The sequence below is a fragment of the Patella vulgata genome, chromosome 4, assembly GCF_932274485.2.
Source record: "Patella vulgata chromosome 4, xgPatVulg1.2, whole genome shotgun sequence".
NCBI classification, from domain to species: domain Eukaryota; kingdom Metazoa; phylum Mollusca; class Gastropoda; family Patellidae; genus Patella; species Patella vulgata.
Window position 1 is genome coordinate 11,370,869 of NC_065882.2, and position 144,179 is coordinate 11,515,047.

Sequence of the window (144,179 nt, forward strand, 5' to 3'; positions counted from 1 at the left end):
GAGGACTGGTTCTATTTCAGTCTAGATCTAGAGAGGACTGGTGCTATTTCAGTCTGGTTCTAGAGAGGACAAGTTCTATTTCAGTCTAGATCTAGGGAGGATTGGCTCTATTTCAGTCTAGATCTAGAGAGAACTGGTTCTATTTCAGTGACTGGCAGTAAAACTGAAAGACACAACGTCTGACTGACCGAGCCGATATTTTACACCTCCACAAGGCTAAGCATATCATTCCATTGGCCACTGCTTGAAAAAAAAAAAAATTACCCCATCCACCCCCGGCAGTCATCTTGGAAATACCAATGTCTCATAAATAGTTGGTTAAAAGCCTCTATCTGGGCCAAATCCCCTTGCATTACACAATTATTTATCAGGATGACTGGTCAACATATTGCCCAGATTCTGAAGTCTCTTTAATAAAACCATATAACCTACAGGTTTTTCAAGTGTTTATTTATATGGAATGACAGTTTGTTATATATATCTGATACAATATTTCTACAGTCTGTTTTATGTTACATAGAGTTATTTATAGTAATATATCCATATCTGATACAATGTTTCTACACAATCAAATAGAATTATTTATATATCCATATCTGTGCAGAGTAAAAATAACTCGGTCATTATCCAATTAAATGTTTTTGATTTCTTTCATTACTTTTCTTTTCATTCATACATAAATAACCGGAGCTAAAAGTTTTACCAATAATTAAATTAAAAGTTTTACAATAAATATATTAATAGAGAATCAAGATGCTGATTTTACTGATGATTTTCTGAGAACACAACCAACTAATGTTTACAACTCATCATGATTATAGTTCTAGCTAGACTGTAGACAAACATGTAGTTAATCATCCTACAATATGATATTACATGATGATAAAAACAATCAACTTACAATACATATATACCACTTATACATAAATATTAGTTATAATAGACATGTTTCTTACTTGGTTGGGGATAACTCTAATACAGGCCTAGGGAGTGGGTTATAACTAGGGGTGATAACTCTGATACAGGCCTAGAGAGTGGGCTATAAATAGGGGTGATAACTCTGATACAGGCCTAGAGAGTAGGTTATAACTATGTATTGGTGAAGAATGAGTGGCTAATTGATTCTATATGCCAATATTGTTTCAAACTGAAAACAAGACTTGTTCCACCAATCTAAAACAACAAACATATAAAATTATCTACATGTATGTGATAATTGATCTCCATGACGATTAACGAACTAGTGGCGTCTGTTTTAACTGTAATAAAATTGATCTCATTCTTGTAACATCTTTAGTAGATTTGGAGTGTTTCGGGTTGAATTCACACAGCCGACAAATCTTCTCCCACTCGTGACCTGGTACAGATTCATCTCGTTCTTTTATAAACGCCTTCTCTGCAGCTCTGTAAACAATTAAAATATTATAACTAACCTCTGTAAATATAACCTCTATCCCATTAACTACAATGTCAAGTGCTACCATTCAGACAGATGTGTGCTGTAATCCAGTCAGATTGTGTGTTATCATCCAGTCAGAATGTGTGTTATAATCCAGTCAGAATGTGTGTTATCATCCAGTCAGAATGTGTGCTACATGTATAATGCAGTCAGAATGTGTGTTATAATCCATTCAGAATGTGTGTTATAATCCAGTCTGAAAGTGTAAGATTGTTCAGTCAGCACAACATGTGTAAGCTCATCAAGTCAGCATGGAGAAGATAATCACCTCAGACTAGGTAAGATCATCAAGTCTGAATGTCTAACAAAATAAAGTGAAATGGGTTTTAACAGTTTATGTAATGTGCTCTAAGGTACATTTTGCCTGTACGACACTATTTCCACACAATCTTGCTCTGACTACTCTTCTTCGAATTCCAACTGCCATGGCTTCTTTTATGTACATGGCAACATGTCCTTGGCACAGCAGTTTGCCATCCCAACTGAACAATTAAACAGTGATCCTTGCCAGCCCCTCTATTCTGCACCAATGACAATAGGAAAACAAATCTGATAAATTCTTAAGAACTTTTTGACCAACACCGGTATCAAACCCCAATCTGATAAAAATACAGATCTATATTTCGTTTCGTTTTTTTATACTTTCGATGGCCTACACTAAATGAAGATCTGACAAGTTATAGCGATAGGTCACGTCAGGAGTCAAAAGACAGACTTTTGATCTATGACGTCAGACATTTGATTAACCAATCAGCATTGATGTTACTAGTGGATTACTCACAGTTCCGGGCAAAAAAGGTCAAACACTCGATTCGACAGACCATTTGATTGGCTGACCCCTCATTTCAAGCAGAACACGAGTTAAATAACAAGTCTTCTAGATCCAAGTGTAGTAAAGACAAGTAAAACGAAATTTTGAACTATAAAAACGAAACGAAATAGGATCTGTGTTTTAACCAGATTGTATCAAACCCCAGACCCAATGGTTAACTAGCCACGAATACTTACATGTTATTTTCCTTTGTTTTAGAAAGTTGTTCGGCATGATGTTTATACCAATCTTCTAATTCTTTCTTAGCAATAGACTGCCATTCTTCTTTCTTCTTAATTTCATTAATATCTAAAAATATACACACCATACATAGTCATATTCTCAAACTACACAACCTGGGTCTTTAACAGGAATTCCCACTAACAAATACAGAACCTAGAGGAGATTTATATAAACACCATCTCAACTGCCACTATCCCCAACTTTTTTTTACATACGCCATTATTGAATGCAAGATTTCATAACAAAGGGAGGGAACTCTGTGTCAACTACAACCTTGAAAATACAGACTTCTCTCTCTCTAGAGATAGAGGGGGAGAGAGAGAGAGAGAGAGAGAGGGGAGGGTTTAAGGTCCACTGACACAAACTAGGTCATTTGGGAATAACAAATTCTTCAATTTTATTTCAATAATTCGCTTGCATGTATGGGTCTTTAGCAGTGGGAGGAAACTGGAGAACCCCAACGAGGTTGGAGAGGCAACCCTACTCCTTGTCACGCACAACCAGGGAATCAAAACCACGACAGTTGACTCAATGACAAACCTAATGATACAGCGTGCACAAGCTAACCATTCGGCCATCCAACCCCTCTTCTCTATTAAGAACAGAGCTCGACTTTAACTGTCTTAATACTTGTTTTCATAATATTACCTTTCTTCTCTAGTCTATCTTTCTGTTCTTCTCGCCATAATCGTATTTTTTCTGGTTCGACCCGAACTGTATCTTGTTGTGATATCGCCGAATACGAATCCGATGGTCCGTTAGATTGCTGAAATAATTTATAAATTTTTATCTTGATGCTACATATTTATAAATCCTTATCTCTTTGCTATTTATATTAAAAATACATTATGTAAGATTTTGATAAAGAACTGTCCGTTCTTGTCATATTGTTCGAAAACAGATAATGAAAAATGAATATATGGCTTGTGCTGGCAAAATCAGCCACAATAATGGTTTATTTGAATCAGATAAAAAATGATCGATCTATGTATATTTAGACTGATTAAATCGGGAGAGTATCTGTTGAGAAAAAGCTCATCAAAGATGTCCAAATGTTTCATAACCAAATCTAATAGCAACATCTCTGCATAATCGCCTTGTGTAATTTTGCGTTCTAAAGGTTTTATGAGGTGCGATAAACAACAATAGCAGTACTATCCATTTTATCAGTAAATTATTAAATGGCGATGATGTTCTAATTCATTCAATATCTAAGTCATTCGACGACTTAGAGGGATTACCTAGAGAAATGACCTAGAGTGATGATCTAGCGAGATGACCTAGAGAGATGATTATAGGCTTGTCATGTGAATATTTTACACGACTTTTGAAGCTAGAAAAAAAAGACCTGAAATAGGCCAATTTATCTCTTACATAATGCTTCTTCAAGTTAAAATCTGTAATTATTGATGTTACATTATAACAAATATCGTTAGTTCTACAAAACACTGAATTATCAAATATGACAATCTATCAAAATAAAATAAGACAAACATTATCAGAAGCATTTTGATGCAGCCATTTTGATTACAATAAGCATATTGAAGCAGTGATAGTATATATAGAATGATATACATGACAGGAATATTGGTACTTTGTTTAATTGATGCTACTTGTCATAATCATATACATGTACTTCATTCCCATCAACACAATAAACATTCTATTTCAGTGAGATGGGGGGCTGGGACCAACTGCAATTTGAGAAGGGGGTGGGCTACTGCAAGGATGGGAACAAGGGAGGGCCTGACTTAGGTTTCATTGGTCATGGCAATGGAAGGGGTGTGGCAAACTGAGCGGTTGTGGCAATGTGGGGAGTGGGGAAGTGGGATGCTAACTGAGGTTTTATTGGGGAGTGGGGAAGTGGGATGCGAACTGAGTTTTTTTTATTGGGTAGTGGGGAAGTGGGATGCGAACTGAGGTTTTATTGGGGATTGAGAAAGTGGGATGCTAAATGAGTTTTTTTTTATTGGGGAGTGGGGAAGTGGGATGCTAACTAAAACATCTCTCACTACTGGTGCTGCTACTGGTTCATCTAGAACCCCATCACTCAAACCAGTCCCACCATCCATATCTAACAAACCATTTGATTGGTTTGAAACATCACCCATATCTAACAAACCATTTGATTGGTTAGAAACATCACCCATATCTAATAAGCCACCTGATTGGTCTAATGATGAACTTACTTCAAACTGTCCATCAGTGGAGCCCCCTTCAAACTCATCTAGACTGCCTCCAAAATCATCCTGAAAGTTTATATTGATATAAAAATACACATGCAACATGCAGTTTGTAAGCAACTAATCTATATCAACTCAGGTAACTGGCTGTTGCAGCACATCTTCATAACATCAAAATATTATATCTATAACAGAATGGTTAATCTTATAACAAGATAAATTCACATCAGACTGGGTAATTCAGTCAAAATATTACATGTAGATTTATAAGATGTGTACCTTGACATAATGAAAATGATAAAGATTCGTTGCCAGGCAACTAGCAGAGTGGTGTGAGCAATTTATAAAGAGCATCACATTTCTATTCTATTTTAGATAATTGAAGAATTTATAAGGCACTAAAAACTAAGTCAAAAGTCATCAAGTAATTATCAGAAAAAAATTAATTTAATTGACAACTTTGTAGCGCTCACAAAGATGTACCAGTAATTGGATAATGATAACTTTATCTGCCAATCAAAATCATTGCCAATCAAGAGATTTCGTCTTGCAAAAATATACAATGTGTCTAAATATCAAGTCAATCAGATGAAACTTTAAGCTGAAGTCAATCAGATGATAACTTTAGGCTCAAGTCAATCAGATTATAACTTTAGGCTCAAGTCAATCAGATGATAACTTTAGCCTCAAGTCAATCAGATGATAACTTTAGCCTCAAGTCAATCAGATGATAACTTCAGTCTCAAGGGCCCAAAACTCTGAAAGCAATAAGAAATCTTTAAAATCAAATCAATTAAGTTATGGACGACTGGTAGATAACAGTGATGACAATAAACAACCACATTTCAGTGTGGGTGTATAAACAAATGTCTAACTTCATTCAGATAAATATTTCAATCTTCAAAGTTTAATTACATGAAATGATGATAGATCAGCTGATACCATTAAATCATATCAATCAATGTAAATAAATTCATGCATAAATAATACCGGTAAATGATTTAAACCAAAAATATAAACTTGCTTAAAGCGATAATTTCATATTTTATAAGAAAGTCAAAACATAATTATTTCTATGTCTTTTGCTCAATAGGTTGTCAACTCACTATTATACAATTATAGGTATTATTCTCCCTCTTAAAAATCCTTTGACCCCAGAAATAATAACACAATTACCTCCCTTGTTTTTCTATTCCCCCCATGGAATAGCTATCTTCAAACGTTTGAATTTAAAGTTGAAAATGATATTTTTGCCAATTTCTCAACTGGCAATAGTGAATTATAGGATTAATAGGATTATTCTTTAACAAGGTAGGACTGTTTATAGATACCATCTATTTTAAGGCTTTATTTTAATAAATTTTAAAAATATAACTTAAAAATATGAAATTGCAGCTTTAATATAAACAAATTCAGCAACAAAAGCATTCCATACATGTAATAACTGTATTTATAATAACATTCAATCTATATAGAATATGTGTGATATGATTCCAGTATAATGTTCTAAAAATAAGGCGACCAGCTGAGTTTTGTAATTTTTGCAGTTTTTCAAATTGTTTGAAGATTACAACGTACATGATAGAATAAAAAGAATCTATGCCAGACGTAACTACATCGATATTCTGGTTGACTGAGAAGTGACAATGCAACTATCTCCTGCTTATACCATAGATCAAAGTTCAACTTTATTCAGTTTAAAGAAGGGGGGTTTAATATAGGCTATGCCTGTTCCCCAATCCCTATTCAGATACAAATCTGAATAAAATATTGCTTATAAAAAAAAAAGAAAAAAGAAGACACTATAACCAAATATTCTGCCACATCTGCATTAAGTTTCAAAAACTATTGTTTATCCAAATTTTAATGTCTGCAATACAAGTTTCAATAGTCAGCTTGGAAATGTCAAAATCACTTTTAATACTAGGTTTGAACAAAATGTACAATTGTGTATCATCTGCATATATAGATGAAATAATAATCGATGATGTCTAACTTTGAGGCCAAGTGGTTTAGTGTATAAGCTATACAAGATTGGTCCGAGGACTTTGATAACACCACCAAAATTTTTTTTTATTTCATTTACTTTCTTTTTTTTTCTCATCAATTCCAATATAAATTGAGGGCAGCTCCTTAACTTTTCAAAATAAGGACCACCCAAACTCGGCCTTGTATAAATTCAATAATTTTAAGAGCATTCCATAAAATACTACATCTATTTATTATAAAGTGACAAACCTGACTAGCTACTGGTACTTCATCACCAAATGCACCAAAACCATCATCTGTAAAACAGCAACAACAGAATATGAGAGAGAGAGTGAGAAATTGGGGTTTAACGTTCACTTGACACATACTAACTATGTCATTTCAGGACTAATACAACATTTTATTTCAATAATTCGCGTGTGGTTAGGGATCTTTAGCCGTAGGAGGACCTGAGGAAACCCACACATTTGGACGGACGGGGAATAAAAGCCATGCCACTTGTGATCTAACGGGCACTGTTAAACCATTCTTGAGGTATATTGTCTGCGATATCACCTCGGTGGAAGCGGACGTAAAATACAACTAACTCATCATCATATAAAAGTTTTGAGTGGGATTTAAAGCAGTTTTTTTTTTAGATTAATTAGTTTGAATATGTTTTTAGTCAAAGGCTGTACTGTAGCAGTTCTTATCTAACCACTATAAATTAAAATAAATTGGGTTTTCTTGTCCTAGAGGGTAATCTAGCCAGCTCAATCTGCAAGGACAACAAAATTAGAAATGGTTCCACTACTAATGTCTTTGGTCTTACTCCAGCCACAGTAGTGGATCGTGAGCAAGTTTTTTTAGTCAAATGACTCCAAAAATGTTACTGGCCTACAGCTCCCTTAATTTCCACATAAACTTACCCCAAACTGTACTGTACATAGTTTAATATATAATAAACAAATTCCCATTGAAATAAAGGTGAAGCCTTACCGCATACATGTTATTATATGATTTGATGGAACCCAACTGATACGCCAAATTTCTCTCCTATTCCAACTTAAAATGTCCGCCCAGCCAGAACTAGCATTTTATTTTTATTCTTAGTTTATTCCTATTCTGTTTTTAATACTCTATGATAAAGTTTTGTTTAAACATACATTATGCAAGAGCAAAATTTGATTATTGCATGTCTTAATTTAGGCTTCAGATGTTATAAATTAAATCTTTATTTAAACAACAAGCCCAAAATCAACTCTGTAGACCCACGGATGGCTCGGCTACAGCTCGGATTTAAATAGGATTTCACTTATTAATTAATTCAAATATGGCGCATCCTGAGGAGAATGCGTCAGTTAGATCGAGGCTAAATGATAGAGTGTACTTAGCGAGGCCGCTTTAGAGCATTTCCGCACGCCATTGAAAACTTTACTTGATAATCGAGGTATGTAGGTGGAGTTAACACCTGTCAATCAAACGATCGGCCAAGGTGAAAGCACATTTCACTACCATTTCTAGTCAAATATTACAACAATAACTTTGTTCAGAATAAAGTAATTTGACTGAAATTTTCAATATATTCTTCTTTTATCATCTATTTTTGAACTGTTATAGCAAGAATGGCCAACTCTCTATTAAAATCTCCCATAATGTATCTTTAAATATGTTATTGTATTATTGTATCACTATTGATTATGATTATGTATAGATCAAGTCCAACTTCAAGTAATTATTTTATTTTCTGTACCGCTATTTCAAACATCAGAAAGAGAGAGAAATGGGTTTAACGTCCACTCGACACAAACTAGGTCATTTCGGGACTAACATATGGTTTAATTTTATTTCAAAAATTCGCTTGCGCATAGGGGTCTTTAGCAGTGGGAGGGGACCGGAGGACCCGGAGAACACCCACGAGGTTGGACAAGCGACTCTACTCCTTGTCACGTACAACCAGGGATTTGAAACCACGCCAGTTGACGCAATGACAGGCTTTATGATACAGCACGCACGTGCTAACCATTCGGCCATCCAACCCCCCTCAAACATCAGAAAATAACCTATTCAAGTTATGTGTCATGTGTTTGTATGGTTGTGTTGTTGCATAAATGAGCTTCGTTTTGGTGAAATAATTATGTCTCTAGCACTTTTCGTTTCTGAGATATGGAGTAGGAATGAAAATTGAAGCAAAATTGAAGCAAAATGGCCAATTTCGCAAAAAGGGGTCCGCCAGTTGGCGTTAATAAACGGACAGTAACTCCGTCAATTCTGCACCGATTTTGATAAACTTGATGTTGTTACAATGCTGAGATGGGCAGCTTTCGGAAAATTACAGGGTATTCGACAAAAAAAAATAATATTTAAAAATAGCTGCTGGTCGCTATAATTAGAGAGGCGGGGCATGATAATTTGATATTTTGACTTTTTTCACCGGGTGGAAATAAAAACCATTATTACGACGTTCCGATTAAAATACTGAAATACCTTGGGGGACAGATGAATCTGTGGGATTATCGTCTTCCAAACCGGCGAGTTCCGATTGTTCTCTGGCCAAAAAATCCGCGGCTGGGTCGTCTTCCATGTTTCCGGATAAATTATTACTTTCAAGATCAGCCATTAATTTGTTCAGATATAATCGATCATCCAGTCGCCCGATAAATTCAACGGAGTCAACGAAAGCAAAAGGACTGGAAAGTAGAGAAAAGTTGACGTTCAAAGCGGAAATCAATAACGCCAGCTCTCCGCAGTCAATAAATAATGTCACTTCTTTGGTGAATAAATAGAAGCGTGATGTTCCAACAAGAATATAAAATACCGCAGTTTTATTTGTTTCATCCATAAAAAAATGAATCAATAAAAAAGTACACTTATTAAACGTGGAATCATGATGACTCGAATCCTAATTCTTTTTGTTTTGTTAAATCAAATAAATTCATCATATTTTTCTGACTCAGTGAATCATGTGGACCATAACGTCGGATGTAAACAAGAAAAGCTCCACGATTGCCTGATGAGTAAAATATCTTAAAATAACTTCTATTCACCTTGGCATTTCACCACATTCCAATCACGAGAAATGGCGGCACGTGAAATAGATGTCACTGAAATTAAATCGGCGAAAATTGCAACTGACATGGATGCAACGCAATCGAAAAACGAGAAAGAGCAGACGACAAGAAGTTTAGAGGAAGAAGAATTAAATGCCAAATCGTTTACGTCGGCTTTACGAGAGAAATATTGTTTTGATAATTACACACCAAGTGGTTCTTGTATCATACAGTTTCATTCAAAGGCTTCTAAAGATGGATCCAAAGCTGAGCTGTCACATTTGAGAAATGTGGTAAGTTATTAATCAAGTTTGGCTGTTGACAGCAGGTCGATTGCATGCAAAGTTTAAGACTTGTGACACAATGTCTTGTGTGCTGTATATGATATCTGGGAATGCCTAGAATGATATGCCCTGGCCCTGTAGGCTGTGGTCTCGCAAGTTTAAAAATACTTACTGACTTGGTCGTGCAGATTTCCCTTTGGCTCACATTAAAATGTTGCAAATAGTCTACGAAGAAAAAAGGTCATGCCTGACCGGGCAGGGTGGTTTACCCAAGGTAATCGAATACCAAAAATTGACAGAATCTTGATATCCAAATATCTCAAACCACTGTATAATTATATAGATCAAGAGCTGTAGTGATGAAAGAACTAATAAGTTAATTGGCATTTAGAGCAAATTCACAACACCCGGTCTTACAAGGTTGGAGTGGGACATTTGACAAAGGTTTGGAGGGGGGGGGGGGGGGCAGCAGGTAGCTCACAAACCCCTGTCTTACAAGGTTTAAGTGGGGTAGCTCACAACACCCACCCCTACAAGGTTTGAGCGTAGGCAATTGGCCGGGATTGGCATTTGACCTAGACAGACAGATCAAAAGGTATAAAAAGGGTCAATATTTGTCTCATCTCATAATAAATAAAATGATCAGTATTATTTCCAAAATATTGTCATATTAAGTCTGAATATAAAACTGATAAATTTCACCTAGAAAGGGGGACCTTGCCATTTTCAGACTGCCCTAAAAAAGTGATATGTAGCTAGCCTACCATTCCGCACAAATTTCAGTCATATTACTTGTGATATGAGGCAATTTATTATGGGCAACATGCAAAATGGGACTTTAACGCCATTTCATTTTACTGCTGATGGGAGGGAGGGAGAGAGGGAGAGAAAGAGAGAGAGAGTTTAATTTTATTTCAATAATTCGCTTGCATGTATATAGGTGTCTTTAGCAGTGGGAGGAAATCGAAGCCCCCCCCCCCCCCCCCCCCCCGGAGAAAACCCATGAGGTTAGGTTAGGAGAAGAGAGAGCTGATTAGTCTCCTACATGCTGAATCGGCAATCCAAACAACACATTTGACTTAGTAACAGACCTTATAACATACAAGCTGACTGGGCAATCAAAACAAAACCATTTCATGACTCAATAACGGAGACAGAAGTAATGATCTAACACATTTGACCATTCAACCACCCCACCTACCACTAACATATTTGACCATTCAACCACCCCATCAACCACTAACAAATTTGACCATACAACCACCCCACCTACCACTAACATATTCAACCATTCAACCACCCCACCAACCACTAACATATTTGACCATTCAACCACCCCACCTACCGCTAACAGGGGCCCGGTTGCGAAAGAGAGAGAGATTCAGCTATCCCCCTCTACCCATGCTGCATATCCTTATTATTATGCAAGTGAATATTTAAACATTTTAGAAGACGTGTCTTGTACACAATGACTGGCGTGGTTTCGAATCCCCGCTTGTACGTGACAAGGAGTAGGGTCGCCTGTCCAACCTCGTGGGTTTTCTCTGGGTCCTCCTGTTTCCTCACACTGCTAAAGACCCCTACGCGCAAGCGAATTATGTAAATAAAATTAAACCATATGTTAGTCCCGAAATGACCTAGTTTGTGTCGAGTGGACGTTAAACCCCATTTCTCTCTCTCTCTCTTTTGTACATAATGACATTTCTCTGCTAAAAATAATTTGTGTTTTGCGCTTAATTGCCCAAGACATGAGGAATATGTACAGTGTGGTACGGTACCATTAATATGTGGTACCATGACAGATTCATTGCCCAGGATGTGGGAAATATGTAAAATGTGGAACCATAACAGATTTACTTAGTCTATCAATATAATATTTTGTAATTTTTTTATATAGGATTTGAGCAGAAGTTGTTTTATATGATATTACAGGATTTGAGTGCAACTGGTCTGGTATGTGCTGGTTTACCAAATGATGGCCTGGCATCTTTATGTCCTAATATAGTAGATTTAAATATATCCTGGAACAATCTTGATGCTTGGAATAAAATATTACCTATTTTATATCAACTACCGTATCTACAATATGTCAATTTGTCTGGAAACCAGATTATTTCACATCAGGTGAGGAGATACAGTCAGTATTTTGTTTTAGGCGTTTGATCGGGCTAAAGTGCTATCAGTACTCTATATAGACTGTAAATCATGTACTGGTACTCTACATAGACTATAAATCATGTACTGATACTCTATATAGAATGTAAATCATGTACCAGTACTCTATATAGACTGTAAATCATGTACTGGTACTCTATATAGACTGTAAATCATGTACTGGAACCCTAGATAGAATTTAAATCATGTACTGGTACCCTATATAGAATGTAAATCATGTACCAGTACTCTATATAGACTGTAAATCATGTACCGGTGCTCTATATAGACTGTAAATCATGTACCTGTACTCTATATAGACTGTAAATCATGTACTGGTACTCTACATAGACTGTAAATCATGTACTGGTACTATAAATAGATTGTAAATCATGTACCAGTACTCTATATAGACTGTAAATCATGTACCAGTACTCTATATAGAATGTAAATCATGTACCAGTACTCTATATAGACTGTAAATCATGTACTGGTTCTCTATATTGACTACCGTATAAATCATGTACCTGTACTCTATATAGACTGTAAATCATGTACCGGTGCTCTATATAGACTGTAAATCATGTACCTGTGCTCTATATAGACTGTAAATCATGTACCAGTACTCTATATAGACTATAAATCATGTACCAGTACCCTATATAGAATGTAAATCATGTACTGGTACTCTATATAGACTGTAAATCATGTACCGGTGCTCTATATAGACTGTAAATCATGTACCAGTACTCTATTGAATGAAAGGACTCACTCTACTTATTAGGATATAAGAGGATGGTTTATTGAATTATTCCAGTCGAATACAATGGTTTATTAAATTACTAGTAGGATACCTGACTTAGTCCTGGGCCCAAATTTGCCTGGTGCCCAAATTCGCCAGGTGCCCAAATTGGATGGCCTAAAACATTCCCAGGGTTGTGCTGGTTAATTTGATACCACATATGTGGTGTGGAGCGTGGCAACGAAGCGTGAGTTGCCCATGGCCAAGCACTAATTTGCTCGGGGCCCAAATTTGATCGCCTAAAAATTCACAGGGTCATGCTGGTTAGTTTAACCCGTTAAGTGTGTAGGTCGTTATATTATGTCCTGGACAACTGCCACTCACTGTGTGTAGGGCGTAATATAACACCTTGGAGGTATTTTCCCCAACCTATTCTTCGAACATACGATCGCAGCATGTGTAGGACGTTATATTACGCCTGGTCGAGGAAATCTAATTGAAGGGAGACAATTCTATTTACCGTTAGTTTTAATATGGTTTCAGACTACTATATAGGGGATAGTTAACGTTTTAAAAACTACACACTTAACAGGTTAATACTGGTCACATGTGGGGGTGGAGCGCGGGGATGAAGCATTATTTATATAGATATTCCATGGTATATTGAAAATATAAGATTTTATTCCCCTGAATATCAGAGAAAAAAATTTTGGATTTATATATTTAAGCAATATTTGGATGAATTAGAAAAACCGTTAGAGAGTATCCAGAATTTGGTGTTAAATCATACCAACATTTCTCTAGAAGAGGTTTTAAAATTAACCAGAATTTTACCATCACTTAAAGAATTACATATCTGTAATAATGGTTAGTATATCTGTGATAATGGTTCGTATATCTGTAATATTGGTTGGTATATCTCTAATAATGGTTCGTATATCTCTTATAATGGTTAGTATATCTTTAATAATGGTTAGTATATCTGTAGTAACGGTTGGTATATCTGTAGTATATCTGTAATAATGGTTAGTATATCTGTAATAATGGTTCGTATATCTGTAATAATGGTTCGTATATCTGTAGTATATCTGTGATAATGGTTAGTATATCTGTAGTAACGGTTGGTATATCTGTAGTATATCTGTAATAATGGTTAGTATATCTGTAATAACGGTTGGTATATCTGTAATAACGGTTAGTATGTTGACATCAAATCATGTTATAACCTATTTTCACTAGAAAAGGAAACCATCAAATTTCTTTAATTTCTGAGAAACGTTGTCTCATGATAAACTTCTGATCTGCGTATGAATTTCTGGTTCCTTGATGACACTCTGGCTAACAAACAAACTGCTTTATTGGGGCAATTTGAAACTGATGTAATAGACTAAAAAATGAATTTGTATAATCTGGCTGAGCTGGTTTAACATGCCAATATATAATTTACCCACCGGCATAATATTTATTCTACTAATATGTGAAATAGCAGCCTTTTTTGCTTGGGATAATATCGTTATTTTAAGACATTTAACTTTATCATCATTTGATTTTAATTTGTCGAGATCAAAACCTGAATTTCTGATGACACTTATCAATTTTAAAGATACATTATGGGGGATTAGATAAAGAGCTGGCAGTTCACTCTATAATAGTTACAAACTAGATAATGTAATGGGAATTTGCTGAAAATTTCAGTCAAATTGATCCAATCTGAACTGAGAATTTAGCGATTGAATTTCAGGCCTAGCCTCGATCATCTTTACTAAAGTCGGTACGATAAAAAAAATAGTCACGATTATCCATCAATGAGCATTGAGCAGCAGATCAGATTCTAATCCAGTAAATATTGTAGGCTAGTGATGACATTGAGAGTTGATTATGGTCTGGATAAGTTAATTAATGTCTAATTCATAATTTAGATAACATTTCAGTCCTAAAAAAAGACCTACAATAGGCAGATTTAGGTCTTGCATAATGTAGGTTTAAGTGTTTCGGAAAAATTATTTTGGTCAGAAATCAAGAAGGAATTGTATACGTTACACTGGCTTGTCATTAACTGTAAACATTTCATCCATTTTGGTTTTCTTTTCTGTAGACTGGATCTGAGGAGCAGATGAAAGCAGGTGATATAACGATTGTTATTTCTGTAATGATCTAAGTTTTGTTAAATGGATTCTATTTGTGTATTTGAAGGGTACAGAGAATTATGTTGTATAGAAGACAATACACTGAAAAATATAGAATGTTTGAGAGCAAATAATAACCAGTTAAAAAGGTAATTATATATAATGTCTGAGAGCTAAAAAACGTAAAGTATTTCTATCCAATAAAAAGGTAGGTATTAGAGGCAGTTTATGGTAGAAGGGTATCTGGCAGAAGATCAGACACCACATGCATGTGAATACCAAATAAAGAATTTAATGCCAAGAAGTTCTAGGTTTTCATCTGTTACATTAAAACACACGAAAGAGTGTGAGAGTAGAGAGGAGAGGAGAGAGTCATTACGGGACTAACACATGGTTCAATTTTATTTCTATAATTCACTTGCGCGTAGGTGTCTTTAGCAGTAGGAGGAAACTGGAGGACCTGGAGAAAACCTACGAGGTTGGACAGGTGACCCTACTCCTTGTCACGTACAACCAGGGAATCAAAACCCCACCAGTTGACTCAATGACAGACCTTATGATACGGCGTGCACATGCTAACCATTCAGCCATCCAACCCCTGCAGCCGATTAAGGACACTGGGCCCAATATAGTATAAAGTGTTAGAGGACCGACATGGTATAAAACAAATATGGAAAATAAACAACATTGAGATCAGTATGCGTAACAAAAGCAGACTAACCCAAACACAGAGAATTTGTTGTTAATCATGGTTAAAGATTTGTCTACTTTTGTTTTACAGTTGGTCTGAAGTATGGAAATTACGTCACCTGATGAATTTACAGTCTCTGATTCTCTCTGGGAATCCCCTTCAAGATGTTTTTTATGATCATCAATGCTGCGAAAATGAAACAGCTTGTAATGATAATGACAGCACGGCATCTCGAGACAGTGGTAATAATACGTTGCAAGACCGTGATACTTCTAATAATGACAGCACGACATCACAAGACAATGGTAATAATACCTTGCAAGACCGTGATACTTCTAATAATGACAGCACGGCATCACAAGACAATGGTAATAATACCTTGCAAGACCGTGATACTTCTAATAACCAGGGCTGTGATCAAAATGACATTTTTGCTCAACCTGGCTGTAGCTCAGCACTACAAACAAGTGAAAATAAAACAACAATTCCAGAAACTGATATTTTAACTAGTGAGGCAGCTGTTCGTGTAAGCTCTTCTCAACCTCAGCCAATCGCTGCCTCCCAACACAAGTCATGTGACACAATACATAGGTCCGAAGTCCAATCAGAAATTTTAGAAGCTTGTCAAAATGTTGTCAGTGATTTGTTTAATACCGCCTGTGAGAATTCTTTAATCGATAGCGAAAATATGGAACAGAATTATTTTGAATCGGTAGAAAGAGAAGACGAAGAAGGTCAAAATTCACAGAGTCAAAAATCTCAATCAACAAGTGATGATTCCGATTTCAATTCCTCTGAAAATACGTCCTCCTCTTTATCGGATGTAAAATCTGTGAAAACAAAACGTGGCTGCGATGATGATTCTGAACGGAATCGACAACGTTACGACTCTCTACAGAGTGAAGATGGCGGAGAAGTCACTACTCGGTTGAATCAACCATCAACAATAGAAGAAGAAGGTCAAAAGACGGAAGGAGAAGGGATAAATAAATTGTGTAAACCATTTAGAAAACTTCACACTTTATGTTTAACAGAAACTAAAGTTGATCACTGGAAACATTTACAAGCTTTAACTCAATTCCCTGTCTTAAAATCTGTTCGATTAAAGGTAAGGTTTCTCTCAGGTCCCGGTTTCTCACTCTCCCTGGTCCCGGTTTCTCACTCTCCCAGGTCCCGGTTTCTCACTCTCCCAGGTCCCGGTTTCTCACTCTCCCAGGTCCCGGTTTCTCACTCTCCCAGGTCCTGGTTTCTCACTCTCCCAGGTCCCAGTTCGATTAAAGGTAGGTAAAGTTTCTCTCTCTGTCAGTTCCCGGTTTGATTAAAGGTAAGGTTTCTCACTGTCTTAGGTCCCAGTTCGATTAAAGGTAAGGTTTCTCACTCTCCCAGGTCCCAGTTCGATTAAAGGTAAGGTTTCTTACTCTCTCAGGTCCCAGTTCGTTAAAGGTAAGGTTTCTTACTCTCTCAGGTCCCAGTTCGTTACAGGTAAGGTTTCTCACTCTCTCATGTCCCAGTTTGATTAAAGGTAAGGTTTCTTACTCTCTCAGGTCCCAGTTCGTTACAGGTAAGGTTTCTCACTCTCTCATGTCCCAGTTTGATTAAAGGTAAGGTTTCTTACTGTCTTAGGTCCAGGTTCGATTAAAGGTAAGCTTTTTGAATTGGCTTATTTTGAATCCTTAACTTTTGACAGTGTATGTATACAATATCCATCTTATTTGAATAAAATATTGTTTAAATCAAGGTAAGCTTTCTCATAATCATGCCGGCATTAGTCTTAAAAACAAACTGCTCAACTTCAAGATTTTACAATGTATTAGTGTTCGCACAAATATTTCTGTATTCAAATTCAAGTTTTTTTATCTCAATATTACCAAAGAGAGAGAGAGAGAGAGAGAGAAATGGGGTTTAACGTCCACTCGACACAAACTAGGTCATTTCGGGACTAACATATGGTTTTTAATTTTATTTCAATAATTCGCTTGGCCGTAGGGGTCTTTAGCAGTGGGAGGAAACCGGAGGACCCGGAGAAAACCCACGAGGTTGGACAGGCGACCCTACTTCTTGTCACGTACAACCGGGGATTCGAAACCACGCCAGTCAACTCAATGACAGACTTTATGATACAGCGCGCGCACGCTAACCATTCAGCCATCCAACCCCCCCAATATTACCAAACACTGGTCCATTCTGTAATAGAAACTACTGTAATAATGGAGCATAATGTTATTACCGGATACAGGTCTATATTTTTATAGGGGGGGTGGATGGCCGAATGGTAAGTGCGTGCGTGCTGTATCACAAGATCTGTCATTGAGTCAACTGGCGTGATTTTGATTCCCCGGTTGTACTTGACAAGGTGTAGGGTTGCCTGTCGAACTTCATGGGTTTTCTCCGGGTCCTCCGGTTTCCTCTCCCAATGCTAAAAACCTATATGCGCAAGCAAATTATTGAAATAAAAATGAACCATATGTTAGTCCCAAAATGACCTAGTTTGTGTCGAGTGGATGTTAAACCCCATATATCTCTCTCTTTCTCATATTTTTATATTATTACAGGATACAGGTCTATATTGTGATGCTAAAGAAAAGGACAGAAGATTGTTATTATTAGCCAGGTAATATGAGTTATAATTGTTATTATTAGCCAGGTAATATGAGTTATAATTGGCCAGGTAATATGAGTTATTATTGGCCAGGTAATATGAGTTGTAATTGACCAGGGCCCTGTTTCACCAAAACTATAATCTACTTAAAATCATATTAAACTAAAATTTTATCCTAACTTAACATAGGTGAGTTATTATTACAGTTTACCCAATATACAGGTATTTACAGGTAATGTTATTATTACAGTTTACATACAGGTATTTAATGTTTTTATTACAGTTTACCAAATATACAAATATTTAATGGAAGTGAAGTGACGTCGACAGAGAGGGAAACATCCGAGAGATTTTTTATCCGACATTATCTCGATCACGACGAGTCTGAGAAACCTGGTCGAGTTGAACAACTGGAAAACAAACATGGTAAAATATTGTTACATTTCATATATGGTATAAATCAGGAAGTGGTTCTAATATTACCCAGTCCATCGGAAGTGATTTCTAATATTACCCAGTCTATCTGGAATGAGTTGTAATATTACCCAGTCTGTTTAGAAGTGAGTTGTAATATTACCCAGTCTGTCTAGAAGTGAGTTGTAATATTACCCAGTCTGGAAAGTAAGTTGCAATATTACCCAGTCTGTCTACAAGTGAGTTCTAATATTACCCAGTTTAAAAAATGAGTTGCAATATTACCCAGTCCGTCTGGAAAGTGAGCTCTAATATTACCCAGCATAACCTCAGTCTTGTGTTTTATCCTAAACAGAAAGTTTGACAGACAAAAGGAATTAGTAAAACAATGAAAATCTGAGACGTACAAGAAACACAGACCCTTGAGTCTGTGGTAAATCAACGATTTATGCAGAATCATAGTTGTTACATTTAGAATTGCAAGATTCAATCAATCTGATTAAAACACAGATCTTATTTCATTTTGTTTTTATAGTTCAAAATTTTGTTTTACTGGTCTTTACTCGCTAGAATCTGGAAGAGTTGTTATATTATCGGCGTTCTGGTTGAAGTAAGGGATTAGCAAATGAAGCAGTCTGTTCCGGCGATTTCTAGGCGTGCGATGCACGGAACGGTGGGTAAACCACAAGAAACATCAAAGCTGATAGATTAATCAGTGTCAAAAGATGCTGGTACGACCCCTGACATGACCTTCCAATACAGCCGGTCAGATCTTCATGTAGTGTAGGCCACTGAAAGTATAAAAAAATGAAACGAAATTTAGATCTGTATTTTAATCAAAATGAGATTTGCAATCATCCATTATATAGTGGGTATAATATGTTGTGTGTTATATCATGGACCGTATATAGATGGACGGGCAATTAGCCCTGTTGGTTAGTTTCTCTGCCACTCGCACGAGATATGACGAGATCTCAATGTCAACGGCAAATCAAGCAATGTGATATTGACATTGCAGGATTTTATACAGATTAATTTCTCGAACTCATCCTTAGAATTTATGGTATTCTTATAGTTACGTAGTAATTTTTCAACCCGATAAGTATTCCTATCCGGTAGTGACGAATATCTCCAGTTTAGAACTTTGAAATTTCCAAATGCAGCAGTTGAAAATTGTGAAATGATTGATTTCAATATTTTCATAGAATTTGTGAGCATTTTGGTTTTGCTTAATACTCAAAATTCCCGCATGTATGAAGGATTTTAAAATTATGAAAATAAAGTTCAGGTATAATTCTGGTCAGAATGATGATTAATTGTGCAGAAGTAAAAATTAAAAGAGTGTTTTAGTAGGTTTGTTTTTAACGAAAACTTGACATGTTTTTTTCGGATTCACATGGCCGCGTCCGAAGTAAACAAAGACGATGTGTTGATACATTTACACCCCAATCATCAGTTAGTAGTCTATCTATGTATGGGTTGCAATTGCAAAAAGAGTAGCAAGATTAATAAAAATATTATGAAGTGATTTCTGTTTCTTTGCTTTTAAACTTAATACTAGTAATTGCGCGAGGGGAGGTAATTTTATTTTAGTCACGATTGTCCGGTCTATACTGATGTCCAAAAGAAAGTATACACACTAAAAGTATGACTAAGTTTTGTTTAGATTAAAAACATTTGATAAAGCATTACTGAGTTTGTCTCTTGCGTCCAAACTCAACATTTCTAAGCAAAATAAATATGTGAAACAAATTGACATTCTACCCAAATACCGTATACCATGGAAAAACAACTTTGGTTGATGCAGCACAAAATGCACAGTGTATACTTTCTTTTGGACATTAGTATATTTTTTGACGCAGCACATTATTCTAAAGGCTTCGTGGACATTGCCTGTCCATCTATTCACGGTCCATGGTTATATATATATTTGTAGGAAAACTGAGTAAGGTTGTGGATGTGTTTATTGGAGGTAAATTTAATGCAAATCCTACAGCTACAGTCGTATTTTATCACAACGATCGTAAACTACTTACACAGAAGTTGAACCTTAAAGACACAGTTCATAAATTGTTCAGATTCGTAAAAAGAAAAGTGAATATGCATGTATGGTATGTACCATTTCAGATTTTAAAAGCTACATTTTAAGAAAAGGTTGCTAGGCAACAAGATACATGCCCACAGCAGCTAAGTTATATGAGCAGTCAACAAGGGTTGTCACATATTTATTATTTTGGTCGGTAATGGGAATATTTACAAGGTTTTACAAAGTGAAACAAGGGCCATAACTCTAGAAGATATTAACGGAAATTGTTAGTTTGATAGACTTCTTTGTTCGAGCTTTCAGATGGTTCTACAAAGTGAAACAAGGGCCATAACTATTGAAGTAATTAATGGAAATGAGCTATGATGGACATAATGTCTTAAACGATATCTGAAATCGTCGAGAGTTTTATATTTATCTAGTTTTACTCACTCCAGTCACCTCAAACAATTTCACCCTTTACCGAAACGGATAAAGTACTGGAGTATAATCTGCCAATCATAAAGATTAACCATTATACTGAAATACAAAATATTCTGTAAATTTATACAGCAAATTTATACTGAAGTCAAACTGAAGTCAAACTGAAGTCAAAATACTTCGTAATTTGAACAGCAAATTTAGCTGATTTGGTTTTCATATAGATTACCATCATCATTTAGATCGTGAGTAGAAATCTTAAACAATAAGATGTAGTCCCGAAGGGTCATCACTTTCTTGGTTTACTTTTACCTATTTTCAGGTGAAACTACAAACACGACACTGCAATCTTGCATATTTAGCCCCTAATTTCTTTCACATTCATTCAATATCAAATCTTGGTTTGAAGATTCATCAAAATAGTTTAAAGTCACCCCAAATCATCTAATTTGTACTTGTGTCCAGTTTAAAGCTGACCGTTCAGTTCTGATAATGTGCTTCCAATTTACAAGCATTTAATATCTTGACCACTGTTAATTATTAATTAACAATTAATTATCATACATCCTGTAATTAGACAATTCATGTAATCTTGTACAGTCTGATTAAAACACAGATCCTATTTCATTTTATTTTATAGTTCAAAATTTCGTTTTACTTCAATTTACTACACTAGGATCTGGCAGAATTGTTTATTAACGGCGTTCTGGTTGAAGTGAGGGATTACCCAATGAAATGGTCTGTTATGGCGAGCTCTTGGTGTTTGATGCACGAAACTGTGGATAAACCACTAGAAAAGTCAATGCTGATTGATTAATCAGTGTCTGACGTCATAGGGTCAAAAGCCACTTGTATGACCCCTGACACAACCTTCCAGTACAACTGATCAGATGTTCATGTAGTGTAGGCCATCGAAAGTATAAAAAAACGAAACAAAATATAGATCTGTATTTTAATCAGATTGACAACCTTTAATTAGACAAATCATGTTGTTTATTTTTTAACAGTGATCAGGAAACTAAACGATACCTGGGTTAAACTATTTGTTAAAGATACATTATGGGAGATTCGATAACGAGTTGGCAGTTCTCACTATAATAGTTAAAAATTAGATAATCTAAAGGCAATTTGCTGAAAATTTCATTCAAATTGATCCACTATGAACCGAGAACTAAGCGATTGAAATTCCACCTAGCCTCGATCATCATTACTAAAGTCGGTATGATAAACAGCATAGTCTCGATTATCCATTTAATCGTTAAATCGTGAAGGAAAGTTATGCAGTAAATCGGCTCATAATCCACTTAAAATCGCAGGCTAGCGATGCCATCTAGAGTTGATCATGGTGTGGATAGGTTAATTAATGTCTAATTAATAATTTAGATAACATTTCAGGCCTAAAGAAAGACCTGCAATAGACAGATTTAGCTCTTGCATAATGTATGTTTAAACAGTTACAAACAAATTTCATTATAGTTAAATAAGAACAATATTTGTTGTATTTCAGTGCATTCAACTTATATCATTTTCCATGTGGTTCGGGACATGACTTTAAAACAGATCTTGGAGAATTTCCTGAGAAGGAGGAATTATTTATATCATACTTACCATTGAGTAGATTTAATATTTACGACGGAGATGAGATTCACATTGAATCACCCAAATCATGGGATACGGCCTCACATTGAGTCAACTGGCGTGGTTTCGAATCCCGGGTTGTATGTGACAAGGAGTAGGGTTGCCTGTCCAACATTGTGGGTTTTCTCTGGGTCCTCTGGTTTCCTCCCACTGCTAAAGACCCCTACGAGCAAGCGAATTATTGAAATAAAAATATGTTAGTCCCAAAATGACCTAGTCTGTGTCGAGGAGTGGGGGTTTAACCCCATTTCTCTCTCTCTCTCCAAAATCATTGTATTGATATAAACAATTCAATCTTTAAATACAGTAATGTCCCAGATGTCAAGTCTTCATTACAGTATGCCACCTTGTCTCAGATGTCATGTTTTTAATACAGCATGCCACCATGTCTCATATGTCAAGTTTACAATACAGCATGCCACCATGTCTCAGATGTCATGTTTTCAATACAGCATGCCACCATGCCTCAGATGTCATGTCCTTAATACAGCATGCCACCATGTCTTGCATGTCATGTCTGTAATACAGCTATATTATTTATCTTATTAAACATTGTGCTTGTCCTATGACAAACCACAGAACAGATGGTGATTTTTGTGTCAGTAGTGAATGCAGGGTACAGTTACTAACAATAGAGCATTGTCTACACATTGTTTAACATTACAAAAAAATAACATTGTGATAGAATTTCTATATTTATTATCATTTTAACATAGTTGACGATTTGTGATATTTCTATATTGAAATATTCAAAAAGTACTGAATGAAGGGTACCATTAGTAACAATAGAGCATTGTCTACACATTGTTTACACATTGTTTAACATTACAAAAAAAATAACATTGTGATTGAATTTCTATGTTTATTATCATTTTAACATAGTTGATGATTTGTGATATTTCTATAATTGTAATATTCAACAATACAAATTACATTTTACATGGTTGATGATTTGTGATATTTTTTACAACAAAATGATTTCTATAATTGTAATAATATTTAAAAATAAAAAAGATGCATTTCACAAATAAGCTGGTTGTGTTTATGTAAATATTTTTAACAGAACTTTTTAAGGGAAATAAAATGAAATATGTTCTGCTCCAACTCGGCAAAGATGATGGGCATACTATGTGGTATGAAGGAAATTTTTCCTGGACAGTGGCACTACATGTACAACCTACTCTTATATCGAATTCCAACTGCTAAGGGATCTTTTTATGTGCATGCCCTAGACAGCGGAACTACGTTCTAATCTTATATAGAATACAAACTGATAAGGGATCTTTTACGTGCACGCCAATGTGTACACTGGACTTTGGTTTTTCATACCATTCAAACAACTGTATGCTGTCCCTTGCCAGGCTCTCTGTCTTACACCACTGACAACTTTCTCAGCCAATGCAGGGATCAAACACAGGACCTCCAGTTTAACCATGCAACGTCCTACTCACTGAACCACTGTGGATCCCCAAACTTTGTTGTTAAACAGACGTTTTAGCGCCTCCTATAATATTACATACAGCGTTACACCCCCTGTAAATAGGTGATAAAATCAGCGATGGTTTTTTGTTCATGTGCTTTTTTGATAAAATAAAATTAATTCATCGATTTTCTTCACAAAAATGGATAAATATTATCGAATGCATCACAATGGTAGACAGTAGTATCGAAGGTTGGTACAAAAAGAAAAGTTTACAGAAGTTATGTCCTAGATTTGAGTAAAGAATTTTCGTTCGGCGCAAGATTCAGCGATGGTCAAATTTACCGATGCAAGTATTGATGTTCGCTTCCAATGCATCCAAGCGTAAAAGCACCGAGATTTTATTAAGAGGCCATTCCCGTTAAGCGGTCAGTTGTGAAAATTCCCTTGGGTGGCTGCTTACATACAATTCTACCTTGTTAAAGAATAATCTTATTAATCCTATAATTCACTAGTGTCCTAACTCATTAAAGAATAATCCTATTAATCCTTTAAATCACTAGTGTCCGTTGAGAAATTGGCAAATATATTATTTTCTTGATGAAAAACAATGACCCCATGAAAATGTCATAGTGGCCATCACATCAAGGGAGGAGGAACCACACTGGAAAATTCAGATGAACTTTCACGGAAAACACTGGGATCGAGAAAAGAGTCATCCAAGTTAGAGAGTAAAGGTCTTACTAAGTCACAGCGGCTCCCCCCACCCCACAAGGAAGTCAAAGTTTCACAGTCTCATATCTTACACATTCATGTACAACAACACTAATTTATCTGTTACCAAAGTGTTTCAATTTCTACTGTGGAATCACAAAATGAAATGGGGTGTGTGAGTTAAATGATAGTCTAAAGTACGCCAGGCAATCCGCCCTGCATCACTGACAGAGGAAATTGGGCTTCAAAATCGTGGGTAAATTTCTCGGCCAACACCATGATACCAATCACCATAGTTCTTTATTATGTTCACTCTTTGACAGAAAGTTTAACTGGAACACTGATGTTGTTAGTCAAACACAGGTCACAATCGTCTATTTTCACTTTTCTTTTAATCTTTTTATAAATGTGACTTCTGCTTTATTTCTGATACCATATCTTTAAATATAAACAATTTATTAACAATCAATAAAACCCTGGAATAAAAACCTTTTTCAGAAACCCACCTTACTCTAAGTAAGTTGGCCAGATTAGATTTTCAGTATTTAAGGGAGTCATTGATTATGTTGAATTTTTTGGTAATTAAATTACATAATATCAATTCTCAGTCATTAGGTGACTCTAGTTATGTTGAATATTTAGTATATAAAATATATTACATCTATTTTTAGCCATTATGTGACTCTTGAGGCTGTGTTGAATATTTTGGTATATAAACTATATTATATCTATTTTCATGGTAGAAGTGAAATGAAATGAAATGAAATGGAGTTTAACGTCCTACTGTTCTGCTCCTAACCTGGGCTAATGAAGACGGGCATACGCCATACAGTGTGCTATGAGAGAAATTTTGCCCGGACAGCGGCACTACGGCCTACTCTTATATTGAATTCTAACTGCCAAGGGATCTTTTACGTGCACGCCAATGTGTACACGGGGCCTCGGTTTTTCGTCCCATCCGAATGACTAGACAGCTTTCCTTGTCAGCCCCTCCGTCCTGCATCACTCATGGTAGAAGTGATAAGATAACGTCTATTCAAATTTAGCGACCTAGTAATAACACCTTTATTGGTTGTTTGAAATGTAACAGACAGCCCCAACAACACATGTCATTCTTGACATCTAACATCAATAAGATCCACAACTAAATACTAAAATAATTCTCTTACTCTTTTAAAGTTTTCTTGTCATCTGATAATTTCTGGTTGTCATAATATAACCAATGTCTTCTCCAGACATACGTCCTGTAAAACGAACAAACAACAATATATTCACTATCCAGATTAATCTTGTGGGGGGCCTGGGACATATGTCCATAGCACACTGTTTGGTGTATGCCTGTCTCAGTACTCACAAAGTAATGGTGACTCACACTCAGTGGCTCAGTGAGTAAGACACTCAAGTAGGTGGTCCAGAATTTGATCCTGGTTTGGATGTGAAAGTACATGTAGCTCTGAATTTCCAGCATGGATTCCCCTTGTCAGTTGTGCAAGATTTTTTTTTGGGGGGGGGGGGGGGGAATGAGGGGGAGTTGGCAAAGAAAAGTGTCTACTGCTAACTATTTGGAGGGGATGAAAAACCAAGGTTCCGTGTACATAGTGTAGTGCACATAGAAAGGGCCCCTGACAAAATTTCCATCACAGCTCTCTGCATGCAAGTCTTCATTAGACCAGTTGGTGCAGAAAAGTAGGACATTTATATTTGAAATCTTGCTTTTCTAACTGACCAACTACCAGATCTCACTACTCACCAGCTAATATGTTGTGTACTACCAGATCTTGCTTGTTTTAACATGACATATCTCTTGATGGCTTGTTTTAAATCTAATACTGTGGCATCTTGTATCACTACTATAGCTGTAATAATAGAGTTATTTCCCCCTTATAACACATACAAACTAATTATAACATGTACGTCGAGTTGTATTTTCTCAACCTGACAACATCAGAGTAATTGTCTGTCACTGTTTATAAATAAAACCAGGTGCGTGCCCTATAACATTATGTGTCCGACTTGTGTTATAAGAGTAATTCATCAGACCATTAAATCATGGCTTTGGGCGATTACGCCAACCCTAGTCACTGTATGAAAGACAAGAACATAATGTGTCCTGACTTTTGTTTCTTGACCATGAAGATGACATACCCTCCAAGCCAGCTTGATACACTCACAGCTAGCTTGATACCCTCAAAGCCAGCTTGATACTCTCCCAGCCAGCTTGATACCCTCCCAGCCAGCTTGATAAACTCCCAGCCAGCTTGATTGGCACTTCAGTTACCCTCACAGCCAGATCTAGGAGGATTGAATGTAATTTAATACTAGATAACAAATGAAATAGAATTTAGTGGCGACGTTATGTGACAATATCAATTTCAAAGCACTTGATGACTTCATGGAAGATTCAAAATGAGTGAATCATAAAATAAATTGAGCACAACTGATGATTTGCTTGGGCTAACTAGGGGTGGGACTTTGTTGGTGGATCACAATATGATATGCATTGCAATACCGATACATATTGATGTATCGTCCCACCATTACTTAAGTGTTAATCTGCAACCCAATGGAACTGACTAATTATATAATGTAACTTACGCATACTAATATTATCATCTCTTCGAACAAATACCACCATAGCCTGACCATGTTCTAAAGCTATCATAGAATTCACTTCCTCTAGAGTTACCTGCCCTGGTAAATCTTGTAATAATGGATCCGACTAAAACAAAAAAAGAGACATGGATGTGATCATACATGTATGTATTACTGGATATAATGGACTAATATACCCTGGTTTATCCAGTCATCAATTTCAATAGGAGTGTCTCACATGTAGAGATATACTATTCAAAAAAAGTAGGGGATATTTGATTTTTAAGTGTTATTAAAGTCACCTAATGAAACTGACGAAGAAACAAATGACAAAATGAAATGAAGTTCACATTCATCGATTTATTCCAAATGATCGTTAGACTAAGTAAGGCACAGACTGATCATTATAAGGGTAAAATGATACCCGGGGTCAAACAGCAAAGTTACCACAGCATCACAACCAAGTCAGTAACGGGTAAATCCTCCTCTGTTTGCCAAACAAGCATTGATCCGACGTGGCATACTCCTAATGAGACGTCTAAGGTCATTTTGGTCCAGATTGTCCCATTCCTGTTGCAACGCAGCAGCAAGTTCTTGGACATTGGCAGGACGTTGTTGACGTTGACGTAACCTCTGTCCAAGCATGTCCCAGACATGCTCGATGGGGGAGAGGTCGGGACTCAGTGCTGGCCAAGGTAATGTGGTGATGTTCTGTTGTTGGAGGTAACCTGTAACGATCCTGGCCCTGTGACATCTTGCGTTGTCATCCTGGAAGATGAAACGGCGGCCATGACGTCGTGCGAACGGCACAACATGGACTGCCAAGATGTTGTCCCGGTAGTACTGGCCTGTAACACGCCCTGCAACAACATGTAAAGCCGTTCTTCCAGCAACAGTGATGCCTCCCCACACCATAACAGAACCACCCCCAAATCGATCATGTCTGATGACGTTAACGTCTTGGAAGCGCTCGTTTCGACGACGCCACACCCTCCTACGTCTGTCCAAAAAATCAACAATGAACCTTGACTCATCTGAAAACATCACATTGCTCCAGCGTCGATTATCCCAGTGTTGACGATCCCTACACCAACGACGTCTTGCCTGAATGTGATGATCTCTCAAACAAGGGATCACGCGAGGACGTTGGGCGCGAAGGTGACCCCTATGCAGTCGATTCCGAATCGTCTGGCCACTCACTCTCACACCAGTGTCTGTTTGAAGACGAGCGCTGATCTGATTTGCTGTGATGACACGATTTCTCAAGGCCAAGGTACGGATAAATCGATCCTGGGCTTGAGTTGTCGCCCTTGGTCGACCTGAGCGTGGTCTGTCCTGTACAGATTGTGTATCACGGTATCTGGACCATAGCCTGCTTATGACAGACTGAGAAACATTCATCGTCCGCGCCACAACCGCCTGTGTTGTGCCGATCTGTAGCATGCCAAGGGCACGTAACCTTTCATTTTGGGTAAGCCGACGCATATCAAAATTTGTTTTCTGGTCACTAAAACAATTAAACTGATGTTTCCACCCTGGAATTCAATGCCACAATGACTGTAACATTCAAAGTCAGAGTCGTGCAAATCTTGGGTTGGACCCCCATGATGATCCCAAGCATCACCTGCATTCCATGCGGTAGCTATTGGTGCGTTTGGGCGTCACATGTAACTGGAAATGTTTCTTCTGTTAGGTTCTATAGTGACTTTTTTCGTAGTCATTTGCATATTTTAGTATTATGCCCCCAAAATCAAATATCCCCTACTTTTTTTGAATAGTATAGTTACTGAGTGGCAGTGTCTCACATGCAGAGAAATAGTTACTGGATTATCCAGTCATCAGTGTCAGTCTCTCCCATATCGAGAGAGATAGTTTCTTGATTATCCAGTCATCAGTGTTTTACATGTAGAGATAGTTACCGGATATGCCTTAATATCGACAGGAACAGAGATGTTTTAAATATAAACATACATTTTCAGTTTTGTCAAAATTTGATAAAAATTGTGACCTCTAGAGTGTTCACAAACTAATGTGAATGGACGGATGGCTAAGGGTGACAACATATGTCCATATGAAAATTTGGGGGCATGAAAACATAGAAATGCCAGTCGGTTTATTGTAAAATGTTTTTCAGACTTGCTGACAAATCGATAGATCTGTTAGCAAATATCAAACTGTTTTATTTAACAGTGCAACCGCAGCATCATGATATTCCCTTCACCCATCCAACATAATGATATTCCCTTCACCCATCCAACATATAAATATTATTTTCTAATCATTAATACGTCTTTAATATTTTCAACTGTATACCGGAATTAATTCTGCCAGGATGTCTTGTACTTGTTGCATGGCATCTTTATGAGATAGTGGTGTATCTGTTGTTTGTTTCTTGTCTGATTGCTGCACATCAGCTTTTCCTTTTAATTGATTAAAAGGTTCCTGTTTGATCTTGACTATAGCCTTCGTATCCAGACTCTCATCTATTGTTTGGTTATTCATTTCTGAAAAGCTTGAATTAGAAATTATATTATATTAGATGCATTTGCTCCTGCAACATTTCGGATTTCTGACATTTGAACCACAGTAAAAATATGTATCGACATTTCGAAATCGGGTAGATCGGGTAGATGACTCAATATTAACATGAGACAAATGGTTACTTAAAGGTTCTTCAAAACATAGCTGCACTTACAGTTCTTTGATAATCAATTTCCTGTAAAAGTAATATATTAAAAAAAAGAATAGTATATGAATTTATTTGAAAATGACATACTCAAAACACAAAAGAAAATATTTACACAACATGTACAGTAGTTTTAAGTCCATACCAATTCTTAACATTACAGTCAGCTGCACCTTTGCATGCATTGCTCGACAAGCTTGCAATAGAAGGCAGTACAAAGCGATAAATAGTGCGACTGCATACAAAGAAAAATTAAAGCTGTTTAACCAATAATCCTGATGACAACTGATGTTGTAGTAGAAGTTCTGACGTTTTATATTTGACAACAATCAGCTTTGCTCTACTCAGGCAATACCTGTACACTGTTACACCATCATCTTCCTCATGACCTTGGGGGATCACGGTGGCTAAGTGGGTAAGACACTGACCTGCTAGCCTGGAGGTCGGGTGTTTGATCCCTGCATTGGCCGAGAAAGTTCATCCAGATTTTCCGGCGTGGTCCCCCATTGTCAGTGATGCAGGACAGAGGGCCTGACAAGGACAGTTGCCTAGTTGTTCGGATGGGACAAAAAACCAAGGTGCCGTGTACACATTGATGTGCACATAAAAGATCCCTTGACAGTTGGAATTCAATATAAGAGTAGGCCGTAGTGCCGCTGTCCGGGCAAAATTTCCCTCGTAGCACACTGTATGGCTTCGGAACAGAACAGTAGGACGTTAAACCCCATTTCATTTCCTTGTGACCTTGAGAAAAATATGCGTTTGGCCTGGTCGTTACAACCAAAGTGGGGCCGTTTTGACCAAAATGAATTTTGGCAGTTATGTATGTATGGCATGACCACATCCCAAATATAGATCTACATGGCTACAGTTAGCCAACAATCAAATTGCTGATGTAATGATTACCTCTTAATTAGTTAATTAGGAGAGTCTTTCAATCAGTGTTATTCTGCTGTTCCCGGATACCTCCTAAAAAACTTTTTCTGAACATGATAATGTGATTTTTAATTTTCTGCATGGGCGCAGACATCTTGAAGTCACGCAGTAAATAATATTGAAAAATGAACAAAATCCCCTTTTTAAATACATTTCCCAAAAATAATTATGTAGTACCTAGTCATGAATTTTTGTTCCACAATTTGATGTACTTAAATTATTGAAAATAATTTTATTTTTCAAAATCCGTTATTATTTTGGTACTCCGCAGTCAATCAACCGGAAGCACGTTTTGTGGTTTTGACGTCTGAAGTGACGAAAAACATTGAAATATGGCTAAATTCAAACTAAAATAAAACATTATTTCATTTAATAATTTAGTAACCAGTGGTATCCAGTAGATTGTGTAGAACTAGAATTTAAGGCTAAAGTTATAGGCAGTGCCGTGGACATTCAGTGAAATAAGAAAGATGTTGATGTTTTGTCCAACTTGTGCGAATGTTTTAGTGGTAGAGGAAGGGACGAATTGTTATAGATTCGCCTGTAACACGTGTCCTTATATACAGAATGTTACTAGAAAGGTACGTATTCACGTTTATACAGGTCTTTTTACTTACTCTGTAAAATGTTTCAATTCAAGGGGTGGTAGTTCGGCCTAGTTCAGCTCTGACCGTAGGTCTCATCACAGGAGTCTGACCTTCTATATGCATACACCATGTCCAACCAGACAATATATAATATTTTACCTGCTCTTGCTTCGGCTAGTTTTTTTTCAACAATTCGTAATGTCAGGCAATCAAACCTCTGTCGATTCACTCAGATATGTTTTTTCTTCAATCTAGTCGTTTTGATTTGTATAAATACTCCCACAAAACGATATCATAGCCACTTGTTTCCAATATTTACATTACTTTCGTCCCGTTTCCATTTTGTCACGGCTGCCATGCGCTGACATCACACAAAATCAATCCGCGGTGAGTAGACCATTGAAACAAGTGCTAAAGATATTTTTAGTTTTTCTCTCCCTTTCCATTTTCCCCTTTTTGCATGGCGATTTTTGTTGACTTTTGGGTGTAGAATCGAAGAAGAGGGTTTGCATATACATTTTCTGCCAGGTATTGGTGAATATTCATCATTTTGAGGCGGAAGTATACAAGACTTCAGAGGTTGGTTAGCTTTTTGTGTGACGACAGCGCATGGCGACCGTGACAAAATGGAAACGGACGAAAGTTAAGTAAATATTGGAAACAAGTGGCTATGATATCGTTTTGTGGGAGTATTTATGCAAATGAAAACGACTAGATTGAAGAAAAAACATATCTGAGTGAATCGGCAGAGGTTTGATTGCCTGACATTACGAATTGTTGAAAAAAAACGAGCTGAAGTGAGAGCAGGTAAAATCGAGTCTTCAACAGGCATTGCATTCCTGTTCTTTTTTTATTGTATATTGTCTGGTTGGACATGGTGTATGCATATATATATATACGGATAGAAGGTCAGACTCCTGTGGTCTCATAGTCATTACACTCGACCTGTACGTTCAGGAACTGTCCTATTGAATCCATGTCGAAAATCTAATGGCTACCCAGTCAATTTACTGGGCAACTTTGGCGCAGTACGTTGATCCGGCTATTTAGGGTTAGGGGTAGCCGGGTCAACGTACTAGGCCGCAACTTCTTACTGCTGAACGGTCGTGTGACAGTCCGTGTGAATGCCTGAACAATGTAAATGAACGGTAGCACGTCATTTCGGTCCTGCATCATTTCGGACTCAACACAGACGACCTTTCCGACTCAGTTTGAAGATGGTTCAGACTTACTTGACGACTTTTCGGACTCGGTCTGGCGACGTTTCATACTCGGATGAATAATTAAAAGACTGTTGAAAATTTGTGTGATATATTTGTAATAGCTGTTTTTGTTTTCGTTTTCGTTTTATGTGAGTCCGATAGTTGTTTTGTTTTATTTAATTGATCAGCGATTCTTGAGATTGCTAATAAAAAGATAACACTGATTTTACACTCACTGCTTGTTCTATTTTGTTTTGTTTAATCGGCGAGTATTGAACTTGACAATAAAATATTATTGAATATTTGTGTATATTTTGTAATACTGCTAATGTTTTTATAATCATGAAAGCCTAAATGTCTTTTACGTGAGTCGGAATAATCGAATCTATACACGGCCACCATTATCGCTGATTGACAACTCACGTTTCTGCTTGTCCACTAAAGAACTGTAAGGTTTCTTTGGGCGTACTACAATAACATAGGGATTATCGGTTAATCAGCTTTAATTATCCCACTTTGATCGTTGCCATTTCTAATATTTTCCAAAAAGAGTTTTCTTTGTACGCACTAGTTTATCGATTGGAGCGGCTATCTATGACTAGCTAGTCAAGATATGCATGTCAAAGTGTAGCTTACAGATTATCGTTAAAAAAATCTAGAGGTTTGTAAAAACAATGCATGTTGAGTAAATATTTACATTTGTTTTTTGTGTAGGTCATTTTGAAATAAATTCTACAGCATATTATTCTTTTTTTAAAAAAATAAATTACTTTTACGGGAAACGATGATAAATTTTACCTGCATGTTATTTTTTTAGAAAATCAATTTTGGTTTATTATAGATTGATTTGACAGTTGTGTTCAACCTCTCTGTTCAACTTATTCCCGAGTCTGAAATGTCACCTTCCCAAGTCTAAAATGTCACATACTCGAGTCCGAAACGTCGAGGCCATATTTTTTTGAGTCCGAAATGTCATAAGTCCAAAATGACATGTAATCAAATTAACATCTTAGTGAAAAAATATAAGACCTTGCTTACCTCGCTAGAACCAGTATGAGCGACATCACTCGCTGTTAAAAAATACATCTCCGTCTTCTAACAGGCTTGGCAGACTTCATTGAAAGGGTAATGCACAAATTTACGAACTCGGCCATATAAGATGAAACGAAATTTAGGTAAGTCTGGGGGAAAAAATTGGGATTTTTGAAAAAATTTGATTGTAAATTATTGTAATTTGGCTAGGCAAAGCAATAAATGACTGAAGATTCTTAACTTTTCAAAGATTTCAATTTTTTTCTCCCACTCTTATGGGATAACTAGACCCTTTGCCTGGTACCACTGACAAGGAGTAACGAGACCCTTTGTCCTGCATCACTGACAAGGGGTAACCACAACTGAAGACTCCTAAGGAACTTTCACGGCCAACACTAGAAGAGAACCAGAGACCTCCCGGCTAGTGAACTAGCATATCACTCACTGAGCCACATCTGATTACAGAATGAAATGAAAGTTAACCAGTACATATGTGTACAATGTACATGTATATAAAGTAAATGACGAGTCTAAGTATCAACTTTGCACCCTGCCTGTCCAACTACATGTATTGATTCCGCCCCCGTGTATCACTTGATTCGTGCTTGTTTACACCGGCTATTGTGTCTTTAAAACAGAATTGAAGTGTTAAGATATGGTATACCATGGCTCAGAAATATACATCAAATCAACTCTAGTCCCCCCTCTCCCCCCCCCCCCCCCCACACACACACAAATAAGTTTGGCGTGTCTGTCTCGTACCCATGTGATAAGACGGTCTGGCGGTCTGGTCCTCTCTACGTGTATAAACAATGCGAAACAACCTGTCAGATAAATGTGAATATGTATATAGATTATTTACTTCTGTTTTTAATATTGTAGATTAGTCATAAGAAATATCCAAAACTAAAAGAAGTTGATGATGTTTTAGGTGGAGCAGCAGCATGGGAGAATGTTGATTCTACAGAAGGTAATATAGCTTTAATAACACGATTGTCAGGGATTGATTTTAGAGGAGCACTCATCCCCCTTCACGCTTCTTAATCCAAATTTAGGTGTGCTATAATAGCGTGCGCTAAAATTGGAAATAATCAGTAATTGTTTTCAGTCATTCACCACAAAATATTTAACCAACACATGAAAATCAAGTAGTTATCGATTCCGTCCACTGGATGTGGGCAGTGTAAACATTCATAGCATAAGTACCATACTGGTTCTGCAGATTCATGCACGACTGAGCAAGATAGCCATTTCGATAACCCATCTTATTGTTCGGATTACGAGTGTCATCTTGTTTAGCCTACCTGCTGCAAAGCATGTTGACCTTCCTTAGATTAATGATGCCTCAAAAACAAAGTATGTCTAATAAAATATATGCCTGTAGTAAGCAATGAATTACAGTGTTAATTGTTGAAAAGACAATTTCATTGATCATTGTGTGGACAAGCATACTTGTGTGTGAGGCAACTTGTTATTCATTGATTTTACAGCAATGACCACAGTGTGTTGAATATATTTGTTAATTTTTACAAGTTTTTCGATTTCTTCAATTAGATCGTACAATCGGTGTTTTTTTTTCAATATTGAATCCCCCAGAACATTTAGAGAGGAGCGTTCTAAACAGTCGCCCACAATTTGACCAGATCGATTTTTAGAGCACATGCATTCTTTAAACTTCAATGCCTGGATTGTGGTGTCATCAATTTGTCAATACATGTAATTATTATTGGTGTAATATATTTTAGGACTGTTATTATCGGTGTAAGATATTATCAGTGTAAAGTATTTTAGGACTGTTATTATCGGTGTAAGGTATTATAAGACCTGTTATTATCAGTGTAAAGTATTTTAGGACTGTTATTATCGGTGTAAGTTATTTTAGGACTGTTATTATCAGTGTATGGTATTTTAGGACTGTTATTATCATTGTAAGATATTTAAGAATGTTATATATATCTACATGTAATAAATTACACAGTAACCCAGTTTTAAAGTTGGTACTCTTGAATATATCTTACAATACATTCATATAAATATATTCAAGTCCCCAAGTCTTTAAATGAAATGAAATGAAATGGGGTTTAACGTCCTACTGTTTTGCTCCGAACTGGGCTAATGAAGACGGGCATACGCCATACAGTGTGCCATGAGGGAAATTTTGCCCGGACAGCGGCACTACGGCCTACTCTTATATCGAATTCCAACTGTCAAGGGATCTTTTACGTGCACTCCAATGTGTACACGGGACCTCGGTTTTTCGTCTCATCCGAATGACTAGACAGCTGTCCTTGTCAGGCCCTCCGTCCTGCATCACTGACAAGGGGAAACCACGCCGGAAAATCGGGATGAACTTTCTCGGCCAATGCAGGGATCGAACACCCGACCTCCAGGCTAGCGAGCCAGCGCCTTACCCACTTAGCCACCGTGATCCCCCCCCAAGTCTTTAAACATGTTCACATAATGTTCAGAGGTCCTGCACTTTGTCCTTGGAATGGTCTAACATGCATTGCAAATTAGCAATACATTACCAAACATACATGTAGTATTATCATAGAAAATTACATTGATGATTTTCAAAAGACCTTTAAATTTGTCAAATACAAGAGAGAGCGAGAAATGGGGTTTAACGTCCACTCAACACAAACTAGGTCATTTCGGGACTAACATATGATTTAATTTTATTTCAATAAGTCGCTTGCGCGTAGGGATCTTTAGGAGTGGGAGGAAACCGGGGACTCAGTGACGGGCTTTATGATACAGCGCGCACATGCTAACCATTCGGCCATCCAACCCCACGTCAAATACAATTTTTGAGGACAAATTGTTTGATATTAGCATGAATTAAGTTTTGTGAAAAATTAGATATTATCTGCAAAATGGGAGGGTTGGATGGCCGAATGGTTAGCACGCACGCGCTGTATCATATGGTCTGTCATTGAGTCAACTGGCGGGGTTTCGATTCCCCGGTTGTACGTGACAAGGAGTAGGGTCGCCTGTCCAACCTTGTGGGTTTTCTCCAGGTCCTCTGGTTTCCTCCCACTGCTAAAGACTCCTACACGCAGGGGAATTATTGAAATAGAAAAAAAAATTAAACCATATGTTAGTCCCGAAATGACCTAGTTTGTGTCGAGTGGACATTAAACCCCATCTTTCTCTCTTTCTCTATCTGCAAAATGTAAATTATGATAAGCTGCAGGTTTAAAGACTGGCTCGAATTCCTGGGAGAGGGAGAGTTCAGTTTTACTTCATTTACTTCAATAATTTGCTTGTGCATAGGAGAGTCATAGAAAACCCACAAAGTTGGACAGATGACCCTATTCCTTGTCACACTCCAGTACATTTACAGGTTGAGAATTAAAATGCACACGTTAACTCGAAGGCACATCTTTTGATCTAATACTTCATATTAAACCAGGTTTTTTCTTTGATTGCAGTGCAATCTTCTTCCATGGCGGAAATCATTCTACATGTACATGTATAGCTGTAAATTTCAATTTGACAGACAGTTTTATTAATGTTGTTATCAAAGTTATTATTTCTGGATCTTTAAAGTGTATTTTGTACAGCTGTCAGCCTGTAAGGTTTAACTAATGTAGAAGATCTTTGTGCCTTTAACAAATTAGTTTTCCATTGCTATTCAGTTGTATATTACTATTATGAGAAACCAGACCATTCATTAATATATTACTATTATATGGTACACCATAGAACAAATTGTCTCTTTGTTGGAATGCAAACAGACCATTGAATTATTACAATATATTGTAAACCTTCTTGCTGTACAATACAAGACATTTTGCTAGACCATTCTTATTATACAATATATTATTTATTGACTATGAGTAAAACTTTTTATACTAGACATCAGTCTTCATTAACCCATTTGGTGCAGTATTAAAGTAGAACGTTAAACCCATTTCATTTGTTACAGAAGTACAAAACATTATACTCGACCATTCTTATGGTACAATACTGTAGTCAGTTAACTTATGAGTCTAACTATTACTTACTATTATAAACTATAATACTGTTTTATCTGTCCGGATCATGTCTTTCTATCTCACTATCACAGGGGGTGAAATATTTGTAGGTGGAGTTGTGACAACTTTTGTTGTATTTTGTATGAGATATTGAACTACTTGTATTGGTGTAAAGCTGATTCAAGTCACTGATTGACTAATTTGTACTTTGTAGAATATGAGTTTTACATGTGTACATACAGTATATACATATGGATATAGTCTGTATATAATAAGATATCTATAGTTAAGAGTAAATCTATATACAGGTTGTAAAATATCACAAGTGTTTAACAAGTGATTGATATAGACTTAAACCTAAGACAAGAAACTGATTGATAATTATTTAATAAGATTTGATTTGTTGTGAGGCAGTAAATATAGAACATGTTTTATTAATTGACTTCAAGTTAGTTGTGGATTAAAATATGAAACATGAGGTCTAACAACATCCGACACAGGCACCCTAGACGCATTAAAGCATCGTTTCCTATGAATATATACATTGCTATGGGTAAAGGTATAGTTTCCTATTGCTATGAGTAAAGGTAGGGTTTCTTATTGCCACGGGTAAGGCTATGGATAATTTAATGTGATATACATGCATGTTAGGATAACTGGCACCCAAATGATGGACTCGCAGTTTCTTTATGTTTGCTATGTGAATAACTGAGAAGTGGTAGCAGTTCCTCTAGAAATATTCAGCATACACTGCCTGTAGTGCAACACTTGTTACTACTCGCTGTAAGTAGTATCAGTTGTTCTAGTAATTCAGCGTCCATGTATGATAACTGTCATTAGTACAACAAGCCATTGTGTATCTGCCTAGAACAAGCCATTATATATCTGACTAGAACAAGCCATTATGTATCTGACCAGAACAAGCCATTATGTATCTGACTAGAACAAGCCATTGTGTATCTGACTAGAACAAGCCATTATGTATCTGACTAGAACAAGTTGTATGATTGTAATTTGTCTCTTCAACATGTTTAAATATTATTGTTTATATTTTTCAGTGACGTGTCCTAAATGTGAACATAATCGAGCCTTCTTTATGCAGATACAAACACGATCTGCTGATGAACCAATGACAACATTCTATAAATGCTGTAGTATGACCTGTGCTCATCAATGGCGAGATTAATCGACCAATGACAGACTTTGTTTTATAAATGGGGAAGTATGATTGTGTGATTAATCTACCAATGGCAGACTTTGTTTTATAATTGCTGTAGTATGATATGCTTACAGATGGCAGGATTAATTGCCATAGTGGTCTGGTGGATAAAAAGATGAAATCCCTTATGTTAAAAACGGGTTACATTGTATGAGGAAGTTAAAACAAGTTGCACTGTATGCTGAAGTTATTGGCTGCCAACATGAGTGAGTGTATTGAGCTGTATGAGGAAGTTATTGGCTGCCAACATGAGTGAGTGTATTGAGCTGTATGAGGAAGTTATTGGATGCCAACATGAGTTAAGGTGTATTGAGCCGTGTTTCTTGCATGCCAACATGAGTTATAGTGTACTGAACTGTATTTATTGGATGCCAACATGAGTTATAGTGTATTGAGATGTGATTGGATGCCAACATGAGTAGCCCTAGTGCATCAAATATTTAATGAAAAATGAACAACATGTATATGAAGATGTAAGACTATTTATAGATTTAAAATGTTTAATAGATTTATATTAAAACTGACTGTCAAATTGTAAAATATCATTCAATGACATTTAAATAGGGTGTGTTTAAATGAAGATTAATGGCTGATTCCCACTCTAATAATATAATCTTACAGCTGTTTATCTTGTTATCATTGAGAATAAAATATTTATGGTTGTATGTTGTCATCAGTTCAGTCTGTCCATCCATCAGTCCAAGTATTCCAGATTAGGCGAGAACAATGGCGGCGCCAGCCGTCGGTGATTGGAGGGGCAAAGCTGGGGCAAAGTCCAAGGTTAAGGGGGCAAAGGCACGAGCTTTAACTAGAGGTAAGGGGCCTCCCCCAGAAAATTATGAAAAAGAGGTTGCCGGAAATGAAGCCTGGCAGTATTTCAGGCAATGATCGATGAGATTAAGTGTCAAAAGAACGGACTTGCGAATCACGACGAAGCCCACTCAAGAGCGTCAAAGTAGGGAGTCCTCCCCCAGAAAATTTTGAAAAATAGACTGCCGGAAAAGCTGTCTTACAGTATTCTGTCAGGCACCGATCGTGGAGATAAATAGATCTGACCAGATACCGTCCGTCGCCTGATCACTAGTTTATCCGACTAGAGAACAAAATGTCAAACGAACGGACTTGCGAAACTCAACCAATTCCCCTGGTGAGTGCCAAAGTAGCGAGTCCATTGGGGACCTCGCCAAGAAAATTTTGAAAAATAGACTGTCGGAAATGCTCTACAACATGCAAGTTTATGACTGAGTGGGGATGTGGGATTTATTCACCGTAGAAGGTATTGATTACCGAAACGTATCACAAATACTTTTTTTTATTTTCCAAAATTATTGGGGGGGGGGGGGCAAACACAGGGCAGACCGGATTAATGGGGGGGGGGGGGGTGTCGGCAAATCATAAAGAGTATGCTTTTCAAAATCAGTTATGAATTGACAACTTAACCCCGGGCTGTCAGCAATACTGTTTACATACATTACAGATCAGGGGATATTACCTTAATGTACCTTCCTTGAGGTATCCTGGATGATGGGGATGGGTGTATACTGTAATTACCTTACCTGGGGTAAACTGGAAGGGAAGGGATGTGATGTTATTCCTTACCTGAGGTATCCTGGATGATGGGATGCTATTCCTTACCTGGATTGTTATACTTAACCTGGTTAGTAGAGGAGGTGGCAGAAAAATCCCCATTTACTGTAGCCACAGAAAGTTAGAACTGGATTGGAATGAAAATCATTTTGAATTAAGATTCGTCTAACTAGCCGGTTATTTACCGTCTCTAATTCCAAATTATAAACAAACTACTTCTGAGTATTATTTCCCCATTTGTCGATGTCATGAGAGGTGAGTGGGCAGTGTATATGGTAGACACAGTTAACCAAACATAAGATCAGTTTAATAAATACTGTATCAATTATTTAGTAGATTTAGTGAAACCTCTCCACCTATAATCCTATTATCAACGACAAGGTCACAGCACCGGCCTTATGTAAATTACATAGGGTCGTAACTAGCTTAGAGCAACTTCTGGGGTGGGAAGTGTTCTCGGGGTGCTGTAATATTGACAGACATGTATATCTTATTTTTTATGGTCGAAAATTTTTTACCCCCACCCCCTTCGCCCCCCTAGTTACGGGCCTGAAATTACATAGTTGTGTTTGCAATGTCGAAGACTGTGAATGATATTGAGTTAAAGACTTGCCTGGATGGTATATTTATCATATGGCATATGACCATATTCTATGGAACAATTCTGAGAATATTTTGAACAATTGAACATCTAACACCCTTCTGTAAAATTAGGAGCGAATGACAGCAAACAAAGTGTAGACTTTTAGGAACTCAATCTGTAAACACGGGTAAACTCGCCATCAGCGTTGTTTAAAAGGAAGAATAATGACCCTAACTTCCACCAGTAGTAGGAGCAATGATATTTTGGGAACCAGAAAGCTGAAATTTCTATCTGCGGAATACCAGTAATTTAGTACACATGTCATAATTGACCAGATTGAAGTTTCCCAGCCCTGTAAAGTATCCGTTCCCATTTGGTTGAATCTTTCATTTTTTGCTGGTATATTTATGCGCAGTAGATGGCTGACCACATCTATCTTACGTTAAAAAAAATGAAATGGAGTTTAACGTCCTACTGTTCTGCTCCTAACCTGGGCTAATGAAGACGGGCATACGCCATACAGTGTGCTATGAGGGAAATTTTGCCCGGACAGCGGCACTACGGCCTACTCTTGTATCGAATTCCAACTGCCAAGGGATCTTCTACGTGCACGCCAATGTGTACACGGGACCTCGGTTTTTCGTCCCATCCGAACGACTAGACAGCTTTCCTTGTCAGCCCCTCCGTCCTGCATCACTGACAAGGGAGAACCACGCCGGAAAATCTGGATGAACTTTCTCGGCCAATGCAGGGATCGAACACCCGACCTCCAGGCTAGCGAGCTGGCGTCTTACCCACTTAGCCACGTGATCCCCATCTTACGTTAAAAGGGTCACCACAGTTCAGCGAAAACGATAGGCACTATGGTACACGCATTTAATTGCAGGAACAAGATCCGATTACAACAAAAAAGTAGGACGTTAAACCCCATTTCAAGGAGGTTCAAGTCTAGTTACTTTAGTAACGAATATTATGGCTCGAGAGCAGAGCCGATAATATTCGTTACTAAAGTAACTATATAGTTCCAAGCCCATTTCATATCCAACAGCTTTATTGATACTCATAAGAAGCCAAGATGATAGACTGGGCTTTACGAAGATATTAATAAAAAAAAGATTCATGCTAAGGTGATAGACTGGGCTTTACGAAGATATTAACAAACAAATGATTCATGCCAAGATGAAAGACTTGGCTTTACGAAGATATTAATAAACAAATGATTTATGCCAACTATTTTAATAAATATTATACAAATACATCAGAACTAGCCCTGACCTTAATAAATAACATAAAATACATCCCACCCAACCCTGACCCTTATAAATAACACGTTTTAACCCGAGCTCACAACCAGCCATACGGTATACGGCGGTTTGTGAACTAGGCATTACATGCACATACTATGTTTGAACAGCCCCGGGGATGAACGATCTAAGTCACTTTTTCAATGAACACCAGTGAATGGCGCCATCTGGTAGCAAATTGTATAAACTTTCTGTGGAACAATCTATTTCAGGTAAAAACAATCGGAGTCACATCGAACCAAGGCTCTTCTGAAATGACCTCCCGGACAAATACAAGTCCACCGTACTCTTTATATAACCTTAATTTGCCTGAAAAGTTGAAGTGTGTTGTACTGGTAATTATATAGGGTTCGTATAAGCATCATATTGAAGTTGTAATTAAACCCACTTGTTGTTCTGTTCGTGTCAAACATTCTCGTCCAAAAGTCTATTTTGCTTTTTAAGCGAAAAGACAAAATGTGACTTAGAAATGTTCTTCCCCTGGGCTCTTCGTTTTCATATAACATGATGTTTGCATACACTATGTCTCTACACAAATTTAATGAAATATCACAGACTGTAAATGTAAATTGAAAACAAACATTGACTCTGTCCGGGAACTCATCTAAGCTACCTATAACACGTGGCGGATATCCTGTATTAGGCAGGGTATGCTTACAAATATCTGTTGTCTATTTTGGGTTGACACGTGACGTATTCGTTTATATTTCTAGCACATTTTATAATACTATATATATATATGTATAAAAATACGACATTCTGAGACAGGTGTCAATCAAGGGTGTCAACAGGGAGGTGTTGTCTATCAAGGGTGTCGACAGGGAGGTGTTGTCTAAAAAGAGGATGGACAGGGAGGAGTTGTCTGTCACGAGGCGAGACAGGGATAGCGTTCACTAGGCCGATCGGCGACACCACAGACACGATACCGTTCAACAGGCCGAACGGTAACACCCTGGACACGATAGCCTACCGTTAACTAGCCCGAACAGTGACATCCCGGACACGCTACCGTTCACAAGGCTGAACAGCGACTCCCGGACATGATACCGTTCACTAGACCGAACAGCAACATCGCGGACACGATACCGTTCACTAGGCCGTTACATGTTACACATCCCTCGCCGTCATTTAAACAGAATAAAATCTTCCCTAAAATCACCAAAGTCTTATTGATTTGGCACATTATCTGGACGGAATATACATAACATGTAGTCAGAACTGCACATTATCTGGACGGAATATACATAACATATAGTCAGAACTAAACATTATCTGGACGGAATATACATAACGTGTAGTCAGAAATAAACATTATCAGGATGGGATATACAGGGCCTGTAGCCGGAACTAAACATTATCTGGACTGAATATCCATAACGTGTAGTCAGAACTAAACATTATCTGGACGGGATATACATACCGTGTAGTCAGAACTAAACATTATCAGGATGGAATATACACAACCTGTAGCCGGAACTAAACATTATTTGGACGGAATATCCATAACGTGTAGTCGGAACTAAACATTATCTGGACGGAATATCCATAACTTGTAGCCGGAACTAAATATTATAGGCCTACCTATTATAGTTTCCGATCTATACATCATTAGCACTTTGCACCGTAATATCTTTAATAAAACCGTCGATATTTTAATATATTTCATTTTTCATTAAAACTTCAATGGAAGAATTTAACAATATCCACAAAGCCCTTTTTTGCCAACAATAGTTTTTAAAACGAATTACGAATTAGTTTTATAAATTGTAACCTTATAGTAGAACAGTTCAAACACCACCTGTCGTTAAATACAAGGGTTACAAACGTTATTAGGTTTCTGAAATTGTCAATGGTTCATTTTTATTAGAGGTAGTGTTATGAAAGTAGGCACGGTCTACTTCGTCCGCCCATTCTTTTATCCACGTCTCTTTCTCGGGTGTCATCAGTTCGTTATCTTCAATATATTTCGTCACATCCGTGTAGGCGTAGGAATCGTTGACGTCACGCCACGTTTTCCATGTTTTAGCCGACTTGTGTCTGCTTGTTGTAGATTTCATAATGGAAGATAAATTGAAAGCGGATCCATTACCCGAATCGACCTCGTCTCCAGAATTCAGGTTATCATTTTCAGTTTTAGGTAGGAGTGGACCTTCTTTGTCACTCATTTTTAACTTGGGGACGTCTTTATCAAGAGATGCCCTCGGTTTGGGAATATCTATTTTTATTTCTGTTTCCTGTTTCAATTTTTGCAATTTTTGTAAATACTGCTCCTCGTGCCAGCGTTTAAATTGTTCGATTTTCCGTCGAATAGAAAACGGTTCGTCAAACGGTTTTAACTTCTGGTTTTTATTCACTTTACTTTTTGATTTATGATGGTCATTTGACGCTTTAGGCGCGAGACGTGGAGTGTTTTCGTTGGTTGCTTTACTTGGAACCTTTTTCTCTGTTTTATATCTCCTATCGTTTGGAATTATAGGGGTGAGACGCAAAGTTTCGGGAGATTTTCTAATGTCTAAAGATGTCGTTGTTGTTTTTAAAGTTTTTCCATCTTTACGCGAAGTCGGCGAATTTTGAGATTCCTTGAGTAAAATAGTTTGTCCAACACTACGTGTAGTTTTACTATTTGATTTTCCATGAGCGGGATTCGAAGTTTGAAATTTCCACACACCGTTGGAAAAAGATGGCGTTGACACTCCTGCCGTGGTGTTAATAGGTGGAAGCATGGAAGATTCACTCATTCGACGCGGATTCTGGCTTCGAATTTTGGATTTACTAAGTTGTGGATTTTTGCTTTTGTGTCGCCTTTCTTCTCCTTTTACGTCTTCGACGTCATCAGCGTGAAATTGTTTGACGTAATCCGAGAAACGTTTACTGTAGACTTCCGGTGAAGTCACGTGCAAATATGTTTCTCCCATTATGAATGATTTCTTGGTGACCGATTTACCATAAAGCTGGTTGCTAGGTTAGTTTCTGGTTGGATTGCCATTTCTAAAAATAAAATACAAGAATAAAATATTTTATAATTAATTATCTTTTAAGATTCAAGTTGTTTTTTTCCTATCTTTAAAGAACCGTTTCCACTTTTAACATGGAAGAAAAACAAAGAACAATTTGGCACACCTTTAATCAAATCCAACTCTTAATTACTACTAGCTAGTACGTGTTTAGCACCATTTTCCATTTGGTTAGAAACGTGCGTCATAGATTTCCTAATAAATAGAAATAGCGTGACTTTGTTGAACTTAAGTTTAATTACATTTCATCATTAGCAGCTTTAATAGGATTCTATTCATCATTAAAAATAGATAGAAATACAATTAATGTTGATTGTAGAACAGATTCCGCCATCAGACTTCTAGGCAATCTGCAAACATTGCTACTAGAGCTACTTTAATAACATTTTCATTTAAACCTTTTTTACAGATATTTTGACGACTGTTCACGACGTTTTCGTCCCTTTTGGTGGTTCGGTCATGGATATACCAGAAAATATAACAACGTATGTAATCAGAAAATAACAACGTATGTAACCAGAAAATAGAACAACGTATCTAACCAGAAAATATAACAATGTATCTAACCAGAAAATATAACAACGTCTGAAACCAGAAAATATAACAACGTATTTAATCAGAAAATAACAACGTATTTAATCAGGAGATATAACAACGTACCAGAAAATATAATGTATGAAACCAGAAATATAATAACGTATGAAACCAGAAATATAACAACGTATTTAATCGGAAAACAACAACGTATGTAACCAGGAGATATAACAACGTACCAGAAAATATAATAACGTATGAAACCAGAAATATAATAACGTATGAAACCAGAAAATATAACAACGTATGAAACCAGAAAATATAACAACGTATTTAATCAGAAAATAACAACGTATGTAACCAGGAGATATAATAACGTATGAAACCAGAATATATAACAACGTATTTAACCAGAAAATATAACAACGTATGTGATAAGAAAATATAACAAAGTATGTAATAAGAAAATATAACAATGTAAGTAACCAGAAAATATAACGACGTATCTAACCAGAAAATATAACAATGTATTGAATCAGTAGAAATTCACGAGAACATAAATTCAAAGAGACCGTATAATGTTATCTCAAACCAGGAAGATATACTATTCAAAAAAAGTAGGGGATATTTGATTTTGGGGGCATACTACTAAAATATGCAAATGACTACGAAAAAAGTCACTATAGAACCTAACAGACGAAACATTTCCAGTTACATGTGACGCCCAAACGCACCAATAGCTACCGCATGGAATGCAGGTGCTGCTTGGGATCATCATGGGGGTCCAACCCAAGATTTGCACGACTCTGACTTTGAATGTTACAGTCATTGTGGCATTGAATTCCAGGGTGGAAACATCAGTTTAATTGTTTTAGTGACCAGAAAACAAATTTTGATATGCGTCGGCTTACCCAAAATGAAAGGTTACGTGCCCTTGGCATGCTACAGATCGGCACAACACAGGCGGTTGTGGCGCGGACGATGAATGTTTCTCAGTCTGTCATAAGCAGGCTATGGTCCAGATACCGTGATACACAATCTGTACAGGACAGACCACGCTCAGGTCGACCAAGGGCGACAACTCAAGCCCAGGATCGATTTATCCGTACCTTGGCCTTGAGAAATCGTGTCATCACAGCAAATCAGATCAGCGCTCGTCTTCAAACAGACACTGGTGTGAGAGTGAGTGGCCAGACGATTCGGAATCGACTGCATAGGGGTCACCTTCGCGCCCGACGTCCTCGCGTGATCCCTTGTTTGAGAGATCATCACATTCAGGCAAGACGTCGTCGGTGTAGGGATCGTCAACACTGGGATAATCGACGCTGGAGCAATGTGATGTTTTCAGATGAGTCAAGGTTCACTGTTGATTTTTTGGACAGACGTAGGAGGGTGTGGCGTCGTCGAAACGAGCGCTTCCAAGACGTTAACGTCATCAGACATGATCGATTTGGGGGTGGTTCTGTTATGGTGTGGGGAGGCATCACTGTTGCTGGAAGAACGGCTTTACATGTTGTTGCAGGGCGTGTTACAGGCCAGTACTACCGGGACAACATCTTGGCAGTCCATGTTGTGCCGTTCGCACGACGTCATGGCCGCCGTTTCATCTTCCAGGATGACAACGCAAGATGTCACAGGGCATGGATCGTTACAGGTTACCTCCAACAACAGAACATCACCACATTACCTTGGCCAGCACTGAGTCCCGACCAGGGCTGCCGACAACCAGTATCGCAGCGCAATTTGCGATACATATTTTGTCCGTTGCTATCATTTTGGATATTGACACAAGAATTATCCACATTTTGAAGACTAGAAGGCTTACTCAACACTTTCAACGTGTATAAAATGTTGAATAACATTTTAGAAACAAAACTGAATTCTCCGTGTGACATTTTCTTCTCGAACTGCCCAGACACAATACTATATAACACAGGGACATAACTCTATGAATAGGGACTATTAAACCGGAAATAGGGAATCAAGTAGTACCACTCACGTTGTGAGACATCAAGTAATTATATCATATTCATTTTGAAAGAAATAAATCCAGTGTATCTCCCACGTATTGTAAATAAAATATAAAAAAAATAAATACATGTTAACGTATTGTAAAATGATAAATCAAAGTAAAAATTCCCGTAAAATATTATTGTTTATATCGCGTGTGTCTAGTTAATCGAGGTGCGCCCGATTGAACAAAAATAATAATACACGATAAAAAGCAGACGAAATTGTTTTCTAACGAAGATTTCTAACGTAACAAAAAAATTACAATTAAAATGAGTGGGGCTTCGGAAGTCACTGTCAAGAATTGGCTTCAGACATAAGACCTAACTAAATGTCTACATCACATTCACAAACTGTCACAAGTACTTGTGGCAGTGCTAAAAAATCTAAGAATAGTCAGAATGGAATCTAATCATATTTCAATTCGTTATGAATTAAAGTAATATCTTGTTATTTAGGTGTTTTACGTTGAAACTGAAAAACTGCTAATCAATTTTTAAATTTGCTAATCAAATTTGGCAAAATTGGACTTTTTGATTAGCAGTGCTGCTATTCAACTGTGAAAAATTACCGACAGCCCTGGTCCCGACCTCTCCCCCATCGAGCATGTCTGGGACATGCTCGGACAGAGGTTACGTCAACGTCAACAACGTCCTGCCAATGTCCAAGAACTTGCTGCTGCGTTGCAACAGGAATGGGACAATCTGGACCAAAATGACCTTAGACGTCTCATTGGGAGTATGCCACGTCGGATCAATGCTTGTTTGGCAAACAGAGGAGGATTTACCCGTTACTGACTTGGTTGTGATGCTGTGGTAACTTTGCTGTTTGACCCCGGGTATCATTTTACCCTTATAATGGTCAGTCTGTGCCTTACTTAGTCTAACGATCATTTGGAATAAATCGATGAATGTGAACTTCATTTCATTTTGTCATTTGTTTCTTCGTCAGTTTCATTAGGTGACTTTAATAACACTTAAAAATCAAATATCCCCTACTTTTTTTGAATAGTATATAAAATAAAATGTCATCAAACTTGAAAAAAAAATGTTGGTTAAGGTCACGTCAGCCCCAACCGGGCTATATTGCGCCAAACATATGGTGAATTTAACGAGAAAAATTAAAACATTATCACAGACTTGTATTCATATATGTAAATAAAATATAATTAAAAATATATATAACAAATCCTTTACATATATAAATATTTAAAACTCAATATATGATAAATATATACAATTAAAATATATACCATTAAAAATTTTGAATAAAATTTTCTCTCTTTTAAAAATGTTAGCAATTTTATCATATAGCTCCGGTTAGGCAAAATCATCAAACATGACCCTTGTATAAATCAAATCCTATTTTAGGTAGACCTTCAATTAAAACACTTGACTTTATCAAACCTACTCTCGGTATATTTATATATATGTGTCACGGAGTAGGGTAAGGTCTATCGTAGCCCCTTGGTTTAAATCTACGCGTAATGTCTGCTCGTTCAGGTTTGAGGGCGTCGTTTGGTAACGGACTGACACCTGCTGATTGAAAACATCAACTTAATTATCCATGACAAATTATTCGATACAAAATCATGAATTTATTTTAGCTTTTTAGGATTTTCAAACTTTCAAATCTAGAGCATAGCCGAGAAATTATTTAAGAGATTTTTCTACTGTAATTTGGACCCAATCGGGCTATAATTTACCACGTCAGTCCCAATCGGGCTATATTTCACCACGTGAGGCACAACCGGGACATATTTTACTACGTCACTACCAACCGGGACATATTTCACTACGTCACTACCAACCTGGCTATATTTCAATAGTTTATTGTGTTTTCGGTGGTGTTAGTATTTATAGAATTATGAACCTCGACATTTTAAATCAATTTAACTATTAGACGTAATATTTAAATATATGTTTACTCATTCCTTTATCCCACACTTACCCAGTTAACTCATTCCTCTATCCCAAATTCACCCAGTTAACTCATTCCTCTACCCCACATTCACCCAGTTAACCCATTCCTCTACCCCACACTCACCCAGTTAACTCATTCCTCTACCCCACATTCACCGAGTTAAACCATTGACGCGACCAATATCACTTTCAAATAAAGAAAAAGATAATAAAATGGCATTTAACTACCCCCGCCCCCAGTTACCACCACCACTCAATCATCCGTTTCACCGGATAAATATAAATATTATGTACTCAACTTAACTAACAATTTCTATATTATATAAAAAATAGAAGACTCATATACATATATTCCCAATTATAACTTCAACAATTATACAAATTACTAGTAACAGATTCTAACCCAACATTTTTTATTGGATCATATATTTTATATATATATTTACCTGTTAAAGCGCCGAGCGTATATCCACCGCGGCCAATTAATCAATGATATGATATTGACTAGAAACCTACACACAGCTATACGCTGATCTAATATAATAAACTACTTGTCAACATACCTGTATAACACACTCACGCTATTGTATAACAATACACTACTTTACACGGATCAAATAACACTTGACAACATTGAACACGACAACACACAGCTATAATATAACCCCGACGCGTTTATTATCTCTTTCGATGCAGAAACGTATGAAAGAAAAAGTAATCTAAGAAGTGTGTTGTTTTATATTTAATGCTGTAAATAAAGTGAACTTTTCGAAAAATAATTAAAGCGATTTGGAATATTAAAGAATAAAATATTTACAAAAGTGTCTTATCGTTAGCGTAGGACAAAAATGAGGTCAACTATGCACATTGAAATGGATTTTACATCAGGTTTTGTGTTGAGACGTTTAACTGTTGAAATGTTGTTGAGTGTTAATTAACTAACATAGCATTAACAAAATTTTCTTTTCTCACAGATTAGTCTGTTATATTAATACGCAACATGGTCCATTAAATCAATTATAATATAACACGCTAAATCATCATATTATTGCGAATCAATTATATACGAAAACCTAAATGATAATATTGCGAATCATTTATATATAAATACGATATTATTGCGAATAGTTTAAATAGACAAACTAAAGAAACGTCGTTGATCATGGGTGTGACTGGTGTGCTATAAAAGGGGAAAGATCGATAATTATCCCATATGGGGGGGGGGGGGGCTAGAGTGCCGCGCTTCAACCTTTAGCTGACAGGTGGCCCCTGACTTGCGGTTGTGGTTTCGATCCCTGGTGTGCGCGTATGTGGCTTGGAGATAGGGGCGCCTTCTAAACCTCGCGGTTTTACTCCGGTTAAATCCCACAGGAGGACACAACAAAACCGACTGGCTATTTACATCATCATAGGTTTATTTTATATATCACCGGGACCTATTGTACCGTATACAAGCTACGAAGTAATTACGCCAGAGTTATATAATACAACCTAACATTCTATACTGATCAAATTGATTATTGGTTATAATCACAGATCAATCATAATTTATTGATCTCTTAACATTTACTACTAGAGTATATTCAAATTAAATTCTTTTATATATAATGTAATTCTAACTATGCAAAACCTGAAATGGGAAGTGTTATTTGATGTTCCAAAAAGCGTAAGCATACTCTGCAGTTTGTTACAAGGCAGTCTGATTCAATACACCAGATCTACCAATAAGTCAGCCAGGAGCCGGTTCCAAAAGGTTAATTATAAGAAATACTGATGTTAATATTATTATAACACAGTTAGGAGCCGACCCCAAAGGGTTAATTATAAGAAATACCGATGTTAATACTATTATAACTCAGTCAGTAGAAATACTACTGTTAATATTATTATAGTTTGCGTACCTGTTCCCACCACCAGACAGTAGATATTCTACAGATCGATATTCAATCAATGATTAATAATATAGACTTATCAACAGATAAAGCCGATTTTAATTAACATTAGATCATATCTTTAACCTAACACGATAATACAACTTTAATAATTAAAACATAGATTCATGGGAAATAGGCTATATTCTAGAACGACACCAACGGTCTGCATTCTAGAGAGATACGTCAGCAGCAACATCCTGTATGCCAGAAAAACACACTTGCACCAAACGCAATCTGATTAAAACACAGATCCTATTTCGTTTCGTTTTTATAGTTCAAAATTTCGTTTTATTTGTCTGTATTACACTAAGATCTGGAAGAGTTGTTATATAGCTGGCGTTCTGGATTAGCCAATGAATCCATCTGTTACGATGACTTCTTGGTGTGCCATGCACGGAACTATGGGTAAACCACTAGAAACGTCAACACTGATTGATTAATCAATGTCTGACGTCATAGGGTCAAAAGCCGCTCGTGCGAACCCTCACGGGATCTCCCACTACAACTGGTCAGATCTTCATGTAGTAGACGCCATCGAAGGTATAAAAAACGAAACGAAATATATATCTGTATTTTAATCAGATTGCACCAAACGCTAATACTGGGCCCTTATTCACGAAAACTGCAATTCGATTGGCTGACCAGTAAAATCAATTTGCATATATCCAATGAAGTTGCAGTATTTCTTAAAATTTCGGTTGTAACTTAGTTTAGTTTTCGTGAATAAGGGCCCAGGTGTTATATACAAAATATCAAAGTCCTTACCTGTGTAGATGTGTACAATATACAGGCTATGTAGATGTTAATACGATCTATTATATTGTATATATGTGTATGTGTACAATATACAGGCTATGTAGATGTTAATACGATCTATTATATATATATATATATATATATATATATATATATATATATATATATATATATAAGATGACATTATTTATGAATAGTCCCAAGACGGACGAAAAGTACTTTAAAATGTTAAAATGTTATTAAACCAGTGCTGAAATCAGTTTGTGTCGGCATACCTTTTTTTTATCTTTTCATCATTTACCGTGAAACAAAGTAGTGCAGCTTTGCGGTTGTGCTAATAATTTTGGATATATATATATATATATATATGTAGATGTTAATACGATCTATTATATATATATATATAATAGATCGTATTAACATCTACATATATATATGTAGATGTTAATACGATCTATTATAGATCGTATTAACATCTACATAGCCTGTATATTGTACACATACACATGTATACAATATACAGGCTAATATATGAGTGTAAATAGGTGCGAGTAACAATAGAGTAAACCAATGGTTTTATAATAACTCGTATTTATATTAATCAACAATTCTATAAATCATATTAGTCACGCTTCATTTAACCTCAATACACTCTTTACTAACCAGGTATATATAACAAACTCAACTTTCTTTAATATCGACCATTAATGCTATATTCTTATGTTCTATGTATTCTTAAATCATGATTGTACATTCATCCATACATATATCTGATCGACCATAGTTTTACTAGTTCATATTATTTATTTATGTATTCATTTTTATTAATTTTAGCCCCCCCCCCCTCCCAAAGAAATGAACTTTTTGTAAGCACAGATACTCTCTTTTATTCTTTATTTTATCTTGTTTTTTTCGAGTGCTGGATTCTTCCTTCAGAGAACCAACAATAAATGCTAGGAAGAATGGACCAGGCCACACACTCACCAACAAGCCTTTCAACCGGACAAACCGTCCAGACCTAGGCAAATCACTTATTTTGTCGCCCAGTGTTATGTTTATCTTTGATTGTCTCTATGTATATATTATCTCCACACTCGTTAAAGCACTTGTTACATAAACGTATACATGTCCGCGTCCGAATGTTAAATGTGCATCGCCCGTCCTTTAAGTGTTTTCTTCTATGCATATAAATTTTTTATCAAACCTTTCACTGGTTTGCTAATTCCTATTGTAAATATTTCACTTTTTATATATAACATGTAATTGTCTGCGATAACACTTTTGTGGAAGCGGATGTTAAATAAAACTATTTCACACACATTCTCTAATATCAGGGTAGTAGCCAGACTACTGTGTACTCTACAAAGAAAAAGGGTTAGGATTAGGTGTAGATCCTTTTTGTTTTTTTATTCAGATAGTAATTTATAAAGATGTCAATATTAATATCTGTATATATAATTAGTTGCCACTAATATCACATTCTCTCGTTGTTTAACAAATAAACTAATAACATTCTTCTTATCAACTTACTGCAATATATATACAAATATATTAACACCATATATTAAACACTATGTTATATCACTATGTAATGTTCGAATTAGAATTTATTTCAACGGTCGACCTAGGAAAATAAATTAAAGGTATTAGTTACTCACTTTGCTTTGTTTTTAAAACTCTAATAATGTGGACTATGTCAGTTTTAATCTACCTGGGGGATCACGTGGCTAAGTGGGTAAGACGCTGGCTCGCTAGCCTGGAGGTCGGGTGTTCGATCCCTGCATTGGCCGAGAAAGTTCACCCAGATTTTCCGGCGTGGTTCTCCCTTGTCAGTGATGCAGGACGGAGGGGCTGACAAGGAAAGCTGTCTAGTCGTTCGGATGGGACTAAAAACCGAGGTCCCGGGTACACATTAGCGTGCACGTAAAAGATCCCTTGGCAGTTGGAATTCGATATAAGAGTAGGCCGTAGTGCCGCTGTCAGGGCAAAATTTCCCTCAGCACACTGTATGGCGTATGCCCGTCTTCATTAGCCCAGTCGGAGCAAAACAGTAGGACGTTGAACCCCATTTCATTTTAATCTACCGGCATCCTCGGTATGCAGCTGTGTCATTCGATCCGTTCCACTACACTAATCCCTCGAATTGTCTACCCTTGATGTTTGTGCTATTTTTATCGACCAATCAAATAAATCGTTAAATACATAAAAAAAAAACACTTACATAAAAATAACGCCTTTCCCACCAGAAAGATGCCTAGGGCACATTTGTGTGTGTGTGTGTGCGTGTATGTGTGTGTGTGTGTATGTGCATGTCACTTCTTTTATATTGAATTTCTTGCGAACAAGACGCCAGATATTGTTGGCTGATATCAACCTGGCACCCGTCTTCATTAGCCAAGTTCGGAGCAGAAAAGTAGGACGTTAAACCCCATTTCATTTCATTTCAATCTTGCACACTATAAGCCGGCACACTATAAGCCTATTCACCACACGATAAGCAAAATCAAGCTGGCACGCTATAAGAAATTCACTGGAACGACCATGACTGCAATGAAATCACGTGATTTATATAGCTAATCCGAGCCTTCTGCAAATAACATAAATGGAAAGTATAATCTATTTTAGTAATAATAAAATAGCTAATCCGAGCCTTCGGCAAATAACATAAATGGAAAGTATAATCTATTTTAGTAATAATAAAATTGTCTGCGATATCACTTCGGTGGAAGCGGACGTAAATTACAACTAACTAACAACTATTTTAGTAATTAGGTTACCTTGGACAGCGACCCATTTCTTTACACAAAATAACGAGGATTTTTCACTTCTAAAGGACATAATCATGAATGTGCCCGGTATTAGCTGATAGATACAAAGAGCCATAGAAAGATACTTCCAAGTGATGTCTGACACGATAACTGGAATTTCCTATTAAGACCAGAACAGTAGGACGTTAAACCCAATTTCATTTCATTTCTCCTATTAAGACCGTATTTTGACATTTTATACACCCGACACCACCCTTCTTCCTCTCAATAGAGTTGAGTAGTCACGGTTGTTCAGCGAATTTCTTACAGCATGCCGTGCTTTTTTGTCACCCGCATTTTCAGAATGAATCAATCGTTAACTAAAACGAATTTTCCACAAATCTGTGATGGTTGTTTATTTTTAATTAATTAGACAACAATATAAATTTACAATATGTTAAGTAAAAAAACAACTTAATATTCCCCATTCTTTGATGTTTGTGCACGGAAAAGAGAAATACAATGCCCGAAAATTGAACGGTTCACTGCATCTCTCAACACGAGACAGGGAATATAAATACAGCATGGACAACACGAGACAGGGAGCCTTATTACAGCATGGTCAGCATTGGATAGAGAGTCTAATTACAGTGTGGACCATACTAGACAAAGAGTTATTACAGCCCGGTCAACGCGAGACAGAGTCGTATTACAGTGGACATGAGTCTTGTTACACCCCGGTCAACGCGAGGCATAGTCGTATTACAATGCGGTCAACACGCGGTAGAGAATATTATTACAGCGTGGACACAACAGTCTTATAACAGTGCGGTCAATACGAGACAAAATCTTATTATAGCGTGGTCAGCGTGAGACAGAGTCGTATTACAGTGGACATGAGTCTTGTTACACCCCGGTCAACGCGAGACATAGTCGTATTACAGTGGACATGAGTCTTGTTACACCCCGGTCAACGCGAGACATAGTCGTATTACAATGCGGTCAACACGCGGTAGAGAATATTATTACAGCGTGGACACAACAGTCTTATAACAGTGCGGTCAATACGAGACAAAATCTTATTATAGCGTGGTCAGCGTGAGACACAAGAGTCTTTATTAGAGTGTCGTCAGCATAAGACGCGAGTCTTATTACCAATTGAGTTTGGCTTTCTTGAAAAACCTCCTTGGTGAAGTTGTTGTTCTTAGCGTTTAACGTCCGCTTCCACCGAAGGTGATATCGCAGACAAGTTCATTTTAATGATCTTAGCGCACGCGCAGGGGTCTTTGCTGTGGGAGGAAACCGGAGTACCCGGAGTAAACCCACGAGGTTGAGAAGGCGCCCCTATCTCCAAGCCACATACGCTCACACCTGGGATCGAAACCACAGCCGCAAGCCAGAGGTGACCGGCCAACTAGAGGTCGAAGCGTGACACTCTAGACCACTAGGCCATCCCAAGATCACTGTTCTGTTTTTATTCACTGGGAGCCACAGTGATGGTTTCAGTATGGCTCACCAACCATGATGATGTCTTCCTTCATTCGCTAGCAGCCACAATGGCAGGGTCAGTGTGGATCACCAGCCTTGTGTTCGACTCTGTTGTAAATATGTGTCTCGTCTTCATTCCCTGATAAACACCATGTTACCTATATGAACATCTAATTCCACATTATCATTAAAAGACTCTACTAGCAAGCCATAATCGTTCTAATGGACACCATAGAAATCAGCCATCCATCAAAACCAGAACAGTACACAAGGATTGGGACGAATACGGGGACTCTCTGACTCTCTATATCTTTGCCAATGATTAAAGTACTAAGTTAAAACAAATACTTGAAAACTGACAATTATTAGCACACATATCAAAAAACGGATTTTGGTATAGTATTTGGCAATTCAATACGAGTATTTCACCCGTGTAAGAAAAGCCATAATAGAACGATGCAAGGGGAACAACTCAAAATATACTTTGGGGAGCTCGTATCTTGCTTTAACAAAAATTATAATATGAAAGGGAGGCATCCACTACAGATCACAATGGCCTTACGATGCCCTGTAAAATAAATGAGCCCATACCCTGCTTTAACATAAATTAACATTCATGCGAATTATTATGGGGAAATGAGAGACCACGGCCAACACATTTGAATTTTGAACCCAAACGCCGAATGATCACGCGTTGCTTTGGTCAGTTTATTCAATGTATTCACCATTTGGCGGTTCTATCCCAGTAACGTGCACTCACCGTCAGCTCCCGTTGTCGTAATACTTGAATTTTTCAGGGGATGTTAAATAGGACTACCAATGACATCACACCATATTTCAATTGAATCGATCAATAACTTTTCATTTTAGTTTCTGGACTCAAATGAAATGTTGTTTAATGGCACGTCAGCTCCAACCGGGCTATATTGCGCCAAACATATGGTGATTTATGCGAGACAAGTTAAATAAATATCACAGAAAAAGTATTATATGCATAAATAAAAACAATATCACAGTAACTAAAATTAAAAATGAAATAAACCTTTTATGCATATTAATATTTAAAATACAAAAATGAAGTGATAAATATACAATTAAAATTTATGATAAAAATATGTCTCTTTTAAAAAGTCTAGTATGTTACAATATAAACCCGGTTGGGCAAATAGATGACTTAGAGACTGGCAACGGTAATTAAAAATAAATATAACTAATATTTTACATATATAAATAGTTAAAACGATATACATGATTAAATATATACAATTAAAATTGAAAATAAAAGTTTGTCTCTTTTAAAAATGTTAGTACTTTATCATATAGCTCCGGTTGAGCAAATAGCTGACGTAATGACTGGCAACGGTAATATTTCGATCTTACGTTCTTGAGATGATTGCACTCAATCAAGATGTGTTTTACTGTCAAAGGAACATGACAGTGAACACATTCTGGTTGAGGCTCTCGCTTCAAAATGAAAATATGAGTTAAAAAAGTATGACCAATGCGAGAGCGGCACAAAACAACTTCATCCCTCCTGCTGGTTCTATAGGAGCTTGGCCAATCTCCTAAAAGAGGCTTAATGTGATGAAGTTTATTTGTGCCTGCAAGATCCCAAGACCGTTGCCAGCGGCCATAAATGAAATTATTTATAATAAATTTAAAATCTTTATATGGCGTTAAAAATTCAGATATGGGAAGATCTAAAGCAGACTTGGCAGCCGAGTCTGCTTGATCGTTCCCTTTGATATCCATATGACTGGGGAGCCAGCAATTGACAATGTCCTTGCTGGTACTCTCGAATGATAGTAGCAGACGATAAATGTCTGCCACTAATGGGTGATCAAGCTGTTTGTTGTTTATTGCTTGTAGGGAGGACAAAGAATCAGTAAATATTATATATTTAAATATAGATGATGATTGAATGAACTCCAAGGCCTGTAGAATGGCCTGGAGTTCAGCTGTAAAGATGGAAGAAGCAGGTGGAAGGCGGACAGAAATTGTCTCAGATGGTGTCACAGTAGCCGAAGCTACCCGATCATCATCTTTCGAACCATATGTATATATTGGAGCATAATCACCATATTTAGACTTTAGCTCTCGAAAGAGAGACTGAAACACCGTCGAGCTAGTATCTCTCTTTTTATGTTGCGAAAGATCGAAATCGATCTTTGGGGGAGATACAGCCCACGGTGGAGTCTCAAAGAGAGGGGTATTCGCGATACTGTCAAGACTGATACCAGCCTCAGACAAAAGGGGTTGAATGCGAATACCGAAAGATGGAATGACGTTAGTCTTAACAAGATATAAATGCTCATGAAGAGGTCTAAATATGGTGTTAAATGAAATATGGTTTGGAAGTGATGCAATTTTCGTAGCATACTGCAGGGCCAGTTTATCACGTTTGTTGTGCAGTGAGGGCTCATGCGCCTCGACGTATAAACTGTCCACTGGAGATGTACGAAATGCTCCTAAACTGATTCTAAGTCCCTGGTTGTGTATGGTGTCGAGCTCTTTGAGATAAGACTCGCGGGCAGACCCATACACAAAACACCCATAATCGCGTTTTGATCTTATAAGAGCTCGATATAATCGGAGCAAGACCTTACGGTCTGCTCCCCAGTCAGTATTTGATAAGACTCTCAATATGTTGAGGGCTTTCAGACATTTCTTTTTTAGGTTTTTAATGTGCGGACGTATATTTCGGAAGTGGAAAATCACTTCGAACAATTTTCGACGTGTGTGTGCAGACTTGAATTTGTTGTTCCTTTCAACATCAACTTCTAGTCCCAGTTGGTGGTGGTCCAAGGCAATCTCTAAGCTCAACATTATGTTGAAGCCATTCTTCGTCCGGTGTTGCTTCCACATGCAGTCCGTAAAAGTGAGGTGAAATGACATGAAATTTTATAGCACGTCAGCTCAAACCGGGCTATCTTGCACCAAACATATGAGACAAATTAAAACATTATCACAAATGTATTCACATAAATTATGTTTCTTGAGGTCAAAATACCATAAAGAGCCACTGGAACTCTAGAGATTGCACAACAAATTGTCACTGCACTGCTGCAGTCTTTAAACTACCAGAAGGAACAGTTGCACTGCTTCCACCTATATAGAAACCTCAAATGTACTATAAGATGTTTCAAGAATACTGACAGGAAACCCTGTATCTCGTTCACGGTGGCTAAGTGGGTAAGGCGCTGGCTCGCTAGCCTGGAGGTCGGGTGTTCGATCCCTGCATTGGCCGAGAAAGTTCACCCAGATTTTCCGGCGTGGTTTCCCCTTGTCAGTGATGCAGGATGGAGGGCCTGACAAGGACAGCTGTCTAGTCGTTCGGATGGTACGAAAAACCGAGGTCCCGTGTACACATTGGCGTGCACGTAAAAGATCCCTTGGCAGTTGGAATTCGATATAAGAGTAGGCCGTAGCGCCGCTGCCCGGGCAAAATTTCCCTCATAGCACACTGTATGGCGTATGCCCGTCTTCATTAGCCCAGGTTAGGAGCAGAACAGTAGGGCGTTAAACCCCATTTCATTTCATTTCATTTATAGGAGATCACGTGGCTAAGTGGGTAAGATGCTGGCTCGCTAGCCTGGAGGTCGGGTGTTCGATCCCTGCATTGGCCGAGAAAGTTCATCCAGATTTTCCGGCGTGATTTCCCCTTGTCAGTGATGCAGGACGGAGGGCCTGACAACCGAGGTCCCGTGTACATATTGGCGTGCACGTTAAAGATCCCTTGGCAGTTGGAATTCGATATAAGAGTAGGCCGTAACGCCGCTGCCCGGGCAAAATTTCCCTCATAGCACACTGTATGCTCAGTTTAGGAGCAGAACAGTAGGCCGTTAAACCCCATTTCATTTCATTTCATGATGTATTTATTGATTTAAAAAAAAAATACCTTGGCTCGCTAGCCAGGAGGTGGCGGATTCGCTCCCGGTGTTGGCCGAGAAAGTTCATGGGTTTTTTTCTGGCGTGGCTTTCCCTTGTCAGTGGCTGTCCAGTCGTTCGGGTGGAAATCGATCGATATAAGAGTAAGCCGTAGCGACGTCCGGGCAAAATCGCTATCTTGTAATTACAAGATAGTCAGGATATTCTTTTCATTGACTCTAATGGTCTTCCGTACAGAATGGTATTACGAGTCGTTATTATTATACGCTAGACAAGCGAGTATGCAGTATCAGTTTACAAAGCGTCAAGCAGGTGGCAAGTATAAAACCTTTTAGTCAATCCGAAAGAGGCACAAGATGGATACCGAGAATGCCGCGGGGATGATCCAGAAAGTATGTAGATTTCCTATTTCTCGGTTAAAATTTATACTACCACGAGATGACAGTCATCTTCTTGTGACTGTGAAGTAGGACGTTTACTCTATGCATTGAAAGCAAATCTTTAGTGTTTTCTATTAAATTAACCCAAATTTCGGTGCTCTGTAATTACATTAACACACCAAATACATTGGTGTTTGTTTACTTGCTGTATTTAACACCAGCAATGGAAATGTTCAACACATACACATATTTCGATAACGACTGAAAATGTGCAAAATCGGGGGGGGGGGGGTATAGACATGTAAAGTGATCTATACTCGTCAGCCTTGAAACCGCATTCTTGTATAACGGTTGACTGAACATTAATCCGTTGTTATTTAAATGTATGTTGTCACCTAATATTCACTTAATAAATATTTATGATTTCGCCTCATACAATAAAAATATGAGCATTCTAAACTAAAGAAAAAATGGTAACGCGGGCTAGATTGTGCACGCTCGCCATTTTTTATGGTTTTAAATGCAATACCCTATTATTAGTGCCCTGGGTAGTTTTCATTCGGCACAGAGATCCATCTACTTCATTCTCCGAGCTCAACCGTAGGTATATTGTGAGATACTAAACTTTTTAAAAGAGACAAAATTTTATTATAAGTTTTACTTTTAACTGTATATAATGTATCCCGTCTTCTTTCATTTTACAGTGTAATTGTTTATATTCATAAAGTATTTGATATTTATTTTCATTTTATATATTATCTGTGATATTTGTTTTTATTTATGGATATAAATATATTTCTGTGATTTCTTTTATTTTGTCTCGAATATTTTCACCATATGTTTGGCGCAATATAGCCCGGTTGGAGCTGACGTGCAATAAAACCACATTTCATTTCATACTCCGAGAATAGCTGTAATGCGTTCTTACTCCGTTTCACACTGTCATACACACAAAGACTAAATAGACTTTTTCAGCTTTATTAAATGGAAGCAGTACTCAACAAAATTTCGACTAAAATTGTCGATTTAGGACATAAAATGGCGGTCAACTAGCCTAGTGTCTGGTGTTGTCTTGTGAACATATTAGTCCGGTGGCTGAAGTGGGGGAATCGCCACCCGAGCTGTGAATTTATGAGACCAAGTTTTTCGAGACCAGGTGTTTTTGTGGACAGAAATCATTTGGTTCAAAATTGACCTTAAAAGTGTTTTTTCGTTAGCTTTTTCCTTCAGGACCTATTTCGTCATTCAATATATTAAATTATAATGGTACTTTTCAAGAGATCTGGAGGTGTACATAAAAAAACTCAGTAAATCAAAGACATGTTTAGATATTAGTTTATTCTTAGTCTTCATCAGAAGATTCAAAATCAAAGTTTATAATATGAGTGGGATAAATATCTTCTTTGTTGCTGACCAACAGCTCGCATATATCCTTTGGATATGCTTCAGATACCAATTCACATTGTAAATCTTCACATTGGGGGTTTTCAAACTTGGGTAGACTTGGTTTGGTGTTTGTGTTGATTAATAATTTCCCTATATGTTGTCTTAGATAGCCTACTTTCCCTGTCACACCCGTCACAGCTAATGCCTGGTATAGAGCAGAGCTAAGACATGATTATCCATGCTGGAACAGGTGGTACCACTTCTTACTGTGTAATTTATCTTTGTGTCACGTATTTAACTATAAACAGGCAGGGGAGGTGATAAAACCAGTAGTACCGGAAGGAACGGTTGAAGAACTATTAGAAAGAGTTTACGGATTGAAGGTTTTAACGGTGGAATCAATAAATGGTTACGATGATTGTAATTATGCTATTACTGTGGATGAGAATTACGACAATAAATACATCAAACAACTCTGGCCACATGGTTATCTCTTGAAGATCATTAATATTTTGGATTCAAAACGACCCAAGATGCACGGTAAGCATGAATATAGGAGAAACGGGCGTAGGAATAAAGCTGAAACAACAGCTGTAATTCTAATCCACCAACTTAATCGTTTGCCCAACCGGGTCTATATTGTAAAGCGGAAGATTTTTTAAGAGAGAAATGGTTATCGAAAATTTTAATTGTATATATTTGATTTTATATTTCATATTTTAAATATATTTGTGATATTTATTTTTATTTGATAATTACTGTGATTCTTGTTTTTATTTATGTATATATATATTGTGGTTATTTGTTTCTAATTTGTCTCGAGTAAGACCCCCATTTTTTGTTTGGCGCAATATAGCCCGGTTGAAGCTGGCGTGCCATTAACCAATATTTCATTCATTCAATCCATCAACTTTAAAATTCACTTTATTTTATTCATACGTTTGTTGCGTATCGCTTTCAATGTCTGTGTATATTGTGTGTCTTGTCCGCGGGTTTGTCTTATGGGTCTTATTTATAATGTGCCGCTCGGTTCTCCTGTAATCTTTACCAATCGGGTTTACGAAGTAAACACTTTTTAAGAGACAAGTTTTTTTTTATTTTAAATTTTAATTGTGTATACCATTTTTATTTATCTGTTATATTTAGTATAATTCACCATGTTTGGCCTAATATATCCCGGTTGGTGCTGACGTGTCATAAACAACATTACATTCATTCATCCATCCCTCCTGCTATCACTATTGGTAAAGACGTGAATGATTTAAAGATACACCCCCTCATGTAATATCATTGAAACTATAATATTTTATATCTTTAATAACGATCTGATAGTTTGGATAAATACACCGGTTTCAAAATATAAACCTTTATCTACGCAGAAGCTCAGTTTTTGTTGATGGATCATCTGAGAAAAGGGGGAATACCAACGCAAAAACCTGTACCAGATAAAAATGGAGAATTGATGAGTTGCCAGCAAATCTATAAAAACAAAGATCAAAATGGTAATATCGGTACGTATTTGTAGCTATTTTATATCAGAGTTATGTGGATACTGATGCCCTGGCACAACTATTAACTATTCGTTAGGCTTAATAATGCAAATGAGAGAGAGAGAGGGGGAGAAGAAGAGAGAGGGAGGTTTAACGTCCACTCGATACAAAATAGGTCATTTCGGGACCAACATATGGTTTAATTTTATTTCAATAATTCGCTTTAGCCGTTGGGTGGGGGGGGGGCGATCTGGAGAAAACTCACATGGTTGGACAGGTGACCTTTCTCCTTGTGGCGTACAACCGGGAAAGCGAAACCACGCCAGTTGACCACATGGCAGACCTTATGATGATAATTCAAAGGAATGATAATTGACATAGTAGATTTGTCTGTTGGGGCAAGTATTGAAGGTTTATTGCTGACCACCGGGTCACCTGTAAAGACAACTTTAGTGTACGTTCCATATTAGATCGCGTAACTGCAACCAAAGACAATTGATTTTCTACTTGAGTTGTTTCGAGAGTTATGGCGAAACCACGCCAGTTGACCACATGGCAGACCTTATGATGATAATGCAAAGGAATGATAATTGACATAGTAGATTTGTCTGTTGGGGCAAGTATTGAAGGTTTATTGCTGACCACCGGGTCACCTGTATTAGTGTACGTTCCATATTAGATCGCGTAACTGCAACCAAAGACAATTGATTTTCTACTTGAGTTGTTTCGAGAGTTATGGTGACACATTGGGCGAGGAGCTTGCCTCGTAAATCTCCAGTGTGGCACCCCGTTGGTATTGGTACAGGAATGGGGGTCTGGCAATAGGCAGTGTCTAGTTGTTCGGATGAGACCAAAAGCTTTGGTCCCGTGTATACGTAAGAAATAAAAACATTGGCAGATGGATTTCGATGAAGAATAGGAAAAAACGCAGCAGTTGGTGCAGAAATGAAGATTGTGTATGCTGCATGTTACATGGTGGAACAACATGGCAACATTTCTCTTATAGCGCACTTCATGGCGTATATCCGTCTTCATTATCCCGGTTGGTGAAGAAAAGTAAGACGTTTGTTAAGCTCTGTTTCATTTTATTTCCTTACTATATTATCTGTCTAATATTGTGTTTTTGTTGCAGGTGATTATAATCAACATATTGTTAAATTATTAACGTATTTACCCGGCGATATATTGTTGAATTACCCCTTTACACCCAATCTTCTATATAAAAACGGACAATTTGTCGCCCAAGTGACCAACGCCTTTCGGGTATGCTGTCAAATATTTCTTTCTTCTTATTTTGTTTAGCCGGTTTGGGTTGGGTTTTTATTTTTATTTCTATATAATTTTTTGAAAAAAAAAACTAAAAAAAAAAACCTTTGTATTTTCCTATTTAGATTTCTTTTTAATCGTTCATAGATCAATCGAGTCCTCATAATGAAGAATCCTATCGACAATCAGTATATTTACACTATCATTAAAGTCTCTTGAGCAAAATAGGTTTTAACGTCTAACCGGGATAATGAAGACGGATATGTGCCATACAGTGTAGTTTAAGGGAATTTTGCCCGAATAGCGGCGCTACGGTCTACTCTATCGAATTCCAAATGTCAAGGGTTCTTTTACGGGCACGCCATTGTGTACACTGGACCTTAGTTTTTCGTCCCATCCGAGCGACTGTACGTTGTCTCTTGCCAGGCCCCGTGTCCTGCGCCACTGACAAGAGGGGACCAGACCGGTAGCGAAATTATCTTGAACTGAAATTCCATCGATCTACATTTATATTTTGCGACGTCTCGGGAGATTATTTAACGTGTCTATTTCTGTGAAATTTGTTATTTTCACGCATGATCTCTTACTTTAATAGGGATACCACTGTCTTTAAACGGCATATCTATAAGCATCCGAGCCGTGTATTATATCAATATAATACATTATTTTGCAGGGATTCCAGAACGATTTCTTTAAAACTTTTGACTGCAGATGGGGTCTTGGAAATATGCCGTTATTAAAAGATTATGTGTTCGTATTAAAACCAGAAGATAGGAAGCTTGTAAATGAAGTAATTGAAGCCTTTAAAAATGAAATAAACCCTTCAAAGTTCCCTAAAGGTAAGTGAATAGCACGCCATTTGTTATCTAGAATGAGTTATGGTATTGACATCCGGTTTAACGTCCTATTTTTCGGCGCCAAATCAGCTAATGAGCTATGGGAGAAATTTTTAAGCTCGGACCGCGACGTTTCCGCCTTCTCGTGGTCGAATTCCAATGCAAACGGGGCCTCGGTTTTTTGTCCTATCCAAATGACGCAGTTCCGTGGCTCCCTACATTGTGAATGAATCCAATATATTTGTTAAGGTTATATACATGGTGATATGCATGAGTTAAATATATTTATTATATACATGGTGATATGAATGAGTTAAATATATTTGTTATAGGTTATATACACGGTGATATAAAAAGGTTAAATATATTTGTTATATACATGGTGAGATAAGTGAGTTGAATATATTTGCTATGGGTTATATACATGGTGATATAAATGAATCAAATGTATTTGTTATAGGTTTTATGCATGGTGATATGAATGGGTTAAATATATTTGTTATATACATGGTGATATAAATGAATCAAATATATTTGTTATAGGTTTTATGCATGGTGATATGAATGGGTTAAATATATTTGTTATATACATGGTGATATGAATGAGTTAAATATATTTGTTATATACATGGTGATATGAATGGGTTAAATATATTTATTATATACATGGTGATATAAACGAGTTAAATATATTTGTTATAGGTTATATACATGGTGATATGAATGAATCAAATATATTGGTAGCACCAGAAGAAGGACAGGATGATTTACCAACAGAATGTAAACGTTATAAATTTACTGGGGTGATAGATTTTCAACATACAGCCTATTCTTGTTTTGTCTATAATTTAGCTGTTAATATCACATACGTGATGATTTTTACCGATCGTATCAACCAGCTAGATGTTCCTGGTCATATTTTAGCTGGATATTTGAGTCTTCGTCAACTTACAGAAGATGAATTCAGCGCACTGAAAGTTTTATTGGCTGTGAGAATGTGTCAGTCATTAGTTTTCGGCGCTCACACTTATTATTTAGATCCCACCAATGCATCCGCGTTACACACATCCAAGAGAGGATGGTCATTGCTTTACAAATTTTGGGCGGAACCGAAAGACAAATTAGAAAGTAGATGGAAAAGCATAATTAGAAGTTATCAGCTTCAAAGGTAACCCTTTTGTCTGCTGGTGATTTTAAAGATAAGTCTTTAAGAAGCAACAAATAAACTTATCTTTTATGTTTTGCGCAATATAGAACGATTGGTGCTGACTTGCCATAAAACAACATTTCATTGCATTTAAACTTATATTTATCTGAAATAATAACATTTCTTACGATCAGAAAAATCATATCATAGACCTGCACATTTATCGATCTTTTAATAAATCAAATGATATAATAACTAATGATTGTAAATGATACATGACCTAATACATTATTCATTAATTCTAAATAATCGCAAGTTGTATTTGCTCGGGGATGGTTGGGAACAAATGTCCATGCTGATTTTGATGTTCTTTTATAAGTTAATCAAATCAACCTGTCCTTCATATGTAAATAAATTAAATCAACCTGTCCATAATATTAGTAATATATATATAATGTATTATACGTTATATTTCTAATTAAAAACAAATAACATCCGTTTGCCGTTCAGTCTCTGGGTAGAAGCTGGCGGCTGCTTATAATTAGTGAGTGGTCGCGAGTTCACAAAGCCTTCTCAGACTTAAGTTAAGAATTTACGCAACTTTCAATCACTGTTTATGAGAAATATCTTTGCATATAGTTTCTTAGTGATGATGTATTTGATACATTAAAACAACAAAAGATTTATAAATTGCTAAATTTTAGTTAAAATAAGGCGAACAATTTGAGTAAATTCTTAACTTAAGTCGGAAAAAACTTTTTGAACTCGGGGCCGGGTTTAACCTAGTAGTTCCGCATCTGTATGGTAATGTATATTACATGTCTGTATTCTGTATGTATATAGATGTTAGTACCTGATAATAAACCTATTATACCAGAGTATATAATTTTTTCCTGTGAATAGAAGTTTCAATTCATAATGAAACACACCCTGTAAGGCTTTTTTTGGACTTTATAACGTCCCAATTTGCTGTTCCATCTGGACTGGTCAAGACCGACTATGAGGGAACTTTTTTCCAGACAGCAATACTAATTTGTATAAATATATTTTATAATTAACCTATTATATACCTGGGGTTCTGCTCCGACTGTGCTAATGAAGACGGGCATATGCCATACAGTGTGCTATGGGGGAATTTTGTCCGGACAGCGGCACTACGGCCTACTCTTATATCGAATTCCAACTTCCAAGGGATCTTTTACCTACACGTCAATGTGTACAAGGGACCTTGGTTTTTCGTTCCAACAGAACGACTAGACAGCTGTCGTTGTCCCGATGCTATATAATAGCATAATGAACTGAAAATGCAATGGGTTTCAACATTTTTCGAGCGATCTCTTTAGCGTAAGTATTCATCTAATTCATCACAGGTTACTCAACAACACTTTTAGACGGCGGTAAGTAGGTATATTTCTCCAGATATAATAGAAAACACCCTAGGATACAGAAATTTCCAAATATTTCCAAAGGGCGGTGCTAGAAAACACCCCCCGCGCCCCTAAAATTTGAAGTCTGCTAACCCACTCAAAATAGAGTTCCTGTGCCACTGCTCGGGACATCGGTTTTTCGTACCATCCGAAAGACTAGCCTGTTCCTTGTTGGGCCCTCAGTCCTGCACCTCTTACAAAACGGAAAACCACACTGGAGAAGCCCGAGGAACTTTCTCGGCCAACACCGGCAGCGAACCCGCGACCAGGCACAGGCACTTGAAGGGATTAAAATAAAACTTCCTACTAATAATGCTTGACTATATACAAGTCAAGCAGTAGATAGGAAGTTTAATTTGAATCCCTTCAAGTGCCTGTGGCTCTTGGTTATCGATACGGCGACTTGGTGACTAAGCCAGCGCAACTGGTAGTGGCATAATGAACCTCACTATGTAACATCCCTTTCGAAATTAATAAAATGAACTGAAATGGGGAATAACGTCCTACTTTCCTGCCCCACCCGGGCAAATGAATAGACCATGCAGTGTGCTATAAACTTTTACCCGGCAGCGGCACAATGGTCTACTCTTATTTCGAATTCCAAATACCCAGCTTTACTTTAGGTGCATACGGGACCTTAAATTGGTTTGCCATTTGCGGGAATGGATGGCCGAATGGTTAGCACGTGCGCGCTGTGTCATAAGGCCTGTCATTGAGTCAACTGGCGTGGTTTCGAATCCCCGGTTGTACGTGACAAGGAGTAGGGTCGCCTGTCCAACCTCATGGGTTTTCTCCGGGTCCTCCGGTTTCCTTCCACTGTCCCGAAATGAGCTAGTTTGTGTCGAGTGGACATTAACCCCCCCCCCTCTCTCTCTGGTTTGCCGTCTCACCCGAACGACTAGACACTGTTTGAATTTATGAAATGCTTTGTGTCCCACTTTATACGTTCGTTTATTTGTTACACGTATTTGTTGTATTGTATAAATGTAATTTTTGTAATTGTATGCTGCTCCGTTGGCGTTTTTATGGAATAAATTTACTTACTTACTTAGGACTACTTACTGTATATAATTAAATAAATATAACTTTGTTACACACCAAGGTGGTTTATATATCTAATAAAAACTTCATCGTAATTTTTGCCTTCCTTATTGTAAATTTGTGCATAGAATTAGAAAAAAATTCATTCAAAAAACCGATAATATTTACTATTTCTTGTATAAATTTTCTTAAGAATAATCTTTCACGCTTGGTTTATTTTAGCTACAAGAACGTAACTAAAAACGTTGAGAAATACTGGTGTAAACACGGAGGGTTGAGAGATGAGGTTTGTTATCTAGGTTTATTTATGCCTATATCTTGGATTAGGCCTGTACACGTGTATATCCGGAAGGAATTAAAATCCTAAACCTAAACCCAAATTACATTTAATGTGGGTATATATTATCGGCTGTTGGTCCGTGCAACTTTCATTGTGAACGCTCTTCTATATACAGTTGTCGGATTTTAATAAACGGTTGCCTGACCTTAAGAAGCGATGGAAATAATGGGATGGGCGGTTTACTGGGCTTCAATAGAATTTAGCGTCTTGATATTCGAGTCTTATTTGTAAACAAGCAATGGCGAAGGCGGGAAATGAAAAGTAACAGTTTGTAATAAATGATTTGTTATTGATCATATGGGCTAAAATTTTGGCTGTGTTTTAACTTGGCTGTGTTTCAAAGAAACAATATCCGAACTATTTTCCTTGATAACTTACATAAGACGTGACTGCATAAATTCGGGCAGAATGCTGTCTTTTAGTCATTTTAAAGTTGCAATTGCAAATTTTCAAGTTATATTTTTAAAATGTATTAAAATAAAGCCTTAAAATAGATGGTATCCATATACAGTCCTATAATTCGCTATTGCCAGCTGAGAAATTGGCAAAAATATCATTTTTAACTTCAAATTCCAACGTTGGAATTTGGAAAATGGCTGCCCCATGCCATGTTGTCAATAGCAAAACAGGAGAGGTAATTGTGTTGTTATTTCCTGTGTCATAGATTTTGAAGGGTGGGAAATAATGCCCATGATCGTATAATAGTGATTTGACAACCTATTGAGCAAAAGACAGAAATAATTATGGTTTGACTTTCTTAGAAAATTTGAAATTCTCGCTTTAAACCCATTTACACTAAATAGGAAATAATTTTTACCTACAAATACGTCAAACGCCTTTATTTATTTTTCCAATACATAAAAAAAATGTTTTAGGATTTAATTTGTCGCAGGAAAAAAGTTAATATTTCTGGCTCATTAAGTCGCATCGATGTCATCCTTATCAGTGATCAGTGTACGGTGAGATGAGGTTTCTGATCTAATCACCATTCAGCTTGCATGTTTGGATTATCTTTTAGTAGTAATGTTTATCATTCACTATTTTCCTAATTTGCACATTAAGCAGAACTTGAACTACAATGACGACAAAGCTGCAAAACTTGTTACTGGTACACACAAAACCTGCAAGTGCACATGTAAATGTGTGTAAGATGTAGACCTAAGCCTAGCCTATATAGCCTACATATATGTATTGATTTCTGGCTTCTGTAGACAATGGGTTGATTTATGGTTTCCATTACAGTTTATGCAATAGGGTTCAGATCGGCCTTAATTTTGTATACAAAGGGTATCACAAATCTATATATATATATATCTCATTGCCTGGCAACCTTTATTTTATACAGCGTTTTGTTGAAGATGTGTGAATTACTTACTTGAAAAGACAAAACAGTTAAAATGAGTACTTTAGAGCAAGCTTCAAGAAAACTATTTATAGGGGAAATCCAAGAGATATTTCGATCTAAACCAGCTTCGGCCATTGAACCTTTGTGTGTTTGGTTACAAGGAACAGTAATAAAGGTATGACATTTGCCATAGTAACAGTTTCCATAGTGATTGTAAGATGTCTTCGCAAAATTACCCCCCTTTTTGCTTGACAGAATGGAGGGATTGGGTTGCCAAGTGGTGTAGCACTCTCGCTGTAGATTATAAGGTCGGTCATTGAGACAGTTGGAGTGGTTTTAATTCCCAGCTTGTACATGACAACATCGTGAGTTGTCTCCGAGTTCTCCAGTTTACTCATACAGCTAAAGACACCTTTACGCAAGTGAATTATTGAAATAAAATTGTACATGTTAGTCCCAAAATGATCTAAGCTCGCTAGCCTGGAGATCGGGTGTTCGATCCCTGCCTTGGCCGAGAAAGTTCATCCAGATTTTCCGGCGTGGTTCCCACTTGTCAGGGTTGCAGGACGGAGGTCCTGACAAGGACAGCTGTCTAGTCATTTGAATGATACGAAAAACCGAGGTCCCGTGTACACATTGGCATGCACGTAAAAGATCCCTTGACAGTTGGAATTCGATATAAGAGAAGGCCATAGTGCCGCTGTCCGGACAAAATGTCCCTCATTGACACTGTATGGCATATGCCTGTCTTCATTAGCCCGGTTCGGAGCAAAACAGTAGGACGTAAACCCCTTTTTTTTCATTTCACGATCTAAGTTTTGTTCGTCTATTAGTTTTATGATTTGCATTGTCTCACTCGGCAAACCTCAGCAGACTCCAGTACACAACATGTAGCCTAGAATGTATGACGAAATCTGCCATTGGAAGTACTTTCAAGTTCCTGTATTACCAACGGCGCTGCCCATGATGAGATGACGCCTTTGAAGAATGTTTTATCACTACTCGCACAACAAAACCGACAAGACATTGCAATAAATAAACAACAGATACCAAATCAAGTAAATGGAACCATAAGTGTCTAGAGAAACATTTGTTTATTTTCAGAATAACGATAACAGTAGTGAAATCTATATAGATGATGGAACTGGTATTGTTCAAATTTTTGGAAATGATAAAATACCAAACTGTCCTAGAGTACGTAAGGGTGAGTAGGTCTATATTTTATTTGTGACAGAAACTACAGACATGGCAAACTATAAACAACAAAATCAAGTGAATGGATCTGGGGAACCAGCCATAAGCATCAAATGTGCTGTACAGTCCTGGCTTGTATTGTAATAATACACGCTTCACACAAAATGAAACACAAATTTACAAAAAAAAATTAGCAATATTTACAAGAAAGTTGCAATAGAAATATTGAGAACTGTCTTGATTGTGGTCATTTTAAGACTAACGTCTGTTTATTTTTATGTGTAACATACATGTATACTCAGTTACTCTGCCGTTATATTCTAACTGTCTGAGGTTCTCTTACATGTACATGGGTAGGCCACATCTAAATGGAGATATACACATTTCCTGACTGAATTTTGACTGAATCCAAAATTTTAACACAAGAAACTGAGGTCTAGAATTAACTCCCCCAACTCTCAAAGCGTTCTTTACACTTTTGATTAATATCACATAAAAAGAATTGTCCCTTTTCCACTCTGGAAGCATTCTTCACACTTAATTAATACATGTATCACATAAATATGTTTTTATATTATATAAATGTAAGATGTGATAAATACCTCCGTCTTTAGCAGTGGGAGGAAACCGGAGGTTAGACAGTCCTTTTTTATTTCAATAATTGCTTGCGCATAGGGGTCTTTAGCAGGGGAAGAAAACCATGGACAGGCGAGCCTGCTCCTTGTCACCTATAACCGGGGAATCAAAACCACTCAATGACAGACCTTATGATGCAACATGCACACGCTAACCATTAGGCCATCCAACCCACAGGTGGATGTTAAACCCCATTTCTCTCGCAGAAAAGTGTGTCAATCTATATCTTATGTTTATTTTATAGGTCAGTACGTGATGGTTATTGGTATCGTAATATCAGGCAGTTTGACTCCTGTTGTTCGTACTTTCAAAGTTCAAGATTTAACCTCCTGTGTTGCCATGGAAACAATGTGGATACTAGAAGTGATAGATCAATCAGTGACATGTTATCGGTGAATATAGCCATGCTATAGGACATGGATTCTGTGATGATCGCTGGATTGATATATTGACGCTAAATCATGAAATGATAAAATAAAAATCCACTGACAAATTGTGAATTTGAAAAATGATACAGAGGTGGAGGAGTTGTATAAAAATTGTATTCTACAAGAGAGGATCTTGAAAAATATTTGATTTGTAGAGGAGTTAACAAATAACCAACCAACCATATTTGGATAGTATGGGGATCAAAAAATGTGTTCCTATCCTCTCTGGTAATATTAAGCACAATAGCCCTTATTAACGAAAAGAACAAAGGAAAATGGTCCTTAATTATGATGTGTACATACTTTGTTGGGGGAGGGGTGTGTGCTATAAAAAGTGTTGTTTCCTGTTGAACTTCCCACTCACCCAGGTATTATTAAATAGAGAGAGAGAGAGAAATTGGGTTTAACGTCCACTCGACACAAACTAGGTCATTTCGGGACTAACACATGGTTCAATTTTATTTCAATAATTCGCATGCGCGTAGGGGTCATTAGCAGTGGGAGGAAACCGGAGGACCCGGAGAAAACCCATGAGGTTGGACAGGCGACCCTACTCCTTGTCACGTACAACCGGGGAATCGAAACCCTGCCAGTTGACTCAATGACAGACCGTATGATACAGTGCACGCATGCTAACCATTAACCATTCGGCCATCCAACTCCCCTATTATTAAATAACCTGTAATTGAGATGACTTATGATGTTATTAGATATACAGCTATTATTATTATTATGATAAATAAAGAAGTCTTGTTTCTTATAATTTTATTATCATATTATACATGTATACAAAGTAATTGATGCATATTTTGATGAGCGCATGATTATTATACATGAAAAAATATGAAAGTCTTAAAAAATAAAAAAGATCAACAATAAATTATGAGTTAAAATTCATTAATAATTTTTAAAACTATATTACAAAATTATCATTAACAAATGAAATGGGGTTTAATGTCCTACTGTTCTGCTCCGATTGGGATAATGAATGAAGACGGGTTATCATTAACAACATTAAATAAACAAAATTAAAGTCAATTGAACATACTGAATGAAAACACAAAGGGAGAATTATTAATATCTGACTTCTTTCCAACCAGACTGGAATTACATGTAATAATTGATAAACCAGTTAAAAAATATACAGTGACACGCAGAGGTTTGGTGATGCTTGGGGCCAACTCCTTGGGGATGCTCAATTGGCAGTCCGGAACTGAATTGACGGAATTGCAATCATGTGACTTGGAATTCAGTCCTGTTAATTAAGCACAACGAATATCTTCTTTGATTGGCATCCTTATATTCTGTAAATATTTGTCTACTATTGACGTATCTTTATCATTTGCTTGATAAAGATGATAATATCCTCCTCGAAACGTTGCTGAGTATTAAACTCAGAAATTATGTAGCCATAAAATTGTACCTTTTGTCACAACGAATATGTTTCAGCTGTCATGACTAGTTGTCATATTTTCTTATACAGTCAGCGCATGTGTTCTAGCCCAAATTTCCCATTTTAACTCAAATGTCACTATTTTGGGGTTTGACAGAATTCAATTCCAGAATGTTCAATCGAGCATACCCCTTGATTGTATCCCCCGCTCCCCCCCCCCCCCCAATCCCTCCAAGACTTAAGTATATGGCCTTGTACTAAAAATAAGAAATGTCAGAAAGGAAGACATTTTATTAATGTCAAAACAAATGAAATAGGGCAGCTTGTACAACAAAGATAACAGCGATAATTTGACTTTCCTCCGTGACTGGATGCCTGAGACCATGAACCCCTATACCGCCCACCCCCCCATCCCTGCACGCCACTGAAAATATAGGAATATGGTAAACCAATATAGAGAATTTTCATAATTCATACACTTCTTTCTACATGCATACTAATAAAACAGAATCAAGTAGATATTGTGTCGACTTCACAGGATATATCAATCTGTTTCACAGAGAATTATGAGTCTTCTAATATTTCTGTAAAAGATGACTGCCTTTAACACGTGCCGTCACAGCACGCGGCGTCAATCATTGTCTGAATGGCACGTGCATTGTTTACATAAGACGTTACTGCTTCGGGCAGAATGCTGCCTTTTAGTCATTTTAATACCCATTTACACTAAATAGGAAATAATTTTTACCTACAAATACGCAAACGTCTTTATTTATTTTTCTAATACATCAAAAAAATGTTTTAGAATTTAATTTGTCATTGGGAAAAAAATTAATATTTTTGGCTCATTAAGTTGCATTGATGTCATCCTTATCAGTGATTGTAGCAGCCTAGCGAATATTCACATCAAGAGGTCTGTCACAGAGTCAAGAGGTGGGGTCTGGATCCCAAGTGTGTATGCGACAAGAAGTAGGGTGGTCTGTCCAACTTCATGGATTTTCTCTAGGTGCTCCAGTTATTCCTAACTGCTAAAGACCCATTTCTCTCCTACTGATATTCATCTATATTGACTTAATCATTTCTCTCCTACTGATATTCATCTATATTGACTTAATCTTTTATCGCCTATATAAAAGAGCTGCCTTGCAGGATGTCTGGCCTTCAAATTAGGGAAGTTTCAAGAGTATCATTTGCTTGAAAATTCCATCTAATCCTAACTGCCGAATCAAAAATTCTGTCATTTTTTAACTTATAAAGCCTTACAGAATCTAGCCGATATCAATCTTTGAATGTATTAAAATTCTTACTCAAAAAACTCAATTTTTGTTTTCAGATGACTATAAGTTGGTTCCTAGACACTCCTTAAAACATTAAGTCCACATAACAATATCTGTTTCATATTTCCTTTCATTCGTTATTTCTCCTCTCTCTCTAAACCCATCTCTCTATCTCTCTCTCCAATTAAGTGGACACAACACTATCTGGTTCATATTTCCTTTCATTGGTTATTTCTCCTTCTTCTAAACACGATCTCATCCAGTCTTCATTAACAATATGGAATTTTCTACTCTTTCTACGCCTAACTTCTCGTAGCTGACCAACTCGACTAAAATCACTGAAATGAAAAAGGAGTGAGTCATTTTGAGACTGACGTGACAAATTTTCTTGTCAAATTAATTTCTATTAACAATAAAATTACTGTAAATCAAACTTAACACCAAAACAATCAGCACTTGATTGGATTGGTGGTACCGTCAAATTTAACACCCCTCAAAACAATCAACTCTGTGTGGGGATTCAAACCCATATAATATGTGTACAATAAGCTAATTTGGTTGTTTTTGTGGCTTTTGTATACCTTCCTGTCACGTACAAGCAGGGAATCGAAACCACGCCTCTTGACTCAATAACAGACCTTTTGATTTCACATGCACATGTTAAACCACTAGACCCATCCCCCCATTTGACACAAAATGCTATCATATAGAAGAGCATGCCTCATCACTGATAGAAAAAACATATCCGATCAACCTTATTGAACATAAATAAAAGAAATGAAATGAATTGGGGTTTAACATCCTACTGTTCTACTCCGACTGGGCTAATGAAGACGGGCTTATGCCATACAGTATGCTATGAGGGAAATTTTGCCCGGACAGCGGCGCTACAGCTCTACTCTTACATCAAATTCCAACTGTCAAGGGATCTTTTAGTACATGTCAATGTGTACATGGGACCTCATTTTTTCCATCCCACCCGAACGACTAGACAGCAGTCCTTGTCCTGCATCACTGACAAGGACGAAACAGGCCGGAAAATCTGGATGAACTTTCTCGGACAATGCAGGGATCGAACACCCGACCTCCAGACTAGCGAGCCAGCGTCTTACTCACTTAGCCACCGTGACCCCTCCCCTCAATAAATAAAAGAAGTTTAACTCCTTTTAAAACTACTTTACCTTTTATCAACTAACACATGGGAGACATGATCATCTAGTTTCTCTGATAAAACAGCACCAAAGAATCTCAATTCAAGAGCTAGTAGATCAAGACTACTATTAGGTATTTTTGTAGAATTGTCGCCCAGTACCAGATTATTGTCCACGTAGATCCTAAAAATTAAAAGCAAATTGATTTGCATGGTGAATAATGCCATTACACTGAGAGAGAGAGAGAGAGAGAGAGGGCAATTTGGGACCAACATGGTTCAATTTTATTTAAATAATTTGCTTGAATGTAGTGGTCTTGATAGATTTTGTTAATTTCTGGATGCCAATTATTTTATAATAAAAGTATTTTTGTATGTGTTTTTGGTTTTAAGAGCGAGAGAAATGGGGTTTAACCTCCACTCGACACAAACTAGATCATTTCGGGACTAACATATGGTTTAATTTTATTTCAATAATTCGCTTGCGCGTAGGGGTCTTTAGCAGTGGGAGGAAACCGGAGGACCCGGAGAAATGCATGAGGTTGGGTTTTTGGTTTTAAACTCTATATTTAATTTTTATACTGGCATGTTGGGGATCTAGTCAGTCTGATTAAACTACAGATCTATATTTCGTTTCATTTTTTTATACTTTCGATGGTCTCTACTACATGAAGATATGACCATTTGTAGTGGAAGGTCACATCAGGGGCCATACGATCTGTGTTTTAATCAGATTGAGGATATAGATAATTATAATAATAATAAAGTTTTTATTATTATTATTATAATCAAAATATGTGATATTCAATCGTTATCTATGAACTAGTCAATATATACTGAAAAATTTTACATTGATAAATATGTTTCAATACAGTAATTAGGAGTTCTTAATTAAGAGTTATCCCCCTTTCACCAACCTGCATGTTCTAAAGAGACCATATGGTGAATCATCTGGAAAATATTCATCTTCTATAGCAGCTATATCTTTACCTTCAATCACATCATCATCTGATAACTATAGAAAAAACAATATAAAACATACATACAACATGTTTCTGGAAGACCATCAGGTAGTCAAATGCCTTGTCATGTAATTAGTGATGGCATGAATGGAGTAACGATATTCCCACTGTCCCTATCTTCTATCTAGCAAAGCCAGATCCAGAGGAATGGGCCCGGAGCTGTCAGACCTGTTAAGGCAAATGCTTCTATGACAATTGCTGTTACGACAACCATTACTCTTTCTGTGAAAACTGCAGTTGAATAACTTTCACCTAAGACAACTGCTGCTTCCACAATATTTACTATAAGACAACTGCAGTTGAATCAAAGACAACTACTGCCAACTACAGTTGAACAACTTTTACCTAGGATAACTGCTGCAAAGGACAACTGCAGATGAATAACTGTTGCCCAGGACACCAGCAGTTAAACAACTGTTGCTCAGGACAACCGCAGTTGAACATCAGTCTGGAGACAACTGCACTGAACTGCTGACTAGCCGCTTGGACAATTCAATAAGGGCTATCCCATTTAAAATTACCATGGGGAGAGGGAATGCCACTTTCTACAGAAAAATAGAGTTTTCGTTTTAAAGAGTGTATGCAAACCATGTAGAACTTCCTTCTCCAAATCATTTTAAAAAAAATCACTTTTAAATGGAATAGACCAAAGTCATTATAATGACGTTATATATATAGAGACAGAGTAATGGAGTCATTTCGAGGCTAACATCAGGTGAATGTTATTTCAATAATTCAATTGCACGTAGGGGTCTTTAGTTTTGGAAGGACAAAGAGATAACCCACGAGGTTGGGCAAGCGAGCCTACTCCTTGTCATGTACAAACTTGGTATCAAAACAATGTCACTTGACTCAACAACAGACCTTATGACCAATATATACATAGACCTGGGGTTACACCAACATATAGTTGTTCCACAACATGAAGATATTTATAAACTTAATTGGAGAGAGAGAGAGAGAGAGAGAAAGAGAAATGGGGTTTAACCTCCGCTTGACACAAACTAGGTCATTATTTCAATAATTCGCTTGGGCGTAGGGGTATTTAGTCGTGGAAGGAAACCGGAGGACCTGGAGAAAATCTATGAGGTTGGACAGGCGACAGTTCAACCGGGGAATTGAAACCACCCCAGTTTACTCAATGACAGACCTTATGATGCAGCGCGCACACGCTAATCATTCAACCATCCAACCCTAAGGAATTCACTATACGGTTGCACAACATGTTGATATTTATATTGGTTTTACCTCCTTCATGTTATTAAACACCTCTTGTAGTTGGTCCTCTGTCGTGTCTTCAGTGTAGCTATCACCATATTCATCGTAATCTAATTTAAACTTCCGTAAACTTGCTGGAGATGTGTGAATCATATCACCAGGAGTCCTATAATTAATATATTCAACAATAATGCTCAACTATCATTCACCCTTGTGCATCATTTAGTCTGCCCTATTACATCATTCAGTTAGCTCTAGTACATCATTCAGTTAACTCTAATGCATCATTTATTTAGCCCTAGTGCAATATTTAGCCCAAGTGCATCATTCAGTTAGCTCTAGGGTATCATTTAGTTAGCTCTAGTGCATCATTCAGTTAGCTCTAGGGCATCATTTAGTTAGCCCTAGTACATCATTTAGTTAGCCCTGGTGCATCATTCAGTTAGCTCTAGGGTATCATTTAGTTAGCTCTAGTACATCATTTAGTTAGCCCTGGTGCATCATTCAGTTAGCCCTAGTGCATAAGTTAGCTCTAGGGCATCATTTAGTTAGTCCTAGTGCATAATTTAAGCTCTAGTGCAATATTTAGCCCTAGTGCATCATTTACCCTAGTGCATCATTCAGTTAGCTCTTGTATGGGCATCATTCGGTTAGCTCTTGTATGTGCATCATTTACTTAGAGAGAGAGAAATGGGGCTTAACCTCCACTCGACACAAACTAGGTCATTTCGGGACCAACACATGGTTCAATTTTATTTCAATAATTCACATGAGCGTAGGGATCTTTAGCAGTGGGAGGAAACTGGAGGACCCGGAGAAAACCCACGAGGTTGGACAGACGACCCTACTCCTTGTCACGTACAACCGGGGAATCGAAAATGCTCTTCTCATCCACTACTGACTGGATGCCTGTTTGTCATCGTTCAGTGGTTATAATCAGGGTTCAAAGTAGGGGGCCAAATAGTCGCTCAACAACCACTGACTTCGACCCTACAAAGCCCTAAAGCTGAAGTTGCCCTCATGTCTGCAGAGAGAAATCTGTTCTCTGTAAAAATAACCTGAGTTTAAGCCATGATGATATGAATCTATCCAGTGTTAACTTGGCCAGCTAGCTATTTAAAGCTTGGAAAACATTTAACACTGACCCTAGAACATGTTTCAAACTTCAGACCCCACCCCAGGGGTGTGGTAATCCATGATTTTGTATGAGGAACAAGATCCATTCCGGGTCCCAAAAGAAAAATATTTATATGTGTGTGATGGGGAGGGGTGGCAGTTGAAAACTGCATTGAAACCGCATGATTTTTTGCCATTTGCAAGGGGACCCAAAAACTCAACATGGTGCAAAAACACAAAACCTTGACGCAAAGCTCGTCATTGCGTCCGTCTCATTTAGCCCCTGGCCTACTCATCATAGATAATACTAACCATGGTATCCACTTTTCACCATTTATACATCTGACAAACCAGCTGACCTTCACGATGTCATAAAGATCACATTTGATAAGATTGTTTACCCGTACGGCAATCTTCTCGGCCAACACACAAAACGTAGATGTATCTGTAATTAATTATTATAATCACTTGAAACTGACTTTTCTTATTTGGACATATAAAAAAAATACTCTCTTCTCAGATGGCTACATCTATTTGTTAAGACCAAGTCAATTTTTGTCAAGGTCGCTGAGATGTATAATAAGGTTAGGGCACGTGATTGTTGGCGAGATTGTAGGTTTGGATTAGGGTAAGCGTTCGAGGTCTTTAGCAGTGGGAGGAAACTGGAAGACCCAGAGAAAACGCATGAGGTTGGACAGACGACCCTACTCCTTTTCACGTACAACCAGGGATTCGAAACCACGGCAGTTGACCCAATGACAGACCTTATGATACAGCACGCATGTGCTAACCATTCGGTCATCCCCCCCCCCCCCCCCCGAAATATTTAGTAATAGTCTGCCTATAAGAAGGGCAAATGACCTTTAATGGGATTTTTAACTATTTATTATAACTTTTATATCGTTCGTTTTTGTATGTTCTTAACAATTGTACTTTTATAACTGTCAATTACAATGTACATGTATGTGGAGAGGGCATCGGTAAGTTTTCGTAACTTTTGTCCCAATCCGTTTGTACTGTTTTATGTGCTAGTACAATAAACCATGTTTAAACCAAATGAACCTTTTTTTTAGTGGCAATTTAATGGTTTACTGGGGCATACAACAAAAGAATGCTTGCCACACATGCCAACAAATCTATCCTTCCTGAATTGATCCCCTTCTCATGAAATGGTGCTTGAATTATCTTGAAATAAAGCTAATTAGGTCAACAATCTCAAAATAGTTTTAATCATAAAGAAATGAAATGAAATGGGGTTTAACGTCCTACTGTTCTGCTCCTATACTGGGCTAATGTAGACGAGCATACGCCATACAGGGTGCTATGAGGGAAATTTTGACCGGGCAGCGGCACTATTGCCTACTCTTATATTGAATTCCAACTGCCAAGGGATCTTTTACGTGCATTCCAATGGATACACGGGACCTCGGTTTTTCGTATCATCCGACGGACTAGACAGCTGTCCTTGTCAGGCCCTCCGTTCTGCACCACTGACAAGGGGAAACCATGTCAGAAAATCGGGGTGAACTTTCTCGGCCAATGCAGGGATTGAACACCCGGCCTCCAGGCTAGCGAGCAAGCGTCTTAACCACCTAGCCACCGTGGCTCCCTTACTCATAAAGAGAAAGAGAGAAATGGGGTTTAAGATCCAGCAGATTCTTCTGTATATGAAATCAGGGATTCGATCTGTGTTATTCCAGGCGCGTGTTCAATATATAAACATTAATTACCTGGATTTTGAGTGATAGTTCCACCAAACTCGACTACTTTCTTCTCCAACTCAGATTTTGACCAATCTGATGATCCATTGATTATACAAATTTCTTTACCTTCTAACATCTTAGATATCTGTTCATTTTACAAATAATAATTTAATCTTTCAATTGATTGTAATTCTATCTTCTAGAGACATTGTTCAACTGATTGTAATTCCATCTTCTAGAGACATCGTTCAATTGATTGTAATTCAGTCTTCTAGAGACATTGTTCAATTGATTGTAATTACATCTTCTAGAGACATTGTTCAATTGATTGTAATTCAGTCTTCTAGAGACATTGTTCAATTGATTGCAATTCCATCTTCTAGAGACATTGTTCAAAATAAACATTATTCTCTTTGAGTCTTTCAATGGGTTGTAATTCCATCTTTAGAGGCTGTGTTAAAAACACCCACCCTTATCCGGATTCAATCAATTTTAATTCCATCATGCTGTTGTTTCCGTTTGGTTACACAGCATTCCAGTAAGAGATATTTGGTAAATTGATTGTTAACTACAAATTGTCAGGAACATATTCACACTAGCCATGTAATTTGGTGGTTTAACGTCCGAATGTTCTGCTCCGACTGAGCTAATGAAGACGGACATACACCATACATTGTGCTACGAAGGAAATTTTACCCGGACAGCGGCGCTACTGCATACCCTTATATCAAATTCCAACTGCCAAGGGATCTTTTACAGGCACTCATACTCCACCAAAATCACGTTCAAAAATACAATATTTACAGTTTCCAAAGAACTATTAGAAATACAAACCTGTGTGATGTTGGATGTATCAATAGCTTTAAATCGTGATCCAACAGTAGGGCGGACAACTCTCGATACAACTTTACGTTTCTTCTTCACAGGTTCTGCATCTCCTAGTTCATATCTGGACCCAGCCAACTTTCCTCCTGATTTCTGTAAATACAGTAAATGATAATATTATATTGTTTAAAGGAGGGAATTTTGGCCCGACAGTAGCATTATTGCCTACTCTCATTTCAAATTTGGAGGGCCTGACAAGGACAGCTGCCTAGTCCTTCGGATGATACGAAAAACTGAGGTCCCGTGTATACATTGGAATGCACGTAAAAGATCCCTTGGCAGTTGGAATTCGATATAAGAGTGGGCGATAGTGCCGCTGCCCGGGCAAAATTTCCCTCATAGCACACTGTATTGCGTATGCCCGTCTTCATTAGCCTAGTATAGGAGCAGAACAGTAGGACATTAAAACCCCATTTCATTTCATTTCATTTCAAATTTTGTCCCATCCAAATGACTAGATGCTGTTCCTTGCCAGACCCTCAATCCTGCACCATGTACCAGCACAGATGACCACAATGGCACAATACCTTAACTTAACTAAAAACAAATATTTTTGGTTTTACGGAAATTCAAAAATAATTACGAACCTGTCTGAGTTCCTCCAATTCTGTCGTCGTTAAACATTCGAACCAGGGTTTATCATCACGGAAACATTCAACACGAGGAAATCGTAATGTACAACCTGTACGATATTTATCACTGTCTGTTATCTCGGCAGCTTTTACCTTTGGAATTGTAAACAAGGATGTTAATAATCGACAATGAAAGGTAAAATAAAATTACCTGTGCTTATGGTACCCTGACTGACTCTATATTTTGGAGCCAAAATTGCCGAACTTTTTTCCCCCCCATTTCTAAGGTCTTATCAATCCAATCTGATTAAAATACAGATTTATACTTTCAATGGCCTACACTACCTGAAGATCTGACCAGTTGTAGTGATAGGTCGCGTCAGAGGTCACATGAGCAGCTTTTGACATTGATTAATCAACCAGCATTGACATTTCTAGTGGTTTACCCACAGTTCCGTGCACAGTACGCCAAGAAGTTGTCGTAACAGACCGTTTCATTGGTTTATCCCTCATATTTACCAGAAAGCGGCTTATATAATAACTCTTCCAGATCCTAGTGTAGTGACGACAAGTAAAACAAAATTTTGAACTATAAAAAACAAAACGAGAGAGAGAGAGAGAAATGGGGTTTAACGTCCACTCGACACAAACTAGTAGGTCATTTCGGGACTAACATATGGTTCAATTTTTTTTCCATAATTCTCTTGCGCGCAGGGGTCTTTAGCAGTGGGAAGAAACCGGAGGACCCGGAGAAAACCCACGAGGTTGGACAGGCGACCCTACTCCTTGTCACGTACAACCGGGGATTCGAAACCACGCCAGTTGACTCAATGATAGACTTAATGATACAGTGCGCACGTGCTAACCATTCGGCCATCCAACCCCCCAAAACAAAACGAAATAGGATCTGTGTTTTAATCAGATTGTTATCAAGTGGTTTACTGCAGACAAATTTTGACTCAGAAACGAAAAATAAAACTAAAATCTTAATCTTCAAAACAAATATTGAGAGAGAGAGAGAAATGGGGTTTAACGTCCGTGGTCCACTCGACACAAACTAGGGATTCGAAACCCCGCCAGTTGACTCAATGACAGACCATATGATACAGCGCAGCGCGCACGTGCTAACCATTCGGCCATCCACCTCCCCAAACAAATATTCAACAATATAGAGGTTGTCCATAATTGAAATAGCACCTCAAGGCTTTATTTGGACTTGAATCAAAGGGATTTAGCTCCGTTAAATATCTTTGTACCTGCACAATACAAGACTTGGATGGATGGATCCATGCATCTGGTTTCTCTTTGAATCCTGATGCCAGTTGTAGACAATCCGGAGGATTTCTTTTATCAAAAACTTGCCAATGATCAGCCAACTTCTTATTGAAATCTATTAATTCTTTCTTGGAATATCCTGACCCCACCTGAAATATTAGTTTAATTCAATGAGAGAGAGAGAGAGAGAGAGAGAGAAAGTGAGAGAGAGAGAGAGAGAGAGAGAGAGAGAGAGAGAGGTTAACGTCCTCTCGACACAAACTATGACATTTCGGAACTAACATATGGTTCAATTTTATTTCAATAATTCGCTTGCACGTAGGGCTCTTTAGCAGTGGGAAGAAACCGGAGGACGGGGCAAAAACCCACTAGATAGGACAGGTGACCCTACTCCTTGTCACGTACAAGTATCTAGTTGTTCAAATGAGACATTTATGCCATTTCCGGGAAAAATTCCCTCACAGCACACTGCACAGCATATACTTGTTTGCCCAGTTGGTGCAGAAAAGTGAGATATTAAACCCCATCTCATTTCATTTCTGCAAAAATTTTAATCCTGAGATAAACAAAGTTATGACACATTTCTGTTATTTTATCTACAACCAAATTTTTTTTAAACAGTATTTATTTCGAGAATATTATACAATATAAAAGGCATAAGTAATAAGATACAAAAACAAGCCAAGTAGGCTTTTATTAATTTGCTTCCTTCTGGTTTGGGTGTATAATATATGTACAATTTCAAATAATATATGATATAGACAAAATATAATTACAGTATTTTAGCTATGATACAGAATTCGAAAACTGTGACCACTTCTGGCGAAGTTTGACTGTCATCCCCAAAATTTGTCAATCAAAAATATCTGCATATAGTTATACTGATAACACAATTTTTAGATTCATAATTAGGTGTTTATAGGGGAAGAGCACTTGAAATAGTATTTTGATATATAATTATTCAGACTTTGTAGCTAATTTCCTTACCTTGCAAAATGAATGAAAAACGGTTGGTTTCTCACCATCTTCCCCAGGGACAGCCACAGCACACATAAAATGTGACATCATCCCTGATCTATGACCTACACCGAAATATCCTCCAACAATAACAATGTCCAGTTCATCCATCAATCCTCCGATATATTCAGGTTTAATTTTAAACCAGCCACCCTTCCGTGTATTAGGTTTATAAACAGATTCTGGATTTTTAACCATGATGCCTTCCTCTCTACCATCTATGGCCTCGTTCAAGGCATCGGCACAATCTTGACTGCAAAATGGAAAGTTATTGAAATTAAAAATTAGTTTAACCATCACTGTAACACAGGTATCATATAATCTTGTGTATCTAGTGCTAATTTCTTTCACATTCCTTTAATATCCAATTATTGTTTAAAAATTCGCAAAAACTGGTTAAAATCACGTCAAACTCCGACGATAAATCTCTACCCTGAATGGCCATCATATCTAAAAATTAATATACTCCATTTCACATCTGTCATACACAAAGAGAACAAATAAACCTTTTCAATTTTATTGAATGGATGCAGAATAAATACTTCTCAAAATTCTCGAAGTATACATAGTGTTTTTTGAATTAAAATCGTCGATTTAGGACTTAAAATGTTGGTCAACTAGCTTAGTTTTCTGGCTTCAAATGGCTTATTTTATAGTAAGCACCACCCAAGCACTTCCAATATACAGTACTTACTTATTGTGAGCCTCTTTAACACTACTGATTAACAGTCTTCCTTCTGTCGGATTAAAAACTTTCTCGATGTATTTTAATCGTTCACGAAGAGGTAGATTGGTTAAAACTTTATCATTATATAATAATATATCAAATACTTGTAGACACGCTTGATATCCCTTTGTCTCCGCAAGTTCTTTAGATTTAATATCAAACTTTTCCGCTTTTGTTCCTGTGTTAAAAAATATGAAAAATATATTTATCCTGTTCATTAGGATATGTGGTTGCCATGCTCTTACTAATATGGATTATTTTTTATTTTAAATGAAATGGGGTTTACCGTCCTACTGTTCTGTTCCGACTGGGCTAATAAAGATGGGCATACGCGATACAGTGTGTTATGAGGGAAATTATTCCCGGCAGTGGCACTATGGCCTACTCTTATATCGAATTTCAACTGCCAAGTGATCTTTTACGTGCAAGCCAATGTATACACAGGTCCTTGGTTTTCCGTCCCATCCGAACGACTAGACAGCTGTCTTTGTCAGGCCCTCCTTCCTGCACAACAGTAAGACATTAAACCCATTTCATTTCATTTCATTTCATTTGAGAGGACAACAAATTATATAATCACAGGAACTAGTAGTAACTAGTAATGTTAGAAATGATATGGCAACTGTGTGCCAATAGTGTTGAAAACTGCATGGAAACCATGTGATCTTTTCCATTTGAGAAGGACGCAAAAACTCAAGGGGTGCAAAAACACTAAACCCATGACACAAAGTATGTAGTTTTGTCTGCTTTTTGAGAGGGTTGCAAAAACTCAAAACCTGTGACACTTAGTTCTTCATTCCTCTGTTTTACTTCTCCCCTGTGGGGGCTACTCTAGCTCATGGATTTACTAATATGGGAACATGGTTGCTTTGATGTCAGGTCAACACCAGTGGAAATCTTTTATTTCCGTCCTAGTCCAGATTCTTTTCTGTATGCAAATAAGGTCCATATAAGGTATATGTTCTAATATGCTAAGTTCTATTATGCATTTGTCTATAATGCAAAATGCAGAATGGAGAAGTGTAATGTTCAAAATAACTATTATACCATATTTTGTATTATTGAAAAGTGTATTCTGTATTTTAACACTGTGACATTGGTATTGTGGAGCAATGGAAATTGCAAATTGTAAAACTAAAATACGTATTTTGAACTGTTGAATTTGCATTTTGCACCGTGAACATTGAAATATACTATTCAAAAAAAGTAGGGGATATTTGATTTTTAAGTGTTATTAAAGTCATCTAATGAAACTGACGAAGAAACAAATGACAAAATGAAATGAAGTTCACATTCATCGATTTATTCCAAATGATCGTTAGACTAAGTAAGGCACAGACTGACCATTATAAGGGTAAAATGATACCCGGGGTCAAACAGCAAAGTTACCACAGCATCACAACCAAGTCAGTAACGGGTAAATCCTCCTCTGTTTGCCAAACAAGCATTGATCCGACGTGGCATACTCCTAATGAGACGTCTAAGGTCATTTTGGTCCAGATTGTCCCATTCCTGTTGCAACGCAGCAGCAAGTTCTTGGACATTGGCAGGACGTTGTTGACGTTGACGTAACCTCTGTCCAAGCATGTCCCAGACATGCTTGATGGGGGAGAGGTCGGGACTCAGTGCTGGCCAAGGTAATGTGGTGATGTTCTGTTGTTGGAGGTAACCTGTAACGATCCTGGCCCTGTGACATCTTGCGTTGTCATCCTGGAAGATGAAACGGCGGCCATGACGTCGTGCGAACGGCACAACATGGACTGCCAAGATGTTGTCCCGGTAGTACTGGCCTGTAACACGCCCTGCAACAACATGTAAAGCCGTTCTTCCAGCAACAGTGATGCCTCCCCACACCATAACAGAACCACCCCCAAATCGATCATGTCTGATGACGTTAACGTCTTGGAAGCGCTCGTTTCGATGACGCCACACCCTCCTACGTCTGTCCAAAAAATCAACAGTGAACCTTGACTCATCTGAAAACATCACATTGCTCCAGCGTCGATTATCCCAGTGTTGACGATCCCTACACCAACGACGTCTTGCCTGAATGTGATGATCTCTCAAACAAGGGATCACGCGAGGACGTCGGGCGCGAAGGTGACCCCTATGCAGTCGATTCCGAATCGTCTGGCCACTCACTCTCACACCAGTGTCTGTTTGAAGACGAGCGCTGATCTGATTTGCTGTGATGACACGATTTCTCAAGGCCAAGGTACGGATAAATCGATCCTGGGCTTGAGTTGTCGCCCTTGGTCGACATGAGCGTGGTCTGTCCTGTACAGATTGTGTATCACGGTATCTGGACCATAGCCTGCTTATGACAGACTGAGAAACATTCATCGTCCGCGCCACAACCGCCTGTGTTGTGCCGATCTGTAGCATGCCAAGGGCACGTAACCTTTCATTTTGGGTAAGCCGACGCATATCAAAATTTGTTTTCTGGTCACTAAAACAATTAAACTGATGTTTCCACCCTGGAATTCAATGCCACAATGACTGTAACATTCAAAGTCAGAGTCGTGCAAATCTTGGGTTGGACCCCCATGCGGTAGCTATTGGTGCGTTTGGGCGTCACATGTAACTGGAAATGTTTCTTCTGTTAGGTTCTATAGTGACTTTTTTCGTAGCCATTTGCATATTTTAGTATTATGCCCCCAAAATCAAATATCCCCTACTTTTTTTGAATAGTATAGTATTGGCAACGTTATTCTTCCATAGACTAATACCGGAATATTGGTGCTTTTATATCAGCACATTTTTTCGTAGGCTATAAAATATTTCTATTACCATATGTTTTAGTTTCTGCATGATATCCCAACATCTCTCCATCCAATATACAAGATTTAACTCCTGGTTTAAAACAGTTGGTGATATATGGTGTTAACGACCCATCGTACGGATTACTTCCAAATACATGGGTGTACTCTTTACCACTAAAACAAATATTATTTTTGAAAAAAGATATGAGAAAAACTTGACAAAAATTCATGTACTTTTTACGGTTTAAACTTCTTTAACTTGGAATATGCTTCATCTTTCACGTAAATGGCATTCTGAAAATGGTGGATAAAATTTTAATATGTCTACAGCTTATATGAACTCAAAAAAAAAAAGAGAGAAAAGGGTTTAACATCCACTTGACACAAACTAGGTAATTTTGGGAGTAACATATGGTGCATTTTGTTTTCAATAATTCTTCTAGGTTTATTTTTTAGAAGTTAAGAGGAAACATGAGGACCCGGAAAAAACGTGATGTTGGACAGGCAGGGATCGAGAGTAAGACGCTGGCTCGCTAGCCTGGAGGTCGAGTGTTTGATCCCTGCATTGACCGAGAAAGTTCATTCAGATTTTCCGGCGTGGTTTCCCCTTGTCAGTGATGCAGGATGGAGGGCCTGACAAGGACAGCTGTCTAGTCGTTCGGATGGGACAGAAAACCGAGGTCCCGTGTACACATTGGCGTGCATGTAAAAGATCCCCTGGCAGTTGGAATTCAATATAAGAGTAGGCTGTAGCGCCGCTGCCCGGGCAAAATTTCCCTCACAGCACACTGTGTGGCGTATGCCCGTCTTCATTAGCCCAGGTTAGGAGCAGAACAGTAGGACGTTAAACCCCATTTCATTTCCTTGGGATCGAAACTACGCCATTTGACTTAATGACAAACCATATGATCTAAAGCATGTTTTATACCCCCCCACCCACCTAATCCCCATTAACTTGCAAAATAAAATCATCTGCTGACATAGGAAGTGGCATCAGGTGTTATATGTTACCTTCTAGAGAAATATTTATAAGCCTCATCGTTTTTGTGTAGTAACATTCTCTCACCATCAAATTTTGTTTCTATAAAATACATTTTACCCTCCATCAACTTCTCCACCTGAAATTTCAAAATTATATATCTAGGTAAAACAAGTAGTAGACTCCATCGCAGCCTTCTTGGATTTATGACTTCATGTCAAGATTCGAAGTCTGACAATTGATGTACAATTGTCCAGAGAGAGAGAGAGAGATGGGGATTAATGTCCCCCTGACACAAACTGGGTCATTTCGGGACTAACATACATGTATGGTTCAATTTTATTTCAATATAATTTGCACGTAGCGGTCTTTAGCAGTGGGAAGAAACTGGAGGACCCAGAGAAAACCCATGGTGTTGGACAGGAGGCGACCTTACTCCTTGTCACATACATGCAGGGAATCAAAACCATGCCACTTGACTCAATGAAAGACTTTATGGTTAAACCACTAGACCACCCAGCAAGAAAAGCAAGAAGTGGTATCAGGCGTTTTAGGTGTAACTGTAAGCATAGACTTCCTTATGCAATTCCCCTGTCAAAAGAAAGTGCAAGAATTTAATTTGATGATCATACCTTTTCTGGAGAACCTCGTTCACCTAACATTGGTGTAAATGGTGAGAAGATTGATATTCCAATTTCATGAGCTCGTACAGCCGGATCTCGTAATAACCGACATACCTAGACAAAAACAGAATCGGAAATAAAATAGGGTTTAACTTGCTACAATCTCATGAGCTTGTACAGTCGTATCATGTAACAATTGACATACCTAGACGAAAACAGAATTATAAATGAAACAAAATAGGGTTCAACTTCCTACAATATTGACATAAACTGGATGAAAATAGAATTAGAAATGAAAAAAAATAGGGTTTAACTTGCTACAATTTTATGAGCTTGTACAGCCACATCATGTAACAAACCACATACCTGGATGAAAAATGGAATCAGAAATTAATGGAACAAAATGCCATAGGGTTTAACATGCTACTTTCTGAAACATCTGGGTGAATGAAGATGAGCCACCAGAAATGAACAAATAAAAAAATATTTGAATAGTTCTTTTCCAAAATACAGAAATGATAAAGTGTCATTCAAACCTTCCATTGTTTCAAAATCTTTACACCCACTTCACAAACAAGTGAAACAATAACATTATGCAAATGAGACCATATTTATGCAAATGAGGCTAGATTAATGCATATTTAACATAATGAGTTTAAAAATTATTGCATTTAGTAGCATATTTATATGGAGCAGAATTTAAGACATAATCTGTACGTGTAGTGACGTAAGTATATTAACATATACATGATCAGGTTAAGAGTTAGAATTATGTCATGAATTCTGCTCCATATCTATAAATATTAATTGCAGGTTACCTTTTCTAAATTATTGTTTACATTATATAATTCCTCAGCATCTGCATGATATACCGACAACATGGACGCCTGACTCAAACCAACTTTTAACTCCTTCACAATCATTCTTATGAACCACTTCTGTTCCACGGCTGATAAATTCTTCAAAAGATGGAGAATATTTTTACGAACTGGTTCCTTTTTCTTGGCTGCGTTATTATTTGCAATGGCATCTAGACAATCGTTGACTTCCTGTATGGTTAACGTACCTTTATCTGGACATCGGTTCTTTAAGACGTAAAAAGCTACGTTAGCAAAATCTCCAGCATCCTGAAACAGAAAAACATGGTTTAGCAAATTATCATATTGTGTTCTTAGAAAGGAACAAAAATCTTGTTTGATGACAACTTCCATTTCTGTATAGTCAGGTTGAGTGTCCGAGTGGTCAAACGAGTGAACCCTACTCTAGATCAGTGCTGAAGATTCAATTGCAGGATTGTATGTGACAAGTAGGGTCGCTGCCTAACCTCTATGAATTTCTCCAGATTCCTCCCATTGCTAAAGACTCTTGAGTGCAACCTATCATTGAAATAATATACACCATATGTTAGTACCAAATTTTGTTTTGTACGGACATAACACACTATTTCTTTCTCTGCCTCAAATTTCTGAAGTTGCTTCAATATGTGTATTTTACTCCTATATAGTTGGAGTGGACGTTGAACCCCATTTCTCTCTCTCTCCACTATATAATTGTTTCAATATGCAGTCATTGTTTTTTTAAGGCAAGAGATCGTTCTCGAGTGCCTGTTGCGCACCTGAATGTTCACCAAGGGGAGATTTTTCTCCCTCCCCTTAAAATTGAAAATCACTCTCCTTTACAAGGTTATGAAAGCAGGAATGACCCACTTTCATGCAGTTATTGATCTTCAGAACCATTTCCCATACATACAACTAATCACTCTCCTTAAAGATGGGTTCCTGCGTACAAACTGGGTGATTTAATGGTATATATGGACTAAAAACATATTCAAACTAATTAATTTGTCATAATTATGCTTCAAATCCTTCTCAAACATTGTAATTGCGAAGGAATGCCCTGCTATTAAAATTCGATCAAACCAGGTCATGTTTACGTCACGTCTTGGAAATCAGAGGAGAATTCATTGTATACATAAGACGATGTTGTCTTTAATTGCTTACTATTTATTACAAATATCGAATCCTAATTAAATTATCGGATTATCCACTACCCGCGTCTTTTTCCGTCATTTTTATCTCAGAAAGTGTTGTACGTCTAACTCATCATAAAGTTTATCAACTTGTACATCAAGCGCTCCATGTTCACGTGTGACCTTTGACATCACGCGTGCAGAAATTCTTAATCGTCGGGCTGTTGATTAGGGGAACCCTTACATTTTTGTCCTGTATACGCTCCATGAGTGTTTTTCGGGGAATCCAGTATTTTTCTAGTAATATTGGATATCTCTACTTTCCATATATACCAAAATTGCCATACTTTTATTGGAAATAACCACCTGATAAATACTTTTCTGGGAACCCATCTTTAATTCCTAAATCATGCTTCTTATCGAAACTGGGAGAGCTCTTTTGGGGGAGCAATGTTTTCAATTTGTTCATTAAGGGGAGCCTTTTTCTGCTATCCTCTAAAATACAGACAACAGCGACTGAATATGTATCTTTTACACCCTTAAGCTGTTTTAATATGAATATCCTACACCCTCTAGCTGTTTTAATATGAATATCTTACCCCTTTAGCTGTTTTAATATAAATATCTTACCCCTTTAGCTGTTTTAATATGAATATCTTACACCCCCTAGCTGTTTTAATATAAATATTTTACCCCTTTAGCTGTTTTAATGTAAATATCTTACCCCTCTAGCTGTTTAATATGAATATCCTACCACTTAACTGTTTTAATATAAATATCTTACCCCTCCAGCTGTTTTAATATGAATATCTTACCCCTTTAGCTATTTTAATATAAATATCTTACCCCTCTAGCTGTTTTAGGAGCTTTAAAATTCAGCAGCTTTGTAGCATCAGGACTTTCTTTTCCTAAACACATGACTTCAATCAACAGCTTGGCTAGCATATGCTGAAAAATACATAGTACAATTATGATATTGATTAAAATGAGCATAATTATAAGAAACCATCTATTCAGTGGCTTCAGCAGATGGCTGGAGACAGCAATGATAAATAAATTTGAGGATTTTGCCATCAACATTATATATTTGAATCCTCACATTAATACAAAAATTCTTCAAATTTGAGCTGGCAATATTTCAGTTCGCAAGTCTTCATGGCTATTAGATCTATGTTTGAACTGGCCCATTAAATATTGTTTGTAAATTCGGTACTTTATGTATGCTAAGAACTTTTAATAATATTGACTAGAAAGTTTCAAGTGAATACTCTGGGGGTATTTTCAACTTTTTATGCATGTTTATTAATATTTAAACGGAAATAAACTGAAATTATTGCCCAGCTCTACTTCAAATTATCTTTGCTTCTTTCAACTGGTTTATGAAAACTTCCAGCCACTAGGAGTATTCATTAAATATATGGCGAGCAAGAGGAACATCACAATATCTAAGGTGATTTGCTAGTCTTATAATTATATATGGGGTTTACTAGAATACAGGTATATCAGCATTATAGTTAAGCCATTTAGCATGATCTATATACAGGCCTGGAAATAACTGTTTTATAATATCAATAAAAAAGACAAATAAGTGCCAGACAAAATGATAGGCAGTTAGGCACCTAAGTTTAGTGCCGGACAAAGTCTGAATTTGTGACTGACATTGTATGTGACAGGTGCCTTATTTCCAGGCTTGCCTATATAGTGAACTCATTCAAATTGGGATTTCAGATGTAATGTAAGTAGCCAAATTAATCCCTATTTTTGTTCAAATATTTTTTAAAAAGGTGAAAGTAGATCCTTTGATTACCTCTTTAATACCATACGCCAGTCTTTCTTTATCTAAATGAGGTAATAACAGTCTCATTGCTGGGTAGAAGGAATCAGGCTGCAAGAAAAAAAAAATTACAATTCAATAAACCTACAATTCATTAACTTGATTTATTCTGATTGTGTGAGAACCTCAAGTCTTCACTTTGTCAAATGCATAATTCTAAAATTTTGGGATCTAATTGCTTGTGATTGATGATGATACATGCATACTGGTCCTCTTAAATCACACATTCCATGCATTTATGAAACTATTTTCTTTTAAAAGGCCACCAGGTACAGTACATGTTGATGTACAGTGCATTATATGTTGACCACTAAAGGGAACTAAAGTGCCGTAATGGACATGATGTTCACACAACATTTACTAATATGGAATGCAGAGACAGAGAGAAGTGGAGTTTAACATCCACTCGACACAAACTGAGTCATTTTAGGACTAACACAAGGTGTAATTCTATCACAATAATTTGCTTGCGCTTTAGAGTCTTAAGCTGTGGGAGGAAACTAGAGGACCCGGAGAAAACCCATGATTTGTACTATGCTTTTTGATGATAAAGTAATACATTTTTATATAAATTTTGATAGAATATTTTTAGAATTTGACGTTGGAGGTACCGGTAATTCAATGTTCCAGAAACCATATAATAAATAAATCTGTCACAGTGTTTGCAACCCAAAACAAGCAAAATGGATTTACAGCGTAGGTCATCTTACCAAATCAGGATTATCAGCATGTAATTCGGTGTGATAATTTCTCCACAAATCTACAAACTCTTTCAGAACTTTCTTCTTTTTATCATTTCCTTGGGTTTTGCTAATTTTTTCTAACAAACCACACAACTCTGCAAATCCAACTTTGGACGCCACGGTTGCTGGATCCACAGAAGAAGTCGCCATCTTTTTTTTTTTTTCTAAAGATATTAATTTTTGGATTGTTGCTAATCAACTGTCATGGTTATTTAAACTACACAAAGTAACAGATAAGCAGAAAATTGGAAAATTGTGCAAGTTACTTTATTTAGTCTTCTTTATATACATGGACGACCTTTTTGATCTCCAAACACCAGCAAGCTGTAAAAGGGAAATAACTCATAAACTTATGGCAAGGTTATCCAGCCTGAAATAGCAGACGACGTTGTTTTCAGAAAGTAAAAAGTTCAGAAAAAAAAATGGACCCAAATTTTATAAAAGAAGGAACAGCCAACGAGAATGATGTTAAAAAGGATATTGGATTATCCAGAGTTGTAGCTAAATGTGAAAATCCAGACTTGCTCATAGAAACCATTGATAGTTGGAATAATGTTAGTTATTTCCAAAAATTTAATGTTAATCTGTGCGTGCACCGTGTAGGCCTACAACAGTCAACAGTCAAATTTGGCCTCTTGCAACTTGTTAGGCTAATTAATAGTAGGCCTATATACATGTCGGCAGCACACGGCACTTAATTTAGTCTTCTAAATATTGCCATCGATTGGATTGTCCAAGTTCAGTAATTCGGGCATTTTAAAGGCTCAATACCACTCTTGTTGTAACTGAATAATATGTCCCAATCTTTATTCTGGTCATCAAATTGTACTATTTTAGAATATTTCAATTAATTGATGATACAAATTTCACCTTAACACACCTTATTTAAAATTTTAGAAAAATTCAACATAATGGTTTGAAACGTCTAACGTAAACCTTTTCAAATGAAACTTCGATTTAAAAATATTTTCGAACCCTCTGGACAAGTAAAATAGGATGTAATGGATAATTTACACAACAGGTAGGACACTTAAACATCTAGTACTTAGATAGAGATATTATTTATTTTCTGGAGCTTTCAAGCCAGCAAGAGTGTTATTGTCCCTTTAATAAACTATTTGCCATTGTCACAGTATCACCGTCCATACGTTTTTAAGAAATGAATATAGGCTATTTGAATTTGATTTTGGGGATCAAAAATCCCAACTTAAGATTTGGCTTCATGCAATTTCACATTTTTTTTTCTTTAGGAACACCAGAAGCTAGTGAATGCTTTTAAAACTTTACAAGACAAGATGGAAGTTATGGTTCATGAGAAAGAAAAGAAACATCAATCCAATAGCAGTACGGGTATCCTAAATGGTGAGGACTATTATTGATGTATCAGCTCACGCCCTCATTTCTTTTGACTGATCGACAGTGAAAATTCTTATAATGAAGACGGGCATACGCCATACAGTGTGCTATGAGGGAAATTTTGCCCGGCAGCGGCACTATCGCCTACTCTTATATCGAATTCCAACTGCCACGGGATCTTTTACGTGCATTCCAATATATACACGGGACCTCAGTTTTTCGTATCATCCGAAGGACTAGACAGCTGTCCTTGTCAGGCCCTCCGTCCTGCATCACTGACAAGGGGGAACCACGCCGGAAAATCAGGATGAACTTTCTCGGCCAATGCAGGGATCGACCACCCGACCTCCAGGCTAGCGAGCCAGCATCTTACCCACTTAGCCACCCATTAGTCATAGAACAATTGCAGGAGAGGTGATCCATAAGTCACAGTTATAGTCTACAACCACAGTAAAGGTGCTCCGTTAGTCAAAGAACAATCTTATATATATAGAGAGAAATGGGGTTTAACGTCCACTTGACACAAACTAGGTCATTTCGGGACTAACACATGGTTCAATTTTTTTTCAATAATTGGCTTGTATGTAAGGATCTATAGCAGTGGGAGAAAACCTACGAGGTTGGACAGGCCACCCTACTCCTTGTCACGTCCAACAGGGGAATTGAAACCATGCCAGTTGACTCAGTGACAGACCTTATGATAAAATGTGCACGCGCAAACCACTCAGCAACCCCCTCACCCCTATAGTTATAATTATCTTATAACAAATCACAGCTGGCGGTCCATCCATTGCCATTAGTCATAGAACAATCTTTATAACAATTAGCTTCAGAACTCTTCACACAAGTGAAGCCATTAGTCATTGAACTGCAGTAACTCAAAAAGATGATGTCCATTAGTCACAGACAAATCTAAAATATGTTATGTTACATTTTATGATTTAAAATGTTATATAATTTCAGAAACAGAAGATTTTCTTGAAAGTGTAAAGAATTCTCAGCCACTGTTACAGAGAATCAATAATCTAGATGGTGAGTGCAAAGTTGATTATATGAATGGAATACCAATCCAGAAATGGTTTATTTTCTCTGTTGGGTGGCCAAAATATTAACGCGTTTCATCATAAGGTCTGTCATTGATTCAAGTGGCATGATTTTGATTCTCCGATTGTACGTGACAAGAAGTAGGGCTTCCTGCGAGTCCAACCTTGTGGACGTTTTCTCTGGGTTTTTCCCACTGCAAAAGACATGTACGCCCAAGCGATTTAATAAAATAAAAATGAACCATATGTTAGTCCTAAAATGACCTAGTCTGTGTCAAGTGGAAATTACTCCCCTCCTCTCACTCTCTCTCTCTCTTTAATCAAATTTAATCCAAGACAGGAGATTATTGATGATATTTTGGTTTTGTTGTCTTAATTAATTGCTCAATTTAAGTAGATTTTAGCGTGGATATCTGTGAAAAATTTGGAATTGTCAAAAAAAAATTCAAATGATGATCTGCATCTTAGAGATTTACAAGTTATTGTGAAGAGATAATAATTGTGATTTTTATTTCAATATAATTACAGAGGAAAATGAAAGATTGAAAGAAAATGTTACCAAGCTTCAATGTCAAGTAGAAAATCTGAAAAAGGTATTTAGGTTCACTTAAATTTCATTAAGAAACTTTAGTGTTCAACATATAGCCAACATACATGTAATACCCAGTCAATGTTTACACCGGACCTCGGTTTTTGACCCATTCGTATGACAGACAGCTGTCTTTGTCAAGCCCTCAGTCCTGCACCACTGACAAGAGGAAGCCACACCCGAAAACCTGGATGAACTTTCTCGGCCAATGCAGGGATCGAACAAGCGATCTCCAGGCTAGCGAGCCAGCATCTTACCCACTTAGCCACCGTGGCTACCCCAGAGGAAGGATTCCAGAGAAAACCAAAGAGGTTAGGCAAACCACCCTGATAGGAATTACCACAACACTAGAATCGATGACAGACCTTATAAGCGAATCGTGGGAATGTGAATAGCGATACATCAATACAATGATATATCATGGCAGCATTAAAGCACAAGTATAAGACCACCCCAACTCACCAACTTAAACATTTTGACTGTTCCACGACAAGATGGATCCAGAAGTGCCCCAGCTCATGCTGTAGTCACCACTGCAGTCAATCTCAATCTCCGGTTTCCTCCCACTGCTAAAGACCCCTACGCGCAAGCGAATTATTGAAATAAAATTAAACCATATGTTAGTCCCGAAATGACCTAGTTTGTGTCAAGTGGACTTAAACTCCATTTCTCTCTCTCTCTCTCTCTCTCTCAGAGATAAGTTTACACTTTGTCGAGAAATTGGCAGCATTTCATTCTCACAAATCCTGCCAATCAATAGCCACTGGGGTCACATCTTCAATAGAAGGCTTGATCTCGCTTTAACTACGTACATCTTATCAAGGCTTTCACGTAATACCCTGCATATTGCGGCACTAATTTTGATTGGATACAAGCCCAACTTGTGAGCCTATCAGATTCCTCGATTGGCGCGAATACAAAGTCTCGCGCTTTCAAGCTAAAATGTCTACCTGTGATAATCGAGTTGCAAAGTTTAAGGTACATTCAGCTTTCCGTGGAGGTCGCAACCTCTGATTGGACGCTGCTGCTCACGTGTCTGTAGATAACATAGCTATAAGTTCGGGAATTGTGAAGTAAACAAGCAACGGCCAGATGTTGTGAAACTCGCAGTCGTTGCTTCAGGAACATGCTGGGGGCAAAGCTTAGGATCCGATTTCACGCCGGCGAGTTTTCGAGATAAATGAAGGGTAAAGGAGAGTGTACTGCAGTTTGTCTTTCATTATCAGTTTTCTACAATACCTGATAACAATTAACACAAGTTTGGAAATTCTGATCCAGCAATTCAGGATAGCAAAATTGGGCTCAAATGACCAAATATTGTCATCTGTGATATGTGAATTTTTCCTCTATTGTTAATAGGAGAAATCAGAATTTGAAGAAGAAACACATGAAGGAATAATCAAACAAGAAAAAATACATCAAGAAGAGGTCAGGTCTCTAAAAGATTTGTTTAATTTGGAAGGTAAAAATTTGAAATGATTGGTTTAACAACCTGCTATTCAGCACCAAAAAGCCTAATGAAGATGGGACAGTGTGGTATGAGGGAAATATGGGTGGGACAGTGATATTTGTGCCCACTCTTCATCAAATTCCTACTGTTTGAAACAGGTCTTCAAGGCATTATACCTCGTGGGTTTTCTCCGGTTTCCTCCCACTGCTAAAGACCCCTACGCGCAAGCGAATTATTGAAATAAAATTAAACCATATGTTAGTCCCGAAATGACCTAGTTTGTGTCGAGTGGACGTTAAACCCCATTTCTCTCTCTCTCTCTCTCTCAAGGCATTATATTTGATGTAATTATTAAAGAGAGAGAGCGAAATGTGGTTTAACATCCATTCGACACAACCTAGGTCATTTCAGGACTAACATATGGTTCAATTTTATTTCAATATTTTGCTTGCGCGTAGGGGGTCTTTAGCAGTGGGAGGGAACCAGAGGACCAAGAGAAAACCTACCAGGCTGGACAGGCGATCCTACTCTTTGACACGTACAAACGGGGAATCGAAACCACGCCACTCAATGACGGACCTTCTGATCCACGCACATGTGCTTACCATTCAGCCACCCAACCCCCCAGTGGAAGTTAAATGTACCCTATTATGCAGAGACTTTTCAGGTTAGTAGCTGTATTATTTACCAGTATTTTAATTTTGTAGCTCACCAGAAAGAGACGAGTACTAAAGAAGAAATAAATAAATATGAAAAAGAAATTCAGGAACTTCAAGACAAGAATAACCAACTTCAAGCCTCAAAAGAAGCTGAACTTACTCATTTATCTATGGAGGTAAACTTTTTCTTTTATCAGAAGAACCGGGGTACTGTCTCAGAATTTTTCAGTGTAGTGTCGCTTTGCAGTGGACCAGAATCAGTTTCTAGTCGTTTGGATGGAATGTGGGGGTCACGGTGGCTAAGTGGGTAAGATTCTGGCTCGCTAGCCTGGAGGTCGGGTGTTCAATCCCTGCATTGGACGAGAAAGTTCACCTAGATTTTCCGGCGTGGATCCCCCTTGTCAGTGATGCAAAGGACAGCTGTCTAGTCATTCGAATGAGACGAAAAACCGAGGTCCCATGTACACATTGGCATGCACGTAAAAGATCCCTTGACAGTTGGAATTTGATATAAGAGTAAGACGTAGTGCCGCTGTCCGGGCAAAATTTCCCTCATAGCACACTGTATGGCGTATGCCCATCTTCATTAGCCCTGTTTGGAGCAAAACAGTAGGACGTTAAACCCATTTCATTTTTGGATGGAATGATTTTTTCACACAAATGGAATAATAATTGCTAACAGATTGCTTAACAAAGGGAAATAACTCTGGATGTTATTACAGAAAATGAAAATCGTTTTTCCCTTTTAAAAGAGTAGACAACAAAAATAAATTTCAGCTAGATAGGTTATAAAAATAATTTTCTATTTAGTGTAATTGGGTACATAAAATAGTATGCAAAGGCGAAAAATGAGTATAAGACACCAATTCTGCTTGAACCAGTTTTTGTTACTACGTCCAATATGCACTTGTTATCTAAGCCATATGATGTGACGTCAAACGTAGACTTATAATGTGCATGAACAATAAGGTTAGTCATTTTCTACAGAGTTAAAAGAAGGCTATTGCATTACCGCTATGAAACAGATTGTCAAGTCAACACCCACCCCCCGCAACCACTTGGTATTTTAGTTTGTCCAGTAATGTATATTATGTTGTATTTCAGTATGAAAATCAACTTGCGAAGATCCACAGACAGAAATTACAGAATCAACAGAATCAGTCCAACTCGGGTAATCAAGAGATTTTTAGAAAGGTAAATATTGTAATTTTTTTATGCTATATCATAATGCTTGTGACCCTACACCTTATAGAAAGTGGAGGATTGTTTGTTTATTCATTTCAGTTTTTTGTCGACATACTGTGTCAACACAGCTACACACAATGACGTAAAATTTTGAAGGAACAAATCACCATCAAATCCATTCTGACAAGATTTCCCAGCCAGCTATCCACTTGTCATTGGTACAGGATGGAGTGACTGGCAAGAAGAACATACTGGAAAACCAAGATACCATTGGTAGTACATTAATAAGTTTAATGAAATGGGGTTTAACATCCTACTGTTTTGCTCCGACCGAGCTAATGAAGACATGCATACACCCTACAGTGTGCTATGAGGGAAATTTTACCCGGGCAGCGGCGCTACGGCCTATTCTTATATCGAATTCCAACTGCCAAGGGATCTTTACTGTGCATGCCAATGTGTATGTACACGGGACCTCATTTTATGTTCCTGTCCAAATGACTAGACAACTGTCCTTGTCATGCCCTCCATCCTGCATCACTGACAAGCGGAAACCATGCTGGAAAATTCCGATGAACTTTATCGGCCAACACTGAAAGCAAACTCCAGACTAGCACCCCTGCGTCTTACTCACTTAGCCAGCGTGGCTCCCCAAATCATAATAAATAGTAGACTATAGCACTGCTGTCCAGACTTTAAATAAATTGACAATTTTATTTTTGACACAGATCATAGAGGTCTAGTTATGTTAGAACTATATATTATAATTTCAGAAGTTACAACATATGAAGGAAGAATATGAGGGTGAAATATGTAGGTTAAAACAAGAGTTAGAGAATAGTCAACAGACTAGCTGTAATCCATCACCCAGAACACGTGACAGACTCTCACTTACTGCTGGAACTAAGAGACGAAGATAGACAACGAGTCACATTCAGTTAGAACCAGGGCCGAATAGACAATTGCTCCGGGCCCCCCTGTACATTCGGTTTAAAATATCAATTTCATGACACTGATGAAAAAGATAAAGGAGTGATGTAATACTGTAGTTGAGTTAAATTCGGTTTTGTTTTGTGTGTAGTGCAGTCCTACTAATCATTAAGCAGCGTTGAATCAAAAGGCAAAGCCCAGCTTAAACACAGCGGGCCCTGGGCCAGACTAGAATCATGGGGCTCCTTTTGAATGACACACATGCAGTGGCAATACCCAGCACTACATGTACTTCCATTTAGGAACTCTGATTTTGAATAGGATATCTAGACTGTTCCCTAGCCCCATTCAGAGACCAATTTCCAAAATGTCTTGTTACCTAATCCCATATCCTATCAAGAGATCCTGAAAAGTTTTGTCTAAGAAAAAGAAGAAAACGATTTAAATTGTTTTTATTAAAAACAATGAATTGTAATTACAATGTGTATAATATTTAGTATTCATATACCAGTTTTACAGCTTTAAACTAAAGTAGCTAAGTCATCTGAGAATGTCACATGGTAAAATATTTAGACGGTATGATATTGTTGGTGAAATTCAATAGAATTCTTCGTTTTTCTAATTTAAATAATGCATAAATAAATTTCATACAGATCGAATGATAACGTTTGCATCTTCGTATCACTTATGTAAACAATATTTGTAAATTTTAAGAGATTGGATGGTAAATGTAGTCTGTAGAATGTTCACAAGAAATTGTGGATGACGGACTAGGGGCTATGACGGGCGGATGCGGTCACAATGGGCCATTTATATGACTTACTAATTCCATTTATAAAGCTTTATAATTAATTACTTACTTAGGCACGTGCGAACGCTGAAACCCCTCGAAGCGTATGACTGAATTGAATATTATTTTCATAGCTTGATAAATGATTTATGAAGTCTTGTAAATAATATGGTAGCTATATAAATCTTTTTTCTAAGTCTTATAAATGAATTATCTAACGAACTAAATATTCGGGAAAGTTCGTACATCTGCCCGGAAATTCCCGAGGATGCTTCGGCCAGCCAATCACAGGTCGTCTTACTGAATGGCAAGCCCCTCTCACTCCCGTCCGCGGTTTTCGAGTTGTGTGCGTCGGTGTCATAGGGCCTACATCATTTTATTCGTAAATTTTTTCCTTAAATGGAATTCGGACGCACTAATCTTCCTGCAGAAGATGACCATGGTCAGGATGAGGGTATGTTGTCTTCAGAAAACTTCCCTCGTGGCCCACGCGTGCCGCACGGCACGTTGTACACCCTCTCATACGAAACCTTCATTTTTTCACCTAATGCTCCAAGTCCGAAAATTATAAAAAACACAGTTATCTTCTCCTACTTCCTGTTTACATTTTCGCTATTTATAGCAAAGCGATCAAAATAAAAACAAAACTACAAATTGCAATCAAAAACGGATATTATTATACGAATTTACGTCAAAATGGCTAACCGAATGACGTTAGAGGAAGTCTTACAAGAAATTGTGGCTGATAGGGCCTAATGATTCGGATTACGGAGATTTTGATGACGAAGCCGACGGCAATTTTGTCGCAAAAAACTCTGTACGCATCTCTAGATTGACTAGAACCTGCGGACATGGAAACACAGTCTGATCATGGTGCCAATGGTGGTAGTGATGATGGTGATGATGATGATGAATGATGAATGATGATGATGATGATGAAGGATTTGTCCGACGTGTATCAGTCATGTCATGTCAGTGCATCCGACACGATATTTCGGCAAACTCGCAAGAAATTGTGAAAAGAACTACCCCGGTCGGTGGGTGGAGGGGGAGCGGTGACCTTAGCAAAGTAAGTTGATGCTAGGATAACTAAAACATACATAAAACTTATTCTCGTCATTTTATGTTTACAATAGCCGCCATGAAAGGTAAAACACCGCTATATGTAACGAGGGATTTGACTTATAAGACTTGATAAATAATTACGTAGTTTCATAATTATTTATCAAACTATGAAAATAATATTCAATTCAGTCACCCATTTCGATGGGTTCCAGCGTCCACACGTGCCTAAGTAAGTAATTAATTATAAAGCTTTATAAATGGAATTAGTAAGTCATATAAATGGAATTAGTAAGTCATATAAATGGCCCATTGTGACCGCATCCGCCCGTCATAAGGGGCAATGACAATATATGAAATTTTCATGTGGCTGTGAACACAATACTTTGGTTATTTCGAGACTAACATACATTTATTTAATTTCTATGACCATGTGTGCAATGCTTGGGCAAAAGAATTCTCTTTGTCAAAGGTTCATTGAATTCCACCTATTATCCTATGGAACAGTTCATTGAAATGTTGTTTATATTCTTTTCTACTTTATGGTTTGCTTGCAATAAGATATCGACTATTGAAGGTAAATGAAGGGCAAATTTGCATTTTTGATCAAATCTGTATCTAAAAGAGCATCCATTTTTATAGTTCAGTAATAATAACGATTTATGTTATGAGACAGAGCTTTTATGGTTATTCGAATATGGCATACAATGGTAATTTTTTACCAATGCTGGAATTCTGTCTTGAACCATATGCAGAATTTTTTCCTCTGAAATGTCAACCAAATGTTAATTTTACAAATGGTATTCTCTCTTTTGAATATTTTTCCTCTAAAATGCTGATCAAATGAAGCGAATGCAACAATATTGATCGAGGAATGACCATATGTTCCTTTTGAATCATTTCTTCTTTGTCTAGAAACTACATTCAACAGATAGAAATAAAGCCTGTTCTCCAAGAACACTTTTTCACCGGTTACATGGAAATGGTCCCATTACATTTGCATTAACGGACATTTTGGTCGCGAAAAACATGCACGCAATAAAGATAGATCATCTGTCTGTGTTTGGAGAAAGTCTTGGAAGATTTAAAAAATATTTAACAAATCGGTACGTGAAACAACCTTTCTTGTCCTCAGGAATTAAAATGAACTTTTCTTCAATTTTTATTACGTGTCTAATGCACCTGAAGTAGAAACAAAAAATACAGTTAATTCACAAATGTTACAATCTTCAACTACAAATATTGGCATTAATTGTCAGGCAATAAATATACATCCACCAGCAGTTTTTAAAGAGTGACATTCAAGTGAATGGCTATAAATACACAAGAAAAATTTAGGTTTTCTACTAATGATTGGCCAAACAATTCCACAAAGTTTGAAGAAAACATCTTAAACAAAAACAAAACACAGCCTGTGGACCGTTTCTGTTACAGGAAGTTGTCAAGTAGAGTTGGATACAAACTTTTTGACTAGCAATCACTATGTGTCTAGATAAACCAGTTAATAACTTTTGCAGAGCCACAACTTTACCTTATACATTTGTATGTATTTTTTTTTTTTTTTGGGGGGGGGGGGGGGTGCAGTCATTGTTTTTTAAGGCGAGTGATCGCTCTCGAGCGCCTGCTGCTCATCTGAATGTCGATCAAGGGGAGGTTTTTTTCCCTCTCATTAAAACTGAAATCGCTCTCCTTTACAAAGTCATGGGGGTTTATTATCATTTATGAATCCAGGAATGACCCCCTAACATGCAGTTATTGATCTTCAGAACCATTTCCCATACGCACAACTAAACACTCTCCTTAATATCAGATCACTTTCCTTAATTTCTAAATCATTGTTCTTACTGAAACTGGGAGAGCTTTTATGGGGAGCGATTTTTTCAATTTGTTCATTAATGGGAGCTTGTTTCGGCTCTCCTCTAATATACAAACAACGACTGGAGGTGTGTATTAGGTCACTCAATGAAATATTGGTGGCAACTGCACTACATAACCCATGTAAAATCTTTCAGCAATCATTTACAAATGACTCATAAGTGAAAAGGCCTTTTCTTCACATTTTGGTGTTCGATTCGCATATTAAATCTATAATAAATCAACTTCCCATCCAACATATCATAATATTTCTCTAATACTGATGCAAATGCAGAAAATATTTATCCCTTTGAAAAATAAGTCAAAATATCACAAAAATTTGACCTGAAATAGATTGGATACACACTGATTCACCATCTTTGATAATGTTGAATGGGAAGTAAATATTTAAGAAGTAGTTTTGTATCAAAATCTGACTAGTCCACTTTCTGCTGACCTTTAATAGGTTTGTAGAATTACATTAAAATAATAGCAAATAAATTATAGGCCTAATCTGATTATCTCCCTTTAATCTTCAGAAAAATTGGAGTTGTCCCCCTTTAGTCTCTAATTAAAAAATTTAATAGAAAATTCCTACCAATATCGTAAAGAACCTATATTTCAAGATTCGTCAAAATTAGATAAAAATTGTGACCGGTAGAGTGTCCACAAACTAAATTTGAATGTCAGGACAGGGGTGACAACCAGATACGTCAACATGAAAATGTGGGTGTATTATAAAAACTTACCTTCTAAAAATGTATAACTGTCCCTCGTTTCTAAAACAATATCTAGAAAGAAAGAAAAATTACAGTAAACCATCCTTCCCCATTAACTAGGGAAACCTGTGACAGAAAACCCTGAGGAACTTTATCGGCCAATGTTGTGAGCGAACATGAGACCTCCTGGTTAGCAAGCCAGCATCTCACCCACTGAGCCACAGCGGATCCAGAATTTACTTTACTCAATAGTTAAAATCACTAGAAGGCAAGACAGCAACTCATGGCACAGACACTGTCAAGCAAACTTTCAAGCTTTGTCGGACACAATCCGTCTGGTGTCATTTTGCATGGCAAAAATTGGTCTATTTTACAGTTCAGGTACAACTGACCAGCAAATACGTATGATGTCATCACACAGCCATCTTGGAATTGTGAGCCAGCGTCCTACCCACATATAGGCACCGTGGCTCCTGTTTTTGCAAATAAATGAAATGAAATGGGGTTTAACGTCCTACTGTTCTGCTCCTAACCTGGGCTAACGAAGACGGGCATACGCCATATCGAATTCCAATTGCATACCAATGTGTACACGGGACCTCGGGTTTTCGTCTCATCCGAACGACTAGACAGCTTTCCTTGTCAGACCCTCTCGAATCCCTGGTTGTACGTGACAAGGAGTAGGATCGCCTGTCCAACCTCGTGGGTTTTCTCCGGGTCCTCTGGTTTCCCCCCACTGCTAAAGACATACGTGCAAGCGAATTATAGAAATAATAAATTGAACATGTCTTAGTCCCGAAATGACCTAGTTTGTGTCGAGTGGACGTTAAACCCCATTTCTCTCTCTCTCGTTCCCTCTCTCTTACTCACCTAAATCTTTTCTCTGTAGTGTTTTTCTTTTATTATTTAAGGTTTTTTCAACAGCATCTTTGGCCACCATCTGAATAAACAACTCCTACAAATAAAAACATATTTTATTACGTTGTTCAACATTTCTTTGTTTTAATTATTTTGATTGAAATCTCTCTTTAATGCAGACATTATGATGATCAATTAAACATACATTATGCAAGAGCCAATTTCGGGTCTGTCTTTAGGCCTGAAATGTTATATAAACTATTAATTAGACATTAATTAACTTATCCAGACCATAAACAACTCTCGATGTCATCGCTAGCTAGCGATATTTACTGGATTAGGATCTGATCTGCTGCTCAACGCGCATTGATGATTAAATCAAATAATGGATAATCAAGATTATGTTTTTTAACGTACCGACTTTAGTAATGATGATCAAAGCTAGGCCCAAAATTGAATCGCTAAATTCTCGGTTCAGAGATGATCATTTTGACTGAAAATTTCAGCAAATCCCCTTTACATTATCTAGTTTTTAACTATTATAGTGAGAACTGCCAGCTCTTTATCTAATCTCCCACAATGTATCTTTAACAAATTTTACTTATCATTTGCCTTTGGGTCTATAAAGATTATTCACTTGAGTGTTTCATGAAGACCATGAAAAAAATGTTTAAAATATTCTCAATGTATGTTCACTCACTTTCCAGGTGGTTGTTTAATTTTCACAAAAACATCTACCATGTTTTTTTAATTTGGACAGTGTTTGTTATTTGAATCAGATTTTGTCATTCTTTTCCCCACAAAAATGATCTTGGGTTATACTAATATTTGCAGCTGGATGGTTTCAAAGACATAGGGGGGTTGGATGGCGAAATGGTTAGCACGCGCGCGCTGCACTGTATCATGCGGTCTGTCATTGAGTCAACTGGCGGGGTTTCGATTCCCCGGTTGTACGTGACAAGGAGTAGGGTCGCCTGTCCGGTTTCCTCCCACTGCTCAAGACCCCTACACGCGCAAGCGAATTATAGGAATAAAAATTGAAACATGTGTTAGTCCCGAAATGACCTAGTTTGTGTCGAGTGGACATTAAACCCCCATTTCTCTCCCTCTTTCTCTCTTTCAAAGACATAACTACACCCATTTCTTGATCAATTTCTAAAAATTAAATAAGACAGAATCCCTTTATGCTTATGAATGTGAAGTATGGATCCCAGTGTTGACCAAGAACTATCCTGAGGATTCTTTTTCTTATCTCCTTTTTCAGTGGTGCAGGATGGAGGGACTGACAAGGAAAAAAGCTTCTGTCGGATGGGAAAGAAAACTGATGTAATCTACAAGTTTAGTACAACAGTGTTGGCCTACTCGTTGACTTGCACATAAAATTAAAAGAAGCATTCATAGTTGGAATTCAATGAATTGTATTTGTAGAAGGAAATGTCATGTTCTGAGCAAAGGCTGCTGTCTCATGGTGGGAGCTGACTCATTAGATTTATTACTGTTTGTAACCTGTATTCTATCAATGTATTTACCTGGTAGTGGTATACTGTATGTAAGCGGTATACAGACAACTCATCCCAAAGACAACTCATCCCAACTTTAAAACATGGGCCGAGATATACGACGACTCATCCCAACAAATATAAGTGCCAGTTATATTTGTTTTAATACAATTGCTTTCTTTGAAGACCACTCAGACCATTCTGATTTTGTTATAAAAAGATTTGTGTTATGTTAATAAAATTGATATTGTTGTTTTAATAAAATTGATATTGTTGTTTTAAATTTTAAGTTGTTTTAAGTTTTGGGGGCTCCGTATACTTACATGTATCATAGCCCACACATTTCAATTCCTTCTTTGAACCATACATATGACTGAAAATGTTGGCGCCAGTCGTGCTGATTGTTTCCATATCAATGTCTGATAGAAATTCGTCAGAATATGACATTATATCCTTGTCTTTATGTATGAGTTTCAGTATAGCTGATATCTTGGGATGAATTGTCTTCTAACTTGGGATGAGTTGTTATATTTGGATGAGTTGTCAGGTATTCTCAGATAATTGTATTGTCTAAATGTACCTATTGATTGACGCAATATACGGTACACATCTTATCTTATCTAGAACACTGCAAGGAAAATGTAAGAGTAAGACGATGTTAATTTAACCCTATTTCAAAGTATTTGATTGTTTTGTGGCATATGATCATCATTATCATAAGACATAATAATATTAGGAAGTGGATAAACGACTGGATTCGGTTCCTGACGAAAATTTACTACGAAACTAAATATCGTCTCTGATTGGCCAATTTATCACGTGATTATTAGCGGTCTTTTCCAAAATGGCGGCCTCTACAGGCATCCTTGTTGGTGCTGAATTTACGACTCAAAATTCACTTTTAGAAGCGATGAAACAATTTGAATTTAAGAATAAAATGACATATTGGCGAAGAGATACGCGGACATTAGAAAATGCAAGAAAGTGAGGAATTAACGTTCCTAGGGTTAGGGTTAGCCTAACCCTAACCTGTACTGGAGAAATGTTGGGAACCGAACCTATCGCGATAGAATAACCACGTGATGAAATTGGCCAATCAGAGACGATATCCGGTTTCGTAGTAAATTTTCGTAAGGAACTGAATCCAGTTGTTTATCCACTTCCATAATATTACGGTTATTTTGTGGTTTAATGTGCACTCCATACAGACTGCATGTAGGTCATTTCGGGACAATTTTATTTCCGTAATTTGCTTGTCATTTTAGGGATCTTTAGTAGTGTGAGGAGAAAACCCACGGGGTTAGGCAGACGACCCTTAATATGGATCTATAATAAATATAAATATTATTATTACCGCAGCTTTTGTGAGCGCTACCACCGCTTCAGAACTTGCTAAACTGACGTCAGGGTCTGTTTTAATTATATGTTTTATTCTAGTAATTGGTAACCGGACCAACCTGTCCCCGCCGGACTGTTCCTGGACATCGGATCCCTGAACCTGACTTTCTTCTACAACTTTTTCTTCGTTATTATTATTACTATTTACAATTTCTTCTACTGCTTCGTTTCCCGCCATATTTGATGATTACCTCAAATTTATTCCTGGGGTTATAATAAACGAAACGAAATCTTGGTTGTTATATAATTCACTATATTATAGATATATTTACAAATTCGTTGTAATACGTTATTTTGAATGTTTTAAAGCATTTTTAAAATATGAGTATTTGATATTTTGAACGTAGTTATAATTTATATTAATAATTCGATTCGTGGTCGGCGGAACCTGGTAGTCTCGGACACCCAGAACCTCTAGTTTTCAAAGAACGGGTCTGGGTGATAAAGACTATGAAACTGGTCGAATGATACCTTAAAGGAGCTAAACCGCTAATGTTTGGGACCTAGAAATTGACCCAAATGGGTAGCAACGCATATAATAATGTAATCTGATTGTATATAAACTGATTTACATTCAATTGTTTCCGTTTTGACTCTAATTTCAAATCAGTTAGGTCCAGCGAAATACGGCATCAGTCTCCACCGAATAGAAATTTCTAGCGTCTGGTTATTCCAGTCTACTGCGCATGCCTTATAACATGAGTTGTGGAATATGTCTAGCCTCGCTCTTTCTGGTTACTTGTTACAAATGACGATGAAACGCACTATGGTACACGACTCGTGTACCAATGGTAAAATGTTTATTTTGTCTTAAATATTGGATATCAGAAGCCTACCTTTTCCGGGTAAGATTACAGCACCAATGTTGATTTGAATTGACAAATAATTCGTGCTTTCAACGTGTAAGACTTTGGATGATATTGAGTTAGAGACTTAGCTACTTTAAGCCGACATAGGCGATTTCGGTCGCCGACGATGAAAAATCAAAAACTTGCCTAGTGTGCGCACTCGATCGCAAGCGATATTTCGTCGCCAGCGGATGGTCGCCGATATCAGACTTGTTTGATATGATTGCCCAATTTATTAAGTCGTCGCTTCATCGGCAACAAATCGTGTAATGTGCTCACCTCGGCGACAAGTTAAGCGACAACGAAGAAAATAAATTCACCTAATAAACCAATCATTTTTGGTGTATTCTTCTCATGTGACATAACCACACACGAGATTTCTCAGATTTTTTTTTCTGTTGCATGTATAATATTAAGTGACTCGGGTAATCTAATTTAGCCCTAACTAACTAATTGAAATTAAGTTTGGAATTCTGGCAAAGCTGTCGAATACATATGGTAGGCAGAGTGGATTGTTCAATAATAATATAGTCCTAGGATTCATGGATGGTAATTAGAATGGGCGTTATTTTTCCAGTACCTATAGCGAGAAAACGGAGAGTGACCGTCGATCGCCCACCTGGGCTTATTGGTTGTCTCATCTTGATTGTTTTTTTTTTTGGGGGGGGGGGGGCAGTGACTATTTGCCACATGTGGTAAGCAAGAATTTCAAAATAGCCTTACGACTACAGACCGCAATTGTTACCCGATTTTAATGAAACTTACAGATTATGATAACATTGATAACATCTCTGAGTAACAAAACTTTCGACCACTTCCGGTTGACGGTTTCCGAGATATGGGGGTTACCACACATTTCATATGGCACGGCTACAGACCACAATTATCAACCGATATCCATGTAACTTACAGAATATGATAGCATTAATAATAACTCAGAGTAGGCAAAATTTCGACCACTTCTGGTTATCGGTTTCCGAGATATCAGGTTACCACACATTTCATGTGGCACGGCTACAGACCATAATTATCAACCGATTTCCACGAAACTTACAAAATATAACATTTGATAAATATCTCAGAGTAGCCGAAATTTCGGAGGGGATCCTGAAAAGGTAGCGGAACGCTGAATGTGTAGCGAAGTTCTGCTTTTCATATTCTACCGACGTAGGGTGTTACTGTCAATAGGGGTAGACATTTGACAATAATCTGTCACAAAGTGTCTGTAGCCTCTATCGAATTCACAAAGTTTTCGGATTAAGGGGTAAGGTTCGTAATAACACCAATGCTTCAAACCAAATTAGATGAAACATTCAGAAGAAAACTATAGCCTCTATCGCTTTTCGGGGATCACGTGGCCAAGTAGGTAAGACGCTGGCTCGCTAGCCTGGAGGTCGGGTGTTCGATCCCTGCATTGGCCGAGAAAGTTCAGTGATGCAGGACGGAGGGCCTGGCAAGGACAGCTGTCTGGTCCTTCGGATGAGACGAAAAACCGAGGTCCCGTGTATACATTAGAATGCACGTATAAGATCCCTTGGTAGTTGGAATTCGATATAAGAGTAGGCGATAGTGCCGCTGCCCGGGCAAAATTTCCCTCATAGCACACTGTATGGCGTATGCCCGTCTTCATTAGCCCAGCATAGGAGCAGAATAGTAGGACGTTAAACCCCATTTCATTTCATTTCATTTCTATCGCTTTTCGTAAAATCAAGGCTAATAGTCCAGTAAGTCACGGTCGGAAACGAGTGAATATCGAAAGGAACTGACATTTTTGAGATATAAACATATATTTTATGTTTCACAAAAATCGGACAAAAATTGTGACCTCTAGATTTTCCCAAAATTTGAACTCAACGTAAACTATGGCGTAACTGTGATGTATTTAAATGGTTTTTAAAATCGGATCATAATTGTGACATCTAGAGAGTCCACAAGCTAAAAATGTGATTTTCGTACAATCATGGGCCATAATCCAGGAAGTTATAGTCTAATATGCACGACTATCGAAAGGATATAAATATATATTTTAATATCAAAATCAGATATATATATATAGAGAGAGAGAAATGGGGTTTAACGTCCACTCGACACAAACTAGGTCATTTCGGGACTAACATATGGTTTAATTTTATTTCAATAATTCGCTTGCGCATAGGGGTCTTTAGCAGTGGGAGGAAACCGGAGGACCCGGAGAAAACCCACGAGGTTGGAAAAATCGGATATAAATTGTGACTTCTACAGGGTTCACAACCTTAGCATTACATACTTTTACACTATTTGCGTTCAAGGAACGCCCATTTTGTCTGGCAGTTTCGGTTCAATTTTCACGAAATTCGAACTCAACCAGGGTGTAATGATAATATATTTAAATGATTTTTAAAATCGGATAAAAATTGTTACCCTCTAAAATCATGATTTTTTCGTTCAATCAAGGGTTAAAATCCAGGAAGTTATGGTTTAATATCGACAATAATAAATTAGATCTTTAGTTCACAAACACACATTTCAAGTTTCATCAAAATCGAAAAAAATTGTGACCCCTAGAGTGTCCACAAGCTAAAAACGTGATTTTTCGTATAGCCAGGGGCCATAATCCATGAAGTGAAGGTCCGGTACATGCCAATATCGACAGGAACCGCGATCGTTTGGAGATGAACCTATATTTCAAGTTTCGTCAAAATTGGATAAAAATTGTGACCTGAAGAGCCATAAACATATTGTGGACTGACGGACGGACATTTGTAGCATAGCCCGTCGAATATGGAAGTCTATCATGGCCAATAACCTATACCAAATGCGACGTGTAACACTATCTATGCCACACATTCTTGGTGACGACCTTTAATCGCATAGGAAGGGCTCTCAACTCTTGGACGTCACTATGACCTGACATTGTGATTCAAAATAGACTTAAAATGGACTTAAAACTAGACTTCCCCACGCCAATACCGCTCCAAAGTGATGGAGACCTCACAAAAACCGCGTTCTTCTAAATATAGAACAAAAGTTCAATAGAACAAAAGTTTTATTCAAATACACTTTATGCAAGCAAAGGTCAAAGAGAGAGGATCAAAGTTCATAAGTCAAAGGTTGGAATACGACATGGTATTAACAGTTGATAACTCGGTGCCTTTTGATTATTTATACACAAAGTTTGACCATGTAGCTTACTCGTCAAATTAACGAACTCAAACCTTTTAAGTGTTAATAAGCGGTCTTCATACAGTTTGTAAACCGCTCTCTTGTCAACGTTGTGTAGATGTATATGAGAGATTAGCCGTTGCATGAAATCTTTATATATACTATTCAAAAAAAGTAGGGGATATTTGATTTTGGGGGCATAATACTAAAATATGCAAATGACTACGAAAAAAGTCACTATAGAACCTAACAGAAGAAACATTTCCAGTTACATGTGACGCCCAAACGCACCAATAGCTACCGCATGGAATGCAGGTGATGCTTGGGATCATCATGGGGGTCCAACCCAAGATTTGCCCGACTCTGACTTTGAATGTTACAGTCATTGTGGCATTGAATTCAAGGGTGGAAACATCAGTTTAATTGTTTTAGTGACCAGAAAACAAATTTTGATATGCGTCGGCTTACCCAAAATGAAAGGTTACGTGCCCTTGGCATGCTACAGATCGGCACAACACAGGCGGTTGTGGCGCGGACGATGAATGTTTCTCAGTCTGTCATAAGCAGGCTATGGTCCAGATACCGTGATACACAATCTGTACAGGACAGACCACGCTCAGGTCGACCAAGGGCGACAACTCAAGCCCAGGATCGATTTATCCGTACCTTGGCCTTGAGAAATCGTGTCATCACAGCAAATCAGATCAGCGCTCGTCTTCAAACAGACACTGGTGTGAGAGTGAGTGGCCAGACGATTCGGAATCGACTGCATAGGGGTCACCTTCGCGCCCGACGTCCTCGCGTGATCCCTTGTTTGAGAGATCATCACATTCAGGCAAGACGTCGTTGGTGTAGGGATCGTCAACACTGGGATAATCGACGCTGGAGCAATGTGATGTTTTCAGATGAGTCAAGGTTCACTGTTGATTTTTTGGACAGACGTAGGAGGGTGTGGCGTCGTCGAAACGAGCGCTTCCAAGACGTTAACGTCATCAGACATGATCGATTTGGGGGTGGTTCTGTTATGGTGTGGGGAGGCATCACTGTTGCTGGAAGAACGGCTTTACATGTTGTTGCAGGGCGTGTTACAGGCCAGTACTACCGGGACAACATCTTGGCAGTCCATGTTGTGCCGTTCGCACGACGTCATGGCCGCCGTTTCATCTTCCAGGATGACAACGCAAGATGTCACAGGGCCAGGATCGTTACAGGTTACCTCCAACAACAGAATATCACCACATTACCTTGGCCAGCACAGAGTCCCGACCTCTCCCCCATCGAGCATGTCTGGGACATGCTTGGACAGAGGTTACGTCAACGTCAACAACGTCCTGCCAATGTCCAAGAACTTGCTGCTGCGTTGCAACAGGAATGGGACAATCTGGACCAAAATGACCTTAGACGTCTCATTAGGAGTATGCCACGTCGGATCAATGCTTGTTTGGCAAACAGAGGAGGATTTACCCGTTACTGACTTGGTTGTGATGCTGTGGTAACTTTGCTGTTTGACCCCGGGTATCATTTTACCCTTATAATGGTCAGTCTGTGCCTTACTTAGTCTAACGATCATTTGGATAATAAATCGATGAATGTGAACTTCATTTCATTTTGTCATTTGTTTCTTCGTCAGTTTCATTAGGTGACTTTAATAACACTTAAAAATCAAATATCCCCTACTTTTTTTGAATAGTATAGATACATAAAATTGAAAGTAGCATACAAGTAAAAAATGGAGACTAACTAACTGATGCACAATTCTGCTTAACTAACCCCTTATCCGTTCAGAAAACTTAAATTAAAGCTTCTGTCAACCAGAACCTACTAGATACATAAAATTGAAAGTAGCATACTAGTAAACATGGAGACTAACTAACTGATGTACAATTCTGCTTTACTAACCCCGTTAACCGCGTTATCCGTTTACCTCAATGTCATGTATAATCAGATTAAAGCCTCGGTTACCCAGAACCTCATAGTCTTCATAGAATATTTGTCTGTATGATAGAGAGTAAATTTAACAGAAAAATAGTCCTTCAATCCGACATGGCTTTGTATTGAGGATTCAAAAGAAAAATGAACCCACGACTTGTGAAAGAAGATGTAACAATAATTAATTAATTGTAAGAATTTCACACATAAACGGCCTAACGATAGATTGTCGTACGTCGTTCATATTTCCATCTGAGAACATTTTCACAACATCCTCCTCCTGATTATTCGGTTCGCCAGGGGACCAGAATGCGGTTCATTACTGTTGCTGATCCATCAATATTCTAGTTTCTGATTTACGGCACCCACGGGTAAAAAAAACACCTACTAGAACCTGCTTGTCTGAAAAGTAAAGAGAGAGATATCTGGATAAAAAACTAATAAGTTAACTCCCACAATATTACTTTGAAGTTTACCAGGTGATTAACTCAAGGTCTACCAACCTCTCTCTCACAATTCCTGTCGGCACTGGTATTAATTAATTTAAAATCAACTTACCTTCATTTACTAGTAATGCATTCGCTCGTTTTTCTGTTGTTTCCACGGAAACCAGATTTCCACCATCTTGTTTACAGTAATTTTCAGCATCAGTCCAGTTTAAAGGAGTTGTCACCATCTTCAAACAGTAATTAGTACCAGAAAACATGACGTAATTTCTTGATACACAATCATATCTGTCTGCAAAATATCATTAATAGAAATGACCCTACTCTGAATTGTACTGGAGTATTCGGGAGTACATATTGGTACCAAGAAAACGAAGATGGTGGAAATTTCAAAGCGGATTCTTAAAATTAGATTTTGATACTTTTTTTTATAGCGGTCTTCAAAATAATTGTAAGAAAAACTAAGACACCGTGTTATTATTGTTGGCAAACAAGTCTATGGAAATAAGACATAGCACAATTATTTGCCCGTCTTGATCACCGTAACAAAATATGAGTTAGATCGAAATAAGATATAACACAACTGTATGGCCGTCTTCATCACCGTAACAAAGTATGAAATGAAAGTAAAACTTACCTCGGAACATTTCATATATAGAATCACCGACATCAATCGTCAGATTTCCTATTGTTTCTGATAATGGTGTATAACCTGGCGCCAAACAGTAGCATACATTACTTTTATAATAAAGTTCGCGCCAATTATACAATTGAGAACATAGAACACCGCAGCGTGTTTTAGTATCAGCATCAAAACCTTTATAATATCGCGGTTTTATTTTTTTCATTAATTTACGTTTCTTTTACAGCACCACATGAAATAAAGAAACCACAAACTAAAAGAAGCACGTAGAAATGAAATAATCGAAATGAAGACATTTTGAATTGTTTGGTATTAGTAATTGCTTAACAGTCTCCGCCGATTCTCCAAATGATTTGAGCAATCATCGACCAAAGTTTATGTATAAATATACTGTTATCATTATAATATCCCCATCAATTATTTAATTCCCAGGGGACGGTTGCTCAAAGCTCCGCTATCTTTTAACGATCAGTTAACATGGAGTTAACGGATCGTTAACTTTAACGGAGAGAAAGGTTGTTGCTGGAAGCCCCGTTAACTTTAACGTGTAGTTAACTTGGCGTTATATGTAACGGAGGTGTTGGGCTTCGTTATCTGTTTAATGATGGCATTAGTTGGCTGTAGCAAAAAGTCATAGATTACCTATGTAATTTTCTATAGAACATTCTAGAGGGTTGGGCGATACAGGCCAATTCCATTTTCTATAGGATGAAATTCTATACTATTTTACTGAATATTGGTGGCCTGTAGGAAATAATGGCCCCATAATTCTGTAGCGCAAATCCCATAATTTTTCCTACAGATTTATGCTAAAATTTCTAAAGGAAAAATTAAAGTATTCTACAGTGTTTTCTGTAGTAAATTCTAGTTATCGTTTTGTCTTTAATCAAGTTTTGTGAACAGACTGCACAGTTAGTTGCCTCACTGTCTTCAGTTTCTTGTTAATACTAACTTCTATGAAGTTGTTATACATGTACATTGAATTTAAAATTTTCAAATTCAGCCAATGAACAAACATTATTCTCTTTGATTAACTTTAATGAATCCGTTAGCTAACGTATAATGAAATTGACATTCGAGCAACAGAAATTTAACGGACCGTTAACAAACGACAAGTTACCAAGATAACGATCCGTTAAGAGTTTAACGGATCGTTAAAATAACTTAATTTTAAGCAACCAGCCCCAGGTGTGTAAGTATGCAAGGTATAGATAGTTAAAGAAGCATTATGCAACAGCTTTATCTGCATATTAATCTAGTCAAAATACGCCAGTATGGAGGGGGTGGGGGGGGGGCTATACTCCAAACAGGTGCAAAGTCGCACAGAATGAAATAATTTGACTGAAAGTTTCAAGATATTCCCTTTCCAATATCTAGTTTTTATCTATTATAGCGTCACGTGTCAACTCTTTCATAATGTATCTGACAATGAACAACATGAATGTAAAATTTCAAAGGACTTTCTTGGAGCATGAATCATTATGGAAAAAAAAGAATTAGACACACATGATGGCCTTAAGGACCACCAAGCTTGTGATGAGATATTAACAGTGGTTTCTGAATTCTTTAATTCAACTTCTTTTCAAAGACTCTTTGTCTATACAGAAATGTAAAGATAATAGATCATGCCATAGAATTATCTTCCATTGCACGGATTTGTGATCTCATTAAATGGAAATGATTAATATTTAATAAATTTATTGTCTTATTCGGTGTGAAAGCAATGAATTGTTGTCGTTATGCACTGACATTTTTATCTGGGGTATCTAGAGTATTAAATTGTGAAAAGCTCACCGGAAAAGCTTCATAAATCGTGATTTTCCGCCAATAAAAAAGTTACGACTACTACATGGAGAACGATGGAAATCGCTAACGTTGACATTTACCCGCACACTGATCAGCATTGAATATTCGCTAGGCCGCTACAATCACTGATAAGGATAAGCCACAAATATTAACTTTTTTCCTCCAACAAATTAAATTCTAAAACATTTTTGTTATGTATTTAAAAATAAATAAAGACGTTTGAAGTATTTGTAGGTAAAAATTAGTTTCTATTTAGTGTAAATGGGTACTGAAATGAGTAAAAAGCACCATTCTGTCCGAACCAGTAACGTCTTATGTAAACAACGCACTCGCTATTGAGCCAAAGATTAACGCTACGTGATGTGACGCCACGTGTTGATATTAGAAGACTTTTGTAATCCTCTGTGAAACAGATTGATTTACCCGTTGCAGGTAATATTGACATACGGGATTGTGTTATACTTATGGAAAGGATATGTTGACATTATTACTTGCATTATTAAAACGATTTATGAAGCTTTTCCGGTGATCTTTTAAGTAAAATAAAGTAGTACACAAGATAAGGACTATCGATCAATGGAGAGAGTTTCATGGTGCATGATACGGGTGTTGTGCGCGAGGTAGGGTATGCTTGCTCTATTCGAATCCTAAACTACTTTGTGATAGGAACACCAGTTATTTTGACACGATCCCAAGGCACGATGCACGGAAACAAGTACACTACCATTCATTTTTTTTAATTGACTTTGACAATTTACGGAGCCCCAAGTCAAAGTCTCTATCACCCGGAAATCATATTCTACGAATATTAACGTTGAAGACTAGGAGCTTCTGGGTGACCGAGACAACCCAAGTCAAAGCGTATAACATATATATACACCCACATTTTAAGTTGATGAAACTTAAAATATATGTTTATATATTTATATACGCCAATATTTTAAGTTGATGAAACTTAAAATATATGTTTATATCCCAAAGATCTCGATTCCTTTCGATATTTGGGCATATCAAACCATAACATCCTGGATTATGGCCCTGATTGTATGAAAATCACATTTTTAGCCTGTGGACCATCTAGAGGTCACGATTTTTATCCAATTTTAAAAGCCATTGAAATATAAAACAGTTACACCATAATGAAGGTTGAGTTCAAATTTTGGGAAAATCACATTTGTAGCTTGTACACCCTTTAGAGGTCACATTTTTTATGTGATTTTAAAAACCGTTTAAATATTACTGTTACACCATAACGAAGGTTGAGTCCTTATTTCGGGAAAATGAAACTGCCCGATCAAATGGCCACTCCTTGTACGCAAATACTGTAAAAGTATGTAATACGAAGGTTGTGGACCATCTAGAGGTCACAACTTTTGTCTGATTGTTATAAAACTTAATATGTTTATACACCAAAAATCTCAGTTCCTGTCGATATTCGGGCATTTCAGCGCATAACGTACTGGATTATGGCTTCTGATTGTACGAAAAATCGCGGTTTCTTAAGGTTGTTCTCTATCCATCTCTTGCAAAATGTGGGCGTATCATGAATGGCAACCGCTGATTGATACTGTCATAAGCATTTCTTGTACGCACTTGTAATTTTAAACATGTCATCATCCTCGGTATTGCTCAATCCTGTTTAAAACATACTTTCACCTTCCTTTTAGTCATGAGTGTAGCATCTTCAATTGAAGGCTTGATCTCGCCTTAACTACGTACATCTTATCAAGCTAAATGTTGTGAAACTCGCGGTCGTTGCTTCAGGAACATGTGAATGTAGGGGATTCGCATACTATACTTAGGCTGTCTGTCTACATCTGGCTCCGGGTGGTTGGACGGACGAATGGTTAGCGCGCGCGTTGTGCCACTGAGTCAACTGGCGTGGTTTCGATTCCCAAGTTTTCGATTTTAGTCGAAAACACTAAGTCTACCTAGAGAATTTTTTAGAGTAATTCCTTTATATTTATTCCCATGTGTGTGAGTGAGTATGCATGTTAACGGGGGGACCACGACGGAAAATACCGAGGTACTTTCCTTCTCAGCCAACACCGGGAGCGAACCCGTTCTGATGCAAACGATTTTATCCGAGATTATTCGTATGTTATAGTGAAGATATATTATATATAGACCAGTCAAATTTATGATTTTACCCCCCCCCCCCCCAAAAAAAAATAAAATTGCAAAAAAACATTTGTGCCTTTATTTAGGCGTACTTTATAACATCCCAAAAATTACCAAATTCTGGATGATAGAGACTTCCAAATTTTGAGCACCGAGACTGCTAAGTTGGTAAAATCCAAGTTGGCCGACATTCGCCTAATTAATGTTCCAGAAAATCCTAAACGGTTGGTTTAAGACGTCATATAATAACATTCTTGTTGTCATTATTACACATTTCTTTAGCACACAACTGCCACATACTATGACGACCGGCACAGCTACGTACTAAAACATTTAAATGTATAAATGTATATTGAGCTGATCGAAACATGACCCTAAAGGGTCTTTAGATGTAAAAAATTCACTTGACATTATAATGACGCAGTATGAACTGTTTATAATGTTTACGCCATGTCCACTCGATATAAACTAGGTGATTTCGGGACTAACATATGGTTTAATGTTATGTCAATAATTATCTGGCGCGTAGGGGTCTTTAGCAGTGGGAGGAAACCGGAGGACCCAGAGAAAACACACGGGGTTGGACAGATAACCCTACTCCTTGTCACGTACAACCGGGGATTCGAAACCACGCCAGTTGACTCAATGACAGACCTTATGATACAACGCGCACGTGCTAACCATTCGGCCATCCAACCTCACCCAGGAGCATCGATGAAAAGAAAGAAAAGGGTAGTGAAATTTATCACCAAAGCACCAAGCCTCTACATAAAGGAGAAGAGGAATATTTAGAAGATGTTGAACCTACTACGGCTTACTTCTATGGTCTGCCAAAAGTGCACAAGAGGACGCTAATAGAAGTCGTTGAGGTACTTAGTCCAGAAGACTTAAAATTTAGACCAATCGTAGGTCAGCAACTTTAAAGACATCATCTTAAAATCATTATGTTTGTGACACTATGGGGACAGATGTGCCTATCTTTCGTCACGACACTAAAATCTTAACTGTGACACTACGATGTCGTTAAATAGATGAATTAAATCCGACTTCCCTGTCGTGTATATACGACCCGTGATACTAGGGTGACACTTATCTATAAGGACTTTCTTCGACTTCACGTTGTGGGATCAATTATTTCAATCATCAATTAACTGACTCTGGAACACCGTTTATGTTGTTACTAAGTTTATATACAAATACAGCAAACTCCAAAGTTATATACAGAGAAACTACAACATTATTACAGAAACTTTAGGCGTTATTAAAATATCTACGGTCTGAGTTTAGCATCCTTAACAACTCAGATCTAACGGTTTGAATACTACATTTGGTCTCTATCAAAGCCTCTCAGCCGCGGAGGCTACGATGTTCTCCTCTCGGACGCTCTATGATATCTGAGGGTAAATCAAACCAGCCCTCTCCTATATAAAAGGTAAAATGCGTCATCTACAGTGTATTACCATTGTTGGGTAAGTGTTTCGTATAGGCACCGTTTTATGTCAACACTATTCTAGTTAATTGTACTAATCCGTGCACAAGATGACTGGGCTATGGTACCCTATTTCCAGCAATGGATACTGACATAACTGTCGGTGAGTTAGTCTAATAGTAAGTGCAAGGGGACTGAACCACACAAAATTTACACAAAAACAAATACATGTACACGGACAGGATATCATACTCAGGAAAACACAAACATACAGACAGTTAAAAAAAATTCAAAAAAAGTGAATGCATCCGGGGGCTAGCCGTAAGCGTCCACTGCGCTGTACAGTCCCGGGTCTGTAGTGACACAGACTTCACTCAAATTTGAAAACAATTAGGAATACAACCCAAAGAACCCATTGTGCAATGCCAGCATGAGTCATGATCTGCTATATGCTACTCGAAATACGAATGTAAGCATATGTAGTAAAATTCAACTATACAAGTAACCACATCGGTGAAATGTATAAAAAAGTAGTCTAAACTCTAAATTCAATCAAGAAACGCTTCAGTATTCAATACATATAGGGTACATGTTCCATCCGTCACAAAAACAAAAACAAAACTGAATACAAAGAAGCGAGTAGGAAATGTAAACTGTCTTGAAGGACAGCCGTCTGCTGACTGAGTTGCGACGTTATTTTGGGAATGACGTCATATCTTAGAAGGTGATAAAAAATCACAATAATAAGGGCGATAATCCAGATAAAATAACCTTAAAAGCTTAAAAACCATAAGTTTTAGCGACTAATCGGAATTATTAAGTTATGTAATTGTACAATTTATAATATATTAATATAATACCCCACACTAGAAATGCAAAACAGGTATGTTGAATAATGCAAGCTACTTCATTACCGGAGTTTTCGTCATACATCATGTAGGTAACGAATTTCTATATTAAACAGAACACCTTTCTTAAAACTAAAAAAAACCCTATAGTATTACATGTTCTCGCGCGCTAAAAGCTTTCTTCGCGATGATATCCCTGTTGTCGAATCAGCCAGAAATCTGATGTTATCTTCGATTCATACAAAAACTTTAATAAACACATTTCCTCTGTAACCAAATCATGTTTCCTTCAGCTGCGTCAAATAAGTAAAATTCGAAAATATCTCGATGTGGATTGAACTATACCTCTTGTGAAAGCCTCCACAACTTCTTGCCTGGACTATTGTAACTCCTTACTTTACAGTCTCCCAACAACTTCATTAAATCGTCTACAGAAGATTCAAAACACAGCCGCACGAATTATTACTAAAATCAAACTTCGTGATCATATTTCACCAATTCTTAGAAAGCTTCATTGGCTACCTGTGATGAAACGTGTAGAATTTTAAATTAACTATTGACATACATGTCTTCATGCCACAGTTCCAGGCTATCCCCAAGACCTAATTAAAATAAAATCCCATCAAAAAACAACCAGGTCGTCAAATATACAACTTGATATTCAAAGAACAAATCTCGTATCGCGTGAGGGCTTTCTCTGTAACAGCACCAGTCCTTTGGAACAAACTATCTCAATATGTTAAAGTCGAAGGAACTAATGCATAATTCAATATAACATCATTACCTGTGACAAGCAACTCTACTTGATAATAAGCGCCATATAAATACATTACTATTATGTAGATTTTCTACATCAATTGCTTATGTAGGTAGAACCTAGTAGTACAATTTTTAGCTTTGATGTAGTAAATTTATTTAACAATATAACCAAAGATCTCGGACTAAACGCTGTCGAATATTGGCTAAATAACCATGTAGACATCATACAAGACCGGTTTTCAAATGCATTTATCCTCGGTGAATAAGCTCTTGTGATATCAAATAACATTTTTGTTCTCCAATGGCCTCTAATATTCACAAATCAATGGCGTTGCTATGGGTACGAAAGTTTGCCCAACCTATACTTTAGGTTATCTTGGGGAAATATGGTATGTGAGGGTGACAACAACGTTTGGCAATGAATTCGGTGATTTAATTAAGACATCATGGAAACGGTTTTAGTTGATTGTTCTGTGATACCCAAAGTATCTCCAAAAATCATCTCAGAACTTCATAAAATGTTAAAACGTTTAGATGTTAGTATTCAGATTACAATTGAACAGAGTCAAACCACATTAAAATTTCTGGGTGTGACAGTTAAGCTACACCACAACGGCTGTATTGAAACTGGTGTGTATTACACAAAACAAACGACACGCATCAATATCTAAATTTTAACTCTTATCGCCCATCTCGTACGAACCGAAACATCCCATATAACATAGCTAGACGAATTTGTAGAATTGTGTTAAATCAAGATGTCGAAAAACAAATATAATCAACAGTCAAAAGCAACCTTCTAATCTAGCAAGAATTATAACATCTTCTAAATAGGTTTCGAAATGTGGTAATTCAAAATGTAAAAACTGTGACATTATCATTGAGGGATCATCCATAACAATCAATGATGATAATACATTTTATGTCAAACAGGCAATGAATTGACAATCGAAATATGTAATTTATCTTATAACGTGTCCGGGGTGCAAGGGAACGTATATAGGAAAGACCCAAATGATGCTTAGATTGAGAATGAATCTCCATCGACAGGGATACAAGGTGTTCCCGCTCAGTGAGCATCTTGAAGTATGTGGTGGGGGTAAATGTAGTGTTTTCCTTTATATAGACTTAATAACAAAAACAACGACCTCTTGGAGGCAAAAGAAAGCTATTTTATTGAAAAATACCACCCGAAACTTAATTTTAAATAGGAGAATAATAAAATAAAATAAAGATAGGTTGTCAGGCAACGAAACATACACCCACAGCAGGAATATATCCTACTAAATCAGAATGGATATTTAATACCATTATCTATTTTCAATATTAGGGACATTGTCTCAACGCCTTTTTATAAAACTTATTTCAAAACTAGCATAACATATACACATGCTATATTGATTGATTGGTTCCCTTCAAAAATCAAATGATTTGGAATAATCATAATTTAAGGAATACCATTAAGTCTTCAATCAAGAATATATTTATTAACGATAATATTTTATTTGTTGGGGATATGGCAGATGTTGTTGTTAGTTGGTTGTATTTTACGTCCGCTTCCACCGAGGTCATATGGCAGACATCAGTCTTTCCAAATATGACAATGATCGTATCAAGTTAATGGAGATCAATCAAATTTTTGGTTAACATTAAAAAGGTAAAGGAAACAATATCGGAAACGGAATATAGTTGGAATATTAAAATTTGTGGAAATAGATTAAAAGCAAATTTGGATAACTTTTGTTAATTGAATTATTGTTTAATAAATGCCTGAAGAATCGCTATCGCGGTAAAAATGTTGGCATAAAAATGTAGTTTATTGTGCCAGCTGTAATTTCAATTATATATTACCAAACAGCAGCTTTAATTAACTATTCTACTGGCCTCGGGTTCACAAAGCATTCTCAGGCTTAAATTAAGAGTTTACTCAACGTGTTCATGAGAAATATCTTTGATACAGAAACACAAAACTTTGCACATAGTTTCTTATTAATGTATTTAATACATTAAAACAACAAAAGGGTTATATTTTAGTTACAACAAGGCATCAATTTTGAGAATGCTTCGTGAACTCGGGTCAAGTAGAACAGGTTTAATATCAGGAACATAGTATATTAACAAATTGCATTTATATACTCGATTTTGGTATTTTTTTTAACAAATTACTGCTACATTAGATTTGAAAAAAATACCGATAAGCGACTGACTCTTTTTCCAGTAACCCAAATCGCCGGCCCTAAACTTATTTTACCATTTGCCAGATCTTTTCCTATAAATCAGTATTGTGGTGTTTTTCTGCACCTCAAAATCATGAATAACAAGAAAATTTAAATCGAAACCTCAATTGGTTGCCAACACGTTTGTTAACCAATCAAAATTTGACATAGTCTCGGTCACCCAGAACACCCTAGTCTTTGATGAATATTTGTCTGAATGAGAGACTAAATTTAACAGAGAAAATAGACGTTCAATCCAGCATGGGTTTGTGTTGACGAATCCAAACAAACATGAATCCATTTAATTAGTGGTTAAAATTTCACACATAAACGGCTCAACGAAAGATTGTGATACGTCGTTCATATCTCCGCCTGAGTACATTTGCACAACATCCTCCACCAGACCTGAAGGGTTAACATACGTCGGTTCGCCAGGAATCCAGAATGCGGGGTTGATGGGTTCATTACGGTTGCTGATCCATCGATATTCTAGTTTCTGATGTACGACTCCAACTGGTACATAACCACCTACTATCAAGTCATTACCTGAAAGGATAAAACCCTAATCAGTTAACTCCCACAATATTAATTTGAAGTTTACCAGGTGATTAACTTTAGGTCTACCCGCCTTCTCGCAATTCATGTCGGCACGGGTATTAATTAATTTAAAATCAACTTACCTTCATATACTAGTAACACGTTCGTCCGTTTTTCTGTGGTTTCCACGGAAACCAGATTTCCGCCATCTTGTTTACAGTAGTTTTCAGCATCAGTCCAGTTTAAAGAAGTTGTCACCATCTTCAAACAGTAATTAGTACCAGAAAACATGGTGTAATTTCTTGATATACAATCAGATTTGTCTGCAAAATACCATTAATAGAAATGACCCTTGTTGGCAAACAAGTCTATCGAAATAAGACAGCACAATTATTTGCCCGTTTTGATCACCGTAACAAAATATGAGTATGATCGAAATAAGACATAACACAATTATATAGCCGTCTTCACCGTAACAAAGTATGAAATGAAAGTAAAACTTACCTCGGAACATTTCATATATAGAATCACCGACATCAATCGTCAGATTTCCTATTGTTTCTGATAATGGTGTATAACCTGGCGCCAAACAGTAGCATACATTACTTTTATAATAAAGTTCGCGCCAATTATACAATTGAGAACATAGAACACCGCAGCGTGTTTTAGTATCAGCATCAAAACCTTTATAATATCGCGGTTTTATTTTTTTCGTTAATTTACGTTTAATCCAAAATGATTCTTTTACAGCACCACATGAAATAAAGAAACCACAAATTAAAAGTAGCACGTAGAAATGAAATAATCGAAATGAAGACATTTTGAATTGTTTGGTATTAGTAATTGCTTCAGTCTCCGCCGATTCTCTAAATGATCTGAGCAACCATCGACCACAGTTTATGTAGTAATATATTGTTATCATTCCCCCATAAATTATTTAATTCCCAGGTGTGTAAGTATGCAAGGTATAGATAGTTAAAGAAGCAGTATGCAGTAGCTTTATCTGTATATTAATCTAGACAGTATTGAGGGGGGGGGGGTATACTCCAAACAGATCCAAAGTCGCCCAGAATGAAATAATTTGACTGAAACTTTCAAGATGTTCCCTTTCCAATATTTAGTTTTTATCTGTCAGCTCTTGAACTTAATCTTTTATAATGTATCTGACAATGAACAACATGAATGTAAAATTTCAAGGGACTTTCGCCGAGGATGATCATTATGGTAAATAAAGAATTACACGCACATGATGGCGTTAAGCACCACCAAGCTTGTGATGAGATATTAACAGAGGTTCCTGAATTCTTCTGTTCAGGTGCCTGTATTTTAAGTCGTTTAATGGTCTCGAACTACGGTCCTCTTGTTGTTACAATATATTACTTAATGTCTCGCTCTCCACCATTAAACTATACATATTGCATCTTTAAGTTGACTTTAACCTTATCTGACAATGAACAACAAAAGTTAAGTGTTAAATGACAAATGTTTTGTAGGAAAATGCTTTTTTTGACGTGTCTACATTCTATATTTGTCTCATTACATTTTACATTTGCACTCTACCACATCCCATTTGTCATTCACGCTTTCTACATAGCATCTTTCGCACAGCATCAACCTTCATATGCAAATGTAGAATATCACGTGACTTATTAACATATACGGAAACCCCGCACACTATAAACCAGCACACTATAAGGGTATTCACCGCACGATAACAGTAAATCAAGCTGGCACACCATAAGAAACTATCTAGCGTAATCATGAATGTGCCAGGAAATAATTGATAGATTCAAATAGCCACAGAAACATACTTTCTAGTAATTTATAACACAATAACTGGAATTTCGTATTAAAACCCGTATTTTGATATTTTAAACACCTCCACTTTTTCCGGTCTCTATAAACAGAGTTGAGTACAGCCTAATTAACTTTGATCCATTAAAAAAACAACAATATATAAGCTGTGTGTCCAACAAATAAATAATATATTTAAAGAGGGGAATGACTATACATTTTTTAGTATGGTCATAGAGAATTTTAGTTTAGTTTAGTCCCCCCCCCACCCTTCCTTCACTTCAACTTTAATCTTATTTTGTAAAGTTAAGGAAATATGAATGTGCCAGAAAATTATTTGCATATTTGAAAAGAGCAATCAGTGATACGTAACATGGTATCTGGAATTTCGTATTTCGACCAGTATTTTTACTTGAATACCCCTTTAATAGTGTGATATTTATTGGATTTGAATTATGAAAATACGATTGTACCAGAAGACTATTTACATATTTACAAACAGAAATGAACGTGGGAGCCACGGTGTCTAGGTGGTTAAGACGCTGGCTCGCTAGCCTGGAGGTTGGGTGTTCGATCCCTGCATTGGCCGAGAAAGTTCATCCAGATCTTCCGGCATGGTTTCCCCTTGTCAGTGGCGCAGAATGGACAGTCTGACAAGGACAGCTGTCTAGTCCTTCGGATGAGACGAAAAACCGAGGTCCCGTGTATACATTGGAATGCTCGTAAAATATCCCTTGGCAGTTGGAATTCGATATAAGAGTAGGCGATAGTGCCGCTGCCCGGGCAAAATTTCCCTCATAGCACACTGTATGGCGTATGCTCGTCTACAATAGCCCAGTATAGGAGCAGAACAGTAGGACGTTAAACCCCATTTCATTTTTCATTTCATTCAGAAATGAACGTCATTTTCACTAACATGTAACATGATACCTGGAACTTCGTATTTGGGCATTGCACAGCCCCCACCCCCACCCCCCGTAATCACGGTAAAGTACCACCCAAAGTGTCAAGGTAAGTAAATTTTTATAGTGTGCTAGGCTGATTTCCTGTTATAGTGTCGTGGATATCCTTGTTCTGGCTTATAGTATGCCAGGTTTCCGTATATGTTAATAAGTCACGTGATATCCTACATTTGCAAATGAAAGTTGATGCTGTGCGAAACATGCTATGTTGAATGCGTGAAGGACAAATGGGATGTGGCAAAGAGCAAATGTAAAATGTTATGAGAAAAATGTAAAATGTAGACTCGTCAAAAAAAGCATTTCCCCACAAAACGTTGGTCATTTAACACTTAACATTTGAAGTTTTACATTTAACTCTTGCATTAGAGGTATTTTGACTTTATCATTACCGGTATTAGGACTTTGTACATTGTACTTTTTACATATATTCAATGGAAAAGACATTGTAGCAGAGCATTTAATATTGGCAGCGATACCCTTCCATATTACACGCACATAATGGCGTTAAGCACCACCAAACCTGTGATGAGATATTAACAAAGGTTTCTGAATTTGAAACCATGTTTTTTTCAAGTCTATTCTTCAATTCAACTTCATTTCAAAGACTCTTTGTCTATATAGAAATGTAAGGGTGATAGATCATGTCATAGAGTTCTCTTCCATTGCACGGATTTGTGATTTCATTAAATGGGAATGATTAATATTTAATAAATTTATTGTCTTATTAGGTTATGCACTGACATTGTGAAAGGCTCACGGGGAAAGCTTCATAAATCGTAACTTTCCGTCAATAAAAAAGTTACGACTACTCATGGAGAACGACGGAAATCGCTAACGTTAACATTTACCTGCACACTGATCTGCGGGGAATATTCGCTAGGCGCTACAATCACTGATAAGGATAACACCGATGCGACTTAATGAGCCACAAATATTAACTTTTTTTCCTACGACAAAATTTAAATTCTAAAACATTTTTGTTATGTATTAGAAAAATAAATAAAGACGTTTGAAGTATTTGTAGGTAGGTAAAAATTAGTTCCTATTTAGTGTAAATGAGTATTGGAATGAGTAAAAGGCACCATTCTGTCCGAACCAGTAACGTCTTATGTAAACAACGCACTCGCTATTAAGCCAAAGATTAACGCCACGTGATGTGACGTCACGTGTTGATATTAGAAGACTTTTGTAATCCTCTGTGAAACAGATTGATTTACCCGTTGCAGGTTATATTGACATCCGGGATTGTTTTATACTTATGGAAAGGATATGTTGACATTATTACTTGCATTATTAAAACGAATTATGAAGCTTTTCCGGGGACCTTTAAAGTAAGATAAAGTAGTACACAAGATAAGGACTGTCGATCAATAGGAAACTTATTTTTACAGTTAATGTTATGCTAAATATTTAATACGCCATTAGCTCTTCTGAAATTGCTATCAAATTTCGCAGTTTCGTCAATCTGCCTTACCGAATATACACATACCAACTTGTTAAGCTAACTAGTGCAGTCTGGCTCTAATGATATTAACATGACAATACAACTTTTAATTTATCAAATTTACAAAATAAGAACATTGATATATTTACAATAGCAGTCGATAGCTTTTTCGATTGAAGATGGTATCTAATAGTCGTATTAATGTTGTTTTGAGTATACTTAATTAATAAGGCAAGATGATACGCTCTGTTAAACATTGGTAGTTTGGTTTGATATACTAAACACTTGTCTTGAGAACAATTGCTAACAATTAAATGTGAGAATAAAACACTCAAAATGTTTTTCTTAAAGGGCAAGTCTCAGATCGGGTTAGGATGTTACACATTCTTAGCCCCATGCAACTATCCTAAACTGTGCGTTACGTTTCAAAATAAATACAAGCTAATGAAAAAGTGACATAGACTGGAAAAAGATATCCCAACACTGTGGGTACTTGGAAACATACGACTATATGTCTATACTGAAATAGAGTGTCGAATGTGTCAGGCCATTTGACTAACTACTTAAACTAATGGCGCTGTAGGTGCCTGGAAACACACGACTATATGGCTATACTGCATTAGAGTGTCCAATTGCCAATAGTCGCATGCGTCAGGACATTCGTCTAACTACTTTAAACAATGACTACGCAGCTATTTAAGCGAGAAAATTAATTAGTCATAAACGTAAACAAAACAAAAATTTGATCAATATTTCTAAATACACCACAATATTTACACTTTAGCGGCAGTTAAATATTTTAGGCAACCCGAGACTGACCCTTTGAGTTTAACAAAGTAAGACATTATAAGGTAAGAACATGTATATGGTAAATGAAATAATATCATGGAATTGGGAGTGTACCGAGCTACAAAATATCTCTAAAACTTTTAGCGAGGTAAAACTTGTAATCACAACCCGCGATGATGGTTTGCATATTACATTGTTTATTTTTTGTGTTTTTGTATATACTTTTCATTCTTATATTTTATATCTCATTATACATGTTTAATACTTATGTACATTCTATGCATAATTTGATTATTGACATTTGTAACTGTAAATATGTTATTGTATTTGATTTATTACGTACCCTACAACCCCGACCTCATTATAATTATTTTGGATTAAAGCCCGTAACCTATTTTGAATATTTTGTATTATTGCCCTTAACATGTCATATTATACCATATAGTTTAGCCATTGCCCTTACTTATATAATAATAATACTTTCAGGTGATGTAGAACTTCATCCTTTAACTGTAAATAATTCACTGTTTTTGTCTGTATATATGTTTTATTTGTTTACTAGTTATTTACATCATGTTCTCATGTCTCTATATCCACCAAAACTAACCACTAAATATTTAAGAATTAAATGTTTGATAATTTCTCAGTCCCCTCGTGCAATACTGGCGCAAGTGAAACACTCATTATATTTTCATCGCTATTGTAATAGTTGACATTTACTACACATTAAAGCACGAGGCATCTGAGAAATGGCAATGTCGAATAATATCTCTAATGGTTTTATGTGAACTTGATAATTTATGTCTGCTAAGTACTGTTTTGGCCTTATTAGTTCTAAGATCAGGAGACGTTCATAAAAATCCTGGACCTTTAAATCACGATTCAAATGAAAAGCTTTCAGTCTATCACTTAAATGCACGTAGTATAAGACACAAACTTGAAACAATATACAACGATGTCAATGATTACCATATTTGTAGTTTCACTGAGACTCATCTGGATAACTATGTGTTAGATTCATCTCTAAAATGGGACGGTTACCATTCTCCATACCGGAAGGATCGGACGTCGCATGGTGGCGGATTATTATTATATGTTAATAAAACCATTTATTGCAAACGGCGAGATGATCTTGAGGTTACAGGTATAGAGAGTATTTGGGTGGAATGCAAATTTCCAAACACCGGATTACTTGTTGCATTATTTTATCGCCCGCCAAACAGCACAATTGAATTCTGGTCATTGTTCGAAAGATCCATTGAACTAGCCTATCAAACCACGCTAAAGGTTGTAATTTTAGGTGATCTAAATGATGACTTGCTAGCACCACGCTGCAAGCTACGGGGTGTTTTATCTTCAAATAATCTCAGAAATGTTATTGATGAACCTACACGCGTTACTCTGACATCATCAACCTTATTAGATGTAATTTTAGTAAATGATGAAATTCAGATTAGTTCCAGTGAAACGATTAATGTCACTCCTGACATATCCGATCATAAGGGTGTTTATGCATTATTAGATTTTCCAGTTTCAAGTCCCAGGAATTTTAAACGGGAGATATTTGTATATAAGGATGGTAATTATAATAGGTTAAATACTCTTATCAAAGAACACGATTGGGAGAGTACCTTTGCAAATTCTGATATTAACTTAGTATGTTCAAAATTTTATGAAATTCTAAATAGCTATATTACATTGTGCATACCAAAGAAATCAATAACTATAAGACTAACTGACAAACCATGGTTCAATACAGAAATACGTAGAGCGATAAGAATCAGAAACAGGTTACACAAAAAAGCTTTGAAAACACAACATGAATGCGATTTAAGAAAATACAAAGTTCAAAGAAATAAAGTAAATAATTTTAAAAAAGCGTTAAAAACAAAATACAAAGAAGAAATCACAAATTTCTTGAATTCTAACGATACAAATAGCCAGAATTACTGGAATAATTTAAGGAAAGTATTAGGCCAAAATGTATCAAATGATATTCCTCCACTTTTAGACCCCAATGGAAGAATTGCTCATTCAAATTTTGATAAAGCTGAATTACTTAACAAATATTTCGGATCAATTTCAAATAACACTCAGCAAGGAGAATTATCAAAATTCAATAAGCGAACAAATTGTCTACTTGATATTCCTTTAGTCGAAGAAAAGGAAATCGCAGATCTTATAAGTACACTGAAATTGAAAAAAGCCAATGGATTTGATAATATTAGTAACAAGTTACTAAAATATACCAAAACCTCAATATGTGTACCATTAAAATATATCTTTAATAAATCACTAGAATCAGGCGTTTTTCCAACAATTTGGAAAAAAGCAAATGTCCTACCTTTCTATAAAAAAGGAGACAGCTCTCTAGTTTCAAACTACCGACCTATAAGCCTATTAAGTACTTTGAGTAAATTATTAGAAAAGGTGGTTTTCAAACACCTGTTTAACTACTTTCATGAAAACAATCTCTTGTACAAATACCAATCAGGGTTTCGACCGAACTACTCTACTGTTCATCAACTTTTAGAAGTGTATCATGACATCTCATCTGCAATAGATAAGCAACTATATTCCTGCTATGTTTTTTGCGATATATCTAAAGCGTTTGACCGCGTATATTTACCTGGTTTGATACACAAATTAAGTCAATATGGGGTTTCAGGCATGCTAATTACGTGGCTGTCAAGTTATGTCCAAGACCGGACTCAACGGGTATTCGTAAATGGCTCTGTGTCATCAGAAATTACTCTTCAATCAGGAGTTCCCCAGGGATCAGTTTTGGGCCCCTTTTTGTTTTTGACTTACATCAATGATGTACAAGATGTACTCCATAATGTGGCTAGATTATTTGCAGACGACACGGCACTTGGGTGTAGCAAACAGTCAGTTTCAGAGATAGAACAGTCCCTAAACTACGATCTGACAAATCTCAACATTTGGGCGAATAAATGGCTTATAAACTTTAATCCAAATAAAACAAAAGCTATTTTATTTAGCTCCAAAAAAAACAGAAAATTATCCGAGTCTGATATTCGATAATCAAGCATTTGAAGTGGTTAAATTTCACAAACACTTGGGCATTACCCTTTCAAATGACGCCAAATGGACCATCCATATAGAAACTATTATCTCGTCCACCTCAAAATTATTAAATATTTTGCGTAAACTAAAATTCACCTTTAATAGACAAACTCTTAATAACGTATATTTGATATTCATAAGGCCAAAATTGGAATACGCATGTGAAGTGTGGGATGGGTGTAACGTTTCCAATACCGAAAAACTTGAAAAGGTACAGCTAGAAGCTGCCAGGATTGTCACTGGACTAACTAAAACTTGTTCTCGTGAAGCGCTTTATTTTGAAACCGGATGGAATAACTTGTCAGACAGACGTACACAAAAGCGACTAACTACATTTTTTCAAATTAAAAATCAGAGAAACCCAGCATACTTATATGACATTCTAGAATATTATCAACAAACACCACAAAAATACAATTTAAGAAACATTAGCGAATATAGATATCCTTATTGTAGAACAACATTACACCAAACTTCGTACTTCCCCACAACAATTCGAGATTGGGAATTATTAGAGGACCCCATAAAGCAATCAACCAACATTAAATCCTTCAAATATCTATACAAACAAAAATTACGTTCCTTAATACATAAAGCGCCAATCTACTACTGTAAAGGTAATAGACATGAAAATATTATTCACACTAGAATACGGCATGGGTGTAGTTCGTTGCAAAATGATTTGTATAAAATAAACGTTGTGAATGATCCCACATGTTCTTGTGGCAAATTTATAGAAAATGCCGAACACTATTTCCTGCAATGTCACTTATATGATGTAATTCGTGCCAAACTATTAAATACATTGTCAAATTATTCTGTGATAAATATAGATATCCTATTGTGCGGCAATTCAGAATTGTCAATTGAGATGAATACAAACCTTTTCCTTGAAGTTCACAAATATATCAAACTTTCAAAACGATTTAAATAAAAGTTATTGTTAGTAGTTACATCTAAGATTAAATTATTAGCTATAGCTTTATTTGGTGGATAACAAATTTTTTTTTTTTTTTTTTTTTTTTTTTAAAATACATGGAACAGTTCATTTAAATCCCATTTATTAAACTTTATTTTTCAATGTTTTAAATATAATTTTATATTCTCTTTATCACCTCTTCACTTATTTTATATAGAGCTTTGCGACATAATTCATCTGACTTTACTTATATTACTTATAAATTATTTATTAGTCTATATACTATTTCGCAATCTTGTTTGTATTAAATTTGGTCTATCATTTATATGTATGGAAAGGGCTTTTCTAAGTTTTTGAAACTTGTGCTCAATCCTTTTGATATTTGTCAATAAAATATGTTTAAACTAATTGAAAGATTCTCGTGGTGCATGATGCGGATGTTGTGCGCGAGGTAGGGTATGCTTGCTCTATTCAATTCATATACTACTTTGTGATAGGAACATTAGCTATTTTGACACGATCCCAATGCACACTATTTTAGTGATAACAGAGATCAGTTTAGTAAATAAAGACGTATTAACATCAGGTATATAAAACCGCTACAGTTACATACATATGACATTAACTAAACTACATCGGGGACTAGACTACGACGACAGGAACACATATAACTATGGGGATGCTCGATCCACAGTCCAGAACGTCCCGAATTGACAGAATTGCAATCGAGTAACGCAGAATTCAGTTCTGTCACAGTTCTGTCAGTCCCAACAACGGAGGTGGTGTGAGTAGAATCGTGACGTAATTAAACGGTTTCGGCTGCATGGTTGGTTGAGATATTTAGTTATTCAGTCGACGCATGCGCTGTAGCCCGAAATCACATTTTCACTCGATTGTCACTATTTTTGGAATTGAAGGAATTCAATTCCGGAACGTTCAATCGAGTACCCCCTTAATAATATCCACCACTCTGTCCCTCTGCCAAGGCAGCGGCTGGACTCGGGTGAGTCCATACGCCGGCCTCTACGTCTCTCATCCTCTCTAGTCGTCTTTAATCGTCTGTAAGCGTCTTTAGTCGTCTGCCTAATTGTCAGCAAACTCCTGATTATATATCTTCGGACAATAGATAAGCTCATGGTCATATACATGCAATTGTCTCTTTTATCTCGTCATGGCATGCTTGCTGACCAGTGCGTATTCCTTTGAAGTAAATCACATATGGGATTAATTACATGTTTAATTAGATCATAGTCAGTCCGTGCCTTAACAGAAGTTTATACGGAGTTGAAAAGTCAATATCATATACATGTATTATCAAAAACCAGTTGAGGTCATATAGTTCTAGGCACCTAAATGACCGTTTAATTTGATGAAAGTTATAGAGTAGTTTGTTACAAGTGTTAACAATTTTTATTTGATTTTAAAAACCGTTTAAATATTACTGTTACACCATAATGAAGGTTGAGTCCTAATTTCGGTAAAATTGAAACGAAAATGCCCGACCAAATGGCCTTGTACGCAAATGCTGTAAAAGTATGTAATACGAAGTTTGTGGACCATCTAGAGGTCACAAGTTTTGTCTGATTTTGATGAAACTTAATATGTTTATATCACAAAGATCTCAGTTCCTGTCGATATTCGCGCATTTTAGACAATAACTTACTGGATTATGGTCTCTGATCGTACGAAACATCGCGGGGTTTCTTTTAGCTTGTTCTCTATCCATCTCTTGAAAAATGTGAGCGTATCATGTATGACAACCACTGGTTGATTTTGTCATAAGCATTTCTTGTACGCACTTGTAGTTTTAAACACCTGTGATCATCCTCGATATTGCTCAATCCTGTTTAAAACATACTTTCACCTTCCTTTTAGTCATGCGTTTAGGGGATTCGCATACTATACTTAGGTTGTCTGGGGGTTGGACGGTAGAATGGTTAGCGCGTGCGCGTTGTATCATTGATCAACTGGCGTGGTTTCGATTCCCCAGTTGTACGTGACAAGATCGCCTGACCAACCTCGTGGTTTTCTCCGGGTCCTCCGTTTTCTCCCTCTTCCAAAGACTCCCACGCGCAAGCTAATTATTGAAATAAAATTGAACTAAAATGACCTAGTTTGTGGACGTTAACATGTTTGCATGTTAACGGTAGTTACAAATGCATTATGCAAGAGCTTAATCCAGCAACACTGACAAGGGGGAGGGGCACGACAGAAAATACCGAGGTGCTTTCTTTCTCCGTCAACGCCGGGAGCGAACCCGTTCTGATGCAGAAGATGTTATACCAGATTAGTGAAGATATATAGACCAGTCAAATTTATGATTCCCCCCCCCCAAAAAAAAAAACAAACTAAAAAATAAGTTGCAAGAAAACATTTGTGCCTTTATTTAGGCGTACTTTATAACATCCCAAAATTGACCAAATTCTGGATGATAGAGACCACCAAATTTTGCGCACAGAGAATTAGTGAAATTGGTAAAATCCAAGTTAAACGACATTCGCCTAATTAAAAACAAAAAACTGAGGCAGTATGCATAAAAATGTTCATATACTATTCAAAAAAAGTAGGGGATATTTGATTTTGGGGGCATAATACTAAAATATGCAAATGACTACGAAAAAAGTCACTATAGAACCTAACAGAAGAAACATTTCCAGTTACATGTGACGCCCAAACGCACCAATAGCTACCGCATGGACTGCAGGTGATGCTTGGGATCATCATGGGGGTCCAACCCAAGATTTGCACGACTCTGACTTTGAATGTTACAGTCATTGTGGCATTGAATTCCAGGGTGGAAACATCAGTTTAATTGTTTTAGTGACCAGAAAACAAATTTTGATATGCGTCGGCTTACCCAAAATGAAAGGTTACGTGCCCTTGGCATGCTATAAGCAGGCTATGGTCCAGATACCGTGATACACAATCTGTACAGGACAGACCACGCTCAGGTCGACCAAGGGCGACAACTCAAGCCCAGGATCGATTTATCCGTACCTTGGCCTTGAGAAATCGTGTCATCACAGCAAATCAGATCAGCGCTCGTCTTCAAACAGACACTGGTGTGAGAGTGAGTGGCCAGACGATTCGGAATCGACTGCATAGGGGTCACCTTCGCGCCCGACGTGCTCGCGTGATCCCTTGTTTGAGAGATCATCACATTCAGGCAAGACGTCGTTGGTGTAGGGATCGTCAATACTGGGATAATCGACGCTGGAGCAATGTGATGTTTTCAGATGAGTCAAGGTTCACTGTTGATTTTTTGGACAGACGTAGGAGGGTGTGGCGTCGTCGAAACGAGCGCTTCCAAGACGTTAACGTCATCAGACATGATCGATTTGGGGGTGGTTCTGTTATGGTGTGGGGAGGCATCACTGTTGCTGGAAGAACGGCTTTACATGTTGTTGCAGGGCGTGTTACAGGCCAGTACTACCGGGACAACATCTTGGCAGTCCATGTTGTGCCGTTCGCACGACGTCATGGCCGCCGTTTTATCTTCCAGGATGACAACGCAAGATGTCACAGGGCCAGGATCGTTACAGGTTACCTCCAACAACAGAACATCACCACATTACCTTGGCCAGCACTGAGTCCCGACCTCTCCCCCATCGAGCATGTCTGGGAGTTGCTTGGACAGAGGTTACGTCAACGTCAACAACGTCCTGCCAATGTCCAAGAACTTGCTGCTGCGTTGCAACAGGAATGGGACAATCTGGACCAAAATGACCTTAGACGTCTCATTAGGAGTATGCCACGTCGGATCAATGCTTGTTTGGCAAACAGAGGAGGATTTACCCGTTACTGACTTGGTTGTGATGCTGTGGTAACTTTGCTGTTTGACCCCGGGTATCATTTTACCCTTATAATGGTCAGTCTGTGCCTTACTTAGTCTAACGATCATTTGGAATAAATCGATGAATGTGAACTTCATTTCATTTTGTCATTTGTTTCTTCGTCAGTTTCATTAGGTGACTTTAATAACACTTAAAAATCAAATATCCCCTACTTTTTTTGAATAGTATATATTAATAATACAAGATACCTTTAAACCATCATGTTATACATCAATAGATATATTTGAAATTGAATAATTCAGAGACGATAAAGCGAAAGCGAATTCAAATGATACTCAATAAAATCAAGTATATAATATAGATTGAAATAAAGGAAAGAGAGAGAGAGAGAGAGGGTGGGGGGAATGGGGTTTAACGTGCACTCTATGCAAACTAGGTCATTTCCGGACTAATACATGGTTCAATTCTATTACAATAATTTGCATGCGCGTTTTAGTGGTCTTTAGCAGTGGGTGGAAACCGGGGGGCCCGGAGAAAACCCACGAGGTTGGATAGGTGACTATACTCCTTGTCACGTACAATCGGGGAATCGAAACCACGCCAGTTGACTCAATAACAGACCTTTTGATACAGCGCGCACATGCTAACCATTCGACCCACCTTCAAATAAAGGAACAAGCAATTCGATACATCCATCGTCCTCCGATAGCTTTCTATTGTACATAAAATAGAAATGCATGGCGTTCGGTCACGGCAAATGCCACAGTAGTCAGCTAATATTCTCGGTTGCTGTGATTCTTTATTATTCTTTGGGTAAGGGGGTGGGTTGGAGGTTGCCCGATTGGTTAAGTTTTGTCATTGAGTCAACTTGCGTGGTTTCGATTACCCACTTGTACGTCACAAGGAATAGATTCGCCGTCTAAACTCGTGGGGGGGATCACGTGGCTAAGTGGGTAAGACGCTAGCTCGCTAGCCTGGAGGTCGGGTGTTCGATCCCTGCATTGGCCGAAAAAGTTCATCCAGATTTTCCGGCGTGGTTCTCCCTTGTCAGTGATGCAGGACGGAGGGGCTGACAAGGAAAGCTGTCTAGTCGTTCGGATGGGACGAAAAACCGAGGTCCCGTGTACACATTGGCGTGCACGTAAAAGATTCCTTGACAGTTGAAATTCGATATAAGAGTAGGCCGTAGTGCCGCTGTCCGGGCAAAATTTCCCTCATAGCACACTGTATGGCGTATGCCCGTCTTCATTAGCCCAGGTTAGGAGCAGAACAGTAGGACGTTAAACTCCATTTCATTTCATTTCATTTCTAAACTCGTGGATTTTCTCCTGCTCCCCTGGTTTTCCCCATAGCTAACGACATTATGTGCAATCGAATTATAGTGTGTCTGTTTCTCTTCTTTCTCTCTCCCTTGACTGTTTTGAGTTTGAAATGGCCCACTGACAATAATTGGCTTTGGCTGTTTATTCTATAATAAAGGCTCAGCATACGAAAAAGTACGTTTTCCAAGTTGCAATATGTAAGTGAATAGCTGGAGATTTTAGAAAATGTTTTGTCTTAGAACTTAAATTTCTACTGGTAGTTGAGATTTTACAATATTTGTTTTTAACATAAGATGTGGATTAAAAATATTTATTTAATTTTATTTTCTTGGAGTATGGAGGCGGTCGTGGTGTTGTCGGGTAGTTGTTGTAGTTGTAGTGCAAGAGAAGGGTATGGGTGTCATTGTTATATAAATTATATTCGTTGATTTTTGTCATGGCGGCGAGCAATATTTTCCATTTCTTATGTCTATAACATTAAAACATTTATTTCTTTGAGTTAAAGGTAAACGAAATGGGGTTTAACGTCCGACTGGGTTAATGAAGACAGGCATACGCCATATCGTGTCCTATAGATAAGGGAAATTCTGCCCGAGACCAGCGCTAATCCAGCTGCCAAGAATTCTTTTACGTCTCATCCGAATGAGTATACGTTGTCCTGCACCAGTGACAAGGGGGAACCACGCCGGTGGATTTCGGTGGATTTTCAGTATGATGCACATGGAAAGGTCATCTATATCTACAACTTGGTACCAAAAAACCTTCTAAAGCAATTTGTGGTGGGTCTGTCAGCATTTTGACCAGACCAATACTCAAATAGACTATCGCGAGACTAGATTCACGCATATTACTGTAATAGAAGTCTTCCATGTGAGCTATTTCGGGACATTTTGGCTGGTTTTCGGGACTCGGGACCTGGAAACATTTCGCGGGACAGTCCCCTATCTACGTCACATCTACGTACTAAAACATTTAAATGTATAAATGTATATTGAGCTGATGGAAACGTGACCCTAATGTGTCTTTAGAACATAAAAAATTCACCTGACATTACAATGACGCAGTATGGACTGTTTATAATGTTTACGCCATGTTCACTCGACATAAACTAGGTCATTTCGGGACTAACATATGGTTCAATGTTATTTCAATAATTCTCTGGCGCGTAGGGGTCTTTAGCAGTGGGAGGAAACCTGAGGAACCGGAGAAAACCCACGAGGTTCGGCAGGCGACCCTACACCTTGTCACGTACAGCCGGGAAATTGCTAATACATATAATAAGACTTGTTAATCATATTCAGTTATCGCAAAATTTCAAATATCGTAAAAAAAAATTAATGTTTTAATTTTTATTTTAAAAATACATTATGGGAGGGGAGATTAGATAAAGAGCTGGTAGTTCTCACTATAATAGTTCAAACTAGATAATGTAAAGGGAATTTGCTGAAAATTTCAATCAAATTGATCCACTCTGAACATAGTCTCGATTATCCATTTTTATTTTATTTAATCAGAAGCATCAGACTGGGTTCTAATCTAGTAAATAGCGAAGGCTAGCGATGCCATCAAGATTTGATATTGTCTGGATAAGTTACCTCATGTCTAATTAATAATTTAGATAACATTTCAGGCCTAAAGAAAGTCCTGCAATTGGCAGATTTAGCTCTTGCATAATGTATGCTTATTAGGTATAATTTCTGACTTATATCCATGTAATTTTTTACTTCTATTCATGTAATTTTTTAATTCTATTCATGTAATGTTTAACTTCTATGTAATTTTTAACTTCTGTTCATGTAATTTTTAATTAT

At 37.2% G+C, this 144,179-nt stretch overlaps 6 protein-coding genes and 3 long non-coding RNA genes across 12 annotated transcripts; 4 read left to right on the forward strand and 5 right to left on the reverse strand.

The window, feature by feature from the left end:
- Positions 1-429: 429 nt before the first annotated feature.
- LOC126819538 (clathrin light chain A) lies at positions 430-9,335 on the reverse strand. 3 transcript variants are annotated; one of them, XM_050547670.2, is made up of 6 exons: positions 9,152-9,335; positions 6,935-6,981; positions 4,526-4,762; positions 3,162-3,279; positions 2,468-2,579; positions 430-1,404 (listed from the first exon to the last, which is right to left on the reverse strand). In XM_050547670.2, the coding sequence occupies exons 1-6, from the start codon at positions 9,282-9,284 to the stop codon at positions 1,233-1,235; spliced, it is 819 nt and encodes a 272-aa protein (XP_050403627.1). In that variant the 5' UTR covers positions 9,285-9,335; the 3' UTR covers positions 430-1,232. The 3 variants fall into 3 exon arrangements, with proteins under 3 accessions (XP_050403627.1, XP_050403628.1, XP_050403629.1); XM_050547671.2 differs by having other exon boundaries at positions 4,703-4,762; positions 9,152-9,329; XM_050547672.2 differs by lacking the exon at positions 4,526-4,762 and having other exon boundaries at positions 9,152-9,329.
- A 281-nt stretch (positions 9,336-9,616) lies between these two features.
- LOC126817791 (tubulin-specific chaperone cofactor E-like protein) lies at positions 9,617-23,384 on the forward strand. Its single transcript, XM_056100085.1, has 9 exons — positions 9,617-10,007; positions 11,931-12,122; positions 13,623-13,761; positions 15,088-15,169; positions 15,802-16,819; positions 18,264-18,322; positions 18,594-18,736; positions 20,661-20,835; positions 22,696-23,384. Exons 1-9 carry the CDS (start codon positions 9,744-9,746, stop codon positions 22,874-22,876), a joined length of 2,253 nt encoding a protein of 750 aa, XP_055956060.1. The 5' UTR covers positions 9,617-9,743; the 3' UTR covers positions 22,877-23,384.
- Positions 23,385-23,508: 124 nt separating this feature from the next.
- LOC130012354 (U11/U12 small nuclear ribonucleoprotein 25 kDa protein-like) lies at positions 23,509-31,275 on the reverse strand. Its single transcript, XM_056100086.1, has 6 exons — positions 31,145-31,275; positions 29,866-30,064; positions 27,556-27,679; positions 26,711-26,816; positions 26,130-26,204; positions 23,509-25,398 (listed from the first exon to the last, which is right to left on the reverse strand). The coding sequence occupies exons 2-6, from the start codon at positions 30,052-30,054 to the stop codon at positions 25,341-25,343; spliced, it is 552 nt and encodes a 183-aa protein (XP_055956061.1). The 5' UTR covers positions 30,055-30,064; positions 31,145-31,275; the 3' UTR covers positions 23,509-25,340.
- An 11,194-nt stretch (positions 31,276-42,469) lies between these two features.
- Positions 42,470-50,688, reverse strand: LOC126819534 (uncharacterized). The gene is made up of 2 exons (XM_050547664.2): positions 50,595-50,688; positions 42,470-45,656 (listed from the first exon to the last, which is right to left on the reverse strand). The coding sequence occupies exon 2, from the start codon at positions 45,581-45,583 to the stop codon at positions 44,498-44,500; it is 1,086 nt and encodes a 361-aa protein (XP_050403621.1). The 5' UTR covers positions 45,584-45,656; positions 50,595-50,688; the 3' UTR covers positions 42,470-44,497.
- Positions 50,689-61,214: 10,526 nt separating this feature from the next.
- Positions 61,215-68,330, forward strand: LOC126819529 (hydroxylysine kinase). 2 transcript variants are annotated; one of them, XM_050547659.2, is made up of 6 exons: positions 61,215-61,353; positions 63,036-63,267; positions 64,107-64,238; positions 65,350-65,480; positions 66,157-66,322; positions 67,022-68,330. In XM_050547659.2, exons 1-6 carry the CDS (start codon positions 61,318-61,320, stop codon positions 67,489-67,491), a joined length of 1,167 nt encoding a protein of 388 aa, XP_050403616.1. In that variant the 5' UTR covers positions 61,215-61,317; the 3' UTR covers positions 67,492-68,330. The 2 variants fall into 2 exon arrangements, with proteins under 2 accessions (XP_050403616.1, XP_050403617.1); XM_050547660.2 differs by lacking the exon at positions 63,036-63,267.
- A 2,184-nt stretch (positions 68,331-70,514) lies between these two features.
- Positions 70,515-74,757, forward strand: LOC126819572 (uncharacterized). The gene is made up of 4 exons (XR_007679669.2): positions 70,515-70,535; positions 71,620-71,794; positions 72,724-72,823; positions 73,694-74,757. It is a non-coding gene; the product is annotated as an uncharacterized LOC126819572 (long non-coding RNA).
- Positions 74,758-75,988: 1,231 nt separating this feature from the next.
- On the reverse strand, positions 75,989-96,447 carry LOC126819479 (DNA ligase 4). Its single transcript, XM_050547577.2, has 18 exons — positions 96,110-96,447; positions 95,373-95,450; positions 94,412-94,513; positions 92,415-92,723; positions 91,606-91,710; positions 91,006-91,112; positions 90,023-90,168; positions 87,200-87,410; positions 86,476-86,758; positions 85,470-85,637; positions 84,229-84,366; positions 83,591-83,734; positions 82,784-82,901; positions 81,366-81,498; positions 79,968-80,103; positions 78,615-78,712; positions 77,729-77,881; positions 75,989-76,885 (listed from the first exon to the last, which is right to left on the reverse strand). Exons 1-18 carry the CDS (start codon positions 96,290-96,292, stop codon positions 76,732-76,734), a joined length of 2,766 nt encoding a protein of 921 aa, XP_050403534.1. The 5' UTR covers positions 96,293-96,447; the 3' UTR covers positions 75,989-76,731.
- Positions 96,448-96,527: 80 nt separating this feature from the next.
- LOC126819571 (uncharacterized) lies at positions 96,528-103,405 on the forward strand. Its single transcript, XR_007679668.2, has 8 exons — positions 96,528-96,696; positions 97,393-97,504; positions 98,462-98,530; positions 99,070-99,134; positions 100,490-100,592; positions 101,288-101,415; positions 102,344-102,433; positions 103,198-103,405. It is a non-coding gene; the product is annotated as an uncharacterized LOC126819571 (long non-coding RNA).
- A 2,970-nt stretch (positions 103,406-106,375) lies between these two features.
- Positions 106,376-111,732, reverse strand: LOC126819568 (uncharacterized). Its single transcript, XR_007679665.2, has 4 exons — positions 111,594-111,732; positions 108,650-108,734; positions 107,810-107,851; positions 106,376-106,388 (listed from the first exon to the last, which is right to left on the reverse strand). It is a non-coding gene; the product is annotated as an uncharacterized LOC126819568 (long non-coding RNA).
- Positions 111,733-144,179: the final 32,447 nt, after the last annotated feature.

What these genes read in the sequence shown, in the direction of transcription:
- LOC126819529 (XM_050547659.2), top strand. Translation starts at nt 61,318, where the DNA reads ATGGATACCGAGAATGCCGCGGGGATGATCCAGAAA. An exon ending in AAAACGACCCAAGATGCACG is followed by an intron (nt 63,268 to 64,106) that starts GTAAGCATGAAT and finishes TTATCTACGCAG; the next exon opens with AAGCTCAGTTTTTGTTGATG. An exon ending in AAGTGACCAACGCCTTTCGG is followed by an intron (nt 65,481 to 66,156) that starts GTATGCTGTCAA and finishes ATTATTTTGCAG; the next exon opens with GGATTCCAGAACGATTTCTT.
- LOC126819534 (XM_050547664.2), bottom strand. Translation starts at nt 45,583, where the DNA reads ATGGGAGAAACATATTTGCACGTGACTTCACCGGAAGTCTACAGTAAA.
- LOC126819479 (XM_050547577.2), bottom strand. Translation starts at nt 96,292, where the DNA reads ATGGCGACTTCTTCTGTGGATCCAGCAACCGTGGCGTCCAAAGTTGGA. An exon ending in GGTGAAAAGTGGATACCATG is followed by an intron (nt 80,104 to 81,365) that starts GTTAGTATTATC and finishes TATTAATTATAG; the next exon opens with GACTCCTGGTGATATGATTC. An exon ending in GGTCTCTTTAGAACATGCAG is followed by an intron (nt 77,882 to 78,614) that starts GTTGGTGAAAGG and finishes TTTAATTTTTAG; the next exon opens with GATCTACGTGGACAATAATC.
- LOC126819538 (XM_050547670.2), bottom strand. Translation starts at nt 9,284, where the DNA reads ATGGCTGATCTTGAAAGTAATAATTTATCCGGAAACATGGAAGACGAC. An exon ending in AGATTCATCTGTCCCCCAAG is followed by an intron (nt 6,982 to 9,151) that starts GTATTTCAGTAT and finishes GCTGTTTTACAG; the next exon opens with ATGATGGTTTTGGTGCATTT. An exon ending in AACCAGTAGCAGCACCAGTA is followed by an intron (nt 3,280 to 4,525) that starts GTGAGAGATGTT and finishes AAATTATTTCAG; the next exon opens with CAATCTAACGGACCATCGGA.
- LOC130012354 (XM_056100086.1), bottom strand. Translation starts at nt 30,054, where the DNA reads ATGAATAACCAAACAATAGATGAGAGTCTGGATACGAAGGCTATAGTC. An exon ending in TCCTGGCAGAATTAATTCCG is followed by an intron (nt 27,680 to 29,865) that starts GTATACAGTTGA and finishes TTTTTGTTTTAG; the next exon opens with TCGGATCCATTATTACAAGA. An exon ending in AGTACACAACATATTAGCTG is followed by an intron (nt 26,205 to 26,710) that starts GTGAGTAGTGAG and finishes TTCGTTTTACAG; the next exon opens with GACGTATGTCTGGAGAAGAC.
- LOC126817791 (XM_056100085.1), top strand. Translation starts at nt 9,744, where the DNA reads ATGGCGGCACGTGAAATAGATGTCACTGAAATTAAATCGGCGAAAATT. An exon ending in TGTCACATTTGAGAAATGTG is followed by an intron (nt 10,008 to 11,930) that starts GTAAGTTATTAA and finishes ATGATATTACAG; the next exon opens with GATTTGAGTGCAACTGGTCT. An exon ending in AATAATAACCAGTTAAAAAG is followed by an intron (nt 15,170 to 15,801) that starts GTAATTATATAT and finishes TTTGTTTTACAG; the next exon opens with TTGGTCTGAAGTATGGAAAT.